The sequence below is a fragment of the Callorhinchus milii genome, unplaced genomic scaffold, assembly GCF_018977255.1.
Source record: "Callorhinchus milii isolate IMCB2004 unplaced genomic scaffold, IMCB_Cmil_1.0 Scaffold29, whole genome shotgun sequence".
NCBI lineage: Eukaryota > Metazoa > Chordata > Chondrichthyes > Chimaeriformes > Callorhinchidae > Callorhinchus > Callorhinchus milii.
In genome coordinates, this window is record NW_024704770.1 from 3630609 (window position 1) to 3738799 (window position 108191).

At 47.5% G+C, this 108191-nt stretch overlaps 6 protein-coding genes and 1 non-coding gene across 9 annotated transcripts in view; 3 read left to right on the top strand and 4 right to left on the bottom strand.

Annotated features, from left to right (window-relative positions):
• The first annotated feature begins 2196 nt into the window (after positions 1-2196).
• LOC103173024 (dual specificity mitogen-activated protein kinase kinase 7) lies at positions 2197-9131 on the top strand. The gene is made up of 10 exons (XM_042344698.1): positions 2197-2548; positions 3161-3227; positions 3527-3640; positions 4126-4245; positions 4461-4568; positions 5122-5301; positions 5710-5790; positions 6444-6586; positions 7936-7981; positions 8530-9131. The coding sequence occupies exons 1-10, from the start codon at positions 2499-2501 to the stop codon at positions 8665-8667; spliced, it is 1047 nt and encodes a 348-aa protein (XP_042200632.1). The 5' UTR covers positions 2197-2498; the 3' UTR covers positions 8668-9131.
• An 11004-nt stretch (positions 9132-20135) lies between these two features.
• On the bottom strand, positions 20136-24469 carry LOC103189100 (CCN family member 1). The gene is made up of 5 exons (XM_007909391.2): positions 24229-24469; positions 23287-23506; positions 21455-21835; positions 21088-21272; positions 20136-20469 (listed from the first exon to the last, which is right to left on the bottom strand). Exons 1-5 carry the CDS (start codon positions 24277-24279, stop codon positions 20191-20193), a joined length of 1116 nt encoding a protein of 371 aa, XP_007907582.2. The 5' UTR covers positions 24280-24469; the 3' UTR covers positions 20136-20190.
• Positions 24470-32756: 8287 nt separating this feature from the next.
• LOC103189099 (DExD-box helicase 39A) lies at positions 32757-42086 on the bottom strand. 3 transcript variants are annotated; one of them, XM_042344675.1, is made up of 11 exons: positions 42003-42086; positions 40569-40786; positions 40076-40203; positions 39639-39731; positions 38912-39095; positions 38343-38461; positions 35446-35577; positions 34595-34704; positions 34232-34376; positions 33696-33843; positions 32757-33078 (listed from the first exon to the last, which is right to left on the bottom strand). In XM_042344675.1, exons 2-11 carry the CDS (start codon positions 40774-40776, stop codon positions 33062-33064), a joined length of 1284 nt encoding a protein of 427 aa, XP_042200609.1. In that variant the 5' UTR covers positions 40777-40786; positions 42003-42086; the 3' UTR covers positions 32757-33061. The 3 variants fall into 3 exon arrangements, with proteins under 3 accessions (XP_042200609.1, XP_042200608.1, XP_042200610.1); XM_042344674.1 differs by lacking the exon at positions 42003-42086 and adding an exon at positions 41817-41841; XM_042344676.1 differs by lacking the exon at positions 42003-42086 and adding an exon at positions 41248-41318.
• Positions 42087-44076: 1990 nt separating this feature from the next.
• On the top strand, positions 44077-95446 carry pkn1a (protein kinase N1a). Its single transcript, XM_007909389.2, has 22 exons — positions 44077-44373; positions 70590-70890; positions 73905-74059; positions 75964-76093; positions 77994-78139; positions 79699-79912; positions 83591-83791; positions 84600-84709; positions 85271-85414; positions 85882-85957; positions 86315-86474; positions 86846-86954; positions 88385-88458; positions 89203-89278; positions 89701-89792; positions 90255-90431; positions 90828-90890; positions 91150-91226; positions 92910-93052; positions 94226-94333; positions 94819-94899; positions 95061-95446. Exons 1-22 carry the CDS (start codon positions 44353-44355, stop codon positions 95262-95264), a joined length of 2862 nt encoding a protein of 953 aa, XP_007907580.1. The 5' UTR covers positions 44077-44352; the 3' UTR covers positions 95265-95446.
• Positions 79569-79645, bottom strand: trnat-cgu. Its single transcript has one exon. It is a non-coding gene; the product is annotated as a tRNA-Thr (tRNA).
• Positions 95447-95569: 123 nt separating the features above from the next.
• Positions 95570-107127, top strand: cunh19orf67 (chromosome unknown C19orf67 homolog). The gene is made up of 9 exons (XM_007909396.2): positions 95570-95748; positions 101307-101381; positions 102607-103017; positions 103211-103355; positions 104332-104432; positions 105308-105496; positions 105963-106121; positions 106287-106631; positions 107121-107127. The coding sequence occupies exons 1-9, from the start codon at positions 95570-95572 to the stop codon at positions 107125-107127; spliced, it is 1611 nt and encodes a 536-aa protein (XP_007907587.1).
• A 1030-nt stretch (positions 107128-108157) lies between these two features.
• Positions 108158-108191, bottom strand: part of LOC103189103 (proline-rich protein 36-like) — a 7312-nt gene continuing 7278 nt past the window's right edge. Inside the window, exon 3 of the mRNA XM_042344637.1 lies at positions 108158-108191. This exon is cut by the window's right edge and continues 1358 nt beyond it. The gene's annotated coding sequence lies outside the window, so the exon portion shown is untranslated.

A 108191-nucleotide genomic window follows, 5' to 3' on the forward strand; every position in this document is an offset into this window, starting at 1 on the left:
TCCCACCTTACCATTCTCTCGCTCTATCTCTCGCTCTATCTCTCGCGCTCTATCTCTCGCGCTCTATCTCTCGCTCTATCCCTCTCACCCTCTCTCTCGTCTCTCTCTCTCTCTCTCTCGCTCTCTCTACCTCCCTCTCTTTCACCATCTCTCGTTTAACCGCTCTCTGTCTCTCTGCAGTTAACACTTCTCTCTTTCATTCGTTCACCATTCTCTCTATTATTTCATCTCATCTTCCCCCCCGTTTCTCCCTCCCTACCTCCAAACCCCCCCCCCTCCCCCCCCACTCTCCACCCGTACATCTCTATTGGCTTTCTTTCCATTTTCATTTCATCCTTTCACTCTTGTGTGTGTATTTTTTGAGATGCGTGTGTGTCTGTCTCTCCTTTAACCATCCCATCGCACCACCTTTCACTCTGTGGGTTCACCTGCTTCCTTCCCTCCCTCTTCCCGTTGTTCTGGATGTAATGGCCATTTGAGCAAACACTGGAGAGAGAGAGACTTGGCCTCTGGCTGACGCATGACACCTGTAGCCCTGTTGGAGAGAAATGGCTGCTTTTTTTATGCATGGTTTGAGCATGGCGTGCCGGGGGAGTCAGCATGAGTTACCGTCTCCTCCGAAACGCAGGGAAAGATTTGTGCGAGTTTATGAACGGATCGCCCTATTTTCTAGCTGCAGTGCTGGAGGAGATCAAGTCTCCACATTCCCTCCCTCCCTCCTTCCCCACCGCCCACCCTCTCTCTCTCTCTCTCCCTCCCCACCTCCCTCCCTCCCTCCCTCCCTCTCTCTCACTCCCCTCTCCTCTCTCTCCCTCCCTCCCTCCCCTCCCTCTCTCCCTCCCTCCCTCCCCCCTCCCTCTCCCTCCCTCCCTCCCTCCCTCCCTCCCCCCCTCCCTCTCTCTCTCTCTCTCTCCCTCCCTCTCTCTCTCTCTCTCCCTCCCCCCCTCCCTCGCTCCCTCTCTCTCACTCCCTCTCTCTCACTCCCTCCCTCCCTCCCTCCCTCGCTCCGCCCCAGGCTGGCTTCACGGCCAGATACATTGCACGAAACTCCGGCTAAATTGGCTCTCGGAGCCCGAGTTCCTCACCATCCGATGAGGGTGTGGCTGAGGTGTCTAAACCAGCAGCCAGCACTAGAAACCAGGCGCGAGCCAGCCTCGCACACGTGCGCTCGCTGCCGGGTGTGTGACGGTGTTTGGTGTTGAGTTTGATGTTTTTTCAGCTTCACAGCGAGGACCCGGGAGATTTGCCTTGTCGCTGATTTGTTATTGGTTGTAAAACGCCACCAAGAACTGTCAACCGTCGGCCAGAGAGTTGGTGCCATCTCCCCTCCAGGCCCTGGGACTCCCTCTGGCCTGGCCTGTGTCAGACAAACTCGGGCATATTCCCCTGACTGTAGAACTGCCCTTTGATATCTCTCTCCCCAACTGTTATATTACTGGCCAGTGGTGTATGTCTCTCTGTCTGTCTGTCTGTCTGTCACATTGCATTCACCCTCTCTTCTCTCACACACTCACCGTCTCTCTCACACACTCACTCTCACTATCTGTCTCACTCGCTGTCTGTCTCTCACACACACTATCTCTCATACCGTCTCTCTCTCACACACACTCTCTCTGTCTCTGTCTCTCTCTCTCACACACTCTCTGTGTCTCTCGGTGCTGGCCCCAGGTCCCCACACAACCTGACTCCCTCCTCCTCCAATCTGTTCATTCAATCGGGTGTTTTACTTGTGGAATTATCCTGGGCTGCCCTGCCCTGCCCTGCCCCGGGCTGCCCTGCCCTGCCCTGCACTGGGCTGCCCTGCCCCGGGCTGCCCTGGGCTGCCCTGCCCTGGGCTGCCCTGCCCTGCCCTGCCCCGGGCTGCCCTGCCCTGCCCCGGGCTGCCCTGGGCTGCCCTGCCCTGGGCTGCCCTGCCCTGCCCTGCCCCGGGCTGCCCTGCCCTGCCCCGGGCTGCCCTGGGCTGCCCTGCCCTGGGCTGCCCTGCCCTGCCCTGGGCTGCCCTGCCCTGGGCTGCCCTGCCCTGGGCTGCCCTGGGCTGCCCTGCCCTGGGCTGCCCTGCCCCGGGCTGCCCTGGGCTGCCCTGCCCTGCCCTGGGCTGTGTGAAGGTACTGTGTGTTTGAGGGGTGGTGATGCTGGTGCTTATGGTGACGGGGTTGGGTGGGGGCGGGGGGCGGGGGGTGGGGGAGGCTGGGGGTTGGGGGCGGTGGGGAGAGTATGTGGATTCAGCGGGTCCAGGAGGTGATGTTACAGCCCAGGGTTGACTGGGGGTCAGTGCACTGGCCACTGCGTGTGAGTGATGAGACCTCATGCCAGGCGTGTGTGAGTGTGAGCTGGCACACTGTGAGTGTGTGTGTGTGAGTGTGTAAGCGTGAGCTGCTGTAACACTGCTGTCCCTCCCCGCAGCTCTCCAACTCCCGTTGGCCAATGACCCCGGCAGCCGATCAGCCTCATCAGAGACGTCCCCACAGCATCACCCCCACCCCCCCCGGCCCAGACACATGCTCAGCCTCCCGCAGCAGGTCTACCCCACACACAGGAGCATGGAGAGGTAAGGCCACAGGACACCCCTGGTACTGGGATGGGCAGAAGTCCCCGGGAGCCCTGGTTACCAGCAGTGAGTAGGAGCCCTGTAGATCAGTGGCAAGCGAGAGGACCCGGGTTTGATTCCCATGCGGGTCAGGGTGAAATGTTGGGCAAGTTTCCTTACTCCCCCCACCCACAAACACACCACACACACACACACACCACACACACACACACCACACACACACCACACCCACACACACCACACACACACCACACACACACCACACCACACACACACACAGGCGCACACGCCTCTGTTCACCCAGCAGTCAGTAGGAACCCGCTTGTTAGTCGATTGACGGATGGCTTTTCTGAGGGTAATAATCCCTTCCAAAGAATAATAATAATAATAATAAATCAGTCACTTCAACCCACGACTGTTTGTGGGGACGTCGCTGGGCGCGTTTGGCTGCCGCATTTCGCCCACAAAATACACAGTCACTACACTTTGTCCTGTGAGGCGCTTTGAGACGTCTCGAAGACGTGATCAGGCGCCGGGTCACACGCCAGGATTATTACTATTATTATTGTCGTTATTATGTGTGATGGGTTAACTTTCCCCTTTTGTTCACAGTATAGAGATCGATCAGAAGCTGCAGGAGATCATGAAGCAGACGGGGTACCTGACAATAGGAGGACAGGTAACAGCCTCTCTCCCTCTCCCCCTCCCTCCCTCCCTCTCTCTCTCTCTCTCTCTCTTTCCCTCCCCACCCCAGGAGTGAGGGAGGGATAGGGCAAGGCAGAGAGTTCCAGAGTTTTGGGGCGTAGTGTAGTGGCTGATGGTGGAGCATAGGGGACGACAAGGGAGGAACACGAGGGCGGAGTGGCTGAGGGTCCAGCTATAAGGGACGGAGCATTTTGCATTGACTGTAATCTCTCCCTCCCTTGTTCTCTCTCTCTCTCTCTCGCTCTCTCTCTCTTGCTCTCTCTCTCGCTGCAGAGATACCAGGCTGAGATCAGTGACCTGGAGAACCTGGGGGAGATTGGCAGCGGAACTTGTGGCCAGGTCTGGAAGATGAGGTTCAAGAAATCCGGCCACATCATTGCAGTGAAGGTATGTGGGCGGGCAGTGTGTGCGAGTGTGTGAGTGTGTGTGTGTGTGTGTGTGTGCGAGTATGTGTGTGAGTATGTGTGTGTGTGTGTGCGAGTGTGTGTGTGTGAGTATGTGTGTGAGTATGCGAGTATGTGCGTGAGTGAATGAGTGAGTGTGTGTGTGCGAGTATGTGTGTGAGTATGTGTGTGTGTGCGAGTGTGTGTGTGTGAGTATGTGTGTGAGTGTGTGCGAGTATGTGTGCGTGAGTGAATGAGTGAGTGTGTGTGCGAGTGTGTGTGCGAGAGTGAGTGAATGTGAGTGTGTGTGTTTTACTATTCACTGTAGTGTCAAATGCAAGGATTATTATTATTATTATTATTATTATGTACGAACGAGGCTGAGCATTGCATTGTACGACGGTGACATGAACCGAGTCACATTTTTCTCTCTCTCTCTCTCTCTGTCGTGTTTTGTTTTTGTTTTTGTTTTTTGTTTCTGTTTTGAAGCAAATGCGTCGCTCGGGTAACAAAGAGGAGAACAAACGGATTCTGATGGACCTGGACGTGGTGTTGAAAAGTCACGACTGTCCTTACATCGTGCAGTGCTACGGCACCTTCATAACTAACGTGAGCTCTCGCGCCGAAACTCTTGCCGCTCTCTCTCTCTCTCTCTCTCTCTCTCTCTCTCTCACATCCTCCGTCTTGCCCCCTCTTCTCACCTCCCTGTTCGACTGTGTTTACGCTGTTTATTGCTGCCCCCCTGCGTGAGGGGCGCTGTGTAAACACAAGCTGCTGCTGTTGTCTGTTGTCGGTGACCGGTCTTGTTTCCTGTTTGACACCAGACTGACGTGTTCATAGCCATGGAGCTGATGGGCACTTGCGCAGAGAAGCTGAAGAAGCGGATCCAGGGGCCGATCCCAGAGAGAATCCTCGGGAAAATGACCGTTGCGGTAAGCCGGGGCTCGGGAGAGGAAGCCCACCCGAGGCCTGACAGCGAGGCCTGGGCTAAGTTCCAAAGGCTTCCAAGTCACAACCACCAACAATACACAGTCCATAGGCCATAATACTGCAGGAGTGGAGGGTGTTGCCTCGCAAGTCAGAGGACCCGGGTTCAATTCCCAGGCAGGTCAGGGCAAAACCTGAGGCACGTTTCCTTACTACACACACACACACATACACACACACAGACACTCAATCCACGGCTGTTTGTGGGGACTCTGCTGCGTGCAATTGGCTGCCACGTTTCACCCACACTTTACAGTGTTTCCTGTGAAGCGCTTTGAGACGTCTCGACGACGTGATCTGGCGCCGGGTCAAATGCCAGGATTATTATTATTATTATTACTTTGATCCCAATCCTCAGGGGATGTGTCAGTAATAATATAATAATAATGATGATATGATGATAATTCTGATTATGGTCGAGGCTCTAACCATTGAGCCACAGGACAACACAGTGTAATGAGATGATTGTGTCTGATCGGTACCTTCTCCTTTGTCCAGATCGTCAAAGCTCTTTTCTACCTGAAGGAGAAACACGGAGTCATCCACAGGGACGTCAAACCCTCCAACATCCTGCTGGACGAGCGAGGGGAGATCAAGCTGTGTGATTTCGGGATCAGCGGGAGGCTGGTGGACTCCAAAGCCAAGACCCGCAGTGCTGGATGTGCAGCATACATGGCAGTGAGTCCTGGCTCTGTCCTCCCGGCGGCAACGGCACTGGCTCCCAAATCACCCCTCATTTCTTGCCCGGCTTCGCTGGCTCCCCATCCCCCAGAGAATCGGGTACAAAACCCTTCAAAGACCTCCATCGCCTTGCTCCATTGGCAGTCGGGCCTTCAGTACCTCTGCCCCTACACTCTGGAATCTCTATCCCCCAATCCCTCCGCCTCGCCCCCTCTCTTGCCTCCTTCAAGTCCCATCTAGACTTTCCTCTTCGACTGCGCCTTCGGGCATCCTCCCACCCTCATCCCCCACCACCACCCCTCTCCTGACCCCGAGCCCTGACTGTCCAGCGCCTTGGGACATCCACTTGATGTCATGTGTTTGTTGTTGTTGTTGATCCACACCAATCTCTCTCTCTCTCCGCAGCCTGAGAGGATAGACCCCCCTGACCCCAGTAAACCAGACTACGATATCCGAGCTGACGTGTGGAGCCTGGGAATATCACTGGTGAGGAAATCGGTGGCCGAGCCTTCAGTCACAACACCCCATTACTCTGTCGCTCCCTCCCTCAATCCCTCCCTCTCCCCCTGTCTCACTGTGTGGCTTAGACCCAGGTGGGAGGGAGGGGAGGGAGGGGGTCTCTCTTTACATGTCTGTCAGTAGGCCTCGGGGTCTGTCATTGTGGAACAGGCTGCGTGGGCTGAATGGCTTCTCCTGTTCCTATGTTCCTGGGTAAATAAGGGGGAGAATTCTCAGTTTGTCTATGTACTGAGATCACTGAATAGCTTATCACACACTCCTCTCTCTCTCTCTCCCTCTTTCCTTCTCTCCCCCACTCCCTGACTCCCCCTCTCTCCTCTCACCCTCACTTTCTCCCCTTCTCTCTTTCCCCTCCTCCCCCTCTCTCCTCCCCTGATTCTCTCTCTACCACCCTCGCACTTTCTCCCCCTTCCTGTCCCCTCACACTCCCTCTCCACCCCTCACTCTCTCCCTCTCCTCCCTCCCCCTTGCTCTCTCTCCCTCTGTCTCTCTCTCTCTCTCTCTCTCTCCCCCTTGCTCCCTCTGTCTGACTGTCTGTCTGTGTGTGTGTCTCTCTCTCCCTTGCTCTCTCTCCCTCTCCACCACCCCCCACCCTCTCCCCTCGTTCCCCCCCGGGGCAGGTGGAGTTGGCCACAGGGCAGTTTCCGTATAAAAACTGTAAGACGGACTTTGAGGTGCTGACCAAGGTGCTGCAGGAAGAGCCTCCATTACTGCCTCAGACCATGGGCTTCTCCCTGGACTTTCAATCCTTCGTCAAAGATTGGTGAGTGATTCCTCGGCCGTGAGCCCAACAACAACAACAGCCGCTTGCATTTACACCGTGTCCCTCACGCAGGGCAGTGTCCCAGAGCGTTGGGCACGGGCGGAGCAGCGGAGAACTCACACACACAACAGCAACGAGACATTTGTGGAGTCCCTGTAGCTCAGGGGTTAGACCCCACTCGCCTCGCAAGCCAGAGGACCAGGGTTCGATTCCCGGGAGGGTCAGGACAGGGCGAAACCTTAGGCAAGTTTCCTTACTCCACACAGACACACACAGACACAGACACACACACAGACAAACAGACACACACACACACACATAGACACACACACACACATAGACACACACACACATAGACACACACAGACAAACAGACACACACACACACATAGACACACACACACATATAGACACACACAACACACACACACAGACACACACACAGACAAACAGACACACACACACACACACATAGACACACACAGACAGACACACACACGCCTCTGTTTACCAGCAGTAAATAGGAACCCGGTTGTTAGTCGATCGATGGATCGCTTTTCTGGGGTAATAATTCCTTTTTAAAAAAAAAATAATAATTTGGTCCCTTCACTCCACGGCTGTTTGTGGGACAGACGCTGCTTTGTGCAATTGGCTGCCGTGTTTCGCCCACAAAACATACAGTCACTAAACTTTACAGTGTATCCTGTGAAGCGCTTTGAGACATCTCAACGACGTGATAAGGCGCTGTATCAAATGCCAGGATGATTATTGTTAGTGTGTAATAGCCAGTCAGGCTAACACAACCTCTCACTCTGGGAGGTAATGTGACAGCAGAGATATTGAATTAATTAAAGCTCTGAAGTAGGGTTAGGATATTTGCCGTTCGTCACTGAAGCTCTGGGATTTGTATTTATATCACATTAAAAGTACAAGAGAAACTATTTCCTCTGGCGGTGGTGGTGGGGTGGGATCCAGAACAGAGGGTGCGTCATCTTAAAATTAGAACCAGGCCATTTAGGGGTGAAATCAGGGGCAGTTTTTCACACAAAGGCAGTGGAAATCTGGAATTTCTCCCTGTGGATTGTGGTTGGATCCATTCACGTTGTCAAGACTGAGGTGGACAGATGTTTGTTAGATCAGGGGATCAAGGGATACCGGGCAAAGGTGGGGAATTGGAGTTGAGGTACAGATCATAGAATAGAATGGCGGAACGGGCTCGAGGGGCTGAATGGCCTCCTCCTGTTTTCTGTGTAAGTGTCAATAGGGTACAAACTGGTCCGTGTTTGTCCATCTTCTAACCACTTTGTGTTTTTATCCTTGTCCCCCCCCCCTCACTCGCCTCCTCACAGCCTCACAAAAGATCACAGGAAAAGACCAAAATACAACAAACTACTTGTGAGTATTGAAGCGTCTTTATTTTTACCAAAACCTGTCTCCAGCTCCGCAGCCCCTCAAACCTGTGTTAACACACAGTTATATTCCCGTTCGGCTCCTGCTAACCCCGCATCCAAAGCCCCCAACTAACGGGGAGGGGGGGGGGTCCCAGCGGGACTAGCAGCGGGAAAGCTTGACCAGACAGCGCTCGCTCTCTCAATGGCAAGCTGTATGTGGGTTTAGCTGGTTAGACTCCAGCAGTTACCCCCAGCACACACTCTGGGCTCCCCCCCCCCCCCCCAAGTCTTGGCTCTCACCAACCTGCGCCAACCTCTCCGGCATTAGGTAAGCGGGGGGCGTCCCTCCAGGGAGAGAGAGAGAGAGCGCGTTCCATTCCGACAATCTCTCTCTGGGATTTCCATGTGTAGGTGGGATGTGGGGAATTCTCGGTTGGGTTTGGAGACTCTTAAGCCACGGTGACGGGTTTCCGTGTGTGTCGGTCACCCGCCCGACAGTGTCTGTTCTGACTGAACCCCTTGACTAACCCACCGCCCCCTCCCCGGTTGCAGGAACACAATTTCATCAAGCGTTACCAGACCTTGGAGGTGGACGTGGCAACCTGGTTCAAAGAGGTCATGGCAAAGACAGAGTCTCCTCGGTCCAGCAGCATCCTCAGCCAACAGCACCTCCCCATCTTCACCAGGTAGCCAGCGAAGCGGGGAGAGAGGGAGGGGGAGAGAGAGTGGGGTGGGGTGGGGGGGGTGGAGGGGCAAGGAGAAGAGAACTACAGCCACCGTCTGTCACCCACCACCACTCCACCACCAGCAAGAGGTCTGCGTCCGACAGAGACTGGACGATATGTACAGAAACCCCAACTCCTGTCCCTTTCTCTCCAGTGTTTTATTTTCTTTCTTCAACCCGACTCAGGAGTGTGGCTTTGTGAGTGTTTTAGTCGTGAGTCGGAGGAGAATTTGCTGTCCTCTCGTTCGGTTAAAGAGAAATTGACAGAGAGCGAGAGGGAGGGAGAGAGAGAGAGAGAGAGTAAAGGACGAGAGGAAAAAGAGGTGTGAAGGGGCTGTGGGTGTGGGGGGGGGAGGTTTGTGGGGTAATGCGCTTTGAGCTGAGCGTCTGTCTCGCTGTTACTGTGAATATCTCCTGATTGTCTCTTGCCCCCCACCCCCTCCCTCCCTCCCTCCCCCCACACGACCCCCCCACCCCTCCCCACCCCTCCCCACCAACCCCAGTGGCCAAAAACTCCAGAGGAAATGGCAACTTTATATATTAAGTGTTTAAAATATTACCGGATTATGCACTGTGAACAAAGCGAGAAAAAGAGGGAAAAGGAGAGAGGATTTGACCCTAATTTATTAAATATAAAACCGTGTAGGTGGTGTGGTGATCTCTGGTGTATTTGTGTGCCTGTGTGTGTGTGTGTGTGTGCGTGTGCCTGTGTGTGTGTGTGTGTGTGCGTGTGCCTGTGTGTGTGTGTGCGTGTGCCTGTGTGTGTGTGTGTGTGTGTGTGTGTGTGTGTGTGTGTGCGTGTGCCTGTGTGTGTGCGTGCGTGTGTGTGTGTTTGCGTGCGTGTGTGTGTGTGCATGTGCCTGTGTGTGTCTGTGGCTGTGTGTGTGTGTGTCTGTCTGTGTGTGTGTGTGTGTGTCTGTCTGTGTGTGTATGTGTGTGTGTGTGTGTGGGCACCGATATTATTACAATAGTCCAGTGTGTGATCCAAACAAATGGCTGATTTATTTTGTCTTCTGTTGACGTCTCTCCGAAGCCCCGGGTTTCAAGTCAGACACTTTTTTTCGGTGGGGGGGGGGGGGGGGGGTGAGCGTTGGTGACGGGAGGAATGGGGTGAAGGGAACCCGGGAGCAATCGGGGTCTCAGCAATCCCGGGAATGTTGCTTCGGGAAATATTGTGTTGAAACGTTCAGGCCTCGATGGGGCACCCAACTCTGACACTGACTCGTGCTTACACACTCGCTCACACACTCGCTCACACACTCGCTCACACACTCACTCGCTCACACGCTCGTTCGCTCACACTCACTCACTCACTGACTCACTCACACACTCGCTCGCTCGCTCACACACTCGCTCACACACTCACTCACACACTCGCTCACACACTCACACACTCGCTCACACGCTCGTTCGCTCACACACTCACTCACTGACTCACTCACTCACACACTCGCTCGCTTGCTCGCTCACACACTCGCTCACACACTCAGACAGTGAGCACATCACACCCGGTAATCAACACATCACACAGCAGTCACAGGGCAGGTCACAGTCAGTCATGTTGGAACTGAACTGGTAAAGATAGTCCTCAACACTTCCCCAGGAGAGTCTGGGGGTGAGGACATAGTGGGGGAGACTGTGGTTGAGTGCCAGGAGAGACTGGTGGAGAAGGTGCTGCTCTTGTGTTGTAGCTGCAGAAGGAGTGTCTGTGTGTTCAGCTCAAGGGCAGATCTGTAAAAGATGGAGTGGGGGAGGTTTCAGGTCGTGATTCTGAATCGCAGCCATTTGTACTGTGGGAATCACTTTGTCTTTCAGTTAGCGCTGGATCCTGACGCTCCCTCCTTCCTTGTCTCTCTGCTGTCACAATCATTGACTGACCTGCGTTTACTGGAAGCTCGGGGTCACTGTGCGTGAAACATAAAGCTTTACATAACGACAGGGGTTGGGGCGAAGCCACAGTCCACATGAGGGGGCTGTGAAGTTCCAGAGGTCTGTCTGTCCATTTAACACGTAGGGTGTTTGGCTTGGACGGTCTGTAACGCTCTGGGCTGTTACACGGAGCCGTGTAGACACAGCAATAACTGGGCCTTGTCCAGGTCCCACCTGGTACGCCACCTGTCTGCTTCCTCTGCTTCGAGGCTGACATTCACGGCTGGAATCCCTGTAACTCAGGGGTTAGAGCCCTCGCCTCGCAAGCGGGAGGACCCGGGTTCTATTCCCGGGCCGGTCGGGGCGAAATATTGGGCAAGTTTCCTTACTCCACACCCCCCACCTTTACAGTACTTAGGAACCCAGTTGTGAAGTCGATTGGCAGATCACTTTCTGGGGGTAATAATAATGTGGTCACTCAATCCACGGCTGTTTGTGGGGACACCGCTGTGCGCAATTGGCTGCCGCGTTTCGCCCACAAAATAGACAGTCAATTCACTTTACTGTGTATCCTGTGAAGCGCTTTGAGACGTCTGGAAGACGTGATCAGGCGCCGGGTCAAATCCGAGGATTATTATTATTATTATTTATTATATTTTACATTGGGTATTTTCCAATCATTTGAGGTCACCATTTGCATCAGATTTGTGTGTGCGTGTGTCTGTGTCTGTGTGTGTATGTCTGTGTGTGTCTGTGTGGGTGTGTGTCTGTGTGTGTGTGTGTGTATGTGTGCGTGTTTGTGTCTGTGTGTGTGTGTCTTTGTGTGTGTGGGTGCGTGTGTGTGTGTGTCTGTGTGTGTGTGTCTTTGTGTGTGTGTGTGTGTGCGTGTGTGTCTGTGTGTGTGTGTGTCTGTGTGTGTGTGTGTGTCTGTGTGTGTGTGTCTTTGTGTGTGTGGGTGCGTGTGTCTGTGTGTGTATGTGTGTGTGTGTGTTTGCGATAGCATTACTTTTCTCCTGGTTGCAATATCGAACCAATCAACAATCCTGGCAACATTTCACTGCCGTCACTGAACTGAATCCACTTCTTTCACCTGATTCCCCCATCGCACACTTTCCAACCTCAAACTTATTTTCATGTGTTGACCAAAGCTGTAGTTTTGTTTAAAAACAGACACTCTAAGACCACGTAGAGAATGTCAGAATTTCAAGTGTAGGATAATAACAATAATAATAATAATTGTTTTTAGTTGTCGTCCGTTTCTTCTGCTGGAAATTAGAAAGTGTCCGGGAGGGGAAGGAGTGGGGAATCGATGATGAGAGCATTTTTTGTGGAGATGGGTCTGAGAGACAGGGGTATAGAGAGAGAGAGAGAGAGAGAGAGAGGGGGTAGAGAAAGGAGGAAGAGGGTGTGTGTAAGTGTGTGTGTGTATGTGCACAACAGGTGGAATAAGGTCGAGTGATGGCAGGTGTGGAGATGGGGGTAACTATGACAGTGTCATGGTCTGTTATTATTTAACATCATTAACTTGCATCACCTCATTTGGAAACCTCCTCATTCACGGTTTACCCCCGACCACTCTTTGCTTTGAGGCGTCTCGAAGACATGACAAGTCGCTGTATCAAACACAAGGATTATTGTTATTAATAATATTATTATCATCGTCAAACCCAGGCATCTTAAGACCCCCTTCACCGTCAAGGAAGTGAAGTGGATCCTAGGAGAAAGCAAACAGTGACCCAAGCTGTAGGAACAGGTGGAGCCTGACTTGGACTTCATGTGTTTCAGGATATACATTAAAACACAAAATGACATTTGTGTAACGCCCTTCACGTCGGGAGGACATCCCGAAACCCTCATATACAGACCACACAACGATTAGGTAGATTGATCCCAGTTAAACTCGCCCGGGCACCCACTGAAACACTCGTATCTGGGTCTTTTTTGAGTGAAATTGGACAGCGGTCCTCAGGGGCCTTCAAATAATAAGTGGAGCGGTCACTGCTGGGAAGCTCAGAGTAATGAAAGCTATTATAGAGGTGCAGCTACACAGAGAGGGTTCAATTGAAATCCGGCAGCTTGACCACAGGTCAAGGAAATCCGGTCAACGGCTTTAGACACGTCTGTAATCTGTCATTGATTGTTTGTGGCGTGATGAGGCGCTGGGTCAAATGCCAGGATTATTATTATTAAAAACATGGAAATGTCCCAGTGCTCTGGTTTGACCCTCTGAGACCTGACCCTGAGTGGAGAGGCTATACAAGTGCAAGTTGTTGTTGATGTTGTTGGCCTTTACATTGTCACAGTTACACTCTGCTGAACTGGGCTGAAATCTTTAAGGGAACAGGTACGAGAGAGAGAGAGGTAGAGGGGAAGTAGGACGGTGTGAGAATAGCGATTCGGAGACTGAGGGGAATGTAATACCCGTAAACAGACCTTAATCAGTTATTTGTGGTGGGGGTAGAGCCCAGGTAACCAGTCATCCTGCACAGGGACATTCTCACTTCAAAATCAATTCACAAGCATTTGGCTTAGACTGTGTTACAATGGCGTTAGATTACTGAGGCGGATGAGCAGAGAAGACAAGAATATGAGGCCTTCATTTGCCCCCCTCCCACCCCCTCCCACCCCCTCCCACCCCTCCTGGATGTCGGGGTTTATTTATGGGGCAGATATTGCACATTGCACAAAAGGAATTTATTTATTGAAAATTAAACCTGAGCTCACATGATTGGCTTCCCCCCCCCCACACACATCGTGGAGGCCTGTAGCTCAGTGGTTTGAGCCCTCGCCTCACAAGTCTGAGGACCCGGGTACCATTCCTGGTCAGGGTGAACCCTCAGGCAAGTTTCCTTACTCCAGACACACACACACACACACGCCTCTGTTTACCAGAAGTAACCAGGAGTCCGGTTGTTAGCCGATTGGAGGATGGCTTTTCCGGGGGTAATAATCCATTCAATAAATAAATAAGTAAATAATAAAAATTATTTAGTCACTTCAACCCACGACTGTTTGTGGGGACACTGCTGTGCGCAATTGGCTGCCGCATTTCACCCACAAAATAAATAGTCAATCCAATGTGTGTGAGTGTGTGTGTGTGTCTGTGTGTGTGTGAGTGAGTGAGTGAGTGAGTGAGTGAATGAGTGTGTGTCTGTGTGTGAGTGTCTGTGTGTGAGTGTGTGTGTGTATGTGTATATATATGAATGTGTTTCTATGATGTTTGTCTGTGAGTGTGTGTGAGTGTGAGTGAGTTTGTGTGTGAGTGTGAGTGAGTCTGTGTGAGTGTGTGAGTGTGAGTGTGGCAGAAGAGAGAAGGTAGCGACACAGAATGAATGTGCTGGGTTTAGCCCGTCTGGAGCCCGCTCTCTGCCTGCGTACCGTCCTCACAGCCTGTTGTGTGGCCTCGGCCTCGATGTATCTTCAGAGACGAAACACAAAAAAAAATGCAGTTTTATTGCATTTTTTTATTTTTTTTTATTTTTCTATGTTAAAAAGTTAGAGCAAAGATTTTATTGTTTATTCCTACTAGTCTCTATTCACCAGGTAAACTAATGATGTCCAGATTTGCATGTTTAACCACACAAACAAAACCAAAGGTGTAGAGTTTAATAAAAAAGAGAGACTTAGGTAAAGTCTAAGGGTTAGCATTTCACAATATATATTAATTGCATGTTAATTTATAGAGGTTATCACAGTGTGTGTTGGCCATTATTTCTATGTCAGTGTTAGTGAGAGTCAGCAGGGTATTCACTAGTAAATCTGTATCGTATAGACTGATCTACTCACATTGTACGCTAGAGATCTTACTCTGTGCAACCCCGGGTAGGTGAGTAAAGCAACGTTTAATTTTCTCTTCGAGTCGAGTAGGTTGTGAGTTGGGTTGTCACGTGGAGCTCAGGGGTTAGACCCCTCGCCTCGCACGCCAGAGGACCCGGGTTCGATTCCCAGGCGGGTCAGATCGAGGCGAAACCTGAGGCAAGTTTCCTTACTCCACAAACACACACACACACACTCCTCTGTTTACCAGCAGCAAGCAGGATCCCGGTTGTTAGTCGATTGGAGGATCGCTTTCCGGGGGGTAATAAACCCTTCAAAACAAAATTAAAACAATATTAATTTGGTCACTCAATCCACGAGTGTTTGTGGGGACGTCTTTGGGCGCAATTGGCTGCCGCGTTTCGCCCACAAAATACACAGTCGCTACACTTTACAGTATATTCTATGAAGCGCTTTGAGACATCTCGAAGACGTGATGAGGCGCTGTGTCAAAGGCCGGGATTATTATTATTATTATTATTATTATTATTACTCTGACGTTGTAGATAGCTGCTGTGTGTTTGGGGAGATTGTTACGTGTGGAGGTGAGGAAACTTGAACGCTATAAATACCGCTTCACGACGTGGCTCTTGCATGAATAGTGTTTTATTTAAAAAAAAACGAATCTTAAAAAAAAAGCTATAATAGAGCATTTCTATTTATTTGATTGTGAAACGCTGGAGCGAGCGAGAGAGAAACTCTCGCTCTCACTCCCTATTTTATGCCATTGTTGTCTTGAATACCTCAGGATTTTGAGAAAAGAGAGAGAGAGAGAAAAAATCATTCTCGCTTTCACTCGGCAGTTTGCTGTCTTTTCTCATTACTGTCCAGACAGATTTTAATTATAATAATAAAATAATATTAAATTATAATATTATAATTATTATTATTATTTTAATTCCCTTGCTTGTTTGACGGAAACCCACCTTGAATTACGCCAAATATCCGATGCCCCAACACCAAACGTGCATCTCAATTCTTCCCAACATAAAAAAAACAGACAGGGATTAAGATGAGATTAAATTAGTAAATCTCCACAGATCACTTCGAGCTCAAACACTTCTATAAGGTTCACGAGCTGTGCATTAAGTGACCTGTGCCTTTGCCTTGCCTGCCCGACCCCTGGAACTTCACTGCCGTGAGATCGGGTCAGAAGCCAACGAGAGGCGATGACGGTTCATGTTCCAGTGAATCCTAGAGAGTGTCCGTCCGGGAGATCAGGAGGTGACACAGCCACGTAGATACCCGTAGCGCAGGGGTTAGACCCCTCGCCTCGCAAGCCAGAGAGCCCGGGTTCCATTCCCGGTCGGGTCAGGTCTGAACCTTAGGCGAGTTTCCTTACCCCCCCCCCACAACACCCCCCCACACAGACACACACACACGCGCCTGTGTCCCCGGCAGTCAGTAGGAACCCGCTTGTCAGTCGATTGGGGATCACTTTCTGGGGGCAATAATCCCTTCAACAAAAACATGATTTGGTCACTTCAACCCCCGGCTGTTTGTGGGGACGTCGATGGGTGCAATCGGCTGCCGCGTTCTGCCCACAGATCACACAGTCACTACACTTTACAGTGTTCCGCTAAAACACACAGTTTTTTTTGCCTTTCGGACGTTGTTTTACGAAATGGACAGAAAACTGTGGGTCTGATCCTAAAGTGCCTGACACCAGACACTCTCTTACTGTGGGTAAGACACGGGCATAGATACAGAATGGACTGGTCAGCAACATAGCCCCCTCCCTCCGTCTCCCCTTCCCCCCACATCCCCCCCTTCACCCTCCTCCCCCCCCTCCCCCCCCACCTCCGATACCCTCTCGAGAATCACAGCAAGAGACGTCTCTGCTCTTCATTACAGCTTTATAGAATAATAATAATAATCTGGTCACTCAATCCTCCCGCGACTGTTTGTGGGGACGTCGTTGGGCGCAATTGGCTGTCGCGTTTGGCCCCCAAAGTATGCAGTCACTAAACTTTACAGTGCATCCTGTGAAGCGCTTTGAGACGTCTTGAAGACGTGATGAGGAGCTGTTATCAAACACCAGGATTATTATTATTATTATTATTATTTATATTATTTTGTATCTGGTTTTGTGTCTTGTCCACAAACCAAATGGTCACCTACACTTGACAATAGTTGCTCTTTGCTCATGAAGAGCTGAGAGACATTGGGAGACGTGTTGAGATGCTGCAGAGACTCGAGGGTTTTCCTGATGACTGTATGTGCGCGAGGGAGGGGAGGGGGGGGGCGGGGGGGAAAGTTTAAACGTTTAAATGTTCATGATTTTGTTTCAAAGGTTTATTTTAAAACACCAAAAGATTGGAGTAAAGATACACTCACATCACACACACACACACACCCCACACACACGGATGGTTCTATTCCTTGCTGTTGTTTAAGAAAAACAAACAAGACATTGTTCTGATGGGATAGAAACGTTGTCAGGTCCCGGAATCTTTTATTTTATTCACTGTCTCGTCCCCAACCAAAGAAGCTGTAGCTGTCGGGAGGGGTTTCAGAAGCAGCTCAACACCGAGGTTACTTATTCAGCCTCTTACTTTAAAATGGTGAAAATTGCTTAAATAAGCCGCAACCCAGAAGATGGTTCTCTGACACCTTCCCCCCCCACACACTCTCTGCACCCCCCCCCCACACACACACACTCTCTGCACCCCTCACACACACACATACATCCCCTCCCTCTACACCCCATGTCCACCTCCCACACGGCCTTCATTCCCAGGGAAATAATCCCTTTTTAAAAAATTATAATAATAATTTGGTCATAATTTGGGGACGTCTCCGGGCGCAATTGGCTGCCGCGTTTTGCCCACAAAACACACACTTTACATTGTATCCTGTGAAGCGCTTTAAGACGTCTTGACGATGTGATAAGGCGCTGGGTCAAAGGCCAGGATTATTATTATTATTAATTATAAAATCACTTCCAGTTTGAGGCTGAACCTGAGGGAATCTCCACCATTTCTGACCCGGCAAAGGTTCCTGGTTCTCAGGCTGAGGCCAAATGGATTCTCTGATCCCACAATCACTTCTGACAACTGACCAGGTCCAGGTTTGGGGTGAGACCCGGAGTGAGAGAGTGCTTTAAAGCAACTGACGAAAGGTGTTGGTTTTAGCCACAAATCCTGAGCCTCTGGTCTGTGGGTTGTGTGACCGTCAGTCAGTCAGTCAGTGTCTGCTGTCACCCTAGTGAAGAGTCTGTGCGCGCGGGTGTGCGTGTGTGAGTGCGTGTGTGTGTGTGTGTGTGTGTGCACATGTATGTGTGTGCGCGCGCGCGCGGCTGATGATGTGCAGGGAATGTGTTTATTCGCAATGATCAGATGTAACACGACTTTGCATGTTGAGTTGAAAACCTGACTGTTTCGGGCCAAAGCCGAGGGAACCCGGCCATCAATTCGGACGTCCAAGTTTATTGTATTTTTCAAACTCTTTGCATTATAAACACCAGTAAAAAAAAACCTATGTATTTCCCATCCCACCCGCCTCGTCTCTGTTTGTTCAGGGTATTGTCACAAGGACTGCGTGTGTCTGTCGTGGGTGTGTGTGCGTGTATGTGCGTGTGGGCGAGTGTATGTGTGGGTGTGTGGATGTGTGTGTCTGTGGGTGTGTGTGTGCGTGTATACAGGCTCCAGGGGCTGAATGGCCTCCTCCTGTTCCTATGCTTACACGACTCAGTCGGAGTGTTAGGTGTGTGTTACACAGCACGTGCCGGACCCCGAGGGCACCACAAGAGGGCAGTGTTCACTCACCACTGACTGGTCTGTGAGGAGTGGGGAGAGAGAGCGTCAACTGGAGCCGCTGCTCACAGCCCCCCCCACCCCCACCCCCCCACCCCCCCTCCCCCCACCCCCACCCCCCCCACCCCACAACTCAGTCCTGACGTGGGGTTTGAACCCACAAACCTCTGGGTTTGGTTACACAGTAAACCCGAGGACCAGGGATTGAAGTGGAATCAGAGATGGACTCTGACCGGGTGTGACTCGGGCCGACCAGTGGCGAGTGAAGTCCAATACAGGCAACAACAACAACAACTTGGGTTTATAGAGCGCCCTCCACGCCGGACGGCGTCTCAGAGAGCTTCACAGTAACGGATCCTGGGCCGGGGGGTGGGGGGGGTGGGGAGGAAAAGAAAGGTCTTCAGCAGAGACCGATTGAGACCAAATACACGATTGAACGGGAGAGACCCGGGCGGGGGGTGGGGGGGTCTTGGGGGTAAATATGGCAGTTTCCACTGAGCCGAGAGTCGGTAACAAAAGGCCTCTCCCAGAGTTCAGAGACGAAAAGGGCTTTGTTTGGCTTGTTCTGTTGCTGGAAGATTTTAAGAGATCAAATGGGGTTTTCAAATGCTGACTCTTAACACAATAATAATCGTCGCGTTTGGCACAGCACCTCATCACCTCGTCACCTCATCGCGACGTCTCAAAGCGCTTCACAGCTGATACTGTAAAGTGTAGTGACTGCGTGTTTCTGAGGGCGGAACGCATTCGCGCCCAGTGACGTCCCCACAACCGGTGGATTGCGTTGACCACTTTATTATTATTTTAAGGCATTTATTCCGGTGATTTCTTTGGGAAAGCACCAGTCACAGAAAAGAACGTGGGACAATTTCTGTTAAAATAAATTTTATTTTGTCCTCAAATATATAAATTTCAGAATTGATACTTAATTTACATCCACTATATTACAAATCGATATCCAAAATAAAAATAAAAATATGCTACGTTCGATAACAGCAACAACAAGAACAACAACAACAAATTACATTAGTTATAGCGCCTTTCACGTCAGGAGGACGTCAATAGATTGATAAATAATCAATAACATATTAATCAATAACAGGAATGAGTGCAGACACACAGACACACACACACACAATACACACACACATATGTTGGTGGGATGTGGGGAATTCTCAATTGGGTTTTGAGACTCTTAAGCAACGGTGATGGTTTTCCGTGCGTGTCAGAGTCCCACCCACCCACCCACCCCCCGCCTCAAAAAAAACATACACAACAACAACAACTGACATTTACGAAGGACCCCTCAGTGAGGATATACGACAGGAAACACTGAACACATTCATTGGAACACGGCTCGAGGCAATAAGTTACAGCACTTACAGCTCCTGAAACGAAGCCAACGATAAGGTGAGCTCCAACATATGGAGCTGTGCAGCTCTGGGTGTGTGGGGAGGGGGGGGAGCGCTGGAGAGAAGCTTAGCTGCCACTCGGTCAGAGCCCCCAGTATGTCAGTAATAATAACAACAATAATAATAATTCTCGCCTTTGACCCAGCGCCTCAAAGTGCTTCACAGACTATACTGTAAAGTGTAGTGACTGTATGTTTTGTGGGCGAAACACGGCAGTAAATCGGGCACAGCAGCGTCTGTCCCACAAACAGTCGAGGCTGGATTGAGCGACAAAATTATTATTATTTTTTAGTTTATGTTCATGGGATTATTATTATTATTACCCCCAGAAAAGCGATCCGCCAATTGACTAGCAAGCGGGTTCCTACTTACTGCGAGGTGTGTGTATCTGTATGTGTGTGATGTGTGTGTGTGGGTGTCTGTGTGTGTGTGTCTGTGTGTGTGTGTCCGTGTGTGTTGAAGGTGGGGTGGGGGGGTGGTAAGGAAACTTGCCTTAGGTTTCGCCCTGACCTGGCCACCCGGGAATCGAACCCGGGTCCTCTGGTTTGCGAGGCGAGGGGTCTAACCCCTGAGCTACAGGGACTGTGGCTGTAGCTGTGGCTGCGGCCTCTCTCTCTCTCCTCTGTGTGACGGGAGCTCAGTGTCGGGAGCTACGGCTGTGTGCGGGGAGCGAGACCTCGTTGAGGTTGGCTGGGGGGCAGCGCCGACCACATCGACAGGTCTGGACCATCGTGACGTCCCTGGTGAAGCTGTGCCCGTTTCGGCAGCGGAAACGGACGGGCACTGCCCGGGAGTGCAGTGGGGAACGACACTGCCCACATCTCAGAGGCTGGTATCGTCTCACACTCCGACACCCGGCGTGGGTCAGACGCACGGGTTCCCCCACCTTGTGTGGCCGCCAACACTTCTTCCCTTTCTGTACAGAGAAAGAGAGAGAGATAGAGGGGGGGGGGAGGGGGTTAATAATATTATAATAAAAATACTATGATAATATAATAATATAAATAATAATATAATATAAATGATAATACATAATAATATAAATAATATAAATGGTAATACTATAATAATATAAATAATATTACTATAATATAATAGTATAAATAATAATATAATATAAATGATAATAATACTATAATAGAAATAATATTACTATGATAATATAACAATAGAAATAATAATATATAATAGAAATAATAATATATAATAAAAATAATAATAATAATCCTTGTATTTTATACAGAGCCTCATCCCTCGCCTGACAACCTCATTTGGCCCACAAAATACACAGTCACTTCACTTTACAGCATTTTAATAATAATAATAATAATCCTCACATTTGATACAGCGATTTATCACGTCTCAAAGCGCTTCACAGGACACAGTGTAAAGTGAAGTAACTGTACAGTTTGTGGACAAAATGCGGCAGCCAATTGCGACCAGCGACGTCCCCACAAACAGCCGTGGACTGAGCGACCATATTATTATTATTATTATCATTGTTATTCGATGGCTGGCACAGTGGGGAACGTACCTTGAGCCGGGGGGCTTGGCTCTGCCCACAGCCCCTTTCCTGGCATGGACGTGTTTCCAGGCGAGGCTCACAGCTGGGGCCATCACTGCTGGTTCTTGTGGAGATGCCCCATCCACATGTGCGGGAACACGGAGACCACGGGGTGGTGGGCACCGCACACTTAGTGTGTACCGGGCGTCTCCAGGCTGAGAGAGAGAGGGGGGTAGAGAGAGGATTAATATCACAGGCAGATAACGTGGAGCAAACATCATCATAATAATAATAGCAACAATAATAATAATCCTGGCGTTTGGCTCAGCGCCTTATCACGGCTTCGAGACATTTCAAAGTGCTTCACAGGGACACACTGTCAGATGTAGTGACTTACCAGCCAGAGTCTTCAGTGCGTGAGCTTTGCCTTGAAAGAGTTTGTTGCTGCTGATAGAGATGGCATCATCCCAGCTGGCGAGGTTGGCCAGGTTGGCAAAGTTGGCCAGGTTGGCGAGGTTGGAGAGGTCGCTGAGGGTCGCGAGGCCCAGTTTGGATGTGACCTTGTCACAGATGAAGGTCTGACAGCATTGCCCTGGCACCTTGACCAGCCGGGGGTTGGGGCAGTCGGCCCTGGCGAGGGGCAGCTCCTGAGGGCACAAGGGCACACAGCCCACAGCCCCGTCCAGGCACGTGCACTGGTGCTTACAGCTGGGCTGGAAATTCTCCCCGTTCTGGTAGATCTTCCCATTGTACTCGCAAGTCCTACCCTCGGACTTCGCTACAGAGAGACACAGAGAGCGGGTTAGACACATACACGCACACGGCAACAGAGCAACACCACACCAAACACAACACACAGCGCAGAGCAACAGAGCAACACACTGTACACAACACAGAACACAACAGAGAACACAACACACAGCAACAGACACAGCAAACACAACACCAAACACAACACACACACCAAACACAACACCAAACACAACACACGGTGCAGAGCAACACACGTCAGTGTGTTAGACACACACACACAGCATGAAGCAACAACAAGTTGCATGTGTATAGCCGGCGTCCCCTCACACAGGGTAGCGCCTCAGGGGTTGAGGTGGCTGGAGGTTTGTTAACTTGGGGAATCAAAGGAAAATGGAGCCACAAAACACACAGTCACTGCACTTTACAGTGTATCCTGTAATTGGAGTTCAGGTACAGATTAACCGTGGTCTAATAGGATGGTGGAACAGACTTGAGGGGCTGAATGGCCTCCTCCTGTGTCCCCCATGTTCGTGGAACCCAGCACAGAGCACAGAGCACATAGTAGTCAGTGTGAGGAACCACAAACTCCCCTCCTCGCTCAGCTCCTGGACTCGGGCCCATCCGCAGGATGTGGCAGCAAATATTTCACATTCCTAACAGTCGCTGGAGTTACAAGAGTTTCTCTCTAACCTTCCCTTTCATTCCGTTTTGTGGTCACAGTGAGGCCTGTTATAGCACTGCAGCCGTAAACATCCTCACGTGACACACACACGCACACACATGCAACAGACAGGCGAACATACAGACACACACACACAGTCACACACAGTCACACAGTCAGTCACACAGACACTGACAGTCTAACACAGAGACTGACTGACAACAACAACCACAACAACAAATTTGTATAGTCTCACACACATACAGTCAGCGACAGACAGACAGACACACAGACACAGTCAGTCTCACACACACACACAGTCAGTGACACAAACATAGACACACACAGACACACATACAGTCAGTGATACACAGACAGACACAGATGCGTTGGGTGTAACTTAAGACAAAAGTAACCCAACTTCAAAATAGCTAACACTCAGAGCAGTGGGTCTGACGGTAAATAACAAACATACTTTAAAGTCTTATATATATATATATAGATCCTGTATATATAGTTCCCCCCCAAACCCTCTCACCCTCATCACCATTATAGTCAATTACGCCCACAAATACACAGTCACTACACTTTACAGTGTATCCTGTGAAGCGCTTTGAGACGTGTTGAAGACCTGATAAGATTCTGTATCAAACGCGAGGATTATTATTATTATTATCTAAAATAATTTGACCCAACGCCCCATCACTTCTTCCAGGCGTCTCAAAGCGCTTCACAGGACACACTGTAGACACCCGTGGGTTGAAGTGACCGCATTATTATTATTATTATTATTATTACTATTTTTGGTGACTCACCTCTGCAGATGCCGAGCCCCTCACCAGCCTCGCTCGCCCCCCCCAGGTTACACTCCAGACCCCTGAGAGGATCGCATGGCCGGCCTGGGCTGCAGTCCTCGTTCAGCTGTCTGGCACACACCTTACAGCAGCCACAGCCGTCCAGCACAGTGCTGATCCCGGGCGGGCAGAGAGGGGGCTCCGGGGGGCACACACACTCCGTGGGGCAGCGACTGCTCACCTGGGGAGGGGGGAAGGGGGAACAGGGGTAAATATTCATTGCAATAATAACAATCCTCGCATTCGATACAGCGCCTGATCACGTCGTCGAGATGTCTCAAAGCGCTTCACAGGACACACAGTAAAGTGTAGTGACTGTGTGTGTTTTGTGGGCGAAACGCGGCAGCCGACAGCGCCCCGCGACGTCCCCACAAATACAAATACTCGTAGATTCATGGATTTTAACCTGGATTAAAACCTGCCACATGTCACACACACTGTCTCTCTGTGTCTGTCTCTCTGTCAATCTCTCTCTCAGTCTCTCACTCTGTCTCTCTCAGTCAGTGTCTCAGTCTCTCTGTCTCTCTGAGTCAGTCTGTCTCTCTGTGTCTCAGTCTCTCTTCAATCTCAGTCTGTCTCTCTCAGTCTATCTCTCTGTGTTTCAGTCTCTCACTCAGTCTCAATCTGTGTGTCTCTGTCTCTCTCTGTCTGTCTCTCTGTGTCTCAGTCTCTCACTCAGTCTCAGTCTGTGTCTCTGTCTCTCTCTGTCTGTCTCTCTGTGTCTCAGTCTCTCACTCAGTCTCAGTCTGTCTCTCTCTGTCTCTCTCTCTCTGTCTCTTTCAGTCTGTCTCTCTCTGTCTCTCTCTGTGTCTCAGTCTCTCACTCAGTCTCAGTCTGTATGTCTGTCTCGCTCTCTGTCTCTCACTCAGCCTCAGTCTGTCGGTATCTGTGTGAGTTTCTCACCAGGGTGAAGTGCAGGAGGCAGAGGATGGTAAACTTCAGTGGACTCTCCATTGTGTAACCAACAAGACTTGATCCTTTTCCTTTGGCTTAAAATACAAACTGAGCGGTTGGCCGTGAGTCTGAGCGCAGTCTGTGTGCAGAGAGCTCTGTCTTCCCTATTTATACCGTTCCCCGGACTGTCACTGCCCAATGGGGAAAGGCCAGACATTCCATTCACAAGCCAATTCAATGAATGGGTCATTCATAAAACTGTCTGTGTACTCCCTCTCTCTCTCTCTCTCCTTCCCTCTCTCCCTCCCTCTCTCCCTCTCTCTCTCTCTCCTTCCCTCTCTCCCTCCCTCTCTCTGTCTCTGTCTCTCTCTCTCTCTCGAACACTCTCACACATTCACTCTGTCGCTCACTCGCGCTCTCACTCTGACTCGTTCACCCGCTCTCACTCTCTCGCTCCCTCTGTCTCACTCTCTCTCTCTCACTGTTTCCCACTCTTTCACTCACTCTCTCTCACTCTCAGTCTGTTTGTGGGGACGCTCATTGCTGTGCGCAATTGGCTGCTGCATTTCACCCACAAAACACACAGTCACTACACTTTACAGTATATTCTGGGAAGCGCTTTGGGACGTCTCCAAGACGTGATCAGGCGCTGTGTCAAGTGCCAGGATTATTATGATGATTATTATAGATTCCCAGCTCCGTGCCTCAAGTGATGTGTCAGAAACAATAATAATAATCCTTACATTTACACAGCGCCCGTCACTCACTCCCTCACTCAGGATAGCGCCCAAAAGCGCTTGACAGTGGTGGAGCCGGGGGGGGGGGGGGGGGGAGGTGACCGTAAGCACCATCGGTCGAAGAGGAGGATCTTCAGGCACGACCTGAAGATGGGGATGGAAGGAGGGGGCGAGGGAGAGGGAAGAAGGGGGCGGGGGTGGGAGGGAAGGGGCGAGAGGGAGGGAGGAGACGAGGGGGAGGGAGGGAGGGGGCGAGGGGGAGGGAGGGATAGATTTTTGGGGTGTAGTGGCCTCCGATGATGGAGCGGAGGGACACCGCAGGAGTCTGGAGCCGGTTGAGCGGGGCACGGGGTTGTGGGTGTGAGTGGGTGGGAGAGGTGCCAGTCGATGTCTCCCGATGACATGACCCGCAGAGCGAGATTCCTGGCGTAAGGAATGCTGATGTCACTGCTCAGGCTTCCCGTGGATGGCTGAGCACGTTCCCTGCTTCTCCTGCGGCGTTTTATTTGGGGGAAGATCAGGGAAAAAAGAGGCCTATTATTTGTGAAGCGGATGACTTAATAGATGGCTCTCTGGGGCGGGGGGCGATGGTGGGGGTGGGTTATGTACAAAGCTCTGAGGCCTGTTCTCTCCCTCCCTCCCTCCTTTGCTCTGTCGTGGATTTTCCATTTCCTCTCTCTGCCCATTTTCCTCTCTCTCTATTCTCTAATTCCACAAAAATGTTTCCACGCTCTCCAGATATTACAATACTGTAGTAAAGTACCTCATCCGCAACACGGAAACATCTCAAAGCATTTCACAGGAACATGGAGTGGGGGGAGAATTAGAATCATAGAGTCGTACAGCACAGAAGGAGGCCATTCGGCCCATCGTGTGTTACCCCAAGGCCCTGCAAATCACTGAGAGCAGAGGAGGACAGTATTGAGGGCTGAACACAGTGTGTGAGGTCTTCAATGTCCAGGGCATAAAGATATAGGGACAGGAGGAGGCCATTCAGCCCCTCGAGCCTGTTCCGCCATTCTACAAGATCGTGGCTGATCTCAACTCCAATTACCCGCCTCTACCCCGTATCCCTCGATCGCCTGACACACACCCAGGACGTCTTCTCCGATAACAAACCGCAGATTATTTGTGCGTCTCTATCTCTTTACTCTTTCCCTCCCCTCCTCCTCACGGCTATTTTTCTTCCTTCCCTCATTCCCTGCCCTTTGCCTCAATATGACCTCACGCGGCTCAGTCACTCTCTCTCTCTCTCTCTCTCTAGTTCTCCGTGAAGTACAAGCCGATTAATAACCAATCATTGATGCTCCAGCGATGAGGAAACCCTGAATTGTCGGATGAGACGTTAGACCTGATTCCCTCCGTCGCTCCCGGTCGGTGCCGTGTTCGGAAAGACTGTAAAGATCCCGGAGGGCTGTCGGGGAAAAGAGAAGGGAGTTTCCCCCTCTCGTTCTCTGTCTCCCTCCCTCTCTGCCCGGTGTCCTGGCCGACAGTCCCCCAGGTAAGTAGCTGGTCCTTCACCTCGGGGCTCTCTCCCTCTCTCTCTCTCCCTCCCTCCCTCTTTCTACAGAGCGAAAAAAAAGGTTTGACCTTGTCTACCTGTGGAGTGGGGAGAGGGGAGAGGGGAGGGGGGGGGGGGGGCGGAGTGGGTCAGGTTTAAATTTAGCCACTTCCTGAGGCCCAGCGATGAGCTGAGGGATTGGGATTTGGGGAGTCGTAATGTCAATAAGACGTGGAAGGAATTCGGCATTATATCCTGTGGCAGCCATTTCAGAAGGAAGTTTATTGAAAGCGCAAACATGTCAGGAATGTCGAGTATGCGGCTTAAGTACATAACAGGTCAGGGAGGGTTTGGCTGGAAATCAGCAGGAAGTGTTATTCTGCAATGGCAGCTGTGATCATTTCCACCCCCCGCCCCCCCCCCCCCCACACCTCACTCGGCCGCTCTCCGCCCCCCCCCCCCCCTCCCCGCTCCGAGTCTCTGATCCAAACTCCGAGACATTGCCTTATAAGGACGGGCTCCCTTTCTGCCATTCGCTGTGCCAGGTTGGGTCATACAGGAGCATAGGAACAGGAGGAGGCCATTCAGCCCCTTGAGCCTGTTCTGCCATTCTATTAGATCAGGGCTGATCTGTACCTGAACTCCAATCCCCCCCCCGGCCCCGTATCCCTTGATCCCCCGACCTCACGGCATATAAACACCTCAGACTTCACAATGTGAATGGATCCACTCACAATCCACAGCCCTTTTGAGGGCGAAAGTTCGAGATTTCCGCCGCCTTTTTGGGTGAAAAACTGCCCCTGATTTCACCTCTAAAGGCCTGGCTCTAATTTTAAGATGATGCCCCCCCCCCAACCCCGTTGTTCTGGATTCCCCCCCCCACCCCCACCAGAGGAAACAGTTCCTCTGTAGCCACCGCTATCGAACCGAACAACAACAACAACTTGCGTTTACACAGAGCCCCTCACGCGAGGTAGTGTCCCAGAGCGCTGGAGAGTCTGATCCCGAGCCGGGGGGAGGGAGGGGGGGGGGTTTAGACGGGGGGTGGGGGGGTAACCGGCTGACAGATGATCTAACACGGAGCACCGAGAGAGAAAGAGGGTGTGGGTGTGTGTGTGGGCGACACACAGCCTGATTGAGAAGAGAGAGAGAGAGGGAGAGGGATGAGCTGGGTTTCCCTGTGCGCTGGGGCCTGGGGTGGGGGAGAGGGGGTTTCAATGTGATGAGGATATGGAAAAACTCTGCCAGTTTTATTCCGATGACATCAACCAAACTTGCTTTCCCTCTCCAGCCCCCAACAGCCCCCCATCCACACACACCCCTCCGCTGTTTATTTGCACGTTACCAAAGCAACCAGTAATTTCTCCCTTGTAATTTCAGTAATTTCTTCTTCTTGACTGAATTCATCCCTAACTAATCTATTAAATTCACATGTTGCCCCCTCCTTGTGTGATAAGCCCCAACCCCCCCCCCCCACCCTCCCCCCACCTTCCACACACACACACACACACACACATACCCCGGACAAGTTTGTGAATAATAATAATCCTGGCATTTGATACAGCGCCTTATCACGTCTTAGAGACGTCTCAAAGCACTTTGCAGGATACACCGTAAAATGAGGTGACTGAGTATTTTGTGGGCGCAATAGGCTGCTGTGTTTCGCCCACAAAATATACAGTTACTACACTTTACAGTATATCCTGTGAAGCAGCTTGAGCCCCTCCCCAAACACACACAGCCCCTCACCAGCGCCTTGGGACGTCCTCCCCATGTGAAAGGCGCTGTAGGAATGTAATTTGTTGTTGTTGTTGGCGAGAAAGGGGTTAAAGGGAGCTTGCGTTACACTCATAGGAGGGGAGGGGGATTTGGGGGGAAGTGGGAGACTGGAGACCCCCTCCCCCACCTTATTACTCCTCCAACGGGAAACCACAGAGAAATTCCGAGACACACATTCCTTACGGAGAGAGGAGTTTCCGAGTCTGATTCTGGCTGGGAGCTGTGGGGGGGTGGGGGGGGGGGGCGATAGCTGAGACACAGCATTGTGCTTCACACCAGCATGTGTGTGTGTGTGTGTGGGGGGGGGGGGGGGGAGACATTCCTGAGTCAGATCCTCACACAATGTGCGTAAACCCTGGACTGTGTTAAACTGCGGGGAGGGGAGACAGATTAGAGAGAGAGAAGGGTTGGCCAACAATGTCCCAGATAGATTCGCTCATTCCCTTTACTTCACTTCATGGCTGTTAGTACAGAAAGCCTGGCTTCAGGGTGGGGTGGGAGGGGATAAAGGGAAATGAGCCCCTCCGACCAGCTCGTGCCCCGCACAACAAATGCCGAGGAATCCTCTCAAACTCTCACATCACCTCCTGAACCACAGTGAAGGCCACTGAATCAAACACAAGATTGGAGTCCTGTAGCTCAGTGGTCAGAGCCCTCGTCTCGCAAGTGAGAGGACCTGGGTTTGATTCCCGGGCTGGTCAGGGCGAAACATTGGGCAAGTTTCCTTACTCCACACACACACACAGACACACACACACGGCTCTGTTTGACCATCAGTAAGTAGGAACCTGGTTGTCAGTCAATTGGTGGATCGCTTTTCCAGGGATAATAATTCGGTCACTCAATCCACGACTGTTTGTGGGGAAGCTGCTGTGCGCAATTGGCTGCCGTGTTTCGCCCAGAAAACACACAGTCACTACACTGTATAGTGTATCCTGCAAAGTGCTTTGAGACGTCTCGACCACGTGATCAGGCGTTGGGTCAGAAGCGAGGATTATTATTATTATAAGATTATTATTTAGAGATTACTTCTATCCTGAAACAGAAAGCTCCCCTCTCCCTCCCCGCAGCCCTCCCCCTCGGGTTGGTGGGTCTCGGCAGACAGCTAAAGTCAGGGCCAGCGGGAGCTTTGATGTCTGAGAATGAAAAGCCGTCTCACAATGCGGATCCTGTTTCCTGGCCACAGTCAGTCAGGCCTGGGCTGGAATGTCTGGTATGTGTGAGCGAGCGAGAGAGAGAGAGAAAGAGAGAGAGAGAACTTCACATCTTACGCCCACAGCAACTGCCCTTCCATCCAAAACACCTCCACAGCCTTATCTCACACTCTCATTGCTTACCGGCTGTGTCTGTGGGTGTGTGTGTGTGTGAGAGAGAGAGAGAGAGAGCAAGAGCGAGCGAGCTTGGCCTTGCTGTGTGGATACACAAACTGCTCAGTTCTGGGAAATGTTTAAACCAGAAAGTTTCTGCGTATGCTGAGCTCAGCCACTCTCCAGACTCCGGGTAAAATTAGCCGGTCTCATTCACACCCGAACAACACTGCCATCCACACACGCACACGCACACACACGCACACAAACCATCCAATTCCTGTAGTGTAGTGGTTATCGCATTCGCTCGCAAGCGAGAGGACCCGGATTCCATTCCCAGTTTCCTTACTCCCCCCACACACAAACACACAGACGCACAGACACACACACACAGACGCACAGACACACAGACACACACACACAGACGCACACACACACACACGCACTCACACACACTGACCCGGCAGTTAGTGGGAACCCGTTGGTTAGTCGATTGGTGGATCGTTTTTTCCGGGGGTAATAATCCCTTCAAAAAATAATGATAATAATAATGTGGTCACTTCAATCCACGGCTGTTTGTGAGACGCTGCCGTGTGCAATTGGCTGCCGCGTTTCGTTCACAAATTATACAGTCACTACACTTTACAGTGTATCACGTCAAGTGCTTTGAGACGTCCGAGCAGCATGATAAGGCGCTGGGTCAAACGCGAGGATTATTATTATCATTAGCGAAGACCTGATGCCCAGATTGTGGGGTTAGTTGGGGGCAGTCAGTGAGCCCCGGAGCTGAGGGTTCGTCACCATCCTGACCCCACGGTCAGTGCTGGGGTGAGCGAGGAGGTCAGAGGTCAGAGGGTAGCCTGAGGGAGGTGGTTTATAGTAACATCTGGTTATTTATCACCTTTCAGGTCAAAATAAACCTTGTGAAGCGGCAATGTGAGCAAAGACCAAATAAGATGTGCGCCCAACAGCATTGACACAGAGAGAGCACCGTCTACAGTCTGACAATGACAACAGTCACTGCATTAGATACACCACATCCTGCCAAGCGCTTTGAGACGTCTCGGTGGTGTGATAAGGCGCTGTGTCAAATGCAAGTATTATTATTATTATTATTATACTGCTAAAATGTATATGACAGTCTACCCCAACCCCCACGTACCCAGACACACACATATACACACGCACACACACAAACATACAGACACACACACACATACACACACGCAATCATACACAGACACACACAAAGGTCAGAGTGTCTCAGACGTGCGAACAGCAGACGCTGGGGCAGATACAGGCCTGGAAGGGTACAGTGTGTGCTGAGCCAAGCCCCCGCCCTATTTATACCGTTCCCCCACCCCCCGAGCGAGAGGCCAGTCCAGAGCAGGACACAAATAGCTGCCTTTGAAGCCTCTGTTTTTCACTGTTTGGGAGGGTTTTGCTGAGGAGCCGCCGGGGATATAAAGCTCTCGCCCCACTCACTGTTTGCTCAGCTGTGACCCCGACCCCAGCCTCATCCCAGGCCGCACTCTGCGCTCCCCCCCACTCCCTCTCATGGGTGTATGTGCGCGCGTGTTTGTGTAAATGTATGTGTGTATACATGTCTGTGTGCATGTGTGTCTGTGTGTATGCGTGCGCGTGCGTATGAGTGCATGTGTGTGTGTGCGCATATGTATGTATGTGTGAGTGCATGTGCATGCGTGTGTGAGTACGTGTGTGTGTGTATATATCTATCTGGAAGCCCCCTCCCCCACCCCATGCGCTGCCCACATCCCCGGTGGCTGTTCAATGGCTGCAGTGTTGACGCTCTCACAAACTGGAACATTTGAGATCAAACCGTACAAAAAGTTGAGTAAATATTTTGAACGTTTATCCTCCCGGCCTCGCTCGCTCGCTCAGCGCCAGCACTGGTCACTTCCTGGCAGGCTGGGAGGAGGTGGTGGTGGGGTGGGGGAGAGAGAGCTGCCGACAGTCTCCCCACCCTCTCCCTCCAGGGCATTCGTCCTCAATCACAAACAGGTAACCTCTGCTCAGTCAGTCCACACAACATTCCTCTAGGAACAACCGCTGTAACCACAGGATGTTCTGTGGTGGCAGATTTTCTGCGACAGACGCAGTTCGAAATGCAAAATAATAACCCTTACATGTGTTACCGAGTCTCAAAGCATTTCAGTGCAGGAACAGGCAGACAGCACTGTTAAGTGTAGTGACTGTGTGTATTTTTTTGTGCCACGAGCAGCCATGAAGTGACCATTTTATTGGGGGGATTGACAGGCTAGTGTGATGTGAGCTGGTCGCCTCACGTGGTAATGAGCGCTAAATACGACATCTCCTCACTGGAATCTCAGCCTCTCCTCACTGGGACCGGGTTCCGATTTAGCAGTCGCTGTCAAAACAGCTGTCAGCTTAGCATCAGGTTTTTTTTTTGGTGCGTGCGCACGGGGTGGGGGGTTTGGGGGGTCTGACAGACGCGTGTGAAAACCCACCATCACCAGACGAGCATTCTCTGCCTCCCAGCCACACATGGAAATTTCCAAATAAATAAAAACGGTCACCCAATCCACGGCCGTTTGCGGGGACGCTGCTGTGCGCAATTGGCTGCTGCGTTTCACCCACAAAATACAGTCACTGCACATTACAGTGTATTCCGTGAAGCGCTTTCTCGAGAGAGAGAGACGTCGCGATGTGGAGTCCTGTAGCTCAGTGGTTAGAGCACTCGCTTTGCGAGCGAGAGACCTGAGTTCAATTCCAGGCAGAGGGTGAAACCTTGGGCAAGTTTCCTTACTCCACACAGAGCCTAATAATAATCCCTCCAAAACCAAAAACAATAATAAATTGGTCATTTTCAATCTACGACTGTTTGTGGGACATTGCTGTGCGCAATTGGCTGCCGCGTTCGCCCACAAATATACAGTCAATTCACTTTACAGTGTGTTCTGTGAAGCGCTTTGGGACGTCCTCTCCCGACGTGAACAGCGCTATATCAAATGCAAGGATTATTATTATTATCATCATCTGAGGAAGGCACAAACCTTGACCTCTCACTGCAGTGATTCTATGAACTGAGCAACTCAATTGCTGTCGCTCACTTGTACTCAATCTAGTGTTTAGTGGAACACTCCGAGACAAGTGTCTCACTCTCTCTCTCACACACACACACACACTCGCATACTCACACTCCCCCCGATGTAAAGCACACAGAGTTCCCAATTACTTTTCTAAACTTGGTTTATTAACGAACTCACCACCTTCAAATGTAACTACAGAGCAATGTACAAACACAAAATTAAAATCAATCCAAGGTTGTATAAAAGCTTTATTTTCCCCCCCTCCCACACAAATTTTTGAAGCAGTTTAAAACAATTGTTTAAAAAACAACAAGCATCGTGTTTCAACAAAAGGAATTTCCCCCATAGTGTACGGACAGGACAGTACGTCTGATGCACACAAAAAAAACACCATCGCCTCCCGTTCCACAGCACCACCTCCCCCTCTCTCTCTCCACACGTCCCAGCTCATCGGCTCTGTTCAACTGCAAGAGAATAGCAGACAATCAATCGAAGCCTTGCCCACACCTCACACAACATTGGCACCTCCATTACTCAGGCAATCGCACGGGCGCCACTGACACGATACAACAAGACAGGGACAATGTGCCTTCATGGGGTGAGAGAGGGGGGAGTGGGACTGATTGGATAACTCTTTCAAAGAGCTGGTACAGGCACAATGGGCCGAATGGCCTCCTTCTGTGCTGTGAGATTCTATGGTACTATGACCGGCCTCCGGGCAAACAATCTCAAACGCTTCACTCAAGGGGTGGGGTAGAAAAGAAAAGTTAAGAGGGAAATAGAGACTAGAGCAGATCACCCCCTGCTCCACACACACGATAATAATAATCCTGGCATTCGATGTAGCACCTCATCTCATCGTTGACATTTCAAAGCGCTTCACAGGATACACTGTAAGGTGTAGTGACTGTATATTTTGTGGCCGAGACACAGCAGCCAATTGCAAACAGTAAGCCTTGAACACAAAAAAAACCCGGAGAGAAACGGGAGCTAAACCCAAACGACAGAGCAAATCCCGTGAGATGCTTTGCGAGGGACGGGCAGAGGGCCGGACACAGAGACAGGTAGCAGCGATACTTACTGTACGTGGAAATGTCAATCTCATCCGGCAGCTCAGCCACATTCACTTCGAAGCGATCCTGCACATCATTCAGCACCTTGGCGTCCGTTTCGTCCGAGACGAAAGTGATGGCCAAACCCTTGGTACCAAAGCGACCGGCTCGAGCCACCTGAGGGGCGGACACACAGACTCCAGTAATAATAATCCTCGTATTTGAGACAGCGCTGTATATCGCGACGTCTCAAAGCGCTTCAGAGTAGAATTGACTGTATACTTTGTGGGCGTGCGCACAGCAGTCTCCCACAAACAAGTCACGGGTTGAGCGACCACATTTTCTGAAGGGATTATTACTCCCGAAAAGCAACGGTATTTGAGGTACTGTGCCTCCGGCGAGGAAGGAAGGAAGTCAAGCGAACTGCTTAATCGATTCCCAAAGGAGAGCAGACGTGAGGAGGCCATGGAAATTGAACGCACTTAACACACACAAACAGCCATCACAGGGATTGCATTCACTTTGCCACCAGAACCAGGGCGTGTATAAGCAAAGGACACCTTACCCTGTGCAAGTACGTGTCCGAGTCCTCAGGCATGTCGTAGTTGAACACGATGTTCACTCGCTCGATATCCATACCGCGGCCAAACAAGTTTGTGGCCACCAGGATACGCCTCTGGAAGTCCTTGAACTGCTGGTAACGAGACAACCTGGTGGGAGACAGGGACGTGAGCTGGAACGGCAGCGGCTCCCAGTGGTGGGTGTAGGTACCGCAACACCCACAGCACCACCAACGGCGGCTGCGGGTACTACAGCACTCGGTGGTAAACAGCGCCACCCAATGGTGGGAGCGGGTGCTGCAATACTCAATTTCCACCCAGTGGTGGAAATGGATACTGCAACACTCCCCAGCCACCATCTCACCCACCTCTCCTCCTGTGCCATGCCGCGGTGAATAGCAATCGCTGGGAAGTTCTGCTCCACCAGAAGCTGTGCCAGAGCCACACAACGCTGCACCGACTTCACGAAGATCACCACCTGGAAGACAGACAGACTTCACACCAGGGAACCAGCCATACATGGAAGTCCAGATCCAGGGCCTCAACCTCGAAAGACTCAAACCTGATCTAGAAGCAGCTTTATCTAAGCTGTGACTTTAGCTCCACACAACCACTGATGAGCTGTGACCACTGTCCCTCTCTGGGCACCTGTCTAAGTACATCTGTGCAGCAACACTGAACATAGATAGGGCAGGACCCATGTAAAGAGGCAGGAGATAATAATGATTCTTGCATTTGATATACCTCATCACGTCTTTGAAACATCTCAAAATGCGTCACAAGTTACACTGCAAAGTGTAGTGACTTTGTGGCCGGAATGCGGCAGCCAATTACGCACAGCAGTGTCCCACAAACAGTCGTGGATTGAGTGATCACATTATTTTTTTTTTAAAACTCATTCATTCATTTTGAAGGGATTATTACCCCTGGAAAAGTGAATCCACCAATTGACTGACAACTGGGTTCCTATTTACTGCTGGGTAAACAGGGGTGTGAAGTAGGGAAAGTTGTGCAAGGTTTCGTTCTGCCTGAGATAAGGTGGATTTAGGCACAAAGATGGGGCGAGACAAGAGTACGAGATTAGGGGCATCAGAACTGAAGCTTTCCCCAAGTCATTTTGCTCTGTTCAGAGCAAAGCTTTCTGTTCTGACAAACTTTTACCTGAACTTGTGAAGCCAGCGGCTTCCATTTGATGCCCGTGTGACAAACGCGGTCTCACCTGATTGAACTCCAGCACGTCAAGCAGATCAAACAGCTTGCGATTCTTCTCATTGTCTTTGAGCTTAACATAATATTGTTGTAATCCATGGAGTGTCAGCTTAGTCTCATCGTCAACAAACACCTCCATGGGCTAAACGAGAGAAAAATCAAAACGTGACATTTAAAGCATCTCCTCCAGGTGGTGTTGAGGCTCCAGTTACTCCTACACTGAAACTCTTACAGGAACCCTGACACTGAGAGACACATCTTCTAGCCAGATATTACAGCATTACAACACGCCCTGAGATCAAAGACCAAACTACTCAAAGCAACTGAGGCCACCACAGCACATTAACCCTTTAGCCACACATTCAGGACTGGAAATTGGCCAACTCTCTCTGAGTGCAATATCTAAGTCTACAAGTTTCCATTCAGATTCTCACACACTGCAAGCTGAAGACAGTGTGGGTCGAGTGGCGGTTGAGGGGACTCTGGTGTTTTGCAGGTGGTTAGTCCATCCTGCATGAAACACGGCAGTTCTATCCTTGGGAGGTTAACAGACAAGTGAGCTCAAACCAATAGATCTTTGTCATTTATTGCAAAGTGCACCAGTGTATCAGCTCTGCGGCTGTGCAGTACAGCAGCCAGACTAGATATAGAGATAACCAGCTCCAGGCAAACACAGGAACAGTTGCCATGACCTGATACAAGAGCCAGTAGCAACTGAGTTACTGGTCTAGGGACTAATTGCTCATCCCAATAACTACTTGCACAAAAANCACCAGGTGATTAACTAAGACTGGAAACCACTTACACCCTCTCATAGTTAGCTGATGAATGAACAGTTAGTGGATAAACTCCATCTCCCAATAAGATCTCAAACATTGTGAAAAAACTCAACCTTGTAATGCAGCAATATCTGGCTTCTTTCTGTAACTAGAAGAAACCCCAGCACAGGCAGGGGAAGCTCTGACGCTCTTAGTAACTGAAAAGTGAACACTAACACTGTACTGCCCAGGTCTTATTGGCTTCAAGCTCAACAGAACCGTGCAACTTTCTCCCAAATCACCTCCTTCTGAACCTCAACAAGCTTGCTTCTCTGGACAACCCATTAATAGTCTTGTCAATGTCTTCTCTCGCTTCCTCTCCGTCCTTTTGAGACAGACCAAGGACCCAGGACTCCCCAGGACATGAGGAGTTGGAGGTCCATTACCATCTTGTACCTCAGCACACAGTTCCGGTCTCTCCTTCTCTTGCTCTCCAACAAGCAAAGGCCAAGTTAGGAGGAAGCAGGGGATCCCAGAGCCCAACATGGACGGGGGCGCTCTGACGAACAGGCACACAGCTCACCACTCAGTGGAGCAGCATTCCTGTGAGCAGGCATTCCCTGACCCTCAGGTGAAGGGCGAGTTCTGGTACTGCACAGGGAAGGCTTCCTGCTCTCAAAGCAATCCTAACCTAATACAAACAGCCTTCGCATATCAAAGCCTTTCGTTCCCCTCTTCCCACACCTTCCCCCTCGTTTTGCTGACCTGACAATACAAATTCAGGTTATGTTTGATACTTGCAGCACAGAAACTGAGGTCAATATTCACTGAGCAGCTAACTCAATTCAGTTACAATTCAAATCTGGTTTTAGATCAACATGTCTTGCACCAAGTGTGCACAAAATGGATGACAATCTGGGCAGGCAGTGGAGGGTACCGACCAGCTCAGTGTGTCTGATTGGAAGGGGAAAGGGTGGAGAGGATAAAAAGGACAAGAAACAACTCCAGCCACAAGTATCAAACCAACCTAAATCCAAACCCCTGGGAATGACACCTGCAGAAGCTCCTTCAACACGTGGCAACACCCAGCAGCCAACAGGCCCAGGTATCTGAATCCAGCCACCGGTTACGCCAGTCTGCCACAGGCCAACACTGCGGTATTTACACTGCTGCATACAAACCATTCCACAACTTATACATGGAACTCTGTAAAGCTGGGTCTGAAGGCGAGTCCTCGGGCAGCAGGAGCCTCGACTGTTGCAGATCTTAACGGTCAGCAGCAGAGTGTAAACCAGTCCTTGGCAAAAACAGACTCTCACACTGCCAGCTTCGCTGCTGGAACGCCCGTGGCTTCTTCCGTCCGACGGTGGCACTAACACTAGGAGGGGCCCAGCGATGGGGAGGGGGGGCCTCGTCACCTCTGCTCTCCACCACCACCACGATCTCTTCCGCATAAACACAGCTACTGCCCTCTGCACAATCTCCCAAGGGAATGAATGGCTACCCGACTCCCTGCTGGAGGAATGCTCCTCAAGACTCCTGAGCTGGCTCATCTTCCAGGAAAACCAACTGACGGCTAATGGCAGATGGCCGGGGGATGGGGAGGAGGAGGGGCGGTGGCCCGGTCAGGTCCCACGCAAACGCAATGAATCCCAGCTATCTGCAACGCGAAACCGAGAATCTTCCGCATAGACGCCAGCTGACACTTGGGGGTAGGAATCACCGCAACTCTTCAGAACTCTCACGGATACAACCTCAACAGCTCCATCAACCCGAGGTGTGAACCCGAGCACGACCCGACCTTTGAGACCTCGGCATGCCCCCTCCATCCGTCACCGGGAATGATTTTAGGGAGGAAGGGGTTGGGGAAGGGTGGGGGGGGGGAAGAGGAGGAAGATGGTGGGAAAGGGCAAAACAAACCAGCCAGACCCATTTGACGTGATCTAACTACACTCATAGCCGGTGAAACACTGCAAATCTTGGGCGTATGGTTGGTATAAGTGGGTGTTGATGTGCTTCAGGAGGGGAAGGAGGGAGTATGTGCCATTCCGTTCCACTGCAGACTCTCTGGGCTCAGGAACAGAGGCACGGCTTTGATGGATGGATCATCAAAGCGGTGCGGGTATTGGTAAGAAAGGAGAATAATTACATCCTGCATGAACTTGCGGCAGACGGGACGAATCTCCTTGCTCAGGGTGGCGCTGAACATCATCACTTGCTTTTCGTGAGGCGTCAGACGGAATATATCCTGGACATCCCGACGCATATCTGTGAACAAACCACACACACAGGCTCAGTGTCATCACGTGCTCTGTCCAGACACAAGCTGGATAAGAGACGGACCAAAGCAAATGTAGACTAATAATAATTCTTGCATTTGATACAGTGCCTGATCACTCCATTGAGACATTTCAAAGCGCTTCACAAAATATACTGTAAAGTGCAGTGACTGTGTTTTGTGGGCACAGCAGTAACTTTTGAGGGTGAGACTTGTGTCTTGTGGTCGGGGTGAGGGAAAGAATAGTTTTTTCTTGCTCATCAGCCCTTATTGCCGTACTATCAATCCCAATTTTTCTCTTCCCGCCCCAGTGCTTTGAGACAATGACTGGATAAGGTGCTATATCAAATGCAAGGATTACTATTATTATAACCATCACCCCCAGGACTCCCCTCTCCCTGACGTGTCCTTCCCTCCCCCAGCCCACCACAGCCACTCACCGAGCTGTTCCAGCATCTTGTCGCACTCGTCCAGTACAAAGTGCTTGACGTGCTTGAGGTTGAGCGACTTGTTTCGCGTCAGGGCCAGGATCCTCCCCGGAGTCCCCACCACAATGTGGGGACAGTTCTTCTTCAGCACCTCCTCATCCTTCTTGATGGACAGGCCTCCGAAGAACACAGCCGCCTGTGGGGGAGAATGCACATCGTTTATAAACAACTTCTATGTCAATTCCCATCTCATACAGTAGTTAGGAGGTGTGTGCCCTGGTCACCCCTAATACAGGGCCAGGGTTCACCAGTCAGCTCGGCTGGCTCCGGCCTCCTGCTTGTCCCTTGTCCCCAACACCACTGGTGGCCGTGCCTTCAACCACTACGTCCTGAAATCCTCTCTCCCTCAATCCCTCTGCCTTGCCCCCTCCCTTCCCCACTTTCAAATCCCACCTAAAGATCTTCCTTTTTGATCGTGCTTGTGGTCACCCCCCCCCTCCCTGAAGGGTGCTATATAAATGCAAGTTACTGGTGGAAATTAGTTGTCAACAGTTTTGATAAAAAAAAGCCCGAATAGGGTTAGTCCCTTCATGTTCTGGAGCTAGAGAGGAGAGCAACCAGCTTTAAAAACAAAGACAAGGATTTTAAACTCGATCCTCTGTGAGGACGAGGGTGATCGGTTCACAGAACTTGGTGCGGGAGAGGACACGAGCTGCAGAGTTCTGAACGGCCCCATTACCTTGACGTTCGGCATGTACTTGGAGAATCTCTCGTATTCTTTGCTGATCTGGAAAGCCAGTTCTCTTGTGTGGCACATGACCAGGACAGATACCTGGGCAGAAGGGAAGAGGGGAATTTATCATTCAGTTGAGGTTGTAAAGTACAGATTATTCATGTACTGTATTCCTATTTCAAATTGTGCTAATTCTTTCCAATGTGAAGTGTGGTATACAAGTGTAATTTGTTGTTTTTGATTCAGAGAAGCACGGAGTGAAGGAAGCACATGTAATTCGAAAAAAAAAAGAAGCAACTTTGCATTGATGTTTTCAGGTAGATTTGAACAATTAAAAGGGTAATTGTATTTGTAAGAACCTCCATTTGAAAAGAAATTCAACAATGTTCCTGGGGGAATACCGATCGGCAGTGTGTGCCGCTGTGGAGAGCTCCTGAACCTACCTGGCCATCGACTGCTTCGAGCTGCTGGAGAGTAGCGAGGACAAACACAGCCGTCTTCCCCATTCCAGACTTGGCTTGACAGAGAATGTCCATCCCTAGAATGGCTTGGGGGATGCACTCGTGTTGAACTGTAGGGAAAGAAGGTTTGTACGTTAGAGAGGACCTTGGCTGCAACTAAACAGATCCCAACATGCCAAACTCATTCATTGGTCCAATTTCCCAACGGCCACCCTTCCCTCCTCCCAGCTCACTCTAAACAAGGACCATGAGATTAATAACAAAAACAGAAGTCGCTGGGAACACTCAGGAGGTCAGACGGAATCTATGGAGAATGGAAAATGAGTCAATGTTTCGGGTCCACGAACTTTCGTCAGATCCACGAGATTAATGTTGACCAGAGGCTAGGAAGAGGAAAAGAATCAGCTGCTCACCACCGATCACAATCCAGAGGAGACAGAATTGTGTTATATCTGTAATGTAATGACTGGTTTACCTTCTGAAGGATGCTCAAACCCGCAGTCCACAATCGCCCGCAGCAGCTCTGGCTTGAGCAGGAAATCTCTGAAGCCAGAGCTGTGGATGGAGACGTAGGAACCCTTCACATCTTTCTTAGTGGGAGCCTGTGCGGGCTCCGCTGCCGTCTGATTCTCATCATCCTCTTCGTAATCCAACAGCTCGTTCTCAACATCATTCTCTGCCATTGTGTCGTGTCTGAGAGAAACATCAAGTTACACAAAGTTCTCAAAGGTGTGCGGACCAGTCACCTGCAACCCAACCTATTTGGAATGTCTTCATTCCTTTTCATCGGGGGGGGGGGGGTTTGGACGGTGCTTTTGGGCTACATTTATAATAACAATCCTTGCATTCGTAAAGTGAATTGACTGTATATTATGGGGGGGGGGGGGCTTTCGGGCTAAATTTATGGTGGAGGGAGGGTGGCTTTAGGGCCACCTTTGGGGGGTACTCTTTGGGGCTACAAGGGTTGCGCGGGGACTTTGGAGCTAATTTATTCAGCGTCTTGCTACGTCCCCCTGACGTAAAAGTCCCTACACAAATGCAATCTGGTTGTTGTTGGGAAGGTTTGGGGGCCACATTTGGGGGGGGAGGGGCTGCGGCTATATGAGTGGTGGGGGGAGGGGAGGGGGGATCATTGGACTGCGAGTCTATTGTACCTTTTGTTACAAGGAGCCCGTCTTCCCCCTCAACCTGACCCCCTCCGCGCGACTTCACATCGACCACACACGGGGGCCGCGCGGGCGGGGGCGGGAGTGGAGGGCGGGAGGAGCCTCCGCACCGTAGGCCTTGGGCGGGAAAGAGGGGAAGGTGCGGGGGGGAGAGGGGAAGAGGAGGAGTTAGAGACTTCCCTCGCGGAGCGAGGCCTGTGTGTGTGTGTGAGGCCCCCCCCCCGGGGCCTGTGTGTGTGTGTGTGAGGCCCCCCACCCCGGGGCCTGTGTGAGGCCCCCCCCCCCCGGGGCCTGTGTGTGAGGCCCCCCCCCCGGGGCCTGTGTGTGTGTGAGGCCCCCCCCCCGGGGCCTGTGTGTGTGTGAGGCCCCCCCCCCCGGGGCCTGTGTGTGAGGCCCCCCCCCCCCCGGGGCCTGTGTGTGTGTGTGTGAGGCCCCCCCACGGGGCCTGTGTGTGTGTGAGGCCCCCCCCCCGGGGCCTGTGTGTGTGTGAGGCCCCCCCCGGGGCCTGTGTGTGTGAGTGTGTGTGTGGCGGTGACTAGGCCTCAGGCTTCACTCACTCGAGCGCCATCGCCAGCCTCGCGCCGTCGACGATGAGGAGATTGAGCCGCGGGGCCGCGGGAAGCCGCCCCCAGGCGGGGGTGGGGTGGGGGGTGGGGGACAGGCCCCTGACTGACAGACTGACCCTCTCTCGCTCCCTCTCGCCGCCGCGCTTTTTTTTTCCTCTCTCTCATTCACTCACTCACCCGCTGTCCGCTCCTCACCGCGCGCTGCTCTGTAATGGCCGCCGTTGCCGCCGCCTTTATCCCGCTCGCGGAAGTCCCGCCACCAGATCGCTCCTGATTGCACAGCTTACCCGTCACTCACAGCGTCCGCCGCCCGCCATTGGCTCCCGTGGCCGTCAATCGCGTCAATCTCCGCCCTCTCCTCCCCCCATTGGCCTTCGCAGCGCTTCCCAACCGATCAGCCCGCCCGTCATTCACAGCCTCCTCCGCCCCCCCATTGACTCGCCGCTCTCCCCACCCTCTCCTTCACCCTATTGGCTCCTGCGGCCATCAATCACCGCCATCTCACTTCACCATTGGCTTTAACGGCCATCAATCACCCCATCTCGTCCCTCATTGGCCAATCACCTCTGACTCGCCCGCAGTCACCTTCAATCAATGAACACAAGCAGCAGGAGGAGCGTGTAGGTGTCCTGGCGACCGGTGGGGGGCGCTGCGGCACACTGTCAGCCTGACGGGCTCACTCCCTCACTACTCCAGATGGGCAATTCCCAGCAGCACCTCCCTCCCTCCCTGCCTGTCAGCCTGTCAGTCAGTCAGGCTGTGGCTCAGCTGGAAGGGTGACCAAACACACAGTCACTACACTTTACATATACAAGCGCTCTGGCATGCTACCCTGCTATAAATGCAAGTTGTTTCTGTTGTTGTGGAGCGCTTTGAGATGTCTCAAAGATGTGATATCAAACGTGGATGATATTCAACATCCACCTGAACAGGCAGACAGGGCCTCGGTTTAACGTCCCAACAGGACAGCGCCTCCAACAATGGAACACCCCCCCAGCACTGTGTTGGAGCATCAGCTTAGACTGTGCAATTCCAAGTCCCAATGTGGGGGCTTGAACCCTCAACCTTCTAACTCAGAGGTGAGAGCGCTACTATTGAGACATTAATTTAAGAGGAAACTAGAAATGCACATGAGGGAGGAAGGAGTGGGTGGAAACTCATGTGGAGTATAAACATCGGCACGGACTGGTTGGGCCGAGTGGTCTGTTTCCATGCTGTACAAATCTATGTAAATGTAAATATTCAGCTCTATCAGGGAGCTGGCACACACCGTGACTGGAATTTAAGAATATAAATCTTTGACAGCTGAGTTGCATGTGTGAGATACATAAGAACATAAGAAATGCTTGGCGAAAAAAAGACAAGGTCCATCTAGTTCACCTTCCACCTTCCTGGTATGCACATATGTCCCGAACTACCTATGTAAATATATCCCTCTATGTGTTAGATAATAATAATAATCTTTGCATTTGTTACAGTCTTCGAGACGTCTCAAAGCGCTTCACAGGATACACTGTGGTGAATTGACTGTCTATTTTTGTGGGCAAAACACGGCAGCCAATTGCGCACGGCAGCGTCCCACAAGCAGTCATGGATTGAGTGACCGCATTATTATTATTTTTTTGAGGGATCATTAGTACTGGTAAAGCGATCTGCCAATCGACTATCAAGCTTACTGCTAGGTACCAGAAGCCTGTGCCGCCACTGTTAAGTGCCCAGAGACTCGACCTCGCGTGGAGGGCGCTATACAAGTGAAAGTTGTTGTTGCTGTGTGTGTGTAAGTGTAGGGAGTAGGGAAACTTGCCTAACAATAATAAATTGATCATTTTCAATCTACGACTGTTTGTGGGGACGCTGCTGCGCGCGATTGGCTGCCGCGTTCGCCCACAAATATACAGTCAATTCACTTTACAGTATATTCTGTGAAGCGCTTTGGGACGTCCTCCTGACGTGAAAAGCGCTATATCAAATGCACGGTTTATTATTATAAGGTTTCGCTCTGACGCACCCAGGAACCGAACCCGGGTCCTTTCGCTTGCGAGGCGAGGTGACGTGACGTCGGGGGCGTTGCCCCCGCCTCCCGCATTGCCCCGCCCCTCCCTCCCTCCGCCAAGCCCCGCCCCGCGTCTCACCTCGAGCGAGCGCCTTACGCGTGTGACGTCTGGCGCCGCGGTGACGTCAGGAGCGCCGCGCCCCACCCCTCCCACCCTCCCTCCCTCCCTCCCTGCGACGGACGTTACGTCACGTGGCACGGTCAGGCGGCGCGCTCGAGCCGCCGGCGGCAGGAAAACACAGAGAGAAGGGGAAGCTGTTCGCGGTGACAGGCGGACAGACAGACGGCTCTCCCACACCACGGCCGCCGCCGGGAGCCGAGCGCAGAGGAGTCTGAGGAGAAGAGAAGCTGTCGGAGAGGAGAGAGATTGAGAGAGCGCGGGTGTGAGGCGATGAGCCGCGCCGACTGACTGACTGACTGACTGACTAACGGTCGCCGAAGAGCCGCCCCCAACGGTCACCCACCGCTCGCGCCATGGCCGGCGAGTCCATTCAGGTGAGTGAGTGAGTGAGTGAATGTCACTGAGAGAGGCGGGGAACGGCGCTCGAGCAGTCGGAAGGCGGCCCGGGGCCGGGGAGGCGGGCGGCGGCCTCGAGGCAGGAGACGGGAGGGAAAAAAAGTTTGAAGTTTGGGCTCTGTCCCCGAGGGGGCGGATTGGAGTTTCTCAACCTAACGTGCTAGCCCGCCCGCCCCGCCCCGCCCCTGGGCTTGATGGACGGCGGCCGGCGGCCAATCAGGAGCGCGCGGTGACGCTCGCCGGCCAATGGGAGGCGCCCTGGCGTGGGGGCGGGACGAGCCGCCGGTAGCGGGTTCGGTTGCACAGGTCGGCCGGGTTTTTGGGTGTCATTTGCAAGTGAAAAAAATGGCTTTTGGGCGGGGGCCTGACTTCCTGCATAACTTTTGTGTAAACCTCTCTCCGCCTCTTTGAGGACCTTTTAATAATAATAATGCTACTACTACTACTACTAATAATAATCCTGGCGTTTGATGTAGCAATCTCAATGATCACATCGTTGAGACACGTCCCAAAGCGCTTCGCAGGATACAGTGTAAAGCGCAGTGACTGTGTATGTCAGAAGCCCTGACCTCAATAGTCCACGTTGCTGCTGCCCGTCTACAGCAACAACTTGCATTTTACGTAGCGCCCTTCGAGTGGGGTAGCGTCCCCGGAGCACATTATAATGCGCCGTAGCTAGTGTTAAGAGTGGCTTTGGGCTTCAAACCTATTTTAATTTCTGGCACCTCTGCGGGTTCCCTGATTGCCCGTGGTGGGGAGGGATATGTGTGTTAGGGTGACCATGTTTTGCAAAGCAAATCCGGGGAGATGCAACAAAGAAAAACCTCACCGCATTTCCTGATGCTGGCGGTTTCTGGAGAAGCAGTGTTGGATTAGTCAGTTCACTTCAGTTTAGCCGCTGTCAACACTGTCAAACTGAAAGCCAATTCACTTTACAGCACATTCTGTGAAGCGCTTTGAGATGTCCAGAAGACGTGAAAAGTGCTATATCAAATGCAAGGATTATTATTATTATATTATTAGCGGCTGAGTGTATCTGTTTTAGAATTTTATAGCTCTCGCTCAGTTTGTTGCTGAATTCAAGACCTGACAAACTTGGCCCCAGGATCACAGTACCTCATTCGGGGACTGTCCACAGGATGTATGGTCACCCCAGTGTAAGAGCAATGTTAAGTGGGTAGGGTTCAGCTAGTCACTGGGAAATTGTTCAGTGCAGTGAAAAGGAGGGGAAGGGGGCTGGGGATGGATGAGAGCCACCGATTGCCCCTCTAAAACTTTTGCCTCACTCCCTCCCATGCCTCCTTCAGGGCACGCCTCAAAACCCTCCGCTTCGACCGTGCTTTCGGCCACCCTCCCTGCCTCCTACCCTCCTTGACCCAGTCCCCTCCCCCTCTTGGGTCCTAATCCCTCACTGTTCAGCGCCTTGGGACATCCTCCCAATGTGAAAGGCACCTTGCAAATGTAATATTGTATTGATGCTGGAAGCTTCACCGAAAGTTAAGCAGCTAACACAGTGCAAGGAGCATCCAAGCAAAACTGCACGACAAATGTGCCAAGATCACGCCTCGGTTTATCGCACAGCTTATTATGAGATTTGTTAAATTATAGGGTTTCAGTTGGAACAATTCCAAAGCACTTGTTGAAGGAGCAAGCCAGATGTTTTCTAAAATCGCTCTTTAAAATGTGGGCTGGGACACTCCCTGTTGACAGAGGGCTAACCTTTTTGTCACGTAGGGGACTATAAAGTTTCCAGGAACAGTTTTTATTGGATGTAATTTTGTATTGTATTGAATCTGAATGAGTTTACCAATATTGATCAACAGCTGACAAACTTTTTTTTGTAAAACAATTCCTGCGATTTGAGACTGTTTGCAAAACTAATCCTGCTAAAAAATATTCCTGCAATACCTTTCTTTAAACATGAAATGATTACTCTCCTTATTTCAACATCGTTTGTGCCCTTTTTTAAAATGAGATATCTTAACTATTAAGTGCCTCTGACATCATAGAATATTTCGGTGGGAGTGGTTTATTACCTGGTATAAAAATGTAGACAGCTGAATGCCTTTGATAGTGTAGTTTCATTGTTGCTGAAAGTACTGCGCAGAATATGTAAAAAATAAAATGATTGGCTACAGTGACTGATCCAGTGTCTGTTTTTGTTACTGCTATATGTTGCCTGTCAAACATGATTAGGCAGCAGGCAGGTGGAAAGGCAGAGCTGGAGTCTGTTCGCCTTTCTGTTCAAAATGGTGGAACTGATGGGGTTGCAAAAATACAGCCCTCTTTTAAATAATAATCCTTGCATTTGGTACTGCACCTTATCACATCAACGAGATGTTTCAAAGCGCTTCACATGATACACTGTAAAATGGATTGACTATGTAGTTTGTGGGTGCAATTTGCATTTGTTTAGTTTGTTTTGAATCTGAATGGGTTAGTTTTAGAGAGGCACTATTAGTGGTTGTACTTAGTTGCCAAGTGTGAACTGAAGGGGTGAGATTATTAACTCAGTCTTGTTTTACTGATGCTTTATTATTCACCTCCTGGTCAGATTCTCTGATCGTTGCTCATTGATTATGTGAATTCATGTGGAAGGAGGCTGTTTGAACAGTGACTCATATTGATCACTGCTGGAAATCTAATATGCACCAAGATTCATGTGTACAATTGAGAACTCAATCCTTTTTTAACAGAATACTTTAGAAGTTAATACAGTACTCTTAGTAATGCCAGTTTATGATTATAAAACTTATTATTTAGCTCACAAAATACACAGTCAATTCACTTTACAATCTATTTAGCATGATAAGATGCTCTATCAAATGCGAGTATTATTATCATTACTATAAATAGCTAGTAGAGACTAAGAGTTAAATTTAGTAATACTATATGCAATCTTTTAAAATTATAATTAACCACTTATGTTGGCATGTTCACGGGTTCTCTGTTGCTCAAGTGGAGGGATGTCTATGCCCAAGTCGGCAAAATACCTGAGCCAGGATTCCGAGTCCCAGTAGATGATTAGATTGTGAGGACATCAGAGTCAAGCCTATGCCTGTGCTTATCCATTATCTACATTGGTACACTTCCAGTAGTGATCCCTGGATATTGTGAATTGTGTTTACTTTTTCCATCTTCCACTCACCCTCCAGACTAGCATAGTGTAGTTAACCCAAGCCAGCAGGATTAGCAATGTGACACAAACCAGGAATCAAATGGCCTCGATTGCTTAGTATCATTTGCGTCAATTTACAAACACCTAATTATCCAGATTTGTTGATTGCTAAAGGAGCGTTTTGAAAATTTATTGCCTTTGGTAAAGGTGCATCTTTATGTGTTTGTTTTCATTCTAATTTTATTTAAACTTCAGAGTTAAGTAAGGGTTAATACAGCTCTCCAATGTCCTTTTTTTAAACTGAAAAGCTTAATTTGTGACTTCCTACTTTATATGAATTCTGACTTCCTCTTAGTTCAGTCCTGCAATGTTGAAATGCTGCCTTAATGTCCTCCGGGGTTATCAATCGTCCGTAAGTCTTGTAAATCTTAGCTAAATGTTAAATTGTGGCTGCTTCATGCTTTGTAGAAATGATTATGAACCTGTTGCATTTTACCTGAAAGGCCTTTAACGTTGGAGTCATGCTGTGTTAGTCTTTGACCTTCTGTAGCTGTGTTGATCACAATGATCAAAGCTGTTATTTTCCTTTAAACAGTGTAGATCAGCTTCATAAGAACAGAAAACGCTAATGATGTGAATTTTTGTGACAGTTTTGTGTTTAATTATTCCTTTAGAGATTAATGAACACATCAAGCTGAATTGCTGCATTTGAGATGAATTTACTAGAAGTTTTTAAGAAGAATGCAGAATGGTACTTAATGAAGTCTTTCGAATATTAGTGTCTTATTCTCCTATAGCTTTGGGGGTGCTGTCCTTTGGATGAGGCGATAAATTCCCATGGCACTGTTCAAAAAGAGAATTTTCCCAGTGTCCAAGGACCATTTGTCCACTGCGTTTGTGCTGATCTCTGAAAGCCATAACTTCAGTCCAATTCTCCTGCCCTTTTCTCCTGTTCAGATATTTGCATTCAGAGCTATTTTCTCTTAAGAACTAATATTGATTCTACCTTAACCGCAGGTTACGGGGCATTCCAGGTCCTAATAACCCACTGCATTAAAAAAAAATAACTTCTCCCTTTGCTGGTTTGGTAATTCCCTTCCCTTTAGTTCCTGACTCACTGGCCACTGGGAATCATTTCTCCCTCTTTATTTTATCAAACCACAGCAGCAGCAACAAAATTACATTTGTAAAGCACCTTTACAAGGCGCTGGACAGCCAGAGTTATGGACCCAAGCTGGGGTTTGGGGTCACAAAAAAATTGTACAAATGTCAATTAGGTCTTCTTTCATCTGTTCTCAGTGAAACAGTCCAGTTTCTCCTCCAAGGTAAGGCTTATCACTTATTCTAGGGAATCTCTGCTCCCTTTCTGTGATCTTGCTGTCCTTCCAATAATAAGGTGTTCAATACTCCCAATGGTGGCGTAGCTAATCATTTGTACAGGTTTAGCATTACTCCTTTGCGTTCAGATTCTATGGCCCTGTTTATCCCATGTCATTATTTGAATAGAAGGGAGTTTCTCTCCAGATACTACCAAGTCACTACAAGATACAGCACAATGGTCCAGAAGTGACTTTTATTGGTTTATGTTTATGTGAAGTGAGTGGTCTTTGTTTAAACTCTCTGAGATGCTACCTTATGTGAAGGGCGATATATTAATGTATATAAATGCGACTTGTTGTTAGCATGACCCCATGGGTGGCAGTTTGAATGTAAATGGTTTTATGTAAGGGGTACTACATTCCAGCCAGCAGTATATTTTAAATCCTTTGCTCTATACGAACTCTTGTGAAATTACCTTTGGGCACTGATCTGTTGTTACTTTCTGATCGGTATTCTGTGAGTCATATAGAATTGATCGTGTTGTTTTCAGACAAAGCCACACATTGCGTTTCACATCGTGTATATAAACACCGAGTCATGCTGCCTTTACGGTGAACCTTTGACACCAATGATGAGCTGTACCTGTGCCAAAGTACAATGAGGTGTTGTTGGCAATAGTAGGTCTATCTCCAGAGGTGATTTTGCACTGTTTTGCTTTTGGATTGCCATCACAGCCTTTTACTTTTTTGCTGTGGTCCTGCTTTATCATCCTTTCCAGTTTACTAGTAAGAGTTGACTCTTGCCATGGTTCCTTCCTGTTGAGTCCCACAGATAAACTTTAAGGTTTCAAGCGTAATCTGATGGTCTAATACTCTACGCTAGCCTGACTATTGTCCATGTTTGCAGGACTTGCACAGTTCACATAGAGACTGGTGTTGAATAAAGCATACAAATGAAGCTGGGATTCCTTCCGCTGTTTCCCCGACTCCCTGAGGTGCAATGGTAGTTGGAAATAAAAATAAACGTGAGTGAGTGGGCCCATGGGATGTAGAGGGGAAGTCTGAGGTGCTGGTCAGTGAGTTAGCTTCAATAATGATTGTGATGGACTATGGAGAGTATGTGCTTTGGTGACGTGGCTTTGGTACAGAGAGTGAATAGTGATACATCTGCTGCTGAGTCTGAACTGCATGGACTGTGAGTGAGAAGAAATTACCATGGTGAGTTAAATGGCTGCAGCATGAGTCAAGTATAGCCTGTGCAGTACTCTCGCCTCTGAGTCAGAAGGTTGTGTCTTTAATTAGGACTTGGAGTCACGTAGTCTAATGCAGTGCTGGGTGTGTGTTTTGCATTGTCGGAGGTGCTATTCTTTGGCTAGATGTTAAACCGATGTCCCGTCTGCCTGTTCAGGTGGGTGGAAAAAGATCCCATGGCACTATGCAAAAAGAAAAGTGAGTTTCCCTTGGTGTCCTTGGCTGGACAATTTAGCTGCTGCATTCGTCGCTAAAATACAGTCAATCCTTGATGTGTCTCGAGGAGGTGATAAGGTACTATATCAAATGCCAGGATTATTATTATTATTGTAAACTTTTCGGTATGCTCACAAGAACAAGAATCAGAGGCGGGAGAAAATTGGCGAGAGAAATTTGTTTTTTAAGAAATATTGGTGGAAACAAAGCCACCTCCATGACCTCTACCTCAATATGTGTCATGGTATCAGATGGACTGGAACATATTTCTACAGAATGGCTTTAGTTTTACTTCTCTTTCGCCCTAGGTGGCTTGAGATTCACTTCACTTCTTTAGTAGTCGGAAGCTGCTTGTGTGAGGATTCTGCCAGATTCTTAAGCGTTGCTGTCAATCCAGAAACCAGTTTGCACATGAGTCACTAGTTTATTTTTATTTAATAGATTTGTTCACAAAATATAGTCAATTCACTTTACAATATATTCTGTGAAGCGCTTTGAGGCGTCTCAACGATGTGACAAGGTGCTATATAAAATGCAATTATTATTATTTCCTGACCTGACCCAAATTGGTTAGTGGTGTAAAAAGTAGCTTGCTCTTCTATTCTTTCATAGTATCTAGCACACTGAAATGGGCCAACCGGCCCAACTAGTCCATACCGGGTATTAATACTTCACAGGAATCTCCACCTATCTTAATTCCCCCCTCCCCCGTACTCCATTACATTCGCTATTGTGCATGTGTTTCCTCTTAAATGGATTGAAGCTTTTTAACTTCGATCACAGCTATTGGCAGTAAGTTCCAGTAGCTGTAAATTTTCATCAATTTGAAGAAGTTCCTCCTTGTTAGGGCTATTTTATTTATATTTATGCCCCCTTCTTATGGATCTACAACAAGTGGAAGCAGTCTATTGTGTTTACCTTTATTGAACCCCTTAATTATTTTGCACACCTGAGTCAAGATCCTTCTCAATTATGTCATCTCCAGGGAAAAAAGTACTTTTAAAAAATGACTTCCAAAGTATTGAAATAACTTAATATTTATTGTAAAATGCCATGTGCATATTTTTCACTATGAAATGATGAGAAATCTTCCTTTGCTTCGAAGGTTCTGAAGTCTTGATCTACCAGCTGCAGTCACATGTTGCGAATACCTTGAGATGAAATAGTACACGATGAAGAAACTGTCAAGAGGAAGTGCCTAAGAGCAAAGCTACTCATTTGACTATTAAAGGAATTGCTGCAGTAAGCGCTATGCAAGCAGTGACAATTATTCCTAAACTCATTCCACTTCACAACTATCCACTGTTACATGTATAGGAATTAATTTTAGTGTCTTCTGATTCACTCTGCCTTCTGAGACTAACAGCTACTTTTTACCAGCTCAACAGGAAATGCTGTTCTGGTTTATACACAATAGTATTTGTTGGATTTGTATTTTGTAAAATAGGATAAGATTACACATCACCCCCTTTCCCAAACATAGGAAACATCTAGTGCTCCATTAAACGTCCAGCTCAGCCTTTGGCTGGTTTGCCCTTGGACGTGCCAAGTGTGGCTTTGAAGTGTATAGCGAAGAGCAACAAAGCCAAGTGACTGTGGTTAGTTTGGGAATGTGATTAATGACTTCATTAACCTTTAATCAACCAGATATTTGGAGCTGGAGCTCCTTCAGTACGAATTAACCAAATTGCTGAACTGGGAAATATTCTGACTTTTTTGCTCCGAGCGCATTAATCAGCTGATAAAGAGATGCCAGTTATCAGAATAATAAAACTGATTATCAATGGTGTTGGTTTGAGTGCTATTTGCAAATAATCAGGAACCTCTACAGTACAGGGTTGTGATACTTAATCCCAATTCTAATGCAGTTAATAACTGCCACAGAAGCATAGTGTATGTGAGGAGAATTTTAGCACTGAATTCTTGCATTGAGCTTGCTGCTATCCCGTTGTGCATTATGTTATTATGCAGTAGGGCATCAAATAATAATAATAATCATTGCATTTGATATAGATGCACCCATAACAGTCGGAAATACAGGCATAAAGATCATTGAGACTTGGCCCTGAAGGTTTATAGGGAATCTGCGCTCATCTTAAGCCTGTACCAACTGGGATTGCTGGGAAATGGTCTTAATTCTGAATTCACTCAAACTTTCTTGGTTTATCATTGCCTCTCTGGAGGGGAGAGAGAGAGCGCATTCCATTCCAACAATCTATCTCTGGGATTTCCATGTGCATGGAATTCTCAGTTTGATTTGGAGGCTCTTAAGCAACAGTGATGGATGTGTCAGACACCCACCCGGCTGGCCAAAAAAATAGGAGGGAGAAATTTAAAAGAATAAAATAAAAGCAAGATGTTGAGAGGAAATATTGTTTGTTGCTTGTTGGAGTGCTGTGGTTAGTGATGCAGTTCCTGTCAGCACGGCCTGTGAATCATCAGGCTAAAATGTATTCGAAACACTATGATAGATTTGTGCTGAGTATGGTGAAAAGATTTATTCTGAACGGTTTATTTCTATGTGGCAAATAGGCAATAAATACCCCATGGATATCTTGTGCCTTCCTGCGTATGCCTCGGTACAGCACAATTTTGTGTGTCAGCCTGCCACAGTGGTATCATTCTTGCCTCTGACTCCGAAGATTATAAGTATAATCCTTGAATTTGATATAGTGCCTTATCATGTCTTAGAGATGTCTCAAAGTGCTACACAGAATATACTGCAAAGTGAATTGACTGCATATTTTCTGGGTTCAAATCCTCTCGTTGGCACTATTATAACCTCCCTTAAATTAATCCTGGCTGCAAGTACCAACTCCTGTAACCTGTTCCAGACATTTCCTTACTGTCTGTAAAAGTCTTTACCTGCTTCGGTCAAATGGGTGTAGTTAGAACAGTCTATGATTTTGCTCTGACATCTCAAGTAAGGCTTAAAAGTTTAAAGCTGACTATGGTCGGGGGAAGTAACTCAGAAAAGCTGAGGTTTCAAGCTTGTGACCTTTAGGTATTCATGTCCAATTAGGTGAAATCACTGTACAAGTGTCTTCCCCAAATGGTAACCTTTCCTGTCATTTAATTGTGTGTTCTCCAAGAGGAACTTGGTACAAGGGGATACGGCAGAACATCACATTATAGTATGTGGATATGGGCAAAATGTGACCCACTTGTATTGTGTGAAGTTGAGGTGCCTGACAAACACTCTGCAGGAAGTAAATACTGCTATGGCTGAGAGGATGCTCTCGGCTGACTGCTGAAGCAGTTAGTACAATATGTAACCGCTCTGTAAAGAACACTTCCTTTGTATCAAGGCAAAACGGTGAATAAAAACTAGTGTGTACCCCAGCAGAATGAGAAAGTGTTATATTAATAGAATATAAAAGATAACGTTGGAAAAACATCAGATAAATCACTAACTTTGACACCTCGATGTTTTTAAAAAGTATGTTAGGTTTTCAGCCAAAAGCTGTTTTGCTGGTTCAACCCTATTTCAGCCACGCTGCCACCATTAGCTGTCAGGTAACCTTGGTGCAGTATTATTAACTTGTGGTAGATTTTCCCTTCTCTTTTCGAATTGTGTTAAATTGAATTAAAAAGATGGAGCTTTTTAATCTTTCACAAGACATAGCACATCTCTATCATCAACGTCCATTCTCCAATGACAACAGTTTGAACACAGCATAACTCGAGCCCAATGCTCAGAAATTGCTCTGCTTGTTGTTCTCTAAGATGTCCTTTTGATTTTTTTAAAAAAAATGCATACACTCTTCCTAATGTGACTAACGCATTTTCAACTACAAATGTGCTTGACAAGTGTACCAGTACTCCATTAACTTGCTTAGAATTCGAATTCAAGATCCTCACCCTCACCTCGAATTCAAGATCCTCACCCTCACCTACAAGGCCATTCACGGCCTCGCTCCCTCCTACCTCTCCGACCTACTATCCCCCTACCTACCCGCCCGTACCCTCCGTTCCTCTGGCTCCGGTCTGCTCCACATCCCCCGCCCCAACCGCCCTACTATCGGTGGCCGGGCCTTCAGCCCCGAGGCTCTGGAACTCTATCCCCCAGTGCCTTCGCCGCTTCCTCCCTTTTCTCCTTCAAGGCCGGTCTCAAGACCTTTCTCTTTGACCGTGCCTTCAGCTCCCCTCTCGACTCTCTACCCCCTCCTCGCTCCCTCCCTTCCCTCCCCTCACCATTTCCCCCCTCCTCGCTCCCTCCCTTCCCTCCCCTCACCCTGACCATTTCCCCAATGCTCGGGTCCTGACCCAACTGTACAGCGCCTTGGGACGTCCTCCCGACGTGAAAGGCGCTCAATAAATGGAATCTTGTTGTTGTTGTTGTTGTTGTAGAAAGATTTACAGAAACATTTAGTAAGTGAATGATCACCACACACATAATTTTCATTATCCATCTTTGCTGCTAGATATCTATTTATTATCTCCGCACGTTTCCTGTTCTGTTGTCAGCTTGCGTATCACTTGGTATCATTCTCATTCTGGCGGCTCAGTCAGAATGTTGTGGGTTCAAACCCTGCATCACAGTCGAGTCTTGACATCCTTTAGTTGAGATGTTGAATCAAGATCCTGTCTGCCAGTTCAGGCTCATGTTACCTAGGGTTCCATGATGCTATTTCAAAAAGAGAAGGGAGTTTCTCTTGGTGATCTGGCCAGCAATCCCCCCAATAAATTGCTCATTCTCCTGCTGGCTGTTTGGGACATCGCAAATTGGCCGCCACGTTTGCTTGCACTTGCACTTTGAGTAATTACTCTAAAGCTCTTTGTGGTTTTCAAAGTTATAGGCACTATATCAAATGCATTGATGATTTATTTTAAATAAATAATTGCGCTGACATTCTCTAAGTCGCCTAATTCTTCCCCAGATCCTTATCCACTTGGTCTTACCACAGACCGCTTGACAACATAATTGTAGATTAGTAATTTTACTTGCTAGATGCACTCTTCATTTGTTTATCAATGATGTAAACTGGAGAAGTGGGCCCTGTAAAACTCCCTGAACAAGGGTAAAATTTATGCTCCAGACTTAAAGCAAATTTATGTACGGTATTGCTTATTCCACAGGAACGCGTAAATATTTAAATGGAGATTTTCTGGTTTGTGTTGGGGCCAGGAAGCGTTGCAATTTCATGCTTCTACGACACCAACGCATCCATCTGTGCCCTCTGTGCTGGTGTGAACAATCAACAGCTGCCCCTTCCAGTGTGACTCAGTGAATGACGATCAAACTCCCTTGTGACTTATTGTTGTTTTGGGGAATCTCGTCAATATTGGGAAGCTTGTTTCACTCCATCTTGGCCACTTTAAGAATTGTGTTGTTTGTGCAAGCATGAGTTCCGCAGGCTGAGAAATGAAATGACTGGCATCCCATTACAATGGTTTTTTTAATGGCTTTTCTGAGGCTGGCTGCTGAAAAGTATTTTTTTTCTTTGTTTGTTTAGCTTTGGCTTTACAGCAACAACTCTGGCTACCATCCCCTCCACGTTCTCTTCCTTCCCTCCATCCTCCCATCATTATTTGAGTGAATAACGGGGGGGAGGAGTGACTGAAGAGAAATTTGGTCAGTTTCAGCACCCAAACTCTTTAATAAAACGAAAAATACTGCAGATGCTGGAAATCTGAAATAAAAAGCAAAGTTGCTGGGAGCACTCAGCAGGTCAGGCAGCATCTATGGAGAGAGGAAAGTGAGTTAACGTTTCAGGATGATGACCTTTTGATGACCACCCCATCACCAGTTGGAAACTAATTGCCATACAGTTTCATGTGGTATTGGCAATCTTTTTTCATCATGATTGAGTATGACGAACTGATTGTCTACATTGCCACAGGATGTACTCATTACTGAGGCCTTCAATTTACTTCTGTTTTCGTGGAGGTCTTATGGTATGTTAACTTGCAATTCAACCTCTGTCATTTTGGTGTGTTTGCCTTCCAACTGCTTGTGTTTGGATTAAACCGATTTGACTCACTTGTATTCTCTCCACATCCTGTATTCTTTGATCCTCGCTTTGTTCTCTATTGCTTTTCCTAATTTATTCCTTGTAAATTGAAGTGATTTATCTTCTTTTTAACAAGCAGCCTCTAATGGCTGCAGGTCTGCATGTCATTCAGTGAAATTAATTGGTTGCTGAAGAATATATCAGTAAGCCGTTGTACAGTGAATCAAAACTTTCTGTTGATTTATGTTTGATTGTTCCGACACTATTGCCTGTATACCAAAAAAGGATGTAGTCTGTTCAAATATTTATGAATGTGGGTCATGTTGCACTAAAATTATCCATTCATCCTTCCAATGCAACTGATGTTATGACAGTGAAAATTGTTCCATATTGATCGGATTAGTTGGAGCTCGCACCTTACCTGAGGAGCTGCACTCAGCCAGGCGTGCCATCCTGTCACTCTGTCATTGGTTTTTCAATGAAGCTATAAATCGCTCATAGTTTCTAAATCTGACCCAGTAACAAGTTGTATTGATATAGTCCCTTTCACTTCGGGAGGACATTCCAAGGCGCTGGACAGTTGAGGGAATGAAATGTATGGCAGCGCAACATGGCAGGACTTGCAAGGAGGGGACGAGCAAAGAAACTTGGGAATGCAGGTGAATAACTGCTTAAAAGTAGCTTCACAAGTTGAAAGGGCTGTGAAAAAAGTTAATGGCATTCTGAGTTTTATACACATAACAACAACTTGCATTTGTATAGCGCCCCTCGCGCAGGGAAGTGTCCAGAGCACTTGACAGTGGTGGAGCACATCGCTGAGCTGGGGGAGGTGGAGGTGACCATAGGTTCGACCTGAAGTTGGGGAAGATGCAAGACTGAGGTGTAGAGGAAGAGTGTTCCAGAGTTTCGGGGTGTAGAGGCTGACAGCCGAATGCAAGTGTAACCACAAACTAATTTTGATGCACTGTGACTGTGGACCGTGAATCCATTCTTGTTCTTCACTGTGGTGTTACAACAAGCTTTTTCACTGCAGAATAGAACGTTTACAGCAAAGGCATAAGATTAGTGGATTCCTGTTTTGATTTGAATCAGGGCTGTGTGTGTGTTCCTAATGTTACTGTGATATTGTAGAATTCTTGGCATAGACTGAATCAGCAGTAACTCATTAAGTTAGCGATTGCATGTTAGAGGCCTATTTAACAAAAGAAACTTATTTTAAATGTCAAATTGAGCACACATCTGGGTAACCCAACCTGTGTTATCTAGTTTCTTTATCGTGTGATACTAAACCATACAGATCAACATACTTGCTCTATGCTGGGTTAGGTGTGAGGTGAGGTCAGGATAGTAGTGGTGCATTTCTCTTGTCCTTGTTGTTTTGGCCTGAATGGAAAAATTGAGACTTCAGTGTGGGTCTTGGGTGACTCTCCCAGCCTGGGGACTTCCTCCTGGTGTGAAAGGCACTATACGAATGTAGTTTTGTTGGTGCTGTTGTTGTTGTTTCTACCCCCATCCTTTGGAACTCCATCCCATAGTACCTTCACCTCGCTCCCTCCCTTTGCCTCCTTCAAGGCCCATCTCAAGACCTTCCTCTTCAACAGCGCCTCTGTCTCAACACTCTCCTACCCCCAAAGTATATACCCGCTACTCCTGCTGATTCCAGCACTCGGCTGAACCATCCCATGGTGCAAGGTTCTACCCTTGAGAGGAAAGAAATGGAAACACATTCTCGAAGAGCTGGATCAAGATAAACTGTTGAAATTTTTCCAAATCAACTAAGTTAAATAAAAAAATAACAACTTTTACAAAGTTTTTATAAAAATATGTTATGAAAACTTGTTATCTGTATTCCTAATGCTGGTGTTCTGATTTTAATCTGCTTTGATGTGTACAAAGTTGCCGGTTAATGAAGACTCTGGCTATAAATGTTTATGTGAGATACATATTCCCAAGTTATCATCATCATAAGCTTCATCATTTCTTTGGATGCACTGTACAACCAACCAGCTGTTACATGAGATCACACAAGCTGCTTGGACACAGTAGAGACTTCATGTGCGCATTATTAAAATACTCCCTTATGTTCTGGGTTTGTGCTTCACTGCAGAGGTCATAGTGAACGCATGGTTAATGAATGCCTTTATTGTACACTAAAGAACTCAGCTGCTAGTGTCATGCAATAAGAGAGAATTTGTGCGTTCAGAAAAATGGGAGGCCGCTGATTTGGGCTGCTGGTGTAGAGCCAGCAGGAGAGTCAGTTTGCAGTCCTGTTCCTGGGAGCTGAAGCTCAACCATTTGTGCTTTTCAACCTCAAAGCCAGCCGCTGACTCAAATATTCAGGCAACAATTGTCCTAAAACTAAAGCGAATTCCACCAGTTCAGTTTCCTTACTCCACACAGAGCCTAATAATAATCCCTCCAAAACCAAAAACAATAATTCATTGGTCATTTTCAATCCACGACTGTTTGTGGGACATTGCTGTGCGCAATTGGCTGCCGCGTTTGCCCACAAATATACAGTCAAATCACTTTACAGTGTGTTCTGTGAAGCGCTTTGGGACGTCCTCCTGACGTGAAAAGCGCTATATCAAATGCAAGGATTATTATTATTATCTAATTTCAAATTCTGAATGTCCACAACCTCCTATAATAATAATCCTTGCAGTTGATCTAGTGCCATATCACGTCTTCGAGACGTCTCAAAGCGCTTCACAGAATATGCTGTGAATTGAATGTATATTTTGTGAGCAAAACAATATGTGCAATGAGTTGTATTTTTTTAAAAGAAAGTGTGTAGTGATGGGAGGAAATAATTATTTAATTCAGCACTGTGGATATGAAGAACCCTACATTTTAAAAAGGTTGAAATAATTTTTTTAATCGATTGACTCTCTGGAGAAAGAAACTGGTATTCATCAATGACAGTCATTAAAAACTGGTTTTCCTGTTCCTTAAGAAGGCTTGAATTAGGGATTCAAAGAATTTCTGATCTAAATCTCTTCCAGGATTTCAGATTAGCTGTTCCTGTAAAAATATTCAAATGTCCCAACATGTTTTGCTTCCTCTTTCCCTGTTTTTTCTGAGTTAGCTTAGATCTACTGTAGTGCAGATATTGTTCACAAATGGCCCTGTTAGGTTTTACTTCCAGGAATCTCCCTGCCCTGGTCATTCTTGTTCCACAGCATCAGAGTTTGGGAGCTGTGTGGAGCTGCACTAATCTATATATAATAGAACAACGTAGCTGAATTAGTTTTAGCTTACATTGTTGAATTGCATCTCACCACCTCACTGACTGAACACCTCATGTTAGCCGACAATGATGTTGCACTTTACAGTATATTCTGTGAAGCGCTTTCAGACATCTCAGAAAATGTGATAAGGCGCTTTATTATTATTATTATCTGGTACATGGAGATGAGGGAGCTTTAGATGGAGATGAGTGATAGAATTCTATATAATGTTCCACATCAAGAATAACTCTTCCTTTGTTCCAATCAGTTTAAAAAAAAATCTATTTCGTGGACTGTGCCTTTGGCCACCATCCGTGGTTTTCCCCCTCCTTCCCGTCATCAGTGATTATTATAAATTGCTTTGAGACCATCTTCCTTTGTTGAAAGCTCCAGATACAGGCATAGCGAGGCAGCCAGTCAATAATAATAATAATAATCCTTGCATTTGATATAGTGCCTTATCAGGTCTTTGAGGCATTGCCAAGCACTTCACAGAATATACTGTAACGTGAATTGACTATATTTTATGGTCTGAATGTCTGAAACCTAAAGTGTAGAGTACACCAGTAGGAACACTGAGGCATTAACTGGATCAGCTAGGTAAATACAGCTTGTTTTTTTAACACGACTAATGGTCACCTGAGTAAGGTGCTTGCACCCACTGAACTGCACCCCAACAAACCTCAAGTATATATTTCTCTGCACCCCAACGTGAGCTTGTGGTGCAGAGAAATATGTACTTGGGGTTTATTTTTATAAAAGGATCAGGATTGATCTCGGGTTGCTGCACCCTTTCATTACCGCATCAAAGCCAATAAACTTCCTGTTCGCCTTGGGACGTCCTCCCGACGTGAAAAGCGCTATACAAATGTAATTTTGTTGTTGTATTCAACGTCAGCATTTTGCCTGAGGCACTGACTGATAACCATCTCTTGTGGTAGAAAGGAGGTTCTGTTGCAACAGTTCAACTGTGGTTTTTATAAGGGCGATGGCCAAGCAAGTGGTACTTCAGGCAAAATGATCATTGTTTCTCTTGAAAAGGTATTTTATTTAAAATGAAAACCAGCAGGTTTTCTTAGTTGGAAGCTCCACCTCGAGCTTCATTTTATTGATATGCTAAACTCTCCCTCTCACTGGGTGCTACCCTCCTTGCTGTATCTCTTCCTCTACCTCCCACGCCCCGTTAAACCAGATTGAGTGAGGGAAGCATAAGAAGGAGACATCTCTAGCTATTTATAGTCTTTCACTTAAGATGACTCAATACTGGAGATGTTTATTAAGTATTGATCTTTCAGTCCAGTTTGTCACAAGTGCAGTGTTAGGGAAGGATTGTGTTGTTGGAAATGCCACAGCGTCTTATCATGTCGTTGAGATGTCTCAATGCGCTTCACAGAATATGCTGCAAACAACAACAACAACAAGATTACATTTGTATAGCGCCTTTCACGTCGGGAGGACGTCCCAAGGCACTGTAAAGTGTATTTTGTGGGTGAATCCCAGCAGCCAGTTACACACAGCATGGAGTGTGTCCCACAAACCGCCATGGAGTAAGTGACCAATTTTATTTAGGGGATTGTTGACCAGGACACTTGGAGAGGGAGAAACTCCCTTCTCTTTTCCAATAGCGCCACAGGATCTTTCACTTCACCAGAACAGGTTGTAAAGCAACCTAACTAACCCTAACCCAAAGCTCAGCAACTTCAAACCCAAGTGCAAGGGCTATTAACTCACTATTAATTAATGCAAAATAAGCACTGTGATTCTATTTGTTTAAATCTATCTTTTTCTATCTATCTTCTATACTAATAAAACAACATTGTCCGCGCTTCAAGAAGGATCTCAATAAGCGATTGACGTAGAGATATGATTTATACCTCATTGGATAGGCCTTGCACCTAGGAGTGACATTGGCATATTTGTTTCTGGGTATCTCCTGTTGTTCATGAGTTATTTCCAGTTGTGTTTTTTGCTGCAGTTACACGTGGAGGCCACCGAGTCAAAATGGCGCTGTGGCATCGTGTGTCACAGAGCACCTATGTATGTACGCGCACACTGCAGTTATACCTGGTGACCGTGTCGGCTGACCATGGCTGACCATGGCGCTGTGGCATCCTGTGTCACAGAGCATGTATGTTTGTACGCATGCACTGCAGTTAAATCTTGTGGCCGCATTGGCTGACTATGGCACTGTGGCATCCTGTGTCAGAGAACACATGTAACCAAGTGGCTGGAACAAAATAAAGAACACAGACGAAGTGAAGCCATGGCAACAACAACAAAATGACATTTTAAAAGTGCTGAGTCCTCCCGCTGAATCCTCCCGCAGGAGTCCTCCCAGATGAGTGTCGATAAAGATGAAATGTCTGTCTGTGTGTCAATCTACATTCCATTTTGGATCCTTTGGTTGCAAGTGTAGATGCAACAGGACAGCATATCATATAAGGTCTTCCCATTGCAATTAGTTAGATATTTCCTATAATTCGGTTTGTTTTTCTTTGCTCTTAATGGCAGTGTAAATGTTAGTTAGCACCCATATAAAACTGTATGATGCCTTAATATACGATGCTGCAAATGGGTAAATCTGCTAGGGTTGCTGTCTAGGAGCTGTGGGCTTGAATTACACCAATCTGAATGCATGCACATCAGTGTTTTTTAAGACAAGTACCCCTTTTAAAAAGGGAGTCTTGCTTTAAACAATATTAATAGACAAAACTATTCTTTAGATCTCTCTCCAATGCAACGCCTTGTGTGTAATAAATCTGCGATGTTGGCGTCTGTGAATGGGGAGCGACTGTATGTAGCCTTGACAGCTGTGTTAAACTGAGGCAAAGCAGGTGCTGGATTGGTCTTGGATTGTAATAATCCTTAGAAACATTGAAATTTTCAGCACAAAATGAATATCCTCACATTTCCCTTCACTGAACCCAGTCTGCCCATTGTGCAGTCTCTCGCCATCCTCCTCCATATTTACAATACTTCCTAGCTTGGTATCAAATTTTGATTCCATACTCGCTATATCCAAGTTCACGGCATTGATGTAAATGGGAAAAAGGAGAGGCCCCGACATGGACCTCTGTCACACAACGGACCACCTTCCTCCAACCTGAAAAACAACCATTTAGCCCTACTCTCTCCTTTCTATCCTTCAATCAGCCTTGTATACAAACATGGAAGAATCCCAACTCCGGTCCCGAAGCGTAGTGGTTAGAGCACTCACCTCGCAAGTGAGAGGACCAGGTTTTGATTCCCAGGTGGTACGAAACGTTGCATAAGTTTCCTTAATCTACACACCTCTGTTTACCTAGCAGTCAGTAGAACCCAGTTTTAAACATTAGCGGGAAAAAATGTGGTCATTCACTCCATGACTGTTTGTGTTACATGGCTGTGCGTAATTGGCTGCCGCGTTTCACTCATACAGTACACAGTCAATCCACTTTGCAACGCATTCTGTGAAGACGTCTCAACAACATAAGGCACCCTTATCAAATGTAAGGATTATTATAATAAAATTGTGGCAATTTAATTGAACAGAAATTGCCTGCTGAAAAATTATTACGTTTGAGGCTTCAGTTAAACTTCTGCCGCACAATTCTGAGAATTTTGTACACTCACAGGTTGCAGATTGTATCTCTTCCTGTCTCGGTATATCAGATGATTTGAGGCCCTCTGTATTGAAATTTCTACGAAAATATCTTCACAAACAAGTTGTTAATAGAAATAGTAGGTCAAAAAGGAGTGTCTTGAGACAGGCTTTGAAGGAGGCAAGGCGTAAGGATTGGGATGGAGTTCTAAAGGGTCGGGCAGACAGGCTGAAGGCTCGACTGTCGATCGTGGGGTGGACTGGGCGGGGGACGTGGAACAGGCTGAAGGCTGCTGAGTGGGGGGAGCGGACAGGTTGCTGTGGGGTTAACAGGTCACAGAAGTAGGAAGGAGCAGCTCCATGGAGGGCTTTGAAGGATGAGGATTTTGAAACTTATTCTCTGGGGGATGGAGATCCAGTGGAACCGGGCGAGGGTGGAGGTGATAGGGTCACGGAGCCTGGTAAGGGAGAGGACATGAGCTGTAGAGTTCTGGATGATCTTCAGCTTGTGGAGGAAGGAATTGGAAAGGCCGTCAAGCAGGGAGTTAGCATAGTCAAGCCTAGATGTAACAATTGCATGGATGAGGGTTTTGGCGGCCTGATAGGAGAGGCAGTGGAGAGCCGGGCGATTTTGCGGAGGAAGGCAGAACAGATCATGGCACGAATGTGGGGTAGAAAGGGCATTTGAGTGTCAAACGCCAAGGTTCCAGACTGTGTCAGTGGGATGTGGAACCCACTATATCTCACTTTGATCTGTTTGTATTGTATTCACACCGTGCACTAGTGGAATACACTTCTAGCTTCTCCAGCCTCTAGTGGCATGTCACGTATACTTTGTCATATAAAGACACCCATAATCAATGCAGAATAAGAGCATAGTGTTGCTGCTTGCTGATGCCCTGTGCTCTGTACTCTTGCCCTTTGTAACTGTACCAAACCCAATTGTTTAACTTAACTTCCTGAGAAGTTAAATGAAGAGTGTTCATTAGTCCACACTCAGCAGTTTAGAGTGTGGGCCAGCAATTGCAACGGTAAGAAGAGGTAAGAAGGCTGAAGGGGTTTGAAGGTCTGGACAAGGATCTTGAAGTAGATTTCCTGGGATACTGGTGACCAGTAACTATACAGATTGCATGAGAGCTGACTGGGTACAATAGCTTGGTCAGTTCTTCAGATCTTTTGATGAGCTGACAGCTCTTTTTGTTTATGCTCTCATTCAGCTAACTTTTGAAGCATGGACTCAAAAGATCTGTGACCATATCTCCCAGGATGGAAGCATAAACATTCATCACGCTTAATTTACTGAAAAGCATGAAAGTGATGTGTGCTGGCATGTGACTGCTTTTGGCTTTTGTTGTCATTTTGGCTCTGAAACGGAGTTTAAAGAGTGTTGGCGATGCATATTCATATCTGGCAAAATGGGGCTAACAAGTCTGTTGGCAGCTAATGTACCTAAACCCAGCTTGAATTTTTTTAGTATTTGTCAAATGGTGTGAGTGTGCTTTATACAACATTAATATGTTGGCTCAAAGTTTTCTCTCTGTCTCATTTACATGGTGGTGGTAGTATTATTGAGGGAGGTGAACAGACAATATGTCACAGAGCTGTTAATATACTGTGCATAGTTTACTGTGGAAAATCTTACCTTATTGAAAATGATTGCAAGTGTGCTAATGAGGGCCAAAATGCCATGGGTTGACTTTGTCACTTTGAGCTGCAATCAACATTGGCCTGTATAGTAAGACAGATAACGTTTAGAAAATGTTTTTTCCCCCAAGTGCTAAATGAGAAAACAGAGGTAAATGACTCCACGTAACTCAGTCTGTTTTAGATGTTTTTTTCAAAAAAATCTGCAGAATGCAGGTGAACGTATATAGTCTGACTCCTTTTCTAATTTGGTGATTGGGTCTATAAAGTGGGACTCTGATTTATAACAGGTCATGTTCCAGTCTGCCTTCCAGTCAGATTGCTGAGGTTGTGCGATTGTTGCTCACTTCCCCACAAAATACACAGTCAATTCGCTTTACAGTATATCCTGTGAAGCGCTCTGAGACATCTTGAAGACGTGATAAGGCGCTATAATCAAATGCAACGATTATTATTATTATTATTATTCACTTCACTGCGGGTGTGTTTGTAATCTGCATAGAGCCGCAGTGCCTGTGCTCGCAAGCGTTCCCAGTGCTTTGTGGAGGCACTCTTGATGTCGGGAGCTTCTCTGTGCTGCACTCTGTGCAGGAAGCCAGTCAGTGAATGCCAGAAGCAGGAAGTGTCCTGCACTTCTGGATCCACTTTGTGCCTGCCTATATCCAAACCCTCAGTGTATTGTTGGGGGCTCCTACTGTATTAAGAAACACATTTGCTTTTTGCTTTTAGTCTATATTTTGAGCCACAGCATTGTGTCAATCCAAGCTGCCACTAAAATTCACAGGGCTAAACCAAGCCAGTTCAGATATCTAAATAGATCCCTACGGGCGTCACAAACTAGGCAAATGCATGATGTTGGAGTTTCTTATGTTATGCAGGAACTATATTTTTCACTCACAAAATGTACAGACACTACACTTTACAGTATATTCTGAAGTGCTTTGAGATGTCTCGAAGATGTGATAAGGCGCTATATCTAATGCAAGGATTTATTATTATTGTTATATCAAGAGTTTAACAAGATAATGCAAAAATCCAATTTGCCTTTTTGTATCTTGGCTACTTTAATATGTCTTCTGATTTTATCAGCATAGAAAATATTATTGCCAAAAAAAATCCATTGTGCAGATTGATTTAAGCAGATCCTTGTTATATTGTTCACTTAGTCAGGGATTGTCTTGACAACCGTATCCTCCCACACAGTCCTCTGCAATGCTAGGTGTGACTAATCCACATTATTCTTGCACAACTGAAAATCTTTCAAAGCTGTTGTATTGCATAGCAGTGACGAGGATCACTAACCCTAATTGTTGCTCTGTAGTCTTGAGTATACAAACAACAACAACAAAATTGCATTTTTAGAGCGCCTTTCACGTCAGGAGGACGTCCCAAAGTGCTGGACAGTTCATGAGACCCGAGCATGGGGGAGCAGTGGGGTAGCGGTGAGGGAAGGCAGAGAGGTGGGAGGGAGACCAAAGGCATGGTCGAAGAGGTGGTCTTGAGACCGGGCTTGAAGGAGACAAGGGAGGAAGTGAGGCGAAGGGACTGTTGAATGGAGTACCAGAGTATGGGGGCAGAGAGGCTGAAAGCCCGGCCACCGATGGGTGGGAGACATGGAGCAGGCTTAAGGGGTGAAGCAGTGGTGGAATCTGGCAATGTTGCGGAGGTGGTGGTAGGCAGTGCCGATCATGGCGCGGATGTGGGGGAGAAAGGACAGTTCAGGGTCAAACAAAACACCCAGCTTCTTGTCTGGCTTAGTGAGGTTGAGTTTGCAGCCGTGGATGCTGATGCTGCCAGCGCATGAGGTGCGGAGGTGCTTCCGTGAGCCAATCAGGAGGGCCTTGGTCTTGCTGACATCGGTCGGTCAGGTTGGTATACTGATTAAGGCTGCACAGGCTGACCTCCGTATAACGAACGCCGTGGGGGCATTATATTTGGGTGTTTGCTGTAAACATTTAAATACTGAAATGGCCGAACATCACAAATGGTGACCAGTTCTACTGAAGGGGAAGAGGAGTGGGTGAGGTGAGGGGAGTGGACTGTATGGACGTGATTGGCAGCCGAGCCCCCCAGTGAGATCTAAAAGGGAGAAAACATCAGGAGTCGGGTGGGGGGAAGGAAAGGAAATGGGCCTGAAAGGATTGTTCTTAAAGGAGCTGGCACAGACACGATAGATGGAATGGCCTTTTTCGTGCTGTAAATTTCTATGAGAGATGAACCCTTCTCTCCAGTTGGGAGACACTTGTGTCTTGAGTGAGATTGGCTAGCTCACCACTGAACCTGGGACTTTCCTGCTCAGTAGATCAGCCAATAGCTTATGGTGCTTTTCCTGGTTATACTATCAGGACTGTCAGGACTGTATTACACAGTGCAGTCCTCCTTACCAGGAGGGAGAGTGGTTTAGCGTGGTTTACGCACTTTGGGATGTCCTCCTGATGTGAAAGGCACTATACAAATGTAGTTTGTTGTTGGTGGTGGTTATGTTCAAAGGTTTTAGTTAAAATGTTTTGCTTCACCCTTTGATGTGGTTGAACTGATTGGTAATTTCCAGGTACTTATTATTTACTAATGATTTACAGGAAGTACAGTACAGCGTAGTGTACAGGATTGTGGTGATGCACACAGTTACACTTTACTGTACTAAAGTAAAGTTCAGTGTTTAACAGCATGCACAATCACATTCCAGTACACTACATGATCCTGTATGTTGATCTTGTAAGTATTTTAGCTGGAGACCCAGGTCCTCTCCAGCACAGATGCTGTGCACTCTCTACCATTTGTGGCTTTATTTGGCTGTAGAAATTCAGGTAACTGCCAAAAAATTTTTTGCTAAATCGTCCATTACTAAGATGATTCATTTTGTTCCATCTGAACTTTCAGTACCCAGTACTTGGGGCCATGTACTGCACTCTCTCCCAGTATCTTGGCCAACAATCCCCAAATAAAATTGGTTGCTCACTCCATGGCTGTTTGTGGGATGTCTCTGTGCGCAATTGACCACCGCCCATAAAATACACAGTCACTTCACAGTATATCCCGGAGAATGCTATTGGCTAAGTTGTGGCTTGCTCCAAAAAAAAGGGTTAACGTAGATAGACGCAGGAGCAGAGGCTACTTTGATATAGCTAAACAGAAATTGGCAGGAAGCAGGCCTGGTTGGAAGCAAATGTGGTCTGTCTGGATTATTCCTTCTTGTGAGCGAGCAGCCTGTGCTGTGCCACTGCTGCTGTGAGGATAATGTCATCCTCAACACAGACAAAATCACTTCCTTCGCTTTAACAGACATTTCCTAAACCATTGGTATGTCCTGATCCTTCTGTTTGCTGCAACTGTATTTGCTGAGTGCAAAACCTGGACCTCCGGGGAAATGGCTGAACATGACTAGGGTATGAAATCCCCTTTTCCATAAAATAAAATAACATCATTTAGTGATTTATTTGTACAGTAATCTTTCAGCTGGAATTACTGTAATTCACATAATAGTATCATTGTGTACGTGTGAGATTACAGGCAGAAACTCTAATCGCTCATTATCCTTTCACCAGAATCACAGCATCGTGGCTGCAATGAAGTAGGATTGTTTTTAATGGTGGAGACCTGTAACTCAGTGGATAGAGCACTCACCTTGCAACCGAGAAGACCTGGGTTCGATTCCCAGGCAGGGCGAAACGTTGGGCAGGTTTCCTTACTCCACACGCATGCCTCTGTTTACCTAGCACGAAGTAGACCTGCCTGTTCCTCAGATTTCTCTCAGCCTCTTTCCTCATTCAGTTTGGAATGTTCCGAGGAAAGGTGAAAGAACAGTTCATTTAAAACAGAATTAGTTGTTGGAATACATTAGTGATGGGTGTGTGTAAGAGTAGGAACTAACTCATGGACTTCAAAGAAATTCATGGCAATGAGTGAGAGGGTCTGGTCGTAGGACATTCCAAACTAACACAACTAATGGTCTGCCTTCCTGGCCTGGCATTGAGTGTCATTGACGGCCTCAGGGCACTGCAAAGGTCCATTCCTTTCAACCCCATCAGCTGCGTGTCTGACGCATACACAAACCCAATTACCATGTCTATGGTTATCCAAACCAGACTGAGTTTCACATGTGTATGCCACATGGAAATGCCCTGTGTCTGGAAAGGCGTGCACACTTACTCCCTTATTTATACCTAACTCTGGAGGGTACTAAGGATAGGTTGGAGAAACCCAAGGCTTGAGGATCCAGAGTATGCATTGGGTCACTAGTAGAATTTGACTGAATACTGTCCAGAATGCTTCCTTCTGTGTGTCAAACTAGGGCCATCGTATTTGTTTGGCATTTAGGATTAACAGGAGCCAAGTGGGAAGAATCCCTCCTCCCAGTGAAGGAGGTCTGTCATCTCCAGTCCTGCCGATGAGCCAGGCTTGCTAGTTTTTTCATTATTGTGCCATAGTACTGTGGATCCTCTTAGCTCAGAAACCTTGACTGTCCTTGGGACATCATCCCTACATCATCATTTGTTGTTGCTTTATCCCCCGCCCGCCCCCAACCACTCAACACCCCCAGGGTGATAGTAGGCAGGGAAATGGTGTAATTAACCCATCATAACGTGTGACTTTTCTGAGCCCGCACACAAGTTTTTTTCTTTCTATGTTTTTGGCCAGAATTTATCTTATGAAAAAACGATAGTGACCAACATCTGCTAGTCCTGAAATGAGGCACCATAAATAAATAGCCTGTGCATGTCAAGGCCTTCAGCAATCGCACTTTCCTGGCACTGATCAAATGTGGAGTTAAAAATAATTAGAAATCTTCACTTGTAAGATAATGTGCTTCCTTTTACTTCTCTGAACTCAGCAATATTTCTGAAATAAAAACTTAAAAGCTTTACATTGATTTGGGCACATTCAGGCTGGTGGGTCTTGCCTGGATACTACCTATAAATCCAGATGTTAATGTTAATGTGTTGAAATGTGAGGAGGCATTCAGTGTGTTACTAATGACGTCTGCATTTCAATTCCACTAAAACTTTTAAGTGGCACCCAATTGGCAAATGTGCTTTGAAACCTCAGATTGTGCTAAATTGATTTACTGGCGGGTTTGTACTGTGCTTCTCTCTCTCCGCTGGGAACTGGGTTGTGAAAGCCCACAAAACCTTTCATTTTGAATGCTTAAAACTGGCGCAGAGAGAGAAGAATTCAATCAAAGCTGGATTGCAGTCCAGGTTCTAGAGATGAAAAGATGATATTGTATGAAAGGCAAAGGATATCAGTTTATGGAATATTTTGACACTAATGGCCACTGTGACCATAACATTTAAAAGATAATTCAGCAAACATTTTATGAAAAGCTTTCCACTGAGCACCTGCAGAAAGCAACCGCTGACAAAAAACACCTGTCCTTCATGTAAAGTGTTTTTGGAAAAGATCAGGGAATTGGCATTACGGTAACTAGCTGCTGCTAGATGAGTTAATGCTTTTGTGAAGAGAGAGTAACCTTCATTCTGTGATTCCTTTGTTCTATGTGCGACAACTAGTCGCCTGAAGCCTGAATCCTAGTGTGAAGCATGCTCCAGTAATGGTCACAACGGCATGGTTGTATAACCTCAGTCCATTTTGCTGTGAACTTATACTGTTACAGGCCTTTCTTTGACAATAGCAGAAACTGAGAGACTAGCTCCCCTGGTATTAACAGTAGGTACTGTCCTGTGAACCATTCATTACCTGACGACACCTATCCTCACATGGTGATCATAATAATCCTTTCATTTGATATAGCGCCTTCAAAATGATCACATCTTCAAAATGTCTCAAAGCGCTTCACAGAAGATACTGTAAAGTGAATTGACTATATCTTGTGGTTGAATGAATATTCATTCTTTCTCCTCCTCACCTGCTTTCCCTATCAGAGCGACCCTGGAAGCTTCTCGTTCTTCGAACAGCTCGGACTGGACCAGAGTTCGGATTTCTCCGACACATCGTTTCAGCAAAAACTGGATGAAGCCAAAGAGCAAATCAGACGGGAGATCAGGAAGGAGCTGAAGATCAAGGAAGGCGCTGAGAACCTGCGGAAAGCCAGCACTGACAAAAAACACCTATCCAACGTGGAGAACATCCTGAAGAACTCCAACCGCAAACTGGAGGAGCTACACCAGCAGCTCCAGGACCTGGACGCTCACATTGTGTACAAAGATCCTGATGAACTGCAAGGTATTGGCTGGGCTCTGTGCTCAAAGGCGCTATACAATTGTAATTTGTTGTTGTTGATACACTGAGCGGCTGGCTGGGCAGTTCTTATACTTGAATTTTACACAATGTCTAAAACACCAAACTGTCGTAAAAGCAATTCATAGGTAATTGTGAGGTGTCATGCCTGTTTTTTTTGGGTAGGAACCTTGGAACAGTCTGTATGCTTCCGGCAAGGTTCCATTTACAGCCCATGAAATGTTCCTCTCCAGTCGTGGATTCTTGGTGTTAACTCTGGAAGTTTTGCCCCGAGCTGTGAATCTTCCTCAGGATTTCCTCTCCATCGGTGCATGTGGTACTCCATAATGATAATAATCATCCTTGTGTTTGGTATAGCCCCTTATTATGTCGTCAAGGCGTCTCAAAGCACTTCACAGGATATACTGTATCCCGAGGTGGGGATTTGAACCCAGGACTTCCTGACTCTGAGGTGAGAACATCACTGAGCCAAGCTGTCTATGCTGAGCCCTGTTGGCTAGGTGCCTTGGTGCAGCATGTTGCCTTCAGCTTTGGAATCCAGCCCGGGCTGCAGTGATGCTGATTTCCTTTCTCTGCTGAGAGGAGAGGAGTTTGGGCAATCACCACCTCAGTTTCCAGATTGCATGACTCAGAGGCCAGAGTGACCATAGTTCAAAATTCACTGCCACTGTTTTGTTTTTTTTGTTTCTTTTCTCCCTTCTACATCCTGTCAAGGCTCCCTGATCTTGCAATGAACTCTATTTTCTTGTATACTCCCATTTAAACAAATGCTCCCAATATATTGTAATAGATTTTCAAGATAATTACTCAGGGATAAAATAAAATGGTTCCACTTCCCAATTGCCCAGTTCAGACGCCTCAAGATATTTCTTTCCAAGAGTATTGTCAATCATGCCTGGGAATGAGAGTCCCAAATCACCTCTCAATACTGTGTTATCCTGCCTCAGTCCTTCCGTCTTAATAATAATCCTTGCATTTGATATAGTGCTTTATCACGTCTTTGAGAGGTTTCAAAGCGCTTCACAAAATAGATAGTAAAATGAATATTTTGTGGGCAAAACATGGCAGCCAATTGCGCACAGCAGTGTCTCATTGTTGGATTGAGTAACCAAATTAAGATTTTATCATTTTTTGGGAGGGGATTATTGCCCCAGAAAAGGAAACTGCCAATTAATAGGCTATTCGACTTGTTGATGAGGCCAAAATAAGGGAATATAAATATTAGATGGGGACAGCAGAAGATCTAAGAGGAACTTGCACAGATGCTAAGAATGCACATCTCTCTGCTGGAAGCTGTGCTTCAAAACGAAAGCATGAAATGCAGTGAAGAGGAAACTGTATTGTGTACATGAGGGAGAAAGGAATCAAGGGGCTCGGGAGAGGGGAAGAAAGTATCTACGTTTCTACACCTGCTCATTGTCATCGTCTTGAATGTAAGATACTTCAGAAGTTTAAAAATTCTTAAATTGGTCTTCATCTGGCAGATTTTTCAAAGATCCGGTTTAAAAACTGCGAAACCAATTTTGGAATTTGAAACATTGCAAATATTCTGTGTGGTCTAACAAGGCTGAGACCGTGAGGATCGTGGCCTTGGATGTGCTAATGAAATGAGATATGTGTTGGCAATTTGAGGAATTCGGGGGAGATGTATCGTAGGAGTCTGGAGGAGGAGTCTGGAGTGGGAGGAGGAAATCAATTAGTTTTAGCTCTTGGCAGCTCTTTATTTTTAATAGTTTTTCCCCCACTGTGAGGGAAGTGGGAATCACTGTGGTGGGAATTTTTGTTCAGCGGTTCATAACTTACTTGTTCACAGCTAATCGTTGCAGACCACATTAAAGCCTTCAGTTCAGGAGTGAAGGGGCATTGGCAACAGCTACCATTCGAGTTTGGCTATTTTAGAGATTTTTTTTCCCCTATTTGACTGTTTCAACTGTGGAAATTTACAAATTAGCGGAGCATAACAGCTGCTTAGGGAAGGAACATTTGTGTGAGCAATTATTCAGCAAAACTAATGCCACAATTACACTGAATCCTGTCTGTGAGGCTGAGACTTGATTCGACAGCACACAGGAAGCTGTTTAAATCTACACAGCATGACCCATGCGCACTCTATTAACAGACCAGTTCTGCACTGTATAACTCCAGTCCTCCCCTTTCCGCTCTTCTGTTCCTCACCCCATCACATGGCTTCACAGGAAGCCTTGAAACACCGTCTGTTCCAGGGCTTCCGGTTGAACAATGTGAAACAGTTTAAAAAGAGACCGTTTTAATGGTATTTTTTCCCAACTTCTTGGGAGCTTCAAAAGCTTTTTGATTACATTTTACAAAGTTTCTTTCAAACATTTTATGATGGCAAGTTTGTGTTTGTACCTCGGTTAATAATGTTTATTCTGTTACACATCGAGCAAGCTCTGTCATTCTGACGGCAGCATAATTTGAAAGAGTAAAGTATCCAAGCCTCTCATTGATAACAAAAAAAACAAACCATCCATGTGCTGTTATGTTCTTTTGCCACACATTTGCACTTCCATTTTCTATGTTATGTTTATTTAATATTGTGTTTTTAGCCAAAAACAAACTAAAAAGAAAAACTCCTTTATTTCTAAATCATTCGTTTCTCATTTTCCAAATATTGAATAAGAGGCAACAATTAAAATAATTAAAACAATTGAAACATGGAAGGCCTCAATTGTGAAACTAGTCTTGTAAAGTCTTACAATCTTACCAACATTATAAAGCTAATGGCTGATTATACATATGCTTGTGGATGAAATTCCTCTGCAAAGATTATTTTTTCTACAAATACATCATTACTACACTTGAGGGCAATTGCCGATGAAATTCTTTGAGATGTTTTTACGTTATTCATCACTGTATCAAATGCAAGGATTATTTTTGCACACTGCAGCCAAACTAAGGTAACGGACTGTCAAAATAGCAGAGGGAGAAGAGAATTCTCCTCGGACCTCACTGATGGTAATGTTTTTCACTCTGTTCAGATGCACCGCTGTCCCCTGGCACTCTGAGCCGCGAGGCTCGGTCGACTGCTAACAGGAACCGTATCGTGGCTCTCGAGAAACAGCTGGATATAGAGATGAAGGTTAAGCAAGGGGCTGAGAACATGATTCAGATGTATACCAATGGGCCAGTAAAAGTAAGTATTTATTTTTAGCTTCCTTTCCTCCTTTCAGTTTCTGTACGTCAAATGCTCTTCACTGGTGTCAGGGCAATTCGGTTTGTGAAAGGAATGGCCCCTCCCTCGGTGGGCACTGGGGTTATTCTCCTTCGCTTTGTCTTCATGTTCGGATCATCGCGAGGTGCCACAAGCTTGCTCTTATTTATATAAATTTGATTTTAATTGCAATCGCTTAAAAAAAATACATGTCCTCCCTCCACATGAGGAAGTGGCTGGCCTTACCTTGCAGACCTCAGTTTTAACACCCTGAGACTTGCATACTCACTCGCTGTTCGTGAAGATTGTAAGTGAGGTGCGCTCGCTCAGTGCGCTCAGCTAATGTCTCAAGGTCAGGCAGAGGAAATTATATTTTTGATCAATAAAGAACAAAGCAGAAGATTGTGAGTGTCTAGAAAGCATTGAACCAATTTGAATTGAATTTCTAAAGTAACTGACTATATTAGCCACACAGCAGCCCTAATCTGCCTTGTAACTTGAGCGTTATTGGATAAGCTATGAAAATGTGCCATGAGATACCATGTTTTTAGTAATAAAACTCTTGCTGTGTAGAGGACAATGCGAGGTCTCGTCAGGGTAATGAATTTAGATTTGACAGTCTCTCGAGGGCAGCTTTAGTGCCTAATTTCCTAGTTTTGATTGTGCATTGCCAAACGGAAAATTTGGCTGTCAGAGCTGCCCTTGCGATGAAAATACGTCATTCTCAATTTCAAACCCTTCAGATTTATATTCAGTAAAATTCTCTTCCCTCACTCCCAGTTTGATTTTATCTGTTTCTTGGGATGCAGATCCCTGGGTTCCAGTCCCTCTGGAAACTTTACCCCAGAAGCCATTGATCATATGAACCTTGACCATGAGTGTCTGTCAGTTCAGGAGCTGTTGCTGGAAAAGATTAGCTGCTAAATTTTTCTCCGTTATTCAATCATTCCATTTCACAGGCACTCATCATGTGAGGCATTTGGACAGAGGGCACCGTGTCAAACACATGTGCTGATGTATCTATTGTTCCACAGCTGAGCTGGGGTGGGTTCCTGGACCTCTGTCAACCATGCAGTCATCTTGCTGCTGGGAAATACACCGGAGATGTGATGGTGACTTCATCTCCAGTTCTCTTGAAGGAACATTTTGTTGTTAATAATAATAATAATAACAATCTTTGTGTCTTTGAGACGTCTCAGAGCTCTTCACAGAATACACTGTAAAGTGAATCGACTATACATTTTGTGGGCGAAACATGGCAGCCAATTGCGCACAGAATGTGAGTTGTTACCTGTGATGCTGATTCCACCAAGTAACACACTTTTGAATTGGCTTCCACATGACCAGAGCGGCCATCTGTCAGACAATCTCATCTCAACAAAGCAGCTGAGTGAAACTAAGACCATGACAAATATCTCTCAACACCACCGCCTCATTGCCAGTGCTGCTTTTTTTATTTTTGTCCTGAAGGCGAGGGATATCTGTGCTTGAATTAATTGATATAATAGTTCTCCTCTGTATATTTAGAAGTATTGAGGATGGCTTGAATGACCACAGGGCTCACATTCCCATTGAGACAGACAATGCAGATCTGCATCAGCAATGCCAACTTTCTGAGTGATGAATTTGCGGTTCCAAAACAACTTTCGCTACTGAGGAAAGCTCCCCGTTGGGTGGTGCTGGCTCTTTAACCAGCTGCTTCCCCCCGCCCCCCCCCACTTCTGACTTGTTGATTCATCTTGACAGGTCCTCTGAGATTAACAATCCCAGCTCAGTTCTACTATTCAATTTTTCAGAAGATGTGATACGGAAGGCATTACAAACATTCAGCGCCCTGACCAATGTGAGCTAGTCATACATTCTTGTTTTACTTTCCAATCTCTCAGGATCGGAAGCTGCTTTGGACTGCTCAGCAGATGCTGCAGGACAGCAAGACCAAGATTGAGGTGATCCGAATGCAGGTTCGCAAGGCAGTGCAGGCGGATGAGGTGCATCTGGTGTTTGAAGACGGGCAAGGTAACTGATCGGGAACGATAGCTTCACCTGAGACTGAGAAGACTACAGCAATACAATGCAATACAACAGATAGGGATTTGTACTCAATCGGGGTGTGAAGGGAGTTGGAGTAAGGGATGGTGGAGGGTAGGGGTAGGAGGGTGGTCGACGGCATGGTCAAAGAGGAGGGTCTTGAGATGTGCCATGAAGGAGGCAAGGGAGGGAGTGAGTCAAAGGGAATGTGGGATGGAGTTCCAAAGCATGGGGGCAGAGAGGCTAAAGACTCCCAGGAGAGTACACTGTTGAGGGTTTTATTAGCTGTGTAGGAACTAGACTTTCCAAGAGCTGCGAGCAAGATTAACGTGCAATTCTTTGAACCGGTTACTTAAATCTGCATTGTCACATTGCCAAACAATCAGCCATGCCTGTTGTAGACATTATTGGATAGAGAACGGCCGGCATCAGGGACGGCTTCACTGGGAGGATGATGATAATAACTATTAGTCAGTTCCTGGAATGTATAATGGCAAGTGAATGTATGTAGATGTTTGCTACGGAAAGGAGCAAACTTGCTTGTGATGGTTTTGTAGTTAAATACTCTACCAATATTCCCTGTGTGACTCCCATTCGAGAATCGTGAGCGCTCTGGGTGAGATTGTCCGTGGAACCCTGCCCATGGAGAGGGAATTGCGCCTTCAGGAGAGCAGGCGCAGAGGGTGGACATTAACAGAACAAAAAGTAATGTCTGAAATGCTAAAATAAAGTAATTCCATCATAAAGAACTCATATCATCCTCTGAAGCCCTCGATGGAATCCTAGTGTCAGGCACTCCTGGGCACCTGCCTTTGTCAGTCAGGAAAACAGAAAGTGTATTGTTAAGTGGATTTCTGTTCATTGTTGGACAGTGTATAAAATCCAAGCAGTATTATTATTATTATCATATACTGACCACCGTCTTATTATCCTTTTGCCTTTATTCCATTATCATTGTGGATCCTGGAAAACCATGTGTGGCCAATGCTTTAATATTTATGGAAGGAATTATTGCTGTACATTGTCATTGAGATGGGAGGCATTTAGTACAGCAATAGCCTGGGCTTGTTTATATGGCTCTCTAATTTATCAAGTCTTATCAAATTCAAAGTTTCAACAAACAGTCTGTAAATGCTAAGGCAGCAGAGCTTGGGAGCAGACATCAAGCGAACATACTTTTCAAATACCAAACAGGGTCATTGTGCTTTATCCAGTTCTGAAGCCCCTTTTTACTATATATGGAGTTTAATTGTCATAGGGAATGTCAAGTTTATTGGAGCCGGGAGTATAATCCCCAATCATGCATTGAAGTCACTAAATGCAATCTTGTTGTAACTTAATATTTATGTCCAGTTGAAGCTGAGCTCACTGAGGTGGTATCAGTAAATAAATAATCCTTGCATTTGATACAGTGCCTTATCACGTCGTTGAGGCATCTCAAAGCGCTTCACAGAATGTACTGTAAAGTGAATTGACTGTATTTTGTGGGTGAAACAATATGACGTTGGTGTATAGTGAAGACATGGCACTTGGTTCCGCGCTTTCTTATGACTGCGTGGTTTAAAATACTAAAGGGAATTGACAAGCTTGATAGACAACAACTCAATAACCTTTCCTAGAGGGTCCAAAGCAGGCGATACCCAAACTTAACCCTAACCCTAGAGCAGGGGGAGGATAGGGGTACTTCAGTAGAAATAAAGAGGAGTGAAATGCCTTCAGGAGAGGATAAAGAACATTGCTAGAGAAAAAATACTTATAAAATACAGGGTGAAGAGTTCCTCTGGGTTCCGGTTCCCTCAGAAGCCTTCTCCTATGTGTTTAAGGGATCTCCCCAGTGGTGACACCATGGTTAATTGTGACCCACTTCACTGTCTGTTGTACATTACAGGTAAGCCAGAGCTCTCGCTCATTGAGCTGAGAATCGAAGAACTTCGCCATCATTTCCGTGTGGAATATGCCGTGGCTGAAGGGGCCAAAAACGTGCTGCGGCTTTTGGGATCGGCCAAGATTCACGATAAGAAAGCGATCTCAGAGGTAAGCTCCTCGGAAGGGTTCCTCTTATATAACGTTGTACTATGGATAAGGTATGTGTCTGTCTGCCCATACCATGGAGTCTGACTACGAGCCGGGGGGGGGGGGAGAGAGGGAAGAGGGGGACCGTAAGCACGATCAAAAAGGAAGGTCTTGAGGCGGGATTTGAAGGCAGGGAGGGAAGGGGCAAGGCGGAGGGATTGAGGGAGAGTGTTCCAGAATTTCGGGGCATTGTGGCTGAAGGCACGGCCACCGATGGTGGAGCGGAGAGGACAAATGGGAGGCATATTTTAAATGACTAGTGAAATATGCAGAAGAGTGTGTACTTCAAGGCAAAATCTTCCATTAAAAGTAAAACTGTAGAATGCGTGGAATGTAGAACACACATTGACTTATTCTGTAACTGATTACATGTGTATAATTCCTATCAGCAATTCATCTACTGTGGTTTTGACAGAATGGAATTGGGATGGATCACTCATTTCCTGATTTAACTGATTCGAAACATTTTTCAGCACAAGATAAAACTGTGGTTAGTTTCTTCTTCAGGGATTATTTCAAGCTGAAGAACGTTCTGTTAAATTCAAATATATCTTATCTTTGGCATCCACTGGAAAAATAACGCAATCCTAACGATTCTACTTTGTTAGAAGTGTTGCCAGCTGAAAGATCTCTCAGCAAGAAAGCAGCCTAATACTTTTGATTCTGGAGATTGTTAACACCACAAATTAGAAACATGTTGATGCTTGTTTTAAAGATCTCCCTCTAGATCGCCCATTCTTCCATGGAAAGAGAGAGAAAAAGGTCTTATTTTGAAATGCGTGGAGTGTGGTGACTGTATTCCGTAGTCAAATTTCACAGCCAATTAGCAAATGACCAGTAACTGCCAAACAACCATGTCTCACAAACTGCCATAAAGTGAATGACCAATTTAATCTGGAGTGTTGGCCAAGCCAGTGGGTTAGAAGCTCCCTCCTCCTTGAAATAGTACATGGGATCTTTAATGTCCATCTGAACAGATAGGTTTCACGTTTCATCCAGTGGATGGCACCTCCAATAATGCAGTGCTCCTCAACACTGCATTGGAGTGTCGAGCTCCACCTTGAGTTTTAAGTCCCATCTCTGTACTTTTTCGGTTGCGTAGTCTTCCCCAGAACTTTATGTATCCATATCAAAAGGTTTTAGCTTCAATCAATTGTGGGAATAGGATAGGAGTACACCATGAGGGTCTGATTTAGAGTATAACTTTTTGAGCTCATGAAGGTGTAGGGAGCAAGCTCTCATTAGTATAGCACCCTGGCAGGTCATTCATTTATATTTGAAGGGATTATCATCCCCAGAAAAGCCATCTGCCAATCGACTGACAATCGGGTTCCTACTTACTGCTGGTAAACAGGCGTGTGTGTGGAGTAAGGAAACGTGCCCAACGTTTCGCCCTGACCTGGCCGGGAATCGAACCCAGGTCCTCTCGCTTACGAGGCAAGCGCTCTAACCACTGAGCTCCAGGACTCTAACTGAGTTCTGCTGCACGTTCTAAAGTTTCTGTGTACTTGTGATCCCAGGCTCAGTCCAGGCTGAACGAGTCAAGTGAGAAGGCGGATTTACTGAAGCATTCGCTGGAGCAGCGACTGAACGAGCTCCCGGAGGATCACCCCAAGGGCTGCATTGTGAAAGAGGAGCTAATCATGGCCTGTTCCCCAGCCTTCAGCACTCGGCATAACAGTGCTTACCAACACAGCCAGTACAGCACGCTCTACAAGCCCTCGCCACTCACTGGTACGTAAATCTCATGGTGAAAGCGTTCGGTTCTCTTTATCCAAATGGGACACTGCTGTGTGCGATTGGCTGCCACGTTTCGCCCACAAAATATACAGTCAATTCACTTTACAGTGTATCCTCTGAAGCTCTTTGAGACGTCTTGAAGACTTGGTAAAGCACTATATCAAATGTCAGGATTATTATTATTATTATCCAGTTTGGGTAAATTGTAAAGCCTCTTATGTCAGCAGGACATCTCAATGTTTTGATTTCTCAATCTTTTCATTTCATTTTGAGTTTAATGAAATGTTTTAATTTTTCAAGGTGTTTTATACCAGCAACATGATTATACATCTATCACAGCGCAGGACTCCCCGCCCTGACCTCTTGCCAGCCTAACTGGTTTCCCTTCTCTGTCCTTGGAGAGGAAGTGCTATTTGCTCACACCCCATTCCTTTACCTGACACATTCGCTGAGCTGGCTCGGGTCTTATGCACATTCCTTGTCCCTTCTGCTCCGCTATTGGCAGCTGTGCTTTCAGCCTCTCCGCCTTGAATCTCTGGTACTCTCTGCCTCAATCCCACCCCCTTGACCCTTGCTTCCCCATCTTCCGGTCGCACCTGAAGACCTTTCTCTTTGACCGTGCCACGGTCACCTCCCCCCCCTTCCCACCCAGCTCCGCTACTGTCGAGGGCTCCTGGACCCTACAAATGCGAGGTGTTGTTGAATTGCTCCAAGGTGTTGGTAATGGAGAGGGGCCAATAGTATTGAGCAGATTGGGACCTGTTAGGATGTTAGACCAACAGAGTGATATTTCTTAATAGGCGATGAGTCACTGAGAGAGGTGTACGTCTCAATACCAGTTCCTTATGAAAGTTGGCATGTTGTCAATTTGGAGGTAGAGGGGTGGCCCTGAGATGCTTGTGTAATTGTGAGCTGGAGCCTGTTTGGAGAGAGGCCAGCTGTGTCTGGAAGCTGTCAGGGGAATTCAGTAGCTCCAGTGGGTCAGATGAGTGAGAACTTGGCACTGAGCCTAGGGTTCTATTGGCAGTGAATACACTTTTAATGTGGCTGTTAATTATTTTCCAGAATAGATTCCTTGTTAATCTCAGCATTGCTAATCAGCATGGTCAAATACAGCACTATAAATGGCCCATTTGAGTGGTTCATCAGAAAGATAGCATCTCTTCCGTCTCTACTGAAATTGAAACGAAGAGTTACTTTTAATAGAATTGTAGGTATCACATCCAAGAGATTATTTATATTATAAACAAGGTATTACTGATGGTCAAAGCTGAGACATCTGAGAATCTTTGCAAAAAGAAAGAGAGAAACAGGTGAATATTTTAGCAAAGATTCTATAAATATAAAGTTGTTGTTGTTGAACCCATAATATTCTGAGCCAGAGACAAGATTTCTGCAAACAATGAAATTGATACCTGAGGGAGGGAGGCTGAAGGCACCTAGAAAAGGCAGCAGGTATTGAGGGGTTCCAATGGCGAGGAGAAAATCTGGAATATACTGGAAACGTGTAGTTCAGGACTATTGCCCGTCCACATTTTTATTTCAATACAAACGACGACAAAACAACAACAAATTGCATTTATACAGCGCCTTTCACGTCACGAGGACGTACTGAGCTGCTGGGGTGGTCCCACTAAACAACTTGATTTATACAAATGCAAATGGTGTCTTGTAGCATAGTGGTTAGAGCGCTCGCCTTGCAAGCCAGAGGACCTGGGTTCGACTCCTGGGCAGTGCGAAACTTTAGGCAAGTTTCCTTATTCTATACACGCCTCTGTTTACCAGCAATAAGTAGGAACCCAGTTGTTAGTCAATTGACAGATTGCTTTCCGGGGGTAATAATCCTTCAAAACTAAATGAATAATTAGATAAATAAATAATAATAATAAAAATTTGGTCATTCAATCCACGACTGTGGGGCGCTGCTGTGTGCAATTGGCTGCCGCGTTTCACTCACAAAATATACAGTCAATTCACTCTACAGTATATTCTGTGGAGCGCTTTGAGACGCCTTGAAGACATGATAAGGAGCTACATCAAATGCAAGGATAAATACACAGCGCCTTTCACAACATACAGGAGAATTTCTAATCACTGCTTGAGATGAGCTAGTTTACTGCAGCCATAGATTGAGCCATAGAGACTTCCAGCAATTCAGTGCGGACTTTAGAAACTTAACTGTTTTCTGTGTACATTGTAATGTGAGCGAGACCTTGGTGGAGAATTGCAGGCTTCGATGGGTTGTAAATCCTGTGTTACCCGGTAGAGAAAGCCCATTTGGAAGTGTTCAGACAAACCTCATGTGAAAGTGCTGACCTGTCTGGGTACTTCACTCCTAGTGCTCTCTCGCATACTAATGCAGACAATTCTGTGTTGTGTACAAGCCGCCGATTGCCAGCTGTATATCACAGTGTGAGATTCCTGAAGGACAGAGAAGCACAGTGTGGGAGCTGGGAGGCCCTGCGAGCACTTATTCATTCATAGAATAAAAATCGTACCAAAATGTTGATTGGCTCATTGATGGATCTGGATAAGATGGGTTTCAAAGGGCCAGTCAACCGTACGGTACCTCACAATTCCTACGCCTACCAGAATGATGAGGGGAAGGAACCAAATTTGGGATTAGACACTACATCTCTGCGTATTAATAATAAATAATAATCCTTGGATTTGATATAGCGCCTTATCATGTCGTCGAGACATCTCAAAGTTCACTGCTGCCCTGTTGCCGTGGCTCGGCGTCCAACTCCGCCACTGTAGTGTGCTCCAAGATGTCATGCGACGTGAAGGGCACTATATAAACCAGTTATTACTGTTGTGTGTTGAGAATGGGTAAGCAGTGACTGGACCTCATACACACAGCGAGTCCTCAATCTGAGCTGTGAGGAGACCAGGTCAAATGGAACCACAGAATATAAAGGTGGATCCACTATAGCATGAACACAGGCTGCAGTGTTGAACCGTTTCTGTGTGTGTGTGTGTGTGTATGTGTGTGTGCATAGCCAGCCTGCTTGCTTCCTGTGTACTAGCTAACTTTTGTGCTACAATGGCCCAAGTCTGCATCATTAGCGCCATCAGTGTTACTTCCTGTTCTGCTGGTCATGTCAACAGAAATCTGATGACCCAGATCAAGTCTTTTAATAATGATTCACAGCGCTTCACAGGACGTACCATTAAGTGGAGAGTGATTGCGTTCCTTGTGGGCAAATTCGACAGCCAATTATCACACAGCAACACAGAGTTTTCACACAGCCATGGAGGGATTGATCAGTTCATCTGTAATGTTAGCTAGGATACGAGGGGAATGTTTCTCTTTTTGAATAGCCCTTTAAAAGTCTTCTCTTTATGTGACTTCTCGATGACGTGATAAGGCGCAATACCAATTGCAAGGGTTATTATCGTAGCCCTTTAACATACACCCGAACAGGCTCACCACTCCCCCCCCCCCCCCATGTTGCAATGGCTTGATACCTGGAATTCTGCCATCTTTTAGTTGATGTGAAAGGCGCTCTACAAATGTCATTTGTTGTTGTTTAGCTCTCCCTGCTCTCCAGCTGGTTACACATGTGTCAGTCAAATCCGCTAATGTGCTGGCTGTGACACTGCTTGTATCTTGTGTACAGAACCTCCTGGAATACTAATCCACTGTCTGTTTCTGACTTGTGATTCCAGGCACACTGAAGGTCCGTATGGTTGACTGTAAGACTCTGTTAGAGTTGGTTCCTGGCCGATCCCGTGGCTCGGGTGTGACTCTGCCCGCCTACAGCCCCAGTGACAGCCGCACGTCCTTCATGAGCAGGACCAGCCGCGGGCTGTATGGGCGCAGTGGCAGCGGCAGTGGGAGGAACCTCTTCAAAACAGAAGAGCTGTCCAGTTGAGTAACTTTAATACAGAATATACTGAGCTTCTTTGCTGGATTTGAAACACTATTTGAAAAATTGTAGTCATAGTCAGTGCAAGGGTGGTGCTGGTATTCTGTATCGCTATTCAGCCTCTCTGCCCCCTCCTCTGGAACTCCATCCCACGATCCCTTTATGACGCCCCCTCCCTGTCCTTCTTCACGGCCCGTCTCAAGATCCTCATCTCTTTTTGAATAGCCCTTTAGCTCTTCGCCCAAGTGCGTCTTCGGTCACCCTCCTACCCCACACCCTCCCTGCCCTCCAGCCCCTCCTAATCCCTGCCCCCAGCTCGGGTCCAAATCCCTGACTGTCCATCCAGCACCTTGGGACATCCTTCCGATGTGAAAAGTGCTGTGTAAATGTCATTTGTTGTTGTTGTTGGGCAGCAACACTTTGCTGCTGGAAGCTTGCCAGGCGGTGCTGGCGATGGCAAGCTGTGCAGTTGTAGCTGAACACTTGCAGTACCCCGACATGTACACTGGGGACCCCAAGCCTTGGCATTCGCCAACCTACGGTTAATGCTGTCAGGAATTGGGTAAGCAGACTGTGTGCATCTGGGAAGAGTGTGTGAATCCCATGCCAAACACACAGGAATTTCCATGTGCGAATGGCGTACGAGACACTCTCAGTCTGGTTCCGATACTTTAGGTATTTCTCTTTCCGAAAGTTGTCCATTTGTTTGACCCTCCAGATCCGCAGATCAACTAGGATGAGTGTGATGTGCAAAGAGATGTTATATGAAGTTGTCTATCACTGACCTGCGTTCTGTGCTCTTCCTGCAGATGATGTGAGCGCTGTGCTGAAGCTGGATAATGTAGTGGTTGGGCAGACCGCATGGAAACCAATAGGCGAAGAGTCATGGAACCAGACTTTCACAGTGGAGCTGGATCGTGTGAGTGTAGACGAGGAATGGTGCGAGAGGCTGGCCCTCTGAGCCCAACAGGCAGGCGCTGACATCGTGCTGGAGGTTCCCTTTAATTAACACTTAAAGAGGTTTACCTGCCAATCCGGGAGAGGCTATAGCACAGGTTCATAAGCTGATACCAAGGAGTGAGGGGTTAGTGAATGATTGAGGGGATGGAGGGACTGGATTATGAGGAGAAATTATGTAAACTGGAAAGTTCACCCTGAAGAAGAGTAGGTTGAGAGGTGATATGATTGCTGTTTTTAAGATTCTAAAGCGACTGGATAATGTGACTATGACCAGCTGTTTCAAGCTGATCCAGAACAGTAGAACCAGAGGACACAGCCTGCGATTGAATTGTAAATATTTCTAGGCGTAATTAAAATTAATCTTAATTGTTCCTCTTCGGCAAATGTGTAAAGATATTGACTGGCCAATCAATCGCCATATTGATTTTGGAAGAATACCATTTGCAGAGGTGTTTTCTGCTGGAGGCTGGTGTGAGCAGTATTCTCTGCAGGCTGATAACAATGCTCTCTTATTTCGTAGTCACGGGAGCTGGAGATCAGTGTTTACTGGCGAGATTGGCGTTCCCTCTGTGCCTTAAAATACCTCAAGCTGGAGGACTTCTTAGACAATCAGCGGCATGAAATCCACCTGGATCTGGAGCCTCTGGGCACTCTCCTGGCTGAGGTAGGTACTAACTCGCTCTGAGGCGCTACCCTGCGTGAAGGGCAGTGTATAAATGTCAGACGTTATTGTATGGCACCTCTAACAGAGCAGCATTCCCGCACCACCACCATCCCTGCACTGGAGTGTCAACCTGGACTGCAGGTTTCGACATGAGTTTGTTACAACCTTCTGATGCAAATATAAGAGTGCTAGCCATTGGTATTAGACTCCAGAGTTGTTTCCAAGTTAATCGATCAGGATGAAGTGCTCTGAGAACTCTTCCCTGTGTGAGTGGCGCTATATCAATACACGTTGTTGTTAAAGTCATGATAAAGTCATTGGAATTTGAGCCCCAATTCGATCGAAGTGAGTGTTGCCACTGTAGTGTAAGAAGCTAAGTAATAATGCTTAAAAACGATCCTTGAGTTTGATACAGTGCCTTATTGTATTGCTAAGACGTCTCAATGAGTATTATTGTCTCTGGACAGATTACATTCTTCAATCCTATGATCGAGAGGATACCCAAACTGCGAAGACAGAAGAAGATCTTCTCCAAACAGCAAGGTAGGGAGGAGAGCACTCGTGTTTCCACCTTTGCTGCCTTTTCAGTTCCAGTCGGTGTTAGAGAAAAACGTTACAATACATAATTACATTTGTAATCATGCCTTTCCTGTCGGGAGGACGTCTCAAAGCGCTTCACAGGATATACTGTAAAGTGAATTGACTGCATATATTGTGGGCGAGCTTCCCATTGTCTTTAACTGCTGAGGTCGATTTGCCCACTGATATAGCACTGCAAGAAACATAAGGTGGTGCTGGGAGCCTGATGATATCTTTGGGTATGAAGTTCATCCTTCTCTCATCCACTGATTCTCCAAACCCCGTCTTACTTTGTTAACTGCTTCACGTGTTCTGTTGCAGGCAAGGCTTTCCTTCGAGCTCCTCAAATGAACATCAACATCGCTACCTGGGGGCGACTATTAAGGAAAGCGATTCCGACTGTTAACTCCACGGGGACGTACAGCCCCTCTGCTCACATGTCCTCCGTGCCCGAGAGCAGGCATAGTCTGTCAACGTCAGGGTAAGCGTTCAAACCTGTCCAGCAACCAAGAGCTGGGGGAACCTGTTCCTCTCACACACTTACATCAGTTGTTCCAATTACTTACAACAACAACAACAAATTACATTTGTGTAGCGCCTTTCATGTCGGGAGGACCTCCCAAGGCACTGGAAAGCGAAAAGAAAGAGCGAAAAAAAGACCTGGAGCCTTATCAAGTCCACTCCTGCAATATCTCATCTTCTCATCTTCCACTTAATATTTCAACCACACATTGTCAGTAACCCTCTCCTCTCCCAGGGGAGTGAATTAATATCTATCTATGGAGTCGGTTAACGTTTCGAGTCGAAGATCTTTCGTTAGAGTGGCTGATTGATGTGGTTCTGCCTTTGCAGAGATCTCTCATTGGACAAGCTGTCATTAGACGGAGATTTGTCCTCAGGAACACCACAAAAATCCTCCCTGGAGTCGAAGGGAAGCCGGAATGGTGAAAAGCAAGTACAGGTTAGAAATCGCTCTCTGTAACTTCTGATGGGGGCGGAGGAAGAGTGTTAAATAACCCGGTTAGATTGCCTGCTAAATGTAACATTGCAACTCAGGGCTGAGTGTGTAAGGCGCGACGTCAATTAATTTCAGTCTGCCTTTAGACAATTATCAAATTAGATGAAGTGGAGCGAGACCTTTGGTTACGTACAGTGTAAGTAAAAATCTATTGTAAATGTAACTAAACACTGTGTACTGTGCTGATCCAATGGGCTGTTTTCTCTCCTGCCTCTTGATGTTTTCTACTGCAGTCTGTCATTCTGCAGTGTTACCGGCAGCTACAGGTATGGGTACCAGGACCTGCAGTCTGCATGTGTAGTTTAGTATAGGGTAACCTGGGTCACAGCGGGGCTGTTTCTTGGCTCTGTGCAGCTCTCCTTTCTGGTTTGAATTCCTCACCATGTTCAAATGGCTCCTGCTTGGCTGAATCTTCCATCTTATGGCTTGAGCTATAGATAGCTGTCTCAATTCGTGGATTCACACACCTTTTGGCTATCTTGCTTTCATAGTCTTGTATCTTCTCTATCTATCTAGCTCTAGTCTGGAATCTTCTCTATCGGATCTAATGTTACTATTTTTGAGATGTTCTCGAAAGGTACTATATATATTTTATTATCGATAAAATGCACTTTATATTAAAAAAAAGTCTTTGGGGTGGCTGTGGAGATGAAGATGAGCCAGACCCAGTCTTCACTGCACCAATAGTGTCCCAACATGTGGCTGAGTACTTTCCTGGGGGCTGCAATGAATCTATTTGGGGTGTGTGTATTTGTGGTGTGGTGTGCGCCAGGAAATATTCCCATAGATTGTTGTCGTGTGCAGTCGACATGTATGAGGCCAGAAGGCTGGGAAAGCCGAGAAAAATATCGAATGGATGTTACAAAGCAGAAAAGAACTGCGCCTGTGAATTCTGGTTCTTGCTTTTAGTTAGAACAAATAACTTGCAATTTTATAGCACTTGATTGGATCAAAATGTCTAAGAGTTTCCTGAGGTATTGCCTGTGCAGGCCAACTCAGCAGCTGTTTAGTACCAGCTGTGCCCTCGGCAGAGCCATTGGGGGAAACGACTGATTGAGGTGAAGGATTTAGTTAGAATGAAGATCTCGCTGACATTGTTGTTACCATTTGAAGGTGGGATTCCTTCCATGTGTTTGACACTAGCGATAGTAATTTCCTCAAATTATTCACAGTGAGTGATTGTATCCTTGAGGAGTAGGAAAGGTGAGAGTGATTGTATCACACAGATAACGGAATACGACCTCGCTGGAAACTACCTGTTATTAATATCTACTCTAGTAATATTATCACTTTATCTGTAGGAAATTCATCTGTGTTTACGATGGAATCGTGCTGGTTTCAGACTTAGCTTTTTCTCTCTCTCTCTCTTGCAGACTGACCCCACTGGCGTAGTCTCTCCCCTGAGGAGGAACGCGTCAGTGTCTAGCACAGACGGAGATCGGGACAGGTAAATTTCTCGCTCTGTCTGCTGTCAGAGATCTGGAGGCAGCGCTGTCTTTATTCAACTCTGCCTAGAAATCGAGTGGGAATAAATTGTTATGAAGAATATGTTCTTATAGCGAGAGATTCCTGCTTCAGAGCCGCACCAGAACTCTCCAATGATGTCTATAATGTAAGAGTGTTTGTGTGTGTGTATTGCGTGTGGGTATGGGTCCGCTAAGTGGAGGAGCGGACAGGTTAGTAGGGAGTTAGGAGGTCACGGGTAGGGAGGAGCAAGGCCGTATAGGGGCTTTGAAGGTGAGTACCAGGATCTTGAACTGTATCCTTTGAATGATGAGGAGCCAGTGGAGTCGGGCAAGGATGGGGGTGATAGGGTCGCGGAGCCTGGTGCAGGAGAGGACATGAGCTGCAGAGTTCTGAATGATCTGCAACCTGCGGAGGGAGGAGTCGGGGAGGCCGACAAGCAGGGAGTTTGCGTAGTCAAGCCTGGATGTGGTGAATGCTTGGATGAGAGCCTCGGCAGCCTGGGGTGAGAGACGGTGGTGAACCGGGTGATGTTGCGGGTCGTGGCACGGATGTGGGGGATGAAGGACAGTTTGTCTGCGGGACGCACCGTCACTAAACTTCGCTGTGTATCCTGCAAGGCACATTGTCAAGTCCTCCCGATGTCAAAGCCGCTATAATGATAACAGTGTGAGGATGATGATTATTATTATTATTGATGATGATGATCTGCATGTCCTCTCCCCAGCACACAGCTGAAGCCCTCACTGACTCTGCAGGATTTCAAGCTTATCGCGGTGCTCGGCCGGGGGCACTTTGGCAAGGTGAGCTTGCCAGTCACTTCCCCAAACCACATCTCAACATCAATCCTCACCAAGGGCTAAGACTCAAATATACTCTCGATTTGAGATGCGAAGCTGAACTGCTGGGTGTGAGCTGTAAAAGCCCCTAGACTGGAGTACTGTAGTGCAGTGGTGAGAGCGCTCGCCTCGCAAGTGAGAGGACCTGGGTTTGATTCCTGGGGGAGTCAGCGCAAAACGTTGGGCAAGTTTCCTTATTCTATACACACACACTGTTTACCTAGCAGTAAGTAGGAACCTGGTTGTTAGTCGATTGGCGAATCACTTTCCTGACTGCAATGGAAAGTAAGTTGTTGAGTGTGCCTGTTACTGCAGTGTGTGTCACACAGGGAGACTTATGCTTATGGTAATTAATTGCACTGTTTTGCACTATTTCCTTGTGACAGGTGCTGTTGTCGGAATACAGGAAATCAGGACAACTATTTGCAATCAAAGCCTTGAAGAAAGGGGATATTGTTGCCAGAGACGAGGTTGACAGGTAACCATTTCACGTACATTACTGACCTGACCATACCTTCCATTGGTCCCTTACTGCAACTGCTCCAGGCAGATCCTTACTGAGAGACACAGACCAGGAACAACCCCAAGCTCAGTGGCCTGGCTGTGCTGAGATAGGTAGTGTCAGCCAATGTTACACAGGCAGGAATGACTTGCAGCGCAGTATGATAGATATTTGTTAGGTCAGGGTGTTAAGGGATACGGGGCAAAGACGGGTAAGTGGCCTTGAGGTACAGTTCAGCCATGATCACATGAAATGGCAGTATAGGCTCGAGGGGCTGAATAGCCTACTCCTGTTTCTATGAGATCTCTGACACAGCCTGGAATGTGTTAACAGTCAGTGTGAAATGGTTTCTGCCCTGGTCACTGGTGCTCAGTGACAGGCTAGTCATTTTGCTGCTCTGAATGGCTCTGTTTATCTGTCTGTCTGTTTCCCTGGCAGCCTGATGTGTGAGAAGCGGATCTTCGAGACCGTCAACACCTCCAATCACCCGTTCCTGGTGAATCTCTTTGCGTGCTTCCAGACCCCAGAGCACGTGTGTTTTGTGATGGAATACACAGCTGGGGGCGACCTGATGATGCACATTCACGCTGACGTCTTCTCAGAGCCCCGAGCCGTGTAAGTAGTTCTCCTCAAACTGTTTACCTGCTCTTCAACCTTTATGTCGAGGTCAACGAGTTTAAGGCATTGCTTTGTCACTCCTACCTGTTGAGCTTGGCTCAGGAGGCAGTGGGTCCTTTGGGCTCTGAGGTGAGGTCTGAATATCAGAGGCTCTAGTGTTTGGGTGAGATGCAGAATCGCAGCCCTGTCTGCCTCTTCACTCGATCCTTGACTGTTTGTGGGGACACTACTGTACGAAATCGGCTGCCGCATTTCGCCCTAAAAGTACACAGTCACTCCACTTTACAGTATATTCCAAACGTGGCTTTGTGTGGTTTCTACCCAGATTCTAGATCTGTAACAATCTGCAAATCCCTTTTCTTTTCCCCCCCCAACCCCCACACCCCTTGGCAGGTTTTACTCTGCGTGTGTGGTTCTCGGCCTGCAGTTCCTTCACGATAACAAGATTGTCTACAGGTAAAGATTTCTTTCTCTCTTCCAACAAACAAACTATTCAGTGTGCCGGTCTGAGGCCTCTCTCCCCTGGTGCTGTTACATTGACCCCTGTCATCTAGACCCCTGTCGTCTTTACCCCTGACGTTGACTGTATTTGTGATTCAGCTCATTCTGTAAAGAGTTTTGAGATGTTTTTATTTGAGAGGCTCCGCGTAATCACACGATGTTGATTCTCCCGTTGATGATGATTGTGCACGTCTCTCCTGTGCTGTGCCCACAGGGACCTGAAGTTAGATAACTTACTGCTGGACATTGATGGTTATGTGAAGATTGCTGATTTCGGGCTGTGTAAGGAAGGTGGGTGATGTTGGCTGTGTTGCTCTGCTGGGTTTATTGTTGTGTTGCTTTATAGAAACTCACAATCTAGCCTTTCCCATTGTTTGTCTTAACATTACAGTCCACTACATTAACTAATAATATATAATCCATCCTTGGATTTAACATAGCGCCTTTCACATCAGCAGGATATCCCAAACCGCTTCACTGCAAACAGTGGAGTGCAGTGACTGTGTATTTGTGGGGGAACGCGACAGGCAGACACCAGGAAATGCGTCTTTTCCCAGAGGGTTGTTAATACCTGAATGAGTTTCCAGAGAAGGTGGTTGAGACCAGTATTTTGGACTTGTTGCTAGGGTGAGGGGACATTCAGTCGCGTAGGCTAGGATAGTGGATAGCTAGGAATCCGCTTTCTTTCAACCCGTCCATTGAACTGCTGAAGGCTAGTGCGAGCATTACCTTCAACCAGGTGCACTGCAGGGTGACTCATGGCTTATCATTGTTATTATTGTTCATTCCTACAGCATTCTCCCACTCAACGACAAGAACATCGGCTCCAGCTCAGATCTCTGTCACTTGCTGCCACCTGCTGACTATTGTGTAACACCGCAGTTATTATCTTTAAACCAAGTCACAATAATTTAGCTGCAATGCAGCTTTTGTGTCAGACCTATTAACGACGAGACTTATTTTATTATTTCCCTGAATTAAAAGCTAATGTGGCAGGGTTCGGTATGAAGGCGGTAGAAAATGACGGACTGCCCTTATTTGATCTTAAAGCAGCCAATTCCTGTTCGCACGATCACAAGATGTGTTAGGCCTCTCAGTCCATGTGTACATGTCCCTCCACCCACCCACTGTTCCACCATCACAGCATCAAACTACTTCTTAAAAGAGCCCAGTCTCTTGGTCTCAACTACCTTCCTGACAACCTGCTCCAGTCGTTAATTATTCTCTGGGTAAAGAAATGATTCCTGTCCTATTGTCTTGATGCGTACTATTGTTCTGGGTTTACTTTCTCAATCTCATTTAGAATTTTTCTAACTTCTGTTAGGAGCTTTCTGAATCATCGATTTGCCCACAAGTGTACAGTCAATTCACTTTACAGTATATTCTGTGTAAGCGCTTTGAGACGTCTCAAAAACGTGATGAGGCGCTTTTATCAAATGCAAGGATTATTATTCTTATCTTCTCACAACTCTTGGTGTGATGTAGAATGCTTTCTGTGTGGTGGGCTGGCTCAAGTTGCCTGTAAGTCAGGTAGATTGTAGGTTCTAGCCTCATGAGGTTTGAACTCGAGCTCCGGGATGGCAGTCCAGTGTATCTGTTATAATTGCAGGTTTTCCTGTTCAGGCCAATCTAGTCAGAGATACTGTGCTTTGGATGAGATGGTAAACCAAGGCCAAACCAGATGGAAACGGAAGGGAGCTAATTAGCTGGCGAGTTGGCCAACTCAAAATAGATAGTCACCGCACTTTAAAGTAAAAATCCTGTAAAAACTTTGAGGTGTCAGTAACACTTGGCAGTATGTCAATGCCAGGGATTATTTAATACATTATTTAGTACATTATTTAATACACTCAACTTCCAAAGTGAACAAACAGCGTCTCTCATTGCATGACACAAATGTGTTGGAAGTTGTACACAATTAATTGGTTGATTTTGTCTTCCAAGAGTCCTGACCACCTGCCTTTATTATTCCAGGAATGGGGTTCGGAGACCGGACGAGCACTTTCTGCGGCACTCCCGAATTCCTGGCTCCGGAGGTTCTGACGGACACTTCGTACACACGGGCAGTGGACTGGTGGGGGCTGGGAGTGCTGATTTATGAGATGCTGGTGGGAGAGGTCAGTGTCCTTCCTTAATCCACAGGGATTCCTTAATCCTTCCTTAAGCGCTCTGGGACGCGTCCCGCGTGAAGGGCGCTATATAAATGCAAGTTGTTGTTGGATGGGGGTTCCTGCCATGTTGGCAATTGCCTCATTTTCTCTCAGTGGGAGCGTTGCTGTATAAATACTGTTGCTGTAAGCTGGGAGGTGGGTATTTATAGTCCCTGTGAACCCAACAGTTGCGAAGTTCAGCTGCTGCTTTCTGAGACAGAAACAGAAATTTCAGCACAGAATGTAAAGGGAAGTGATTCATTTGAACTGGCTCTGTGTCCCTCTGCGCTTTAACCTCCCTCCCACCTACCAATCCTCTCGCTGTGATAACAACAACAACATTATAATTGCCAGTTTGACTGTTTGGGCAGATGTTGAAAATGTGAAGACATGATTTGAAAAGAGATATCGTTGCCATCGTGACCAACATTCCCTGTAGTTCACAGTACTGCACCTCGCTGTGTGTTTACCATAACTCACTACAAGAATTACTATCAAACACTTAGAGAGGCTACACCGTACAGGGACTGTAAAACTGCAGGCTCTTCTTAATATCTGAAGCATTGTGTTGCTCTGTCCCTCTCTCCTCATCACTCGGGGCTACATCTCCAGCCCATTCTGCAGCTGTGTTTGGAACTACATCAGCTGTCAAATTCCAGCCTTTAAGAATGTGTGTCTGATTGTCTGTGCCTGTGTGTCTGTCTGTCTGTGTCTGTCTGGGTCCATCTGCCTGACTGTGACATATGTGTCTGTTTGCCTGTCTGTGCCCGTGTGTGTCTGTGTGCCTGTCTATCTGTGCCTGTCTGTCTATGCCTGTCTGTCTGTCGGGCTGTCTATCTCTCAGGGTCACAGCCAGCACTTTATTTGTGGAGCAGCCATGGTATAATGATAATGAATGCAGCATTATAATGACCAGCCCCCCCCCCCCCACCCCCGCCCGCCAGTCACTGCAGGCGATCAAATCAATCAAAATCAGTGCAGAGTGTCTGGCTAGCTGGTCGTTAAACAAATGCTTTTGCTCCCGGGGATGTAACACTGTGTGTGTGTCGCTGGGTTGGGGAAGAACAATGTAAAAGGCTGTGGAGGTGTGTTCACACAGCGCTGAGATCATCACTCAAAGCTCTAGCTCTTGTGTTACAGTCACCGTTCCCTGGGGATGATGAGGAAGAAGTGTTTGACAGTATCGTCAATGACGAGGTCCGTTACCCTCGCTTCCTGTCCACTGAGGCCATCGCTGTCATGAGGAGGGTAAGCGATCTGTACAATTAGAGCATGTGGAGTCCTGTAACTCAGTGATCAGAACACTCACCTCGAAAACGAGAGGGCCCGGGTTCAATTCCTGACAGGGCGGGTCAGCACAAAACGTTGGGCAAGTTTCCTTACTCCACACACACACATCTCTGTTTACCCAATAGTAAGTAGGAACCCGGCTGTTAGTCGATTGGCGGATCGCTTCTCTGGGTGTAATAATCCCTTCCAAAAATAATACTAATAATTTGGTCACCCGATCCATGACTGTTTGGTAGGACACTGCTGTGCGCAATTGGCTGCTGCGTTTCGCCCACAAAATATACAGTCAATTCACTTTACAATGCCACCAACTAAATCTTTTGAGGGTGTGGGGGAGGGGAGTTTGGCGGGTGGGGGTGGGAGGGAAATAGGAAGCATGTGTATTGATATTGGGAATGGTTTAAACTTGACGTATTGAAGTTTCTCTCTCTGTTGGTCACCAGCTGCTGAGGAGGAACCCTGAGCGTCGCCTGGGATCCAGTGAGCGAGATGCTGAAGAAGTGAAGAAACAGCCGTTCTTCAGGGTAAGTCCGTCTCTCTCCTCTCTCTGAGTCTCTCTCTATCTCTCTGTCTGTCTCTGTCTCTCTCTTTCTGAGTGTCTCTCACTCTGAGTCTCTCTCTCTGAATTTCTTTTTGAAAGCCCGTGTGAATTAGTTGTGTTTATTAAGAACTTTGATATTTTCAGGAGATCGATTGGGAAGGGCTGCTCAGCAAAAAGGTCAAGCCTCCCTTCGTCCCCACCATCAGAAACCGAGAGGATGTCAGCAACTTTGACGAGGAATTCACAGCAGAGGAGCCAGACCTGACGCCCCCGAGAGAGCCCAGGGTCCTCTCCCAGAAAGATCAGAACATGTTCAAGGAGTTCGACTACGTCTCTGACGATTGTTAATGTCCAACACCTTAACCTGCTGAGCACTGCCAGCCCACAGCGACTCTCACCCCTGGTTCAACACTCTCCACATCCGAACCTTATGGCTAGTGGGTTGTACGTGGGACCAAGGCTTCCGAGATGCAATGCAATTCCTCTTAGCCTTTTTAAAAGAAAAACACAAAAGTTTGTTTTATTTATATATATATATATATATTTTTGATCATATTTACTTTTTAAGCTCTGACATTCCTTTTGCTAAACCAAGACTGTGATCTACTGTAGACCCATGTGGGTCTCCACCAATCTGGGCTGCGAGTCAGACTATGATGGGCAATTCTTCATCAGCGAAGAGATACAGAGAGAGCGATAGAGAAAGAGTCACAGTGTCTTGTGTGAAACTTAACCATGATCCAATAGAATTGAAGGAATGCCACTGCTGCTTCCTATGGGCTGGCCATTGGGCTGTTACATTAATCACCGCAGGCTTTAGACTAGTTATGATGTGAGTATTGAAGACTAGCGGAGAGGATGAGGACGTAACTTCCAGGCTTTTTATTTCTCTCCTCTCTGTGCTGGGTGCTGATCCCGGGCTATGTATTGCTCACCAGTGAGTGATTGACTGACTGTGACAGCGGCTGTAATGTGACCTCCCTCCTATAATCATCGTCGTTGGGATTTTACAAACTTACAATCGTGTTTAAGATCTTATTCAAATCACAGGTTGAGAAGTGCTGAAATCGCTGACTACACGACTGAAGCTCAGCCCCCTCCCCCGTCCCCGTCTTGTTTACATATAACATGTCGTCACCAGACACAAACGCTCCCAAGTCACAACTGTGAAATCCATGTTGTGGTCCTGTTTGGGTGTAAATATTCCTGAACGCCCGTGGCTTCTGACTGAGGTGCGAACGGCAGCACTAGGGGTTCTAGCTGTATATTTAACACTCAGATCACTCGATTGCTATAAATAGATTGGCATAAATATTCTACTTTTTTTTAGCCTTGGCATCAGAAAGACCTAATGTTGCTCCACGCAGTGTATCGTACCATTAACTGTAACGTGTCTGGCTAGGAGTAAGGGAGAGGAGATGGCTTTTTCCTTCACTCCTAGTGTACGTGCTTTTTTTTAAGCTTCAAGACTTTTTATTCCTGTTTTTTCTTGCTCCCAGAGAATTATTCCAGACCTTTTTTTNCACCCCCCCAAAAAAATCATTCCACACAGAATCATAAAAGACATCATTTCCACTTGAAGGTGATGAAGGATTTCCTGCTGTTAGCTTCAGTCCCCTCGAACCTGTTAGATTTTTGTGCATTGCAAAGGTCCTCCGAGCTTGTCCGCTGGACTGTCCACCTTGTGTTGAAGTAATAATAATAATAATCCTGGCATTTGATACAACGCCTTATCATGTCTTCGAGGTGTCTCAAAGCGCTTCACAAGATATACTATAAAGTGAGTAAGGAAACTGGCCCAATGTTTCGCCTAACGTTGACTCACTTTCTCCATAGATGCTGCCTGACCTGCTGAGTGTTCCCAGCGACTTCAGTTTTTGATACTGTAACTGTATATTTTGTGGGAGAAACACGGCAGCCAATGGCACACAGCAGTGTCCCACAAACAGCCGTGGATTGAAGTGACCAATTATTTTTTTTGAGGGAATTATTACCCCCGGAAAGCGATCCGCCAATCAGTTCCTACTGATTACTGGTAAACAGGCATGTGGATTAAGGAAACTTGCCCAACATTTCGCCCTACCCGGCCGGGAATCGAACCCAGGTCCTCTCGCTTACTTTAACCACTGCTTTAGTGCTTTAACCACTGAGCTCCAGGAAGTATAGTGAGTTTTGAATTTGGCCCCCAACTGAGCTGAGTCTCTGAGGGTAGGGTGAGAGTGGACAGAAGGAATACAATGAAGGAAGACGGGGGGAGAGGATGGTGAGCTGGATAACCATAACCAAACCCCCCCCCCTCCCCCCCACCATCCACTCAAAACGCTGCTGTAACCCAGAAATCCACGAGGTTGTGTCTTGTCCAGCCTTTCGGGGGTGGGGAGGTGGAGCTCGCCAAGTCGGCTACAGTAACTGAATGTGATTAGGAAAACTTAAACTTATTTTTTTTTAAATCATGGAAAGTTGTATTTTTTAAAAAGAGAAAAAAAATTGTAAAGTAGCTATTGACGTACTAACTAATGTGCCTCCCCCCCAACCCCCCCCCCCTCTCTCCCCGACCAGGAACTCGATGTGTGAATAATTAATCCGTACATGTTATAGAGAATGAGCTGGGTTGACCCCCTATCCAGGGACTGTGTGTGTGTATGAATAAGATGCTTTGACCTCTGTGAATTCTGATCATTTTTTTTAATGTTACTATGAAGTGGTGAGTTTCTCTCCCAATTCCATGTGGGAGTGGGAGTTGAGCTACGCCTGCTCTCATGTTTCTCTGTGGTTTGGGCTGGGCTAACCTGGCCATCCACACCCAGGGATGAGCATTGTAATGTTCGGTGTGGTGAGAGGAGCTGGGCTTCAGATACTCACCACCATGCGACTCCCTTATTCCGCTGCTTCCACATGGCATGAGATATTATAGTGTGTAGGAACTTCATCCCCCAATCCCTTCCTCTTGCCTCCTCCCTTGCCTCCTTCAAAGCACGTCTCAAGAGCCTCCTCTTCTATGGGGCATTGGGCCAGCCTCCGACCACCCCTCCTGATCCCAACACCCAGCTTGGGTCTAAATCCCTGACTGTCCAGGGCCTTGGGACCTCCTCCTGACACTGTGAAAGGCGCTGTGTAAATGTCATGTTGTTGTTGTAGGGTGTTTGCAAGTTTTTTTTACCCAATTGACTGACACCAAAATAACAGCAGTGAAGGACTGGAGATATCATAGTTCACAAAGGCACAGGCCATTCTGCTCAACTAGTTTATTCCAGTGTTTAATGCTGCATATAAACCTTGCCCCCTCCCCCCCTCACCTGTATCCCTGTATCCTCTATTCCCTTCTCCATTGTGTCAGGCAGTTTTGTTGGGGTTTGCACTGCTGTTCAGGTAGTGATGATGAGAGGGAAGGGAGGGGGAAGAAATTGTCAAAGGGCCTGCGGATGTTAGGACCATGACGTTGCCACTTACACGCCAGGCTCCCAGATCACAGGCACCAGCAGGTTCTGGGGAGGGCCTGGGTCTGGGCGACAGGAGGTAAGTTACTGTCTGACTCTCCCCCCCTGCTCCCCGTCTACACTCAACAAAATGGATCTTTATGCACAGCTGCAGATCCCTCACCTACTGCCTGTTTCCCCAGTCATAATCACTCATTCTCTACCCCCCTCTACACACACACCTTTTTGTGATGGTTTGACTTAACAGCGGAATTGTGGCAATAACTTGCATTTATTATAAGACCTTTCACGTACGAGGAATGTTACAACAACAACAAATTGCATTTACACAGCGCCTCTCACGTTGGGAGGACATCCCAAGGTTCTGGCCAGTCCTGGCCGCTCCCCACAGTTGGGGGTGGGAGCTGAGGAGCGGAAGGATGCCCAGAAGTATGGACAAGAGTTCTCTGGAACTCCATCCGGCTGCCTCGCTCCCTCCCTCACCTTATTCAAGTCCGTCTCAAAGGTCTTGCATTGGACCTTGAACAAGGTGAGGGAGGGAGCGAGTTGGATGGAGGGCCGGAGACTCAAAGTGACTCATGTCAAACCATGTAACCTTGTCACTGGCTACGTAAGATGTATCATGGAGACAGACCAAACTGAGCTTAACCTCCATAATTCTACACAGTGATTTTTCCTCAAATGAATGCTGTATAGTATTCTACATGTGCTACAGCTTGCTGCAAAGTAAGTGAGGTGTACCTGTTAACCAGCCTCTGCCATGTTTATTAAACAGCTACAAACTCAACAGATGTAAACGGCCAGTGGTTTGGAGTTCTCCGTTGGACTGAGGAGCTGCTTTCATCACTGGTTCTGTGACCCAACTGCTTAAGTTCCAGTGTCCAAACCCTTGATCACCTCAAAAAATCCTCACCGACAAAGAGCTTTCAGTATGACCTTGAACACCCTTCCCTTAGGATTGGCAACTTCCACCGCCACCTGCGGTGCCTCAGTGCAAGCTAAACTAGCCAGCCTTGGTATTCACAGTGTCCAGCCAATGAATTGGGAGCCTCGATGACTGTGTGTTGCTGGTACAATACAGCTTCATTTTTATACAATGCCTTTCATGTCGGGAGGATGTCTCGAATCGCCAGATAGTTGAGGGTTTGCACCTGAACTTGGACGTGGGTGGAGGAGGGAAGATGGCTGAAAGTGCAGTTAATGAGAGCTAGGTCTTGAGGTGAGAGAACGGGTGAGTCAAAGGGTCTCTGGGTTGGAGATTTAGAGAGTTGAAGGGCTGATAGGTTGAAAGCCTGACCGCCGATGATGAGGTGGAGATGTGAAGCAGGCTGGTGTCGATCTGCAGAGTGAAGGGAGCAGGTTGGTTGGTAGGGTTTGAGGAGGTGGCAAAGGTAGATCATAGAGGGATTAAAGGTTAGGATGAGGATCTTGAACTCAATCCACTGAGAGATGGAGAGCCAGTGGAGTTAAGTGAGAATAGGGGTGATCGGCTTGCTACGTGCTGGTGCATTTGATTTACATCAACAGGAATGTGTTTGGCTTATTTTTGACACTTTCTTGGCTGTAGCACAGCCGTGTCATTGCCGTAAAATTGAGAATATTCCAAAATGGGAATGAAATGGCCTGGACCAGCCTTCCGAACAATACCCCATTACGTCATCACTGGCTTCAAGAGCTGAACATACAAATCGATGTGTTAAGAGCAGCTGTGTGATGTATAGCTTCTCTCCGATGTGTAGACTGCTTGTGTAGATACACTGGTTATGTAGCCCAATGAAGAACAATAAATCAGACTTCTTTTCCATTTTTGAATATGAAATCTATCTGTACTGTGGCCACAGAAAGTATACTGCAGTGCATCCTCAGGTGCAAAAGTTCTGCATTTCTGGTGTGCATGTTTTAGTGTCAAAGCTTCTTACAGTAATTACAGTCATGTCATTACGCTTTGGAGGCAAATGCAGTTGGTATTTTGTTCCCTGAGCTACTTACTCCCCACTCTCCTGTACCTTAATATTTTCCTTTATCGAGCAGCTATCTAACTCTCTTTTAAACCAATTCATGGATTTTGTTCAATTATGGTTTATGGCCAAGAATTCCAACCACCACCAATCTGTCCTATATGCAGTGTTTCAGATTTCTTTGCCTTATTTGCCACTGACCAGCAGGGATGCACACCCACCCCATCAAACTGATTGCATAGTTCCTCACCAGCTTGGCATCATCTGAAAATGTAACTACCTGCCCTGTTATGAATCCAATCATTACACCCACAAAATACACAGGCTCTACACTTTACAATATCGTCTGTGAAGCGCTTTGAGACATCTTGAAGATATACTAAGCTGCTATATCAAATGCATGGATTACTATTATATATTATATATTATATTATTGTTTAATCATTTACAATGTAGACTGAGGAAGCAGGTCCTGGCATATCTCAATGTGAGGTATTTGCTGTGTTTTCTCACAGGCCGTAATTCAACACTTAGTGTTTCTTTGACTGAGCAAATACTCTTTCTTTGTAGTTTACAGCCACAAAGAATGGTCTGCCTTCCCTTTGTCACCGCACTCTCATGCCTGATGTGATTTTTATTTTCTCTGGTATTTCTCCCACGGGTGAAGTTTACCCGTTGGTAATGTGCAATCAAACATTTCCAATTGTCCTCTGGGTTTAACTCTGAAATTGCATTCAGCATTAAAATAACCAAACAAAAAAAGGGGAATGGGTGTATTCCGCATTACTGACCATCAAGAATGGGAAACAAAGCACATTAAACCTCCAGTACCATGGCAGGATTGCTGAGCCAGCAGTTTTTAATCGCTGACACATTTCTGCCGCTCGTTGGCTTCTATTCATGTGTTTGACAAGGGAAGGTTAGTCTTTACAGGTCAAAAACTCCCAGGGAGCATTCTTCTAATTGCCAATATAGTTGCCTTGTTTATGTTTTAGGGAAACATGGTCCCCACATTGTTCACAGCGATTTTGGTCACAAGGAAGTCCACCACTGGAAATTTGGAATCTGAGGTGAGGAAAGAGGGTAATGGGGAGGGTGTCAACAGAGGAGGTGATTTGCTGTGAACTTTGTGGTTGTCCTCATCATCCAGGAATCCCTCAATCCCAAACCCAATCTTCCTCCCAATGATTGACACCACAAACCTAACCCCAATGCTCTCCCCCCACCCAATCCTAACCCCAAACCTAACCCTAATGCTCTCTCCCCCCCATCCTAACCCCAAACCTAACCCCAATGCTCTCCCCCCCCATCTAACCCCAATGCTCTCCCCAAACCTAACCCCAATGCTCTTCCCCCCCCAATCCTAAACCCAAACATAACCCCAATGCTCCCCCTCTCAATGCTGAAAGGAGTTTGGTGGTTTGTGGGCGGGGCTGTGGAGACCATGTGACCCGGTTGCTGGGAGACGCTCAGAGACATGTGTTGATATTTGAACATGTGATTGCAGCACATGCGCAGTGATCATCAGCATCAAAGGCTCCTCCCACCTCAGCACCTCACAACCCAACCCTCAGCCACTCAACCCTCACAACCCAACCCTCAGCCACTCAACCCTCACAACCCAACCCTCAGCCACTCAACCCTCATCCACCCTCAGCCACTCAACCCTCATCCACCCTCAGCCACTCAACCCTCACAACCCAACCCTCAGCCACTCAACCCTCACAACCCAACCCTCAGCCACTCAACCCTCAGCCACTCAACTCAACCTTGTCAAACCTCAGGAACTTAAACCTCAGCCACTCAACCCTCAGGAACTCAACCTCAAACCTATAAACGAGATAGCCCCAGAAACCCTCAGCCCATCAAAACTCAACTCTTCAACCCTCAGGAACTCAACCTCAACTCTTCACACCTCAACTCCTGAAACCTCAGATCATTCCCCTCACCCACAGCCACCCCCCACCCCTAACTTGATGGGGAATGCCCCAAAGTATTTTTTTTATGGAAACTTCACCTGGAGCTAGATATCCCAGGCAATCCCAGGTAAGACTGTGAGAGGGATGCACATCATTAATAATAATAATAATCCTTGCATTTGATATAGCGCCTTTTCACATCATTGAGACGTCTCAAAGCGCTTCCCAGGATACACTGTAAAGTGAATTATTGACTATTTTATGGGCGCAAAGCAGCAGCTTTACGAAATGCAAGGATTGTTTATTGTGGTTGAAGCGCTCTGGGACGTTACACTGCATGAGGGGGCGCGTGTTGAGTGTTTGTCTTTGTGTGTAGAATGGAGGAGTGCGAAGCTGTGGATCCGGCCTGTTGCCCAGCTTCACAGAAGAGGAAGGAGAAGCAGAAACGTCCGGGCTGCTCGCTGGAGGGTCTCGGGGCAGAGCTGAAGCGCGGACACTGGCCGGAGCCTGAGCTGGCTTCGCTGGGGGGGCTGGACATGGGGGAGCAGCTGTTTGTCTCCGTCTCCCCCTACCTGAGCTCGCCAGCCCCCCAGCCCCCCTCCCCACTCGTCAGCCCTGAGCCCTTCCCCCAGCTGCACAAGGACAAGGCAGAGCCTGGCGTGGGTGGGGGCGAGCCCCCGGCTCAGTACGATGTGACGCTGATGGAGGAGAAGCTGCAGCCAATCGAGCAGCAGCTACAATACCTGCTGAAGAAGGCGGAGGAGTTCCAGACGCACCTGGTCTACAGGTAAGCACACAGCGCCTTGCACACAGCGCTGCCCTGTGGCCACCACACCTCGCTGTGGGGGGAGCTGCGATGGGGTGTGGCTTGCTCTCTGTGTTCCATGACGGTCCAGGGCCCTGGGACGTCTTCCCGACGTGAAGGGCGCTGTGCAAGTGTAATTTGTTGTTGTTGTTGTGTGATTTGTTGCCTCCTGTAGCAGAGACCGGATCCACAACGAGGAGTTTGCCCGAGCTGTGCCGATCTTTGTGAAGACCTGCCAGCCGTATTTTGCCTACCTGGAGTCCACAGCCCGCAGTGCACACTCGGACAGAAAACCGCTCCCTGAGTACATCCAGAAACGGGTAGGTCTGAGGGACAAGACCTCGAGATAGACTGAGAAGGAGAGACAGAGTAGAGAGACAGAGAGAGCGCAGGGAGGACTGGCTTTGGCATCTACTCTCGAGAGATTGTGATTACTTTACTAGACTCCAATTCCCTTGTGATTTATTGTATTTATTAACCCAGCCTCATGTGTAATGAATTCCTAACCCTCCAAATTGAGAAATTCCTCCCAAACTTTCCCTAGTTTTCCTTCTGACGATCCTGAGATTGTTCCCCGTTTCTACCTGGGAGACATTCCCATTCAGCTCCTGTTAACCCTGCAAGCCAAAGCCCTGATGGGTAGGGTAGTTCTAGGACAAGCAGTGGGAAAGATTGGCCAGACAGCGCTCTCTCTCTCTCTCTCTCTTCTCTCAAAGGGCAAGCTATGTGGCTTTAGCTGGTGACTCCAGCAGTTACTCCAATACACACTCTGGGCTCCCCCCAAGCCTTGGTTCTTGCCAACCTGCACCTAATACTCTCTGGAATTAGGTAAGCAAGATGCGTTCCTCCAGAGAGAGAGAGTGAGTGTTCCATTCCGACAATCTGCCAGCCATGTGTTGGGATGGATGGAAACCTCAGCTTGATTTGGAGACTCTTCAGCACTCGTGTCCGACTGACCAAGAACAGAGACATTGATAAAATGAGTCAAAGTCAGATCCCACTTCCCATCGTACACTGTGTTTCAGGCAGTGGGGCTGAGCCTGGAGGTGAAAGGGAGAGTGTGGGGCAGGAGAGATGTAACCTTGGTTGTGTTCATGATTTTCAGTAATTTTTTACTGATTCACTCTCTTTCTTTACTCCGCCCACCCGCTCCCCTTGCTGAATTCTCTCTCTCTCTTCCTCTTACTCTCTGTGTCTGCCTGTCACTCTCTCCCTGTGTCTCTCTGGCTATCTTTCTCTCTGTGTGTCTCCCTGTCACTCTCTCTGTTTATTTTTATGTTATTGTTTTATTCCCAGCTTTTGCAGTTTTCCCAGCAGTTGGCGTCCAGCCTGGAGCAGTTGGTGTTGATGTACGCTTCCTTCGGCTTCATCTCCCTGGAGGAGACCGACCCATGCAGGTAGCTCCCTCTCTCGTTCCCTCTTTCCTTTCCTCCCTCCTTCACTCACAGGGGGGGCGGGAAGGATGACAGAGATCGAGTTGACCAAAGAGCCTTCTTCGTCCCAAGGCCTCTCGTGTTGCAGTCATTTCCGAGCGCTGTTTGTGTGCCTTTGTATGTGTGCGTGCATGTGTGTGTGTATATATGTGTGTGTGTGTGTGTTAAGTGTTACCTGGGCCGTTTCTCAGTTATAACAATAAGCCTTGCACTAGATCCAGCACCTTATCACGTCGCTGAGACGCTTCAAAACACTTCACAGGATTTTATTGTAAAGTGTAGTGACTGTATTTGTGGAAGTTCAGTGTGTGAACACATCACAGAATAATAATTATAATAATAATCCTTGCATTTGATACAGCGCCTTATCATGTCGTTGAGACGTTTGGAAACGCTTCACGGGATATACTGTGCGTTTTGTGGGTGAAGCGCTGCAGCCAATTGGGCCCAGCGACGTCCCCACCAATAGTCGCGGAGTACGCGACTTATTTGGGAGATTGTCGGCCAGGACACCGGGGGTGGGGTGGGTGGGGGTGGGGGGAGGGGGGTGGAGAGAGAAACTCCTTTCTTTTCCAACAGGGATCTTTAACATCCACTTGAACAGGGCACAGACGGGTGGGAGTGAGGTTTAATGTCTCATCTCATCCCAAGGACGGGGGCATCTCCGAGAATGTGGCGTTCCCTCCAGCTCTGCAGCGTCAGCCTGGACTGTGTGATCCCAATTCCTGACGGTTTGGGGACTGGAACTCAGAACCTTATGACTGGGAGGCGAGAGAGGGAGAGAGGGCGCGATCACTGAGCCGGGCCGATGTTATCTTTTGATCCCTTCCCTCCCTCAGTATCTGCTATTTTTACCGAGGAGAGTTCCGGCTCCGGCAGTGGCTGCACATTTCTATCTTCCGGTACTGTATGCCGGTGCCCTACACAGCGGCCAGACAGCCCCGGCTGCTCTTCAAAAAGATCCGTTGGAACGTCGACATCAACCAGGGATCCTCCTTCGGGGACCTGAACCAGACGTGCACAGAATAGTAAGTGCGTCCTGGCCGCCTGTGCCCCCAAACACCAGTCACTCGCACGCACTCACCCACCCACCCACCCACCCACCCCTGCTTATAATAATAATAATCATCCTAGCATTTGACCCAGCGCCTTATCACGTCTTTGAGTCATCTCAAAGCCCCTCCCATCACGCACTGTAAAGTGAAGTGACTACGTTTTGTGGGTGAAACGCGGTCCAACCGATTGCTTACACTCACTCTCACACACTCACTCTCACACACTTACTCACACACTCGTTCTTACACACTTATTCACACACATGCACACTCACTCACACCCATGTACATTTAACACACACACACACACTCACACACACACTCACTCACACGCGCCTGTGTTTACCTGGTCACAGGGAGCAGAGCTGGGTGCACTGCTCTGGGTGTGTTTTCCTCGGTGCCGGTCGGCCACAGTCTTGCGCTCTCTGCTCTGTTACAGTTATTTCCTTTGCTATAAAGAGGCTGGTGAGGTGACCGACCCCGGGAACCAGCCCAGCTCCAAACCAGCCAACGGCACCGGCAAAACCCGGCGATTGTGGTCCATCGGACGCTGGGTCCAGGTGGAACCGTCCCCAGGAGAGATCGACCTGCTATGCTGGTGAGTGTCAGCCCATGGTCAGTGTGTGTGTGTGAGCCCAGCTCTGTGTGTGTGTGTCAGTGTCTTTGTGTGAGCCCGGCTCAGTGTGTGTGTGTCTATGTGTGTGTATGTGTGTCAGTGTGTGTGTGTGTGTGTCAGTGTGTGGTTGTTTGACGTCCTCCGCAGGTTCCTGTACAAACAGCCTCGCGCTGACTACCAGCTGCTCATCACCATCGGCTTTGAGGAGCCGTCACAGATCACAGCCACCGACCTGCTGGTGGACATCCTGATCAACCAGCGCACTGGAGAACCTTCCGGAAGCTGCTTCCACCAGCCTAGACCCTTCACGTACTCCCAGATCAACCGCCCCCCGGCCATGCCCCCCGCAATGCCACCCACCCTGGTTCCCCCGGAGGGGACTGAGCTTCACTCACACAGAGCCTCAGAGCTCGTCCCCCGCAAACCCCCAAACACACAGACCTTCTCCATCCCAACACCAACAGATGCACCCCAGAGCCCCCACCCCCACAGGCCCCACCCCTCACCCTCCCTAACCCCCACACCCCAAGAGCCCCCCCCCACCACACACACATCCCCGTCTGACTCTCAGGGCTGATCTGCATCTGAACCGAGCTTTACAACAAATCATGGTGGTTTCCACACCGCTCCAACCCCCCCCCCTCACCTCTCCTCTCCCCCTTTGCCCCCCCGAAATCCCCTCTCCCTGCCCCATTTATATTAAAGTATTAATTTGAGAGGATTATTGTGCTTGTTTTGTTAATGACATGGTCTTGCCCTGCTGCTGGAGGTGTCTGTTCAGGCGGATGTTAAAGATCTCTCGTGGCTCCACTGGGAAAAGAGAAGGGAAATGAAGCAGCCAATTTGCGCTCAGCAGCGCAGTGTCCACAAGCCCTGGGGGACTGAGTGACCAAATTATTATTATTGGTAACAAAGGTACCAATGACGCTGGCTCAGTGGCTCAAGGACCTCCTGTGCTGATAATATTGTCTTTTCTCTCAGGCTGTGAGTTCCACTAACACCCCCCCTCCACCAGCCCAGAGCCTGCTCTGCCAGCCTGGACACTACAGCCACTGGCTGACATGACCTGACCTACAGACAGGACATAATCACAGGGGCTTTAATCATCAACACCATTCGGTGTCTATTGTACTCCATTACTGTCGAGATCTGGTGCATACGCAGCTTACACACAGCACAGCATCAACACACTGACTGTCAACAGACTCTGGCCCCCAGACCCTGACCCATTGCAAATCCCAGCGAACTCCAGACTGAAGGCAGCAACAAGAACAAGTTGCCTTTGTATAGCTCAACCCTCATCCAGAGTAGAGTCCCGGAGCGCTGGATACAATACCACATTTCTCCCCCAAAACACAGTCAATTCACTATACAGTGGATCCTGTGAAGCACTTTGAAACGTCTTGAAGATGTGAAAAGCACTATATCAGATGCAAGGATCATTATTATTATTATTATTATTATTATTATTAGGCCTTGTGTCAAATCAAGAATTATTATTAGAATATCACAAACTGAAGAGCCGTTCTGACTCGGTCAACATTTCAGGAACCAGGACTCGCACCGTAACCCGGCCACACGAATGTGAATATTTATTCGGGCAAAATCAATAATAATTATTAACAACCAATTGTGAACAGCTCAGGGAGATTGTACAGCCAGCGACAGAGACAGGTATGATGGTTTCCAGGTAACTGGTGACCTCCTCAATCCCTGAGAATCTCACTTCCATATGAAACACGGGCAAAAATAAATGACCCACAGCACAAAGCGTGAGGGTTAGGGTTTTCGCACAGACAGAGCAATAACCCTGCAGCGATCAGTGACTCTCAGGGTGACCTTCATCCCTGACTACCACACGTTCTGTAACATACCCAGCGTCCAGCTTCAACGTCACTCAGCGCCACAGGAATGGGACAGCAATACTCGAGACGGGAGGCTACAGAGATTTTCACCTGCAGAAACCTGGCACCCCCACCTCCAACACGACCCTCTTCCCTCCATCTATCTCTCCCTCCATCTCTCCTTTCCTCCTCCTCTCCCTCCCTCCCT

Excerpts from the sequence above, each read along its gene's own strand:
- LOC103173024 (XM_042344698.1), top strand. The coding sequence starts at position 2,499 with ATGCTCAGCCTCCCGCAGCAGGTCTACCCCACACACAGGAGCATGGAG. Across the intron at positions 3,228-3,526 it reads ACCTGACAATAGGAGGACAG|AGATACCAGGCTGAGATCAG; the intron begins GTAACAGCCTCT and ends CTCTCGCTGCAG. Across the intron at positions 3,641-4,125 it reads GCCACATCATTGCAGTGAAG|CAAATGCGTCGCTCGGGTAA; the intron begins GTATGTGGGCGG and ends TCTGTTTTGAAG.
- LOC103189100 (XM_007909391.2), bottom strand. The coding sequence starts at position 24,279 with ATGGAGAGTCCACTGAAGTTTACCATCCTCTGCCTCCTGCACTTCACC. Across the intron at positions 23,507-24,228 it reads GCCTCCTGCACTTCACCCTG|GTGAGCAGTCGCTGCCCCAC; the intron begins GTGAGAAACTCA and ends CCCCCTCCCCAG. Across the intron at positions 21,273-21,454 it reads CGCACTGAAGACTCTGGCTG|CCTGGAGACGCCCGGTACAC; the intron begins GTAAGTCACTAC and ends TCTCTCTCTCAG.
- LOC103189099 (XM_042344674.1), bottom strand. Across the intron at positions 39,732-40,075 it reads TCGAAGCAGTCGATGGCCAG|GTATCTGTCCTGGTCATGTG; the intron begins GTAGGTTCAGGA and ends CCTTCTGCCCAG. Across the intron at positions 34,377-34,594 it reads GGCATGGCACAGGAGGAGAG|GTTGTCTCGTTACCAGCAGT; the intron begins GTGGGTGAGATG and ends GTCTCCCACCAG.
- pkn1a (XM_007909389.2), top strand. The coding sequence starts at position 44,353 with ATGGCCGGCGAGTCCATTCAG. Across the intron at positions 79,913-83,590 it reads CAAGCCCTCGCCACTCACTG|GCACACTGAAGGTCCGTATG; the intron begins GTACGTAAATCT and ends TTGTGATTCCAG. Across the intron at positions 86,955-88,384 it reads ATGGTGAAAAGCAAGTACAG|ACTGACCCCACTGGCGTAGT; the intron begins GTTAGAAATCGC and ends TCTCTCTTGCAG.
- cunh19orf67 (XM_007909396.2), top strand. The coding sequence starts at position 95,570 with ATGATGGGCAATTCTTCATCAGCGAAGAGATACAGAGAGAGCGATAGA. Across the intron at positions 95,749-101,306 it reads GGCTTTAGACTAGTTATGAT|GGAAACATGGTCCCCACATT; the intron begins GTGAGTATTGAA and ends TTTATGTTTTAG. Across the intron at positions 104,433-105,307 it reads GAGGAGACCGACCCATGCAG|TATCTGCTATTTTTACCGAG; the intron begins GTAGCTCCCTCT and ends TCCCTCCCTCAG.